The following is a 144,179-nucleotide window of genomic DNA, read 5'->3' on the forward strand; positions in this document are numbered from 1 at the left end:
TATTGAACCTTGACTTTGAGAACTTCCTTCTGTATGTAGTTTCAGCAGTCAAGTGTCTTTGGATCAGAATGTAACCAGTGGCTTGAAAATTGTCAATGACTTACTACAGCATAGGGTCTGCAAGGACTGCTAAGCATATTGAATGATTTATGGTAGATATTGTAACAGTGTTCACCATGCATAGAAATTCTGAAAACAGGTGACTCTCAACAACTCATGGCCTACATCATCTTTAACCATTGCCCCGCTGATGTAATCCTTTGGTGGACAAGGGTATGGCATCCTTTAATTGTCTTGGAGGTATACGTATGGCCTTCCATGTGTTAGTAGTTTATTCTCCTCCATATGTATTTAGGTTGTACTATGAGGGTTGAATGAAAAGTAATGCCTCCACCTTCATTAATTGCATCTGGATGGAAATATTTTAATAAATCAAATGTAGAAGTAATCCTTAGAATGTGATCTTTAATTACCAATATTCACTTTTCCACATGATCACCAGCCAATTGGATACATTTCTGCCAACGATGAAAAAGTTTTCTGTAGCCACGGAAGAAGCCGACACTCTGTTTCCACAACCACAGTCTCACAGTTCTCTCAACGTTTTCAGCAGTAGCATAATGATGTTCCCACAGATCGTCTTTTATTATCGGGAACAGATGGAAGTCAGACGGTGCTAAATCTGGACTGTATGGAGGATGCCGTACAATGGTGAGATTCAGTCTCTGTAGTTCTGCTGTGGTGGCATGTGTACCCATCGTGCACAGATCTTCCGATAGCGAAGCAAAGCAATAATGTGACCCACACATTCTTGTGAAATGCTGATTGTGCTTGCAGTTTCTCTCTGAGTGATAGGACGATCATCCTGAATCAATCTGTCAACATTTTGCTTGTGAAACTCTATGGATGCTGTCACTGGATGTCCAACTCTTTGTTTGTCACGCAGGTCAGGTGCTCCTGCCACAGCATCTTTAAACTTACTCGCCCAGTGATGCACAGTACTCACATCAACACAATCACCATAAACTGCTTTCATTCTCTGATGAGTCTCCTTTGGGGTGACACCTGCTGTCAAGAATTCGATGACTGCACATTGCTTAAATTGCATTGACTGACTGACTGCACAGGGTTCCATACTTTGCACTGTAACAACACAACCATTCAATGCTAAGGCTTCCCACCAACTGGAGCTGTAGAGAAGAGGCTACGGAACAAGCCAGTACCTACCGCATACCAATGCTGCCAACTGTTGAAGAGTTACAAAGGTGCAGGCATTACTTTTCAGTCAACCCTCATGCAATAGGAGTGTCATTTATCTGTGGGTGGGGGTAGAGGAGTCAGTGCTGCCTGGAAGAGTATGCAGGGTCAAGGTGGTAGGACAAGGCTGCCATGTGCAACATCAGGAGGCTGTATGTGGGAGGAAGAGGAGGGTAGGCGAATGGGGAGCGGAAAAGGAGAGGAGTGCAGAAGGGGAAAAGACTGACAAGTGCTTTGGCAGTGTGTGGTGCACAAAGAGGATGATGGGACATGAATTGGAAGGAGGGGATAGTGCAAAGGGGACAGAAACTGTTGAGTGGAGGTTGTGGGGACAGAAAGTTACCATAGGTTGAGGCCGGGATGATTTCGGGAGAGGAGAATATGTTGTAAGGATAACTCCCATCTGCACAGCTTAGAAAAGCTGCTGATGGCAGGAAGGATCCAGATGGCACAGGTTGTGAAGCAACCTCTGAAATCAAGCATGCTCAGCTGCATGTTGTGCCATAGGCTGCACCCCACTACAGTTTGGCAGTAGCCATTCATCCTGGAGGACAGCTGGTTGGTAGTCATACCAATATAAAAGGCTGTGCAATGAATCCATTGGATCTGGTATATGACATGGCTGCTTTCAAAAGTTGCCCAGATTCTGAAGGAGTGGGATAAGCCTGTTGCAGGGCTGGAAAAGGAAGTCTGTGTGGGTGGATTGCACCTGAGCCTTCCTTACAAGTATGATCCCTGTGGCAAGGGGTTGGTATTGGAAACAGCATACAGATGGACTAGGATGTTGTGGAGGTAGGTGGGTGATGGAAGACTACTTTAGAATGGTTGTGAAAGGTCTTGGGTAGCATGCTCCCCATTTCAATTCATGATGATAGATAATCCAATCCCTGATGAAGGATGTGTTTCAGTTGTTACAGTCTGGGCTGGTATTGGGTGATGATGGGGCATTTCTTTTTAGATGGTTCTTGGGGGTGGTGGGAGGACTGGGGGTTGAACTAAATTGAATTTTATTAGATCCTGCAGGATTACATGATGTACCATGAATGCATGTCAAAAATACAAAAACCTTCATTATCACATTCTTCCTAACTATAATAACATCCTGAGCTGCCGACAGGTGTGTTGATATACCTCGATGTGGACAGCTGAAAATGTGTGCCCCGACTGGGACTCGAACCCGGAATCTCCTGCTTACATGGCAGACACACTATCCATCTGAGCCACCGAGGACACAGATGAAGAGCGCGACTGCAGGGACTTATCCCTCGCATGCTTCCCGTGAGACTCACATTCCCAACTGTCCACAATTCTACATATGTAATGTACCTTATAGACATTTGCCCATTCACTCATTGCTCGCGCACGCTTTGGCAATTCCCGTAAGAGTTTGGGCAACCTGTGCGCATTCGCACAGACGAAGGTCAATGGCTGGGTAGCCTTTAACTATATATATATATATATGACGACAGTAACTGTTCTTGAAAGAACAGATTACTGTTGTTGACCGTGCAGCTTTTCCCTGGAATAAATTATGACTAACTGAAACCCTGAGCTGCCGACAGGTGTTGTTGATATACCTCGATGTGGACAGCTAAAAATGTGTGCCCCAACCGGGACTCAAACCTGGGATCTCCTGCTTACATGGCAGACGCTCTATCTATCTGAGCCACCGAGGACACAGATGAAGAGCGCAACTGCAGGGACTTATCCCTTGCACACTTCTCGTGAGACTCACATTCCCAACTGTCCACAATTCTACATATGTAATGTACCTTATGGACCCTATAGACCCAGCCATTGACCGTCGACTGTGCGAATGCGCACCGGTTGCCCAAACTCTTACGGGAATTGCCAAAGCGTGCGCGAGTAATGAGTGAATGGGCAAATGTCTATATGGTATATTACATATGTAGAATTGTGGACAGTTGGGAATGTGAGTCTCACGGGAAGCGTGTCTGTATATGTGTGGATGGATATGTGTGTGTGTGCGAGTGTATACCCGTCCTTTTTTCCCCCTAAGGTAAGTCTTTCCGCTCCCGGGATTGGAATGACTCCTTACCCTCTCCCTTAAAACCCACATCCTTTCATCTTTCCCTCTCCTTTCGTCTTTCCCTCTCCTTCCCGCTTTCCTGACGAAGCAGCAGTTGGTTGCGAAAGCTAGAATTTTGTGTGTATGTTTGTGTGTCTATCGACCTGCCAGCGCTTTTGTTTGGTAAGTCTCATCATCTTTGTTTTTTGATATATATATATATAAATGTCTGCTTGTGTCTGTGTATATGCGGATGGATAGGTGTGTGTGTGTGTGCGAGTGTATACCTGTCCTTTTATCCCCCTAAGGTAAGTCTTTCCGCTCCCGGGATTGGAATGACTCCTTACCCTCTCCCTTGAAACCCAAATCCTTTCGTCTTTCCCTCTCCTTCCCTCTTTCCTGATGAGGCAACAGTTTGTTGCGAAAGCTTGAATTTTGTGTGTATGTTTGTGTTCGTTTGTGTGTCTGTCGACCTGCCAGCACTTTCATTTGGTAAGTCACATCATATATATATATATATATATGTTTTCAAAGAACCTAAAAGACTATCTGGTGGAAAATAAATTTTGCGATGTTGTTGAACACTGTTCACATTAAATATGTAAATATTGTTAATTATAATCAATGATGTTATTTTATATATATAAAGAAAGATGATGAGACTTACCAAACAAAAGCGCTAGCAGGTCGATAGACACACAAACATACACACAAAATTCAAGCTTTCACAACCAACGGTTGCCTCATCAGGAAAGAGGGAAGGAGAGGGAAAGACGAAAGGAGAGGGAAAGATGAAAGGATGTGGGTTTTAAGGGAGAGGGTAAGGAGTCATTCCAATCCCGGGAGTGGAAAGACTTACCTTAGGGGGAAAAAAGGACGGGTATACACTCGCGCACACACACACACATATCCATCCACACATATACAGACACGCTTCCCGTGAGACTCACATTCCCAACTGTCCACAATTCTACATATGTAATATACCATATAGACATTTGCCCATTCACTCATTACTCGCGCACGCTTTGGCAATTCCCGTAAGAGTTTGGGCAACCGGTGCGCATTCGCACAGTCGACGGTCAATGGCTGGGTCTATAGGGTCCATAAGGTACATTACATATGTAGAATTGTGGACAGTTGGGAATGTGAGTCTCACGAGAAGTGTGCAAGGGATAAGTCCCTGCAGTTGCGCTCTTCATCTGTGTCCTCGGTGGCTCAGATAGATAGAGCGTCTGCCATGTAAGCAGGAGATCCCAGGTTTGAGTCCCGGTTGGGGCACACATTTTTAGCTGTCCACATCGAGATATATCAAAAACACCTGTCGGCAGCTCAGGGTTTCAGTTAGTCATAATTTATTCCAGGGAAAAGCTGCACGGTCAACAACAGTAATCTGTTCTTTCAAGAACAGTTACTGTCGTCATATATATATATATATACCCAAGACCTTTCCCAACCCCTTAAAGTGGTGTTCTGTCACTCACGCAACAACAATGCAACATCGTAGTCCATCCCTATGCTGCTCCCAATCCCAACACCTTGCCACAGGGATCATACGCCTGGGGACAGCCAGTGCAGCACTTCCTTTTCCCATCCTCTCTGAAGCTTATCCTACTCCATCAGACACTGGGCCACATGTAAAAGCAACCATGTCATATACCAGCCATTATTGCACAGCCTTTTACATTGGTATAACTACCAACTGGCTGTCTACCAGGGTCAATAGCCACTGTCAAAGTGTGGCCAAGAGCAAAGTGGACCACCCTGTGGCACAATACACAGCTAAACAGGCTTGATTTCAATGACTGCTTCATAACCTGAGCCATCTGGATCCTACCATACACGCACAGATGGGTGTTATCCTTACAACACATTTTCCTCTCCCGAAATCATCCCAGCCTCAACATATAACAACTTACTTTCTCCACATCCTCTGTCTCAAACAGCTTCTGTCCTATCATCTCCTCCCAATTCACATACCCTCACCCTCATCACTGTGCAGTGTTTTCTGCCAACACAGCTGCTGGTCCTTTCCCCATCTGTGCTCGTCTCCTTTTATGCTCCCCATCCCCCTCTTCCTCCTACTAATAGACCCCTTATCCTGCACCCAGCAGCCTTGTCCTGCCACCTAGACCCTGCATGCTCTGCCAGGCAGTGCTATCCTCCTCTCTTTCCTGCCTCACTCCAGATTGATGCTTCTGCTCGACATAATACAGTTGCATTCTGGCCATAGCGACCAGAGGTAATGGTCCTGTGTGCTTGACATGTGCTTGCTTGTGTGAAAGTGTGTGTTTTTCTTTTCTTCTCCAAAGAAGGCTTTGGCTGTAAGCTCAATGTATAACAGCTTTTCCATCTGCCTGTCTGAAACTCAAGTGCCTGTAGACAATATATTGGTAGCACATCGTCTCCTTGCTTATTATGCTGCATTAGACACAATAAAGCTGTGCCGTTCAGCATAACAGGAAGGCAAGGGGTCATTCTGTCACCGACTGTGCCTATCATTGCCACATCTCACCCACACCAATTAGTTTTGAAACTCAAGGAGGTTTAAAATGAAACACCTGTAACTCCGGTTTCTGATCTCACTTCAAATTTTTATCATGAGCTTCTATATCATTCTAGCTACAAATTCTTTTAAAGTTAAAATATTCAAAGATATTCATTATTTAGCTACTGCACAGCTCACTGTTCCTTGCTTCTGCTTTATATGGCTCTTTTCTTTTCAGAATGCCAATGTATTTTATTTAATATTACAAACAAATATATATACAGGGTGGAGAAAAATTGTGTCACAAAATTTTAACCCTGGATAGCTGATGCCAATAGGAATCAAAATTACTAATGGTGTGTAGGTCGATAACGCTCCATTTTTAAACTTGGCACCAAGCGCTCCGATGGGCCATGGGATTGCCCTGTTGCCGTTTGAGTTGACGGGCTGCTTTATGGTTGCCAGTTCACACACAAACGTCCCTCGCCCCGTCACTGCCCCAATATGATACATTTGTATGTGTGAACTGACAACCACAGGGCTGCCCATCAACAGACGAATGGAAACAGGGCAATCCTATGGCCAATCGGAGTGCAAGGCACCAAGTTTGTGTAGTTTAAAAATGGTGCATTGTTGACCTACACAACATTAGTAATTTTGGTTCCTACTGGCATCAGCTTCACACACACACAATCTTACATATATTAGACACTAAAATAAATGTTATTCACTATTGCACGAATTTGTCTTTGTACACCTTTTGGTTTTCTAAACTCTATTGTCTCCTCTAAACTTTTTTTCCAGTTATCATTAAGAAAGGTACATCAGCACACTCATGTGCACATTTGTTATTTAGAGACAGAAGGGGAAGGACTATGGGTTCTCAATCAGCTGCACTTCCTTCAGAAGCAACTTCCATTGACAGTTACAGGACATGGGAAAGTGCTACTGCTCGCCACCTTGTGATGATATCACCTTCTGCCTTGTGTTGCCTCTGTCAGTTAAGTCCCATATGCTTATCTCTTTCAAACTGTGGTCTAGGAACACAAACTTCAGAAACTAGCTTTGCAATTAAGCCTTAATGCTACCAAGGTCCTTTTCACATTACAGAAAGTTTGTTTTGACCTACCCAGATTTGTTTCTCTAGTCACATTACCAGTATGTTCTTGCTGTGTCTTTAGTGAGAACCATAAAATACAGTGGAAGCCACATCAAGACAGTGCCATGTTTGGCACTGTGGCCTAGGTTGGCAATGCCTGAATTGTTATTCTAAGTTTGTCGTACTCCATATCGAGGCTGCTTGTGATCTCTCTGACAGAGAGAAGTTTGTATCCACAGAAAGGTGAATGGCTAGTTAGAATCAGATAGATGGTGAGTTTACTTGGCTGCGTATAGCATAAGGGACCATGTTTGTTGCAAGGACTGTCATTGTGTATGCTTGGCACAAACTCACTGTGCACTTGTGAAATATGAAAAAGATGGATATGAAGAAATTGTGTGTTGTGACTGTTAGACATTCAGTTCTTTCAAGTACTGTGTACTGACGGTTGTGTCACTTTGCTCACAGAACTGTTTGAGGCATTTGCCTGATTTAAACTACTCAGTGGTACCCATCTCCTGTGTGTGGTACTCTACATACTTCATTAAAATGTGTACCATGTATGCTTGCTTATTTCTTAGTTCATAACATGCTTGTACAGTCAGTGAAACTTTGTAGTGCTTGTTTCTAAGCCTGTCCTGTTTCAAGTACACTATGAGATAGAATGCACTATCTGTCTTATGAAGGAAGTTGATGATATAAATACTACATGTAATGGCAGTGCCTCGAACCTAAGTGAACTATGAAGGAAAGGAAGCAACTGTTCCAAATATTATTTCTATTCTATATTCACTATAGTCTGATTAAAATTACTTGATACTTGATGTCTGTCACTTGCCACTACAGTCTTGCCACATCGTCTGCCCATTACCACTCAGTTATACGTGACATACAAACACGGTGGGTCGCTTCACAAATCCTGTTAATTTTTAACACGGAGTAATGTTGGAAGTGGCTGTTGATGTATGGTTTGTGTGGAACTCAACTGCGTGGTTATCAGCGCCCGTTCTATTCCCGGCGGGGTCAGGGATTTTCTAAATTTGGCTTCATGTGACGTCATGTGAAACTTATTTAATGTAAGCCAAACTCTGTGATTATAATAACTTTATATGTGGTGTTGAATAGCGGCTAGTGCAGAAGGATCCAGTAGAGTTTGGTTAGTGCTGTGTATGAAATGCTGGTATTTGGCATATTTATTTGTGTGTGTGTGTGTGTGTGTGTGTGTGTGTGTGTGTGTGTGTGTGTGTGTGTGTGTGTAAGGGGGGGGGGGGGTTGTTATCATGTGTGCTGAAATACAAAATGAAAGGCCCAGATCAGATTGTGTGCTGAAATACAAAATGAAAGGCCCAGATCCAGAATTCAGGATCCAAGCACAACAAGAAAGCAAGCCGGACAAGGTGACCTGATCAATTGTGGCAGTTTTGCAACGGTGAACAGTGTAGGCATGATGTCATGTGCTCTCATTGGAGGAAACTGGCTCAAGCATGTGAAGCATCAACCATCAAGTAATTTTAATCAGACTAAAGTCGATGCTATACAAAGCCATTTCAAATGTTTACCTGCGAGTTAAGAGAAGTCTGAAGAGCCCTGTAAAACTTACTGTTATCCTTGTAGTAGTTCAGCTGAGAATACAATCTTGCATTCTTGTGCCCCTTAAAGTAATTTAAGTAAATTTTAATTTCTATAGATCTGTTAGATTCCAGAATAAGCAATTGTCTGGTTTGCAATATTGAAAGTTGGCTTACTTCTGGATTCCTGAATTGAATAATTATCATGATTCAGCTTTATTAATTTGGCAATTGTTTGGATGGTGTGTGAATTTTAAGAAAAATTGTTATACAGAGCACAGGCTGTAAACTTGTTAAAACTGTGAGAATATTAATAAATTTACAATGAATTAATGCAACTGTGACTCAATTATTTGTTTCCACCATTTCTTATTCCATGGCCCCAATAAACTATTCTTTTACAAAATTTTTACTAGACTATGAAGCACAAATACCAATCCTCTTGACCAAAGTCTTATTCCATACTGACATAATTTTACCTCCTGAATAGCTAACTTTTACTTTGTCTCTATATCTAAAAAGCACTGATGTATTCTGGCACACTCAGCTGCTCAGTCCAACGTGCACACAAAGTTCACCATCTCTCTATCATTAACCCTACTCTGGCACTCAGCTCATTTTGTATGTGAAGTAGCAAGAATTACTGTTTCTTTAACTGTCAGTTACCCAAATATCTTTTTAGTGAAGATGCTCATTACTAATACACCATATATACTTCATACCTTTATTTCACCTTCACATCCCGCTTTTGTTACAATTTTACCATAACCTTTTAAATTTTGATCTCTCTACTTTATTACTTTTACACAATTCCAACCTTACTCATAGTTCAGGACTCCCTGTCATCATTACCATTTTCTCAGATTCATTAGTTTTCTTGTTAATTTGTCTCTCTATATTTGTGCTACCCTCCTATTTACTCCACATTTAAGCTCATTTAATCACTTACAGATTTTACATCTCACTCTTTTATAGGCTCAGCCCTTAATATCTACCGTTTGTTTAACTCCTTAATTCTCTTGCTGTATTTCCCTTCATCTTCTTCTTCTGGGTCTATATATTAACCAAACGCTATACACCCAGAAAAAAATCTTTGCTTCTCCATACCACCAGAAACACTATTCAAGAAGGAAGAGATTTGAACAAGGAATGGAAGATTTGTTCTAAACAGCTGAGGTGAGCACAGTTGCTCCATTGTGAATCTTCTCAAAGAGTGGGAAACTCCAGACAGAGTTTTTCATCAGCTTACACTCCCTTCACCGAAATCCCTTCAATCTCTGACACAAAATTTACTTGTTCCACTTCTGCCATAGAAGTACTACTGCTATCTGTCCTTTCCTTACCCTCTGCTCTCAGTCTTCACACATCATCCTTTGCTCTCCATTCATTTCTCCTGGATATATAACTTCCCATGTTGTCATTTTTTCGCCTCTTTTCTTTACAAAAGGTGCCACTTTGGCCTTTTCCTCTACATAAAATTTTACTTAATGCATATCAAAATTCCCTTGCAACAACATACATTAAAAAAAATCCATGTCTACTATCATGTTCACACTCAGCTGAGAAGTAATCAAAAAGTATTATCAGTTAACAAATCATTCAATTTTACATGAATGTTACTTCATACCTAATCGCTTTGACACCCTTCCGCTGCTCCGAAGATATTAGCGCTTCTTGATACTGGCAACATGACCATGATGATTTTATTTGACATGGTTTAGAAACGTTCTTGAAAAATTGCACAAATCTTTGAGCCAGTATCTATGAGTAACTCATAACCCACTCCCCTACTAATACATTTACAATAGGATTAATATCATCTATTGTTGACACAGGCTTGACTTCTGGTAACAAATCTTTAATTACTGCCTTTCTATAAAATTCCAGTTCACCTACTGGATTTTCAGGTGTCTCTCTTCCTACAGGCAAACACTGTACCACTCGAAGGATCCTGTCAAAAAGCAACAAGTCACTCATGCATTATGCATTCCACCATTCACTCTGAGAATCTACAAGGCAAAGCATTCTCATTATCCAGTCTTAAGGACAGTTTATATTCAGAATTCCCTCAGAATGTGAATTTACACATAATATTACTTTCCTCCAGATGCACTGTTGCACTTTGTAATTGTTTTGTTTGTTCAGTTTCATTAGTCTATACCTCAGAAATATTTTCAACCTTACTCTTGTCCACTTCCTGCCACGAGAACACAATTCTGCTATCCTAATACACTCATTGCCTGTTCTGTAAATAGCCTATCAATGTCAAAAGCGTCATCTGCCTGAAGCTCACCAAGAATTTCAGTATGTATCGAAGTACAGCTGCTGCGGTCATTCTGCATGCTGAAAAGTACCTGCACAGCTGATATGTCCCACTGACTCCCTTCAAGGTCAATGATATCTCTGTGTTGTACAGCGTTGCTGGAACACCCTGGTAACAGAGCTCCTCTACCTTGTGCCACCAAGGTCACCTGTGGCGCAGCGCTGCCACATTTCATCACTTTGCGAATTGGTGTTATTTTTTTTCTCAATGGTATTTGTAATATCGGAACCTCAGATCTCCTTATCTCAAACTGATCCCAAGGCGAATCACCATTTAGTTTAATGGGTCTTTTGCAATACGTTGATTACCATATACCATCTCTTCTCAATGACTTTGTTCGGTCACCCAGTGTGGGAGTTTTGCCTGATGCCATGTCCATGCATTACGATGCACTTGCCTAAACCACCTTCCTGTGGCTGTATGTACCGATTACCTCCACCCTGCCCATGCAATCATTCCATCTTTTTGGGGAACCGTACATTTGCAGCATTGCAACCAACTCCCTCCGAATATAAAGCAGCAACATGAGTTCTACACCCACTACAAACAATTCTATTGCTGTACTCCTATCAATACATTTGATTGTTTTCCATCACTGCTTGTAGAAACTCTTTATAGTTCTGTGAACTGTTTGACACCAATTATTACTTCAGAAATGTGGAAGTTCATCGTTTAGGTAGCGATGAACATTGATGCTCGAATGAGAAAGTGCCCTGTCTTATTGGAGGAAATTTTTGGAATCAGCATTCAGTTGCGCAAACAACCACAACTGTGACATATCAAAGTAAGAGGTATTTGTCACCGTCTCCTCCATAAAAGAAAAATCGCCATACGGCTTCATCTGTGACATTGTGCAGAAAGCATTAACCTACAGCAAGTCTCATTCATGTGCCTTGATTTCATAAGGATTTTCAGTGCCCCACAATCTCACATTGTGTTGATTAGCCATTTCAGATAAATGGAAGGTTGCTTAATCACCAAATATCATCTTGGAGCTGGTGAGTTCATCCTCAGATGCTTCCGAATTGTGATGCAGAACTGGAGACACTGGCCATAATCTCCCAGTTTTAACTGTTGCACGAACTCCAGATGGCACAATTTCAAATGTAACAACTGTCGGAAAACCATCTACATAGTTTGCTGCAGTATATCAAGCTCGTGGCTTGTGGGGGGGCATTGACTTTTTTGGAGTGCATACAAAACTTTCCCTCAGCCTTTCCATGGTTGCATCTGGCACACCTAGTCGAGTGATACTGTTCTGTTTACAGAGACAACCAGTGCTCCTAAATTGTCGATATCAATGCACAATGCTCTGTTTACATGGAAGTTCATTTCCATAATTCCTCCAGAGTGCTCGCTGCACTGTTGTAACAGATAAACATCTTGCATATTCCAATGCATTGAAATTCTTTTCTTGCTTTGTCAAGGCACTGCATTAACTTGTATGCACAATGCAAATATTTGTACGTTTAATACTTTGGAAAATATAGAACTCTGAAAATGAATACATCATTTATAGCTTTTTTCTTTATGTTGGGCAAACTATTTTTCAGTGGCATTCTTGACTTACAATTTCAACTTTAATATTTCTGTGTAAACATAAGTTCTCATGCTATCGAGCTATACTTTTGCATTTTTATCTCAGTTTTTAAACTGGAATTGTGAGTGTTTCAATTGACATTACTCATCTCTGTCTTTAAACTGGCATTGTCTTTTTGCAATTCGGACTTGAGATTACTTAGTGTCTCAATTAATGACAACAGTAAAACATTTTACCCATCAGTCTTGATATTGGAAGACAACTGCTCTGCTACTGGCTTGGTCATTGCTCGATTGTGATGAATGCCAGTAGGTACTGAATTGGTCAGATTGAATACAAATGGTTCAATCTGAACTTGCTCCCCTGACACAATGTTAGGAGATTCTTCCATTGTTTAATCTCCATACTGCATCCCCGTCGAGTACGTATCAGGAGTAAAAGTTAATTACTAGTCAGCTCCAGCTTAATTCAATCCATATCAGTAATTCCTTCAACTTCACTTGTGAGAGAAATCTACTGGTTTTTTACTGCGATTCTTTTCTGAACTGTTACCAAGTGTGCCCAACAGTTGAAAAATAATCTCAGATCTTAGCTTTCGATGACTGCTGCTCCCAGACACTCATAGCTGCATTGACCAGTGTGTCTATGCTGACCAAAATGCCAATCTTATCTGCACCTCTACATCTACATCTACATCCATACTCCGCAAGCCACCTGACGGTGTGTGGTGGAGGGTACCTTGAGTACCTCTATCGGTTCTCCCTTCTATTCCAGTCTCGTATTGTTCGTGGAAAGAAGGAATGTCGGTATGCTTCTGTGTGGGCTCTAATCTCTCTGATTTTATCCTCATGGTCTCTTCGCGAGATATACGTAGGAGGGAGCAATATACTGCTTGACTCTTCGGTGAAGGTATGTTCTCGAAACTTTGACAAAAGCCCGTACCGAGCTACTGAGCGTCTCTCCTGCAGAGTCTTCCACTGGAGTTTATCTATCATCTCCGTAACGCTTTCGTGATTACTAAATGATCCTGTAATGAAGCGCGCTGCTCTCCGTTGGATCTTCTCTATATCCTTTATCAACCCTATCTGGTACGGATCCCACACTGCTGAGCAGTATTCAAGCAGTGGGCAAACAAGCGTACTGTAACCTACTTCCTTTGTTTTCGGATTGCATTTCCTTAGGATTCTTCCAATGAATCTCAGTCTGGCATCTGCTTTACCGACAATCAACATTATATGATCATTACATTTTAAATCACTCCTAGTGCGTACTCCCAGATAATTTATGGTATTAACTGCTTCCAGTTGCTGACCTGCTATTTTGTAGCTAAATGATAAAGGATCTATCTTTCTGTGTATTCGCAGCACATTACACTTGTCTACATTGAGATTCAGTTGCCATTCCCTGCACCATGCGTCAATTCGCTGCAGATCCTCCTGCATTTCAGTACAATTTTCCATTGTTACAACCTCTCGATACACCACAGCATCATCTGCAAAAAGCCTCAGTGAACTTCCGATGTCATCCACAAGGTCATTTATGTATATTGTGAATAGCAACGGTCCTATGACACTCCCCTGCGGCACACCTGAAATCACTCTTACTTCGGAAGACTTCTCTCCATTGAGAATGACATGCTGTGTCCTGTTATCTAGGAACTCTTCAATCCAATCACACAATTGGTCTGATAGTCCATATGCTCTTACTTTGTTCATTAAACGACTGTGGGGAACTGTATCGAACGCCTTGCGGAAGTCAAGAAACACGGCATCTACCTGTGAACCCGTGTCTATGGCCCTCTGAGTCTCGTGGACGAATAGCGCGAGCTGGGTTTCACATGACCGTCTTTTTCGAAACCCGTGCTGATTCCTACAGAGTAGATTTCTAGTCTCCAGAAAAGTCATTATACTCGAACACAATATGTGTTCCAAAATTCTGCAACTGATCGACGTTAGAGATATAGGTCTATAGTTCTGCACATCTGTTCGACGTCCCTTCTTGAAAACGGGGATGACCTGTGCCCTTTTCCAATCCTTTGGAACGGTACGCTCTTCTAGAGACCTACGGTACACCGCTGCAAGAAGGGGGCAAGTTCCTTCGCGTACTCTGTGTAAAATCGAACTGGTATCCCATCAGGTCCAGAGGCCTTTCCTCTTTTGAGCGATTTTAATTGTTTCTCTATCCCTCTGTCGTCTATTTCGATATCTACCATTTCGTCATCTGTGCGACAATCTAGAGAAGGAGCTACAGTGCAGTCTTCCTCTGTGAAACAACTTTGGAAAAAGACATTTAGTATTTCGGCCTTTAGTCTGTCTGTTTCAGTACCATTTTGGTCACAGAGTGTCTGGACATTTTGTTTTGATCCACCTACCGCTTTGACATAAGACCAAAATTTCTTAGGAGTTTCTGCCAACACCTAGGTAAGTGCTTGGGCTGATTTCACTCTCCATTTTCTGCCTTTAAAAGGGGTGGGCCAAAATCAACTGTGATTTCCCAGTGTTGCTTTCTAAACCCCCAAAAGCTTAAAGAATTCACAATATGCTTATTACTCTCTAACTCCTTCTACAGCGGTGTTCTATACTGATTCCTGGCATTGTGATGCACTAATTTGAAGCATGGTTAACTTCCACTCAGTTGCTTCTACAACATAATATGCAACAACTTGTTGGTCATGGTACGAGGATGACTAACAGAGGGGTGTGACTGAGTTACAACACAGACCTTTCTCCTGGTGCTGTCTATTTGAAGTCGTACCACAGATACTCAAGTGTTGACCTACCTGTGAAGCTGTTGCTCTTGTGCTGTGCTCCCATATGTATACAACAATAGTCAGGGAGGGGTCAGTACACCATCAAAGAAGGAACCAACCAATCAAGTAAAATCAAATATATTATTAAGGCCCTTTGTCCTCCAATTTGTTTGGCGTACATACACTACAAAATTTATGCAAAACTGACAATAGTTTCCACAATAAAATGAGCTTGCACAATTATGATTAACATTTTAACTAATTATGTATATGAAGATAAGTTTCGTCTAGATTTATGTATTGCAGATCTCTGTGCATTGTTCATTGAGCTGCCACTGACAGACAGGAAAATGTCAAGTGTGGAAACCTGTATGAGAAGGAAATTTAGCAAAGAACACTTGTTAATGTCCAGTAATGAGCTAAATGAGAAAAAAAATGGCCTTTTGATCACTGTAACTAAAGTGATGAAAACTTTGAAAAATTTCTATATAGTTTACTTGGTGTCTTTAATCAAACATTTCCATCTAGACTCTGCAGCAATAGAGTGACAAAGTGGATCATCCAGAGCATACATATCTCCAGTGTAAGGAAAACACAACTGCTCAGAGAATTAAAATCTAATAAAGATACAAAATTTACTGACTATGGTAGACTCATAAAATTATATTTAAAAGAGTTGTTAAGGCAGCAAAACAACTGGCAAATAACAAGCTAATTTTAAACCAAAAGAATAAGACAAAGGCTGTGTGGCCAGCCATTAAATCTGAGTTAGATGTCTATACACAAGAAATTTCAAAAATTAACATTGAAGAAAACACTACTATAAGTCCGTTTCAATTACCAGATTGCTTCAATGAATTCTTTATGAATGAAGCAAATTCTGCTGCAAGTGTGACAGATTCTCATAACACGGTAAATCTCTTTTAAAGTTACTAAAGCAGTACACAACAAACTTGCAAACCCTCTAGCACAAATAATAAATAAATGTTTTGAAGAGGGCTGTTTCCCAGAGGTACTGAAATATGTCAAAATTAAACCACTTTTCAAAAAGGGGTTAAGAGGTGTCATGGGAAATTATTGCCCTGTCTCAATTCTCCTAGTCATACTGGAAATATCTGAAAGACTTGCTGTTGCCCAAATCCAAATCTTCACTGCAAAATATTCTATTATTTTAAACAATCAATCTGGTTTTCCTCAAGGGAAGACCATCATAGATGCAGTGAACAGTGTCATTGAGAAAATAGTACATCAGTAGATAAAAGCAATAAGGTGGCAAGAATTTTCTGTGACCTCTCTGAGCCATCCACTGCTTATTTACAAACATGGAAAGTAAGCACTAAGGGCACTACCTTACAAAGGCTTAAATCCTACTTACCAAACAGAAAGTAAAGTGTTAGCAATTTTTTAAATGGGGGCAAGTTATTATACTGACTAGAAAAAGATATCTCAGGGTGTTCCACAAGGCTCCATACTAGGCCCAGTCTTGTTTCTCTTCTACGTTAATGACTTATCATTACATATCAGGTTCCCATCAGTTCTGTTAGCAGGTGATACTTCTGTGTTAGGAGAAAATCAGAAATGAGAAAAACTTCCCAAATCCTTGATCAGTATCCTCAATACCTTAAGGATCTGGTTTCAGCTACATGGGTTGAATCTAAACATATCTAAGACTTGCATGAAGCAAATCAAAACCAAACAGACAAATTTTGAGGAGATTAAAATTATTCACAACACCCAAAATCACAGAAGAAGTTGACTCAGCCCAGTTCTTAGAATTAACACTGGATAAAAATTTGAGCTGGCAGGCACACATTGAGAACCCATCAAACAAACTGAGCAGCTTTACATTTGCAGTGCAAATGTTATCAACTGCAACTGACATGGACACACAAAAACTAGCACAGACAAGCTACTTTGAATCCATTATTAGGTATGTAATTTTTTGTGGTAACTCAACAAACATAGTGTGGATACTAAAAAAATACAAAAAATCATTTGAAATATGTGCACTGTAAATCATAAAGAACCACATTGTCCACTATTTAGAAAACTGAAATTATTATCTTTTTGTATAACAGACATGAATTATTTGAAGGAAACCATTTCACTCCCTCATTTGGAACAAGACAGAAAGAAAATTTTATGCTTCCCATGCATCACCTCAAACCTTATTCACAGGGGCCTCAATACATGAGAATGAAAATTTATAATAAATTAAAAGAGAACAAGTTAATGCAGGTGAATTTAGTGAATGAATTCATGCAGAACAAACTGGAAATTTGAGATGGATCTAACATGTTATATACATGAAGAAATATAATTTTAATATTATTATTTATTTTAGTACTATTATTTATTATTGTAAAAATCAGTGTAACTGTGTAACAAATTTTTGACATCTCTCCTGTACACAAACCAAATGGATTGAAAATGCAAGTTATGAAATAAATAAATCACAATTCCACAAGAAAAATGCTCCTTACCAGAATCACCAATTAAAAAGAACAGTCTATGATACTGTACATATTCAAACTTAATCAACATCAACTGAAAAAAATACAAAGCTTATGATGTAACTAAGGTAGACTGTTATCTAACATAGGTCTGACCTCAGGTAACCCTGATACATTCTCCGCACAATGGTCTGTCACCCCTTCTTATAACTTTTTGCCCTTATGTGACATCAGGTAAGCCACTTTATAATTTTTATAGGATGTCCTACATCATTTCCTTCATTGGAAACTCTTCTGGAACACTATCGGAAATATTTCTCCATTAATTATTACTCTTATAAACTGTTTTTTTGGGGGGACTAACTTTCTTTCCATGGTTGTCCATACCTTGGACTCGTCTACCTGCTTATTGCCAAGAGGTGTCTGCTGTCACAAATTGCCCCCACCAAGATGATCTGGAGGCCTTGGGCATTCTGTTGAGCCACCTCGCATTAATTGATACCTTCAGAATCTGTGTGCTATCAGAAATCCTGATTACAGTACTGAATTAAAACTGAAATACCTCACGATTTATAGCTCTGATTATCAGGCGGTTTTCGCATTCTAAACCTTGTCTTCCAACCTCTTTTTCCTGTAACCTAATTCTTATGATTTCCTAAAAACACATACATCAGCAATGAATGAAGTCAACAACTGTACTTATCACTGGCATATCATCTCACAATGAGTCACAGATTTTCCTCAGCTTTCACACAACTGTAGTACATACCCCATCAGTCCAAAAAGTTTTGGGATTGGAGCAATAAAAAATTGAGAAAAGTTAAGATGGTTACTCTCCCACCAACTGAGTACAATGCACAGCATCTTCATACATCCACATGAAACTGTTGGAAAAGTCATCCTTTGGGATGATGTTCAACTCATGCATCACATTGTTTTGAATGTCAGTAATGTCATGAAAGTGTTGACTCTTCATGTGGATCACCCCCCCACCCCCCTGTCAGTGTTGTGCTGAACATGTGGCCACAGATTGTCAATGTTGTTGTATCAGAAATCACAATGGAGCAACAAGCAATGATTTAATTTCACATTTTACTTTGTAAAATGGCTACAGAGACATTTGAAGCCATGAAAAAGGCTTCAGCAATAATTGTTTAAGTTGTGCATAAGTGTTTGAGTGGTTATATGTTTTAAAGGAAAGGAGTTGCTTGAGAACAATGCGAAGTCAGGGTGTTCCACAACAAACTGATCCAGTGGAAACATTGAGAAAAACAGTGACCTCAGTTGATGCTCATCAGAAATGGTCTTATTAGAAAACAAAAGTTTATCTGAAGAAGTGGAGAGGAGTTTCTGAAACATACTGACAATGAAACATTTGAGTGTTTCAAGGAAGCAATAATCTTGCATCAGCAGGTGATTATCATTATACAAAATTTTAGTTGCACACTTAAAATACACTCCTGGAAATGGAAAAAAGAACACATTGACACCGGTGTGTCAGACCCACCATACTTGCTCCGGACACTGCGAGAGGGCTGTACAAGCAATGATCACACGCACGGCACAGCGGACACACCAGGAACCGCGGTGTTGGCCGTCGAATGGCGCTAGCTGCGCAGCATTTGTGCACCGCCGCCGTCAGTGTCAGCCAGTTTGCCGTGGCATACGGAGCTCCATCGCAGTCTTTAACACTGGTAGCATGCCGCGACAGCGTGGACGTGAACTGTATGTGCAGTTGACGGACTTTGAGCGAGGGCGTATAGTGGGCATGCGGGAGGCCGGGTGGACGTACCGCCGAATTGCTCAACACGTGGGGCGTGAGGTCTACACAGTACATCGGTGTTGTCGCCAGTGGTCGGCGAAAGGTGCACGTGCCCGTCGACCTGGGACCGGACCGCAGCGACGCACGGATGCACGCCAAGACCGTAGGATCCTACGCAGTGCCGTAGGGGACCGCACCGCCACTTCCCAGCAAATTAGGGACACTGTTGCTCCTGGGGTATCGGCGAGGACCATTCGCAACCGTCTCCATGAAGCTGGGCTACGGTCCCGCACACCGTTAGGCCGTCTTCCGCTCACGCCCCAACATGGTGCAGCCCGCCTCCAGTGGTGTCGCGACAGGCGTGAATGGAGGGACGAATGGAGACGTGTCGTCTTCAGCGATGAGAGTCGCTTCTGCCTTGGTGCCAATGATGGTCGTATGCGTGTTTGGCGCCGTGCAGGTGAGCGCCACAATCAGGACTGCATACGACCGAGGCACACAGGGCCAACACCCGGCATCATGGTGTGGGGAGCGATCTCCTACACTGGCCGTACACCACTGGTGATCGTCGAGGGGACACTGAATAGTGCACGGTACATCCAAACCGTCATCGAACCCATCGTTCTACCATTCCTAGACCGGCAAGGGAACTTGCTGTTCCAACAGGACAATGCACGTCCGCATGTATCCCGTGCCACCCAATGTGCTCTAGAAGGTGTAAGTCAACTACCCTGGCCAGCAAGATCTCTGGATCTGTCCCCCATTGAGCATGTTTGGGACTGGATGAAGCGTCGTCTCACGCGGTCTGCACGTCCAGCACGAACGCTGGTCCAACTGAGGCGCCAGGTGGAAATGGCATGGCAAGCCGTTCCACAGGACTACATCCAGCATCTCTACGATCGTCTCCATGGGAGAATAGCAACCTGCATTGCTGCGAAAGGTGGATATACACTGTACTAGTGCCGACATTGTGCATGCTCTGTTGCCTGTGTCTATGTGCCTGTGGTTCTGTCAGTGTGATCATGTGATGTATCTGACCCCAGGAATGTGTCAATAAAGTTTCCCCTTCCTGGGACAATGAATTCACGGTGTTCTTATTTCAATTTCCAGGAGTGTATGTCACTAGAAACTGGCTCTTCAGTTTGTCTCAACTGAAAATTTGGAGGTTAACTGCTGCAACTTCTTTTCCAATTTTACTCCCTCTCACTTATGCCTCTGATATCATTCCTCTTTGTTAAATAAAAGGACTTTTGCTTCTCATTTTCTGTTCCTTCCTTCCATCACCTAATAAATTACTGTTTTCTTTAGATTGCTTTTATTGTTGTATTTGTGGGTGATACATCTTTCTTATTTTTTGGTTCCTTTATCTCCCCTCTTTTTACTTCTTAATTTCCATTGATGCTTTAAAGTATATTCTGCCAACAGACTGCTTTCAACTCATTATCAGCACAGCAGAATTTAAGTATCTGTTGATGCCATCCATTTTCATTTCCAAGCCTTGTTGGGGATTTCTTTTGTTGTCTAATTTGACTTGTCTCTTGGGAGGTCTCCAAATGCTGCTTGCTATGTTTTCCATTTTCTCTGCTATTTATTCATCTTAGCTCTGGGCTCCCGAAGTCAGAAACAACAGAAGTTGGACATCTTTTGGCAAATAGTGTATGGGCTACAGTTTCCGCCTAAATTTGTGAAAACACAATGTGCTGCTACCCAGTTGTTGCACTTTGTCTGTCACTTGCAAACGATGAGTTTCAGTGTTCCCAGGCTTCAATTTCCACAAAATAAAGTAATTATTAGTTACCCTTGCACAGCAAATCACTTCCAGTCACAATTATCTACTGTTTCTATGGCTGCTGACAACAGTTAATTTTTGACTTCTGTTTATTCTCTGTAAGCTTGCTTGTAGTGCTTTTCACTAATGCAAACGGCAAGCATTCAACTGCAGAATAAAGATGAATTTGTAAGTATTAACACAAAAATATATATGTTCAATTTAATATGAGGCATACTTCTCACAAAAATTAACAGCTATTTCATTCTGTTTAGTCCTCATTGGTAAACTGAGGCAGATGTAACCTGAAAACTCAAATTACATTACTGAATAAATAATAATAATTGTTGTTATGGATATAGGCTGAAGTGGTGAGTGAAAATTTGCACCAAGGCCGGGAATCGAACCCAGGCCTCCTACATACCAGGCAGGTGTGTTAGCCACTAAGCTACCTTGGCACAGTGGTTCACAGAACTGCTAGATTACCCTGGCATGCCTCCCTCCTCGATTTGAATTCTCACTGCTGCCCCAGTCTATTTAAAATCAGTAAAGTCTCTGAAATTGGGTCTTTTCATTTGAATAATACCTGTGTTATGCACAGTAGAAATAATAAATATTTGAGGTCTGTTGAAAAGAAACAAGGTTTCTCGCATTGCTAAGGAACTACTCGTCATGGTGTATGAGTTTGCAGTCTTGAATAACGCCCCTGGCAAGTTTTAACTTGCTCAATCATCAGTGGCAATGAATGTCCAGTTTATTATTGATGTGCTCTTGCCCTCTGCCTGAAAATGTTGTATAAGAAACTGACACAAACAGATAAAGGAAACAATGCTGTACATGTACATAATTACAAAATATATTCAATTACTTCACAGCAGGATCCATTGGAATCTACATATGTCTGTATTTGTTTCCTTTAGGGCTCAAAATATTTATGCATGTCATTTTCTTTGCCATTTACACCTTACTGTACATTGCATGCACACATCTGTTGTAAATTGCTTGTTGTCCACTGCCACTGGGTTGACTGGGAAGTTAAAAACTTGTCCCAGCAAAAGAATACTGTTGAAAAAAGATAATGCACTAAGGTGCTGCAATATATAGGTCATTAATAGTATAGTGAGATGGTTAATTATTATCCACCCTAACAAAACAGATTTGCAATTTTTTATGGTAGGTTGTCAGATAGTACTCTTGAAGCACACTCCACTTATTCCATGCAAGTAGTAGAGTTAATGCACTCATCTCTCTGCACCCCTCTGATACAGCCAAAGAAAAATTTTCACAAACAGGACTATCCCTTCAACTCTTCATGAAGCTATCTTTGACTACAGCATACCGATAGTGACATAAGGTAGGAAGATGATTTCATTTGATAAACAGGACAAGACTTTCTATATTAAATGCTTGAAAAAAATTATTTATAAGGTTTTTAAATAATTTATTATTAAGTATTGACACCAACTATTACAATGACAAAGATAAAAATCGTTGACTGCACATACTACTCCCCAAACATACACAATTAGTGCAAAAGCACTATCAACACATGATATGCATAAGCTAATGCATAGCATTATTTTAAAAGAAAAGTGCTTCATTGTACTGATCAGATTAATAATTAATCTGACATCATGTATAAGACATCTGTTTCTGTACAAAAACTGTTTCTAAAACTTGAAACTGTACGTAAGATAAATGGAATTTAAAATAACTGGGAACCTGTATCATCACAGTTCTGGCAGTGTAGCCCAAAGTTTAAGAAATACTTAGTCTGTGCACAACAACAATCATCAAAAGCTGGAAGTACTTCCTCACATAAACCTAGCAGCTTATTTATGTACATTAAAATCTTTGTAGAGATGTTAAAAATAATAAAAAAAATCATTCATTCTAATTGCATGATACTATCAAGGAATGCCACAATCAGGAATTGCTTCATTTTTTATTATTATATTTGCAGGAGATTCTCCTTCACAAAGTTCCTTTTTAATTTCTTCACCACAATCTTCCTTCTTAATCTTCTTATCTTCATGTTCTATCTTTTTTAATTTCCGTTTTACTACTCCTTTCTTGTTTTTCATTTCTTCATATAACTTCTGCATTTTTTTTACATTGCGACGTTCAACAGTCCAATCATTTTTCTCATTTTCTGAAGACAGTGTTGGGTCTTTTGTTGGGTCATACTCAGGTATTGGAATGTTCAATGCTTTCATTAGCATATTCATTAGTTCATCAACATAGCAGTGAATTATTAGGTCTGCTTTTTCATCCTGGAATGGGTACATATTCATTTTAACATAAGATTTAAATGACATTACAAATGATACCAATAAGAAACATATATTTAACAAGAGTTCTCATTACAATAAAAATTAATTACAACAATTGCAATTGCAAAATAAAAAAAAATAATTTTATAGTGGATAATAGTGCTACAGAAGAATCCTGAAGATTAGATGGGTAGATCACATAACTAATGAGGAGGTATTGAATAGAATTGGGGAGAAGAGAAATTTGTGGCACAACTTGACTAGAAGAAGGGATCGGTTGGTAGGACATGTTCTGAGGCGTCAAGAGATCACCAATTTTGTATTAGAGGGCAGCGTGGAGGGTAAAAATTGTACTGGGAGACCAAGAGATGAAAACACTACGCAGATTCTGAAGGATGTAGACTGCAGTAGGTACTGGGAGATGAAGAAGCTTGCACAGGATAGAGTAGCAAGGAGAGCTGCATCACACCAGTCTCTGGACTGAAGACCATAACAACAACAATGGATAAAAAAAATAGACTGTTTTAAACATTACCGTAACTACATGAGTAAATGTTAGTAGTTTACATCCACTTAGTTCAAAGTGACATACATTTAATGTCTTATGTATATATTGAATTTTCTCTCTTATGTAACTCATCTCTAGAAGGAGAAACTTCCCTCCCACCTTCCTCCACCTTTACCCTGCTTTTTCCCCTGGGATATCTTAAATATTTTGGCCACTGCCGCTGTGTATGAAGTTCTCGCTCTAACCAGGTAAGATCCAAATCCACTGGCCAGCTAAAGGCTCGATGTTTGCTCTCTTTCGAGTTTTATCTTTTCTAGTGTCATTTTAAATAGTAATATTCACATTTCGTGTTTTCAACTCTGCTTTGACAGCATCAATCACAGATTTCAGATCAGTGGTCTACTTCCCTTTTTTGTATAACAAAACACACATGGAAAATCCTAACTGAGTATCCCATTCTCTTTTGCACTGCAATACACTACAATAATCCACAACTTCACAATTTGTAGAAATTCAAGCAAAAACTGGGTGAAGTAAAGATAACCACACAGTTAATACACTGAGCTGCTACACACCAATAAGATTCAGAACATGTATCTTAGTTTTTAGATGATTTCCACAGAATGTGTGTTCAAGAACTGAATACAATGTTCAGTTTCTTCTTCATGTGCCTATCAACTACTGACACGTTTCTCATTAATGTTAAGTGGTTGTCTTTACTCATTTGATGTCTTTCTAATCAGATACTCCCATTGTCATATTAATTTGGTTTACATCTATAGTTTGCAAACCACTGTGAAGTGTGTAGCATAACAATCATTTAAATGACTGCGTGCACTGAAATTAACCTAATCTTGTCTCTGCAGCAGTCAGTGGTCATCAATCAAAATAGATGTATTATCACAATCAGTAAAATCATTCAGGCAGCCCACTTCCCTCACCTGATCATACGAAATCTCTATCAAGTAAGTCTTAATCTTTGCCCCCCCCCCCCCACCCCCCCACCCATTCCGTCTCAGTCTGGACTCCTTTATCATCTATCTTGCCTTGAAGATAGTAACACTGTACATTATGATGCACATACACCATCCAGTCAAGACTGGATTAATAAAAAATAGAGAAGAGTTAAGATGGTAGCTTTAATGCTTTGGGTGTTCTACATTGTCTTCCCCCACTTGAGTCAATGCACAGAACATTTGTACAATTATGTGAAACTGTCAGGAAAGTCCTTCTTTGGGATGTTGTTCAACACACTCTTCATATTCACTTGAATGTCAGTTATGTCATCAAAGTGAAGACACTTCCTATGAATTTCTGCACTTTCGTCATTGACAACACCAAATCTTGCCACCTATGGTGATTTTTCCAGGAAAGAATTGTCTGCATGTTGCACTTCAATCAAGTCATGGAACATGTCCATGCATTGTCATTTTTGTTTGCAAGTCAAGGTGTGCATGACAAATTTCACACACAGTGCTTCCACTACTTCACACTGATCAAATGCACATCTCTTATTTACAGTTGTTTCTTCAAGCTGCCATCATAGTTACTGCACAAACACTGTTTACGTGCCGAGAATAAAATCGGTCACAGAATTATCAGACAGGCATTGTATCAGACTGACTGTTACCATCATAGAAGATCATTAATGTAAAATCTTAGAAAAATAAAAGTACTTGGTGAGACACTACTGTAAAATGTTGGAACAACAATTCAATGGAAATAATTTTTTCGAATTCCTAAAACATCTACAAAACTTACATGTTTAGTGGGTTGTAGATTGCAGATTACAAGGCGTCCGCCAAATTTCTTCGTACTGAGTGGTAAGTTTCCACTTGGAACAATCTGAAGTGTGGTTCCAAGGGTAATACTTAGATCTGCTAGGCTGTTCACAGTGCATATTAAGATCAGTAGTGTAAAATTTGATACTACACACACACACACACACATATATATATATATATATATATATATATATATATATATATATAAAGTGTAGTCACATATATATATATGATGTCACTTACCAAATGAAAGTGCTGGCAGGTCGACAGACACACAAACGAACACAAACATACACACAAAATTCAAGCTTTCGCAACAAACTGTTGCCTCATCAGGAAAGAGGGAAGGAGAGGGAAAGACGAAAGGATGTGGGTTTTAAGGGAGAGGGTAAGGAGTCATTCCAGTCCCGGGAGCGGAAAGACTTACCTTAGGGGGAAAAAAGGACGGGTATACACTCGCACACACACACACATATCCATCCACACATATACATATACATATACATATACATATGCGGATGGATAGGTGTGTGTGTGTGCGAGTGTATACCTGTCCTTTTTTCCCCCTAAGGTAAGTCTTTCCGCTCCCGGGATTGGAATGACTCCTTACCCTCTCCCTTAAAACCCAAATCCTTTCGTCTTTCCCTCTTTCCTGATGAGGCAACCGTTGGTTGCGAAAGCTAGAATTTTGTGTGTATGTGTGTCTGTCGACCTGCCAGCACTTTCATTTGGTAAGTCACATCATCTTTGTTTTTAGGTATATATAACTTTAAAATACTGTTAAGGACATATACATGGAAAAACCAATGACAGAGCTTCACTTCACTGAGTTACAGTTACTCTAATAACTTATTAGTAAAGTTTATGGTGCTCCACATTTTTATTCCACAGGGTCAATTTTAATATTTATATGAAGAGATATAATTATTTTTCTGAACTTTACTAATGCTGATCAAGTCATATAGGCTTTTGTACCTGCTAACTCAAGTGTTAACCATAATATTCACTAGGCATCACATTGCTGATGCTATTAAAACAATGTTTATGTTTAAATATGTTGACCCTTGTACTTTATAACAGAAACAGAATATTATGGCATTTAAAAAGTTTAGGTAAGTTGTTCCAGTCTGCTTTGAGAAAATTTTGTTATTTACTTAAGATAAACAAATTAAAATTAAACATTATGTATACAAATGGTAGTCACCCCAGTTTACACCATGGAAAATTAATGCTTTCTACCCTGTTGTTTTAGCAATCTGTCAGAGTCAACTAAGTATGTGAATCTTAGATAGACACATCAAAAAAGCTTTGCATTACCTCGGTTCTGAGAGTTCCGGAACCTGTACGGAAAATTGGAATAGAGATCAACATAAACATCATTTCCGCACTTTTGCCTGCTCGTGAAAACCACACATTGCATGTTGTACCACCATACAACGAGACCTCCAGAGGTGGTGGTCCAGATTGCTGTACACACCGGTACCTCTAATACCTAGTAGCACATCCTTTTGCATTGATGCATCCTTGTATTCGTCTTAGCATACTATCAACAAGTTCATCAAGGCATTGTTGGTCCAGACTGTCCCACTTCTCAATGGCGATTCGGCATAGATACCTCAGAGTGGTTGGTGGTTCATGTCGTCCATAAACAGTGCTTTTTAATCTATCCCTGGCATGTTCGATAGGGTTCATGTCTGGAGAACATGCTGGCCACTCTAGTCGAGTGGTGATGTTATCCTGTAGGAAGTCATTCACAAGATGTGCATGAAGGGGGCATGAATTGTTGTCCATGAAGACGAATGCCTTGCCAATATGCTACTGATATGGTTGCACTATCAGTTGGAAGATGGAATCCAAGTATCTTATGGCCGTTACGGTGCCTTCCATGACCACTAGCGGCATACGTCAGCCCCACATAATGTCACCCCATAACGACAAGGAACCTCCACCTTGCTGCACTCCCTAGACAGCATGTCTAAGACATTTAGCCTGACCGGGTTGCCTCCAAACACGTCTCCAAAGGTTGTCTGGTTGAAGGCATATGCGACACTCATCAGTAAAGAGAACGAGATGCCAATCCTAAGCGGTCCATTTGGCATGTTGTTGGGCCCACCTGTACTGCACTGCATGGTGTCATGGTTGCAAGGATGGACCTCACCATGGATGTTGGGAGTGAAGTTGTGCATCAAGCAGCCTATTGCGCACAGTTTGAGTCATAACACAACGTCCTGTGGCTGCACGAAATGCATTATTCAACGTGGTGTTGCTGTCAGGGTTCCTCCGAGCCATAGCGGTCATCCACTGCAATAGTAGCATTTGGGCAGCCTGAGAGAAGCATATCATCGATAGTTCCTGTCTCTCTGTATCTCCCCTATGTCCGAAGAGCATCACTTTGGTTTACTCTGAGATACCTGGACACTTCCCTTGTTGAGAGCCCTTCCTGGCACAAAGTAACAATGTGGACGTGATCGAACTGCAGTACTGATTGTCTAGGCATGGTTGAACTACAAACGTGAGCCGTGAACCTCTTTCCTGGTGGAATGACTGGAACTGATCGGCTGTCAGACACCTCCATCTAATAGGCACTGCTCATGCATGGTTTTTTACATCTATGGGCAGGTTTAGTGACATCTCTGAACATCAAAGAGACTGTGTCTGTGATACAATATCCACAGTCAACGTCTGTCTTCAGGAGTTCTGGGAACTGGGGTGATGCAAAACTTTTTTTGGTGTGTGTGTATTACCAAACCTTGGTATCACCCCAAAATTAATTAAAAGCCTGTACCATCACACATAAAAACAATAGTGACAGAATTAAATGTTTTAGTTAGGTATAGGGAACTTCTGCATTCCAATGCCAAAGTGCCCGTTCCATTCTTTACTGTATGAAGTTGTAGTAATTTCATAATGAGTGGCTCAGCTGGACAACAGATTGAAAGTAAAACTATGCAGTATCATGAGGTGGTGTTGGTGATTGCATTCTACTCTCTACTATATAGACCATAATACTATGGAAGGAATAACTGTTGAATTTTCAATGTTTACCAGAAACTCTGTGCTCTGGAGGAAGTTAAACAGCAGAGACATGAAAGTGTTATCCTAAATCACAAAAAAGGGGTAGCCTCTATACGTGATGTCTTTGTTATTACATGCGGTATGAAAATGTTATCCGAAATCACAAACAAGCAGTAGTCTGTATCTGTGACGTCTTTGCTATTACAAGCAGTAGATTGACAGGTGTGTCGTCATTGATGAATTGACGAAGGATGAGGCAGGAATTAACTAACTACACTAACGACCATGACTTTGAGTTACTTTACATTAAACAAGGAAAGCTGGGGCAGACTGGATAGTGATGCATCACATTTATCTTCCAGTGTTTTGCATTTATGACCGATCCATAAGTCGGATACTGATATGATTACGTTATTGGGAATACAGCATATAGTTTAAAGAGTTGCTTCTCTTTTGTTAAAGTATATGTTGTCTCATGCCACATCACTGATGAACTCTCATTCTTGATGGGATCTATGTGACACAATGTTTGATGAAAGGGGGAAACATAAGAAGGGGAAAAAGTTTAGACTTTCCTCATACATGTTGTGACATTACCCATGCTTGGATACAATAAAAATAAACTACTTATTATCACCACAGTTACAACTTCTAATGATAAATGTGACAAAAGAACAGGATAATGCAACTTGTCAGCTCTCTATGAACATAAAAAAACTATTCCATATTATTCAGCTTCTCTAGAAAACCTTTATATCTCCAATCTGAATTACACATTTGGACTATCCTGACTATCACTTAACTTTGTGATATAATAACTGATTATTGAAGCAAAGTAGATTGTAACAACTTGCAACAAACTCTGACACAAACCTAAATTTATATCAAGTGAATTCCTCCTTTCCACATACATGAGACATAATTACAACAACAACAGCACAACACTGCTGACTGCTTGCTGATTCCGTAGACACCATAAAATCTGTGGCTAGTTCTAAAATTGTTTCATGTATTAACAAAGGAAGCTGTAGTGCAATATTAAAATTAAATTAAAAAAATTGTTTTGAAAAGTAATATTTATTCAGCAGATGATGAAGGACAAAACACCTAGCTTTACACATACAACTGTAAGACAAACGCATCAGGTGAATTAACATGGGGGTCATCATTACGTCTATCTCTGATTACAAAAAATTATTATTTTTAAGGAATTATGCTAGATACAGCTGTGTGATTTATAGCAGATTGTAGTTTAACTCGATTGTTTTACAGACACATTTCTACATTTGCTAAGTTATCTCAGTTACAGGCATTTCAACCATAGGTAGTATTTCCATAAGATGGAGCACTGTCACTCTGGAGGTAATTTGTTCACCGTTCTTGGATGAGATGGTACAACATCAGGCCCAGCATACATCACTCGTAACTGCTCTTGCCTTTTTTGTGGGTGGTTACATTAAGGAAAACTGATCCGAGCTGGTGTAGAGGTGGTGACGGAAGAGATGTTGACAAAGACTTGGAGAGAGATTGAGTACTGCCTCTACGTTCTACGGGCAACAAACAAAGCACCTGTGTAACTGTCTCCATAAAGAATACTATGAGTTAAGCCACCATTTGCAATAATTCGCTTAGCTGTATTGAGCATAGTTGCTTATAAATACATTTTTGTTATTTCAGAAATACTTTATGCTAATCTTGTAACAGTAAAGTATAAATCACAACATATTAATTCACTGTAACTTCAGAAATATTACAGACTCTTAAAATCAATTTTGGAATAAGCAAGAGTATTCCTTAAAGATGAGACAGTGCAACTCAATTCTCAATCACTCTAATTTCATAAAAATTTCATTTATTTTATTTTTATAAGATGGCAGACAGGTTTGTGAAAGCAATAGTGGCCTCAAATGGGGTTGCTATCACATTACTATACATTCAAACAAATTTATTTCTTTTAAGTTAATACTATTACAGGGTGAGCCAGAAGTTATGCAACCTTAAATTCAGAAAATTCTAATCTGCATTGAACAATGAAAACAATGGATTTTTGACAATGTAATGCAATTGGATATGTAAAAATCTACTCATCAAGTGGTGGGCAGAACACAAACATAAAAGGAGGTTATATTTACGCAAGCTTTTGGAACCAGTGGCTCCTTCTTCAGGGAGAAGGGTTGTAGGGGAAGGAAGAGGGGTGAAGAAAAAGGACTGGAGAGGTTTAGGAAAAGGTGTAGATTTTGGAAACCACGGGTCAGGGGAGGCTTACTGGATGAGACGAGAAGGGAAGCCCCGCCCAGTAAGTCTCTCCTGACCTGCAGTTTTGGGTGATTTTTCCAAAATCCACCCCTTTTTCTAGACCTCTCCAGTCCTTTTCCTTCACCCCTCTCCCTTCCCCTTCAGCCCTTCTGCCTGAAGAAGGAGCAACTGGCTCTGAAAGCTTGCCAAATTATAACCTTCTTTTATGTGTGTGTTCTGCTGCTGCTGCTGCTGCTTGGTGAGTAAGTTTTTTATCTATCCAAATACAAATATTTATTAATGTACTTATACTGTATCCACTCACAATATATATTTTCTCATAACAGATAATGGAAATATCCTCTGTGTCCTGCAACACAAGCATCAACACATTTCTTCAATTAGCTGCTACTTTTCAGATTATGGCTACACTTAGGATGAATTTCGTCTTCGATGTTGTGCTTCAGTCGGTTGATTGTGTTAGGGTTATTCTTATAGACATTATCCTTCAAATGTCCCCAGAGGAAGAAGTCGAGGGGAGCTAATCTGGGGCTCTAGGTGGTTGTACGTCACGTGACATGATGTGTCCCCCTGAAGAATTCGGGCAACACTATCATTGTGCTATTTGCTTGTGCACTGTTGCTCCATCTTGCTGCAGCCTGCAGTGCTGTTCAGCAGCTTCTAATAATGCTACAAATTGCATGATGATGTCCATGTATCGTTAAACTGTTACCATTTCTGAGAAAAAATTGGGCCTACAATTCTTTTGGGCAAAATTGCTGCCAAATTCCAACCTCCTGTGAATGTAAAGAGGTCTCAGGGAATATGTGAGGGTTTTCTGAACTCCAGTTTTTATCATTCTGGCAGTTTATGTAGCCACCTAGATGAAACCTTGCTTCATCAGAGTAAAAAACATAATCCAACAGACAAATGCTGTTGAGAATAAAATGCTAAAACCACTAACAGTAACATACTACTTTTCCTTTAACAGATTTTCAAATTTCATGCATAACGTGAATGCGATACAGATGGAGTTTCAGCTTCTCTGTGGCTCTCCAACCACTCCCATAAGACATTTACAGTTTTGCTGACACAGTTTTTGTATCAATTTTCTTCGTGTACATAGCAAGGATGAGCAAGTATTTTACAATGAGGCACCACTTGACACCGAAGATCAGCTGGAATGTTCACATCCATTCACATTACCAGTTTTTCTGAAACAAGTGACTATGTGTGCAATCCTTGATTTGTTAGGCATCCTTGTTTCAAGTAAAGCTAAAATTTTTCCTAATATTTTAAGAAAGACTGTGATTTGAAGTTACTTTCAAGACGGCATTACATTTTCTTGGAGATATACTAAGTCTCAACTTCATCTTTGATAAGGATAGAAGCTGAAGTAATGAATTAAAATTTGTGCAAAAAGGCCAGGACTTGAACCCGGGTCTCCTGCTTACTATAGCCCGATTCACATAGGATGGCACCTCCGCGCATAAGGGTGGAGTGGTAAGAAAGCGTGGAGGGACAAGAAATGTGCATGTGTAGCAGTAGAGAGCAGGCACACAAAGTCCATATTGCCAAACTGCGTTGGTGCATGCAACAGTCAGGCTCATTTGCCTACAGTATGTCATACTACACATTCAAATCTATGAGGGCAATAGTAAATATTAAAACCAATTTCAATCAATTGTCATGAGAGAAATATTAATTCGCGTCTAGACGACATTCCGTCCACTGCTCCACAGATTTACTCTGCGTGACGACGGGAGGCGAGAACAGCTGACACAGCTTTGTGAAGATGTAAAGTACAATTTTTCTCAAAATGATATTTGTCTAATGACAAGATCATGGAAACCGCTCGCAATAATTATCATTTATTGCGATTTTAACTGTAATATAAGTAAAAATTTAATACATAACAAAATTAACTTTAAGCACAAACAGAAATGATTTATATTTGCTTCACAACAGCTTCTACTCAATGGGATTTTTAAAAATGTGTAAGGTGTGTCTGTGAATGTGTTCGACTGTAGTTAAGTGTAATCACTGTGCGTAAAAAAGAATTAGTGGTAGAAAAGACTAATGTAAAAAACTATTGTAAAAATGGTCAGTAAGGTGTCATTTTTCGCTTTTAATGGGCATTATAAGTGTAAACTAGGTCATTCGACATTACAGTGAGAGACCACATTTATAATACATTGAACAAACACACAATTAACCATCATCATCTGTGAATAACTCCAGGGAATGCTGAATGATAACACTGAAAACCACCAACATCTCTACAAGTAACAGTTCCTGTCATTTTAGGTCCTTATCCAGTTCGTGCCTTGAAAATTACAAGGGTTTACACGTCGAAATATCAGACTTCTGACTAATTTATCCAGATGCATTCTTGTATATTATTAGAGCATACTACATGGTGGGAGTAGCTTAACTTCTACTTGGACAATGTGTTGAACATTATAGTCTGCATAATTCAAAGAATATAAAGTCCTAATCAAGAATGTTGGGAAGTTCTCATTCTCATTATTATGTATACAACTGATACGTCGACACACATTTTTTAAACCACGAGTCTTTAAAATTAAGAAATATTACTTTGCTTCAAAATCTACATCGTAATACCATTGTCGCTTCTATTTGAGCCTGTTGCTGAACAATCTGATTGTAAATTTACGATGATATGTTCAAGACTTATATCCATCATCACTTCCCTGTCAAATTCTTCTTTCTGAAGCTTTTCAGCATGCCGTACATACTGTGCCCACGCTACAGGTTGGGTTGTTTATTGCCTCACGCACAAATGATTTGGTGTATGTTATCTTGAATGTTATGCTTTTGTCTCCCACATAACCTTAACCCTTTGTCCAAATTAATTTCATGGGGATGCACTGACAGTGACACATGGGTAAATGCAAAAATGTGTGACCCATGCACTTGCATGCACTAGTGTACGTTCTGTCACGTGACTTGTATAAATTAATGAGCTGCAGGAGATTGGCACGAGTTGGGTTTATACTGTGCTTAATATTTTTATTTTTCAGCCAAGGAAAGATATCCCCTTTTCTGATGTTTGTGCTTGGTTTTGTCTCTGTAACAGTTGACTTATACCTGGCAATGACCGACTTTGAAGAAAAGTATGACAAGAATTGTGAACCACGTCACGAAACTGACAGCGTTCATTTCTGAATATTAGTCACTGCTGTTTTTCTTACATGTAAATACAAGTTTATTCTTAGAAACAAAACCAGAAAAAAAGAGTCAGCATGCAGAATAATTATCAGAGAACCTATTCCCATGAGAACTTTAAAATCACCAGTACCACCACTCATTTTCCAGCAGATCTTCCTGGAATGATTCTAACTGTGTTTCAGATGTGCCCATTTTTCAACAAGGTCATACACTGTTGAACTACCTCCTCTTGTATTGTAAATCTTTATATAGGATGTAGTTCGTGTTGCATCTATGTCACTTCTTTGAACTAAAATCTCTCTTCTTATCGTATCTGGAACCAACATCTTTTAAAATTCTTTACATTGACGAAGCGCTTACAATTAAAGCCAATTTTCTCCTGTGTAACTGTAACAAGTTCTTGTGATGTGGGGCATTCATCATTCACATTGAGCACTTTAAAATATTGCTGTTAAAACCATGCACTTGTGTTACAGATTCCTTGCGATTTTGTTGATTTCCAGGCGACACAAAACCAACTTTTTCTATGGTTCCTACAGCTCTGACACTTTTGTTTACAATTCTCTTTACAGTTTTCTTGCTGACACCACATGGTTATGGAGTCCATTCTTGTCTCTTCAGTAGGAGAACTGCTTTCAAATTCACATTTGAAAAAGTTATAAATGCGGTAAAAAATCCCCCTCACCTGTTTGTGAAGCACTTTACATTTATTGCCATCACCAGACTTTTTTATATCGCACTTAAAAATTTACAATACACATTCATAGCTCCACTGCTACAAGAAAGAACAAAAAACAACTTCCAGTTGAATGAATAATTCTATTGTTGTCATGAAGTACGGCAACCGTGCAGCATGTTAGGAGTGAGATTCTCGCTGTCTAGCTGTAACCTGCTGCTAGCTGCTTGGTAAGAGAATGAATATTTATTGCCTGCCAGTGGCTGGTGGAGGGGGATGTGCAAAACGACTGAAAATTGGGCCGCCTTACTACATGAAATGGACTTCCATAATTTTGTTACATTCTAGCCTGGATTTTTGAGTGGAAATAGGCAAATGTGCTATCCTATACGCCACCCTGGCACATCTGTCTAGTACACAGAAGATCCGAATTCAAGTCCTGGCCTTGGCACAAATTTATAATACATTACTTCTGCTTCTAACCTTATCAAAGATGAAGCTGAGACTCAATATGTTTCCAGGAAAATGCATTCATAATTCCATCCGATCCATCGATCACCTACATATAAGGTACATGCAAGATTTGCCCATTATGAACAAAGCTGGGGTGCAATTCCAGTATGTGAGAGTCTCGGCAATTCTGATGATTTAACGAGAGGAAAATCAAGATGGGCTGAGGTGAGAACTCAAGTTCGTGGTAGGGAGAGCATCGGACTAGGATAATCCGTGCAATAGGTCTGTTGATAAAATATGAATATTTTTTCCCAGAAAATACTGTCATCTTAATTTAACAACTTTTCAAATGATATATTGATATTGAAATGGCAATACTGAGTGGCGATATTTTTACTTTATATCATATTTTTTCACAGTTTTTGGTGAATATTTGAAGTTGTTCTTTTGATATTGTAGTAGAATATAATTGTACTTCCACTATGTGAAGGAGTCTTACTACTTACTGAGCTTTCACCATGTTCAACCTTCTCTTTGACTGTGTGAAGCAAGAGCACATCAGTTGCATTAAAAAATATTGGCATTCTTACAAAAGAATTGGTTAAAATCTAAATTACAAGATTGGTCTTCGCGGTGGGCGGAGACATGTGAGGGGAAATGCTGACGTAACTGGTGCTCAGCACTACTAACAGAAACTGCAACATTTAGCTTCACCAACCAATTATGACCCCACAACTGCCAGGTCACTGGCATTGGCAGAAATGAAAAAACAGGGAAGTCAAAGTGAAGTGTTCCAGACAAATCTGATATGTGATGAAACCGAGTGACAGACCCATTGGATACCTTTTTACCAAGTGAACACACATCATTTTGCTTGCAATTCTTGCTATATGGGGGATAAGTAGACTGCGTGCTTGCTGATGAACAGAGTATCTAACAATGAATCGATACTTAAATATACAGCTCTAAAATTGGCAGTATACAGGGTGTTTCAGGAGGAATAGTAAATATTTTAGGAGGTGATAGGATAGATGAATTGCAATAAAAAAACGCCATATAACATGTGTGCAATTTTTATTGAGTATAGAGATAAAGCTGTTCATATGCAACACAAACGAACTTAAAGCAAATGCAAATGAGGACGTTCACAATGGATTTTCAAAAATTCGACCGCCAACTTCAATGCACTTTTGACTCCTCTTGATAACATCACATGTAGCTCTTCTGTGGTCATCTTTGCTTTCTTTTATGAGGGCTGCACTATTTGTAATCCAAACGATCAAATCAGCTCTTGTGGTTACGTTTTCTTTGTAGACTTCGCATGTCAACCATCCCCACACACAAAAATCCAAAGGGGTAAGGTCCGGGGACGTTGGTGGCCACGAAACATGCCCACATCTACCGATCCATCTTCCGGGGAATGTTAGGTTTGGATGATGTCTCACTTGATGACTACAATGTGCAGGAGCCTCATCAATCTCAATTAACATATACACTCTTGTAGCCAGAGGAATCTCTCCCAATAATGTTGGAAGCTCATTTTCAATAAAGTGTAGATAAGAGGGTCCTTTAAAATGATGTGGTAACACAACATGCCCAATTAACTGATTGTCTATCAAACCACATCACACTTTTAGAGAGAAGTGTTTTGAAAAAGTGTCTCCACAATGGAAGATGGGTTTTCTTCAAACTAATGATGTGAATTACAAGTGTTATTGATGCTGTCATGAGTGAAAGTGGCTTCATCAGTGAAAAGTAAAAATGGAACTACCTAGTGATTTTCAAGTATCCAATGACAAAATTCCAATCGTCTATCTCTATCTCTGATCAAAGATGTTGAATGAGTTGCAAATGATATGGATGAAACCCATGCATATGTAATGTCCACCATACTCCTGTATGTGGAACACTGATACGTGGAGAAATTCTATGTATACTTGTTGAAGGACTATGTTCTACCGACTGAATAATGTCTTCTACTTCATCCTCAGTTTGTACATTTACAGGTTCAGATGCAATGTGACTGCTGGGCACTGTACCAGTGTCACACAGTGTATTGAACACACAAGTAAACACTCTTGACTCTGGTAGTCTGCAGTTAGGAAATGGTATGCCGTATTTTCTACCCGTAGTAGTGGCATTTCCATTACAAAACCCATACAGAAATACCATACTGGCATATTCAGCATGTGTAAATATGTGAGACATGTTTACGTGCTACAGTACAATAGACTTGGCCAACAAATCATAATGAAAACTTCAATGGAAACTAAAGCACAACTTCACAATACGAACATCAACACTCTACAGCTGACATTTGATAAACACACCCACAGCGACCTGTAGCAACTGGTGTACCAACACACAAAATGAAAATGCACTGAACTCAGTTGTATCTCTGTACTCAATGAGAATTGGACACATGTATGGCATTTCTATTGCAATTTCTCTATCCTACCATCTCCTAAAATATTTACCATTCCTCCTGAAACACCCTGTATTTACAATGCGCAGCCATTATTTTTATAGGTAGGTACGTAGGTATTTATGTCTGTTGATACTTTTTGTCAATATATTGAAAGCCGATAATGATATTTTTTGAAATATTGATATATCGGACTCCCAATATTTCTAAAAATATCAACAGTCCTATCATGTAGCTGTGTTAGACACAATGCCAGGATGGTGGTGTGGACAGCACTTATGTCTAGTAGGCAGGAGACCCGGGTTCAAGTCCCAGCCTTGGCACAAATTTTAATTCATTACTTCGGCTTCTATTCTTACCTTTCAAGAATGAACACATGTTCAGCCTGGGGAAACATGTTTGCTCACACACAACTAACTCAACAGTAAATCTATTCTAGAGATAGTCGATGAATGCAGAGCAGACTTTCAATGAACCTTCTGTTAATTATGGAGGCTTGCTGAACAGTAATGCCTCCATTTTTTAATTCTGTACTGAATACTGGTTGAGGTATTACATGCCATTAATATTACTCGGTCAACTTTCCCGCTTCACTGATGCAACTTGCAACCCTTTGCTGCATGAGGGCTCTGAACTGTAGTGTGTGATACGACAGTGTGTAACATACTTACGTTAGTGCGTGAGAAATAGTGTGTGTAATCCCTCTGAAAACTGACCGAATGAATTAGAAGAGATTGACAGTATTTACATGGCATGTAGTTTGAAAAACTGATAGCACTCTTAATCTCCGGGACCCAAAACTTAGAACTGACTGCAGCTATTAAAATTCATCCCGTGATACTGATGAATTCTGCAAATTGGATTTGTGGCATTGAATGAGGGCCTTGACTTTATTTTTATCAACCCTAAGCATAGATAACTTCACAACTCAGATGGTCAGTAATCACTTGGCCATGATTGCATAAATTCAGCACATGTTGAGAAGTCATGAGATCATTGTGATCCTGACCTCCTTAGCAAATATCATATGCATAATCTGTTTTAAATCATTTTTACTGAGGACATGCAGCTATACAGTTTGACTTTTGGATAAAATATTTTGGAGATAACATGGTTCCTACTCAGATCTCCAGGTGAGGACTATGCAGGAGGGTCACCACCAGGGAAAACAAAAGTGGTGTTCTACAAGTTGGAGTCTGGAATGTCATGTGCCTTACCCTTGTGGAGCTGTTGTTCACTGCAGTGGACAGCTGTTAATGTTACTTCTTTGGCATTTTTAACCAGTTCTGAGGCTGCAAATGCATACATGGCACAGTACCAGCAGGGATTATCCACTGGAGTGGACTGCATACATTTGCTGACTCAGGACTGATTAAAAATGCCAAAGAAGAGACATTAACAGTTGTCCACTGAAGTGGACAACTGCACCACAGGTTAACTGGGCAGATAGGTTAGAGATTAAAAAAGGGATACGGACAGGTCAAAATTTAGACACACTGTTGTTGTTGTTGTTGTGGTCTTCAGTCCTGAGACTGGTTTGATGCAGCTCTCCATGCTACTCTATCCTGTGCAAGCTTCTTCGTCTCCCAGTACCTACTGCAACCTACATCCTTCTGAATCTGCTTAGTGTATTCATCTCTTGGTCTCCCTCTACGATTTTTACCCTCCACGCTGCCCTCCAATGCTAAATTTGTGATCCCTCGATGCCTCAGAACATGTCCTACCAACCGATCCCTTCTTCTAGTCAAGTTGTGCCACAAACTTCTCTTCTCCCCAATCCTATTCAATACCTCCTCATTAGTTACGTGATCTACCCACCTTATCTTCAGCATTCTTCTGTAGCACCACATTTCGAAAGCTTCTATTCTCTTCTTGTCCAAACTAGTTATCGTCCATGTCTCACTTCCATACATGGCTACACTCCATACAAATACTTTCAGAAACGACTTCCTGACACCTAAATCTATATTCGATGTTAACAAATTTCTCTTCTTGAGAAATGCCTTCCTTGCCATTGCCAGTCTACATTTTATATCCTCTCTACTTCGACCATCATCGGTTATTTTACTCCCTAAATAGCAAAACTCCTTTACTACTTTAAGTGTCTCATTTCCTAATCTAATTCCCTCAGCATCACCCGACTTAATTCGACTACATTCCAATACCCTTGTTTTACTTTTGTTGATTTTCATCTTATATCCTCCTTTCAAGACACTGTCCATTCCGTTCAATTGCTCTTCCAAGTCCTTTGCTGTCTCTGACAGAATTACAATGTCATCGGCGAACCTCAAAGTTTTTACTTCTTCTCCATGAATTTTAATACCTACTCCGAATTTTTCTTTTGTTTCCTTTACTGCTTGCTCAATATACAGATTGAATAACATCGGGGAGAGGCTACAACCCTGTCTCACTCCTTTCCCAATCACTGCTTCCCTTTCATGCCCCTCGACTCTTATAACTGCCATCTGGTTTCTGTACAAATTGTAAATAGCCTTTCGCTCCCTGTATTTTACCCCTGCCACCTTCAGAATTTGAAAGAGAGTATTCCAGTCAACATTGTCAAAAGCTTTCTCTAAGTCTACAAATGCTAGAAACGTAGGTTTGCCTTTTCTTAATCTTTCTTCCAAGATAAGTCGTAAGGTCAGTATTGCCTCACGTGTTCCAACATTTCTACGGAATCCAAACTGATCTTCCCCGAGGTCCGCTTCTACCAGTTTTTCCATTCGTCTGTAAAGAATTCGCGTTAGTATTTTGCAGCTGTGACTTATTAAACTGATAGTTCGGTAACTTTCACATCTGTCAACACCTGCTTTCTTTGGGATTGGAATTATTATATTCTTCTTAAAGTCTGAGGGTATTTCGCCTGTCTCATACATCGTGCTCACCAGATGGTAGAGTTTTGTCATGACTGGCTCTCCTGAGGCCATCAGTAGTTCTAATGGAACGTTGTCTACTCCCGGGGCCTTGTTTTGACTCAGGTCTTTCAGTGCTCTGTCAAACTCTTCACACACTATGTGGTCAAAAGTATTTTGACACCCCTTTGTAATGTGGAACTGACAACTATATATCATGAGAGATGGACCTGCTAGTATAAAAAGGAGGTGAGGAGAACGGTGCTGTCAGTAGAAAAAGCAGAAGCAGCAAAGTGGGTTAGTCACGAGAGCTCAGTAACTTCGAACATGGCCTAGTCATTAAATGTCATCTGTATAACAAATTCACCTGGGATGTTTCTAAAGCTGGGATGTTTCTAAAGCTGCTCAAGTTGAATGTCGGTTACACAATCTCACCACGCTATGCCATCAAGACTCATCTGCTAGCCCATGACGTCCATTCCAGAATCGTCCGTTAGGGACAGTGCCTGCTTTCCTGTAGAGAGTCTGCAACACAGATTTAAGTGCTGAAGCTCACAGTGCGCCAAATGGCACCCATTGGAAGTACAGTGGCTTACTTAGATTGCGGCCCAAGCTTTGGTAACTGCACCGTCATGATCATGTACTTGGTCTCTGTGCTTGGATTTATGACTGGACTTTGTCCAAATTACTCTATTCGGATCAACTGTTAAGCAGTGCTTGTACTTTGGTGTCCATAAATAAGTATTGTGGGGTGTTTAATTGTATAGTAGTCACTACACTGGGGGAAGGGGGAGGGGGGGGGGGGGGAGAGAGAGAGAGAGAGAGAGAGAGAGAGAGAGAGAGAGAAGGTCAGAGCACTGGAAGACCAAGTCGAAACAACGAAACAAGGTCCCTGGAGTAGAGGGTGTTCCTGAAAAATAACTGAGATCCTTGTGAGAGCCAGGTATGACAATACTGTTCCATCTGTTGCGCAGGATATGCAAGGCAGGTGAAACACCCTCGGACATAAGGAAATATGTAATAATTCCAATTCCACAAGAGGCAGGTTCTGACAGATGTGATTATCAAATTAACAGTTTAATAAGTTGTGACTGGAAAATACTGAAATGAATTTTTCCAGAAGAATGGAAACATTGGTACACAATGACTTCAGGGAAGACCCATTTGGGTTTCAGAGAAATGTAGGAACAAACAAGGCAATAACGACCATGTGACTTGTCTCAGTAGATAAGATTAAAAACAGGTAAACATATTTTTATTACGTTTGCAGATGCAGAGAAAGATTTTGGTGGAGTTGACTAGACGACAACCTCTGTAACTTTGAAGGTAGTGGGTATAAAATATAGGAAGCAGTAGATTATCTATAACTTGTACAAAAACCAGACTGCAGTTTTATGTGTCAAAATACATGACAGGGAAATAGCAGTCGAGGAAGGATCGAGACAGGATTGTTCCTATCCTAGGCGTATGTTTGAAGTCACTGAGCTCACCTGACCAACGCATTTTGATACTTCTGCTTTTCTAGTGACAACACCATTTATACTAGCAGGTCTGTCTCTCATGATATCTAGTTATTCAACCATTAAAAGCTGTGAAGGAAACAAAGGTGAAATCTGGAAAGGGAATTGAAGCTCAAGGAAAAGAAATAATAAATTGGAGGGTTGTTGATGACATACTAATTCTGTCAGAGATGGCATAGTATTTATAAGTTAAATGGAATGGATAATGTCTTGAAAAGAGGTTATGAGATGAACCTCAACAAAAGTAAAACTTGGGGAAGGTTACACGGTCGAATTAAATCAGTTGATTTGAGGAAACTAGATCAGGATATGAGACATTAAAAGTAGTAGGTGAGTTCTGCTACATGGGAAGCAAAATAATGAATAATGCTGAAAGATGAGAGGATATAAAATGCAAAGTGAAAATGGCAAGGAATGTATTCCTGTAAAATAGAACTCTATTAACACTGAACGTAAATTTAAATGTTAGGAAGTCTTTTGAAGGTATTTGGAGTATTGCCCTGTATAAAAATGAAGTGTGGACAATAAAAAGAGAATAGAAGCTTTTGAAATCTGGTGCGGTACTGAACCAAACAGATGAACACAGAAATCTATGACACATCCTGACTAAAAGAAGTTTTTGGTACCCATTTCTCTGAATACTGGGCAGCACAATGTATAATTTCAACTGGGCACAGGCGGATCTCTTACATTACTTAATCAAAATACTTACAAACTGCTTGGCAGTCCATGACTGCTCCCTTAACATACATGTGTGACGACTTATGATGGTGCTAAACTTGACTTTTAGGAACATGTGTCTTAAATGCTACTTTAAAAAAAAAACAGTGGCATTTCCCGTCCTCCATGCAGCTTCAAGTCAGAGCATTTTCAGTTTGGATGCTTTTGATCTCTTTGGACAGAAAATACAGGACAATGTGCAACACCTGGCTTCTCACACATCTTTTACTGATGTTAATGTCTTATGTGATGAATTTAAAATTTTAGATTATGCTGCACATATTACTCTTTGCCCAGACACATGTCCAAGTTTTATAGGGCACGCTCTGTCCCTCATGCAATTCATGACAAAGTAGCAACAGAGCTATGTCGCTTGCAAAGCATTTGTGTTTTGCAGCCTATTACTGCGAGTCAGTGGGTGTCACCTCTAATTGTAATAAACAAACCTAATGGAGACATTATAATTTGTGTGGATTTCAAATCTACTATAAATGTCCAGACCGGATTTGACACTTTTCCTCTGCCTCATCCTGAATGTCTCATTTGACAAACTTCAATCTGGTACATATTTCTCCAAAACCGATCGAAAGGATGCCTTCCTCCAGATACCAGTGGATGAAGAAACCCAACAGTTTATGGTGATCACTACTCACATTGACCTCTTTTGTTTTCAACATTTATGTACTGCAGCTCTTCTGCTTCTGCATTATTTCAAAAGTAATTAGACCATTTATTGTGTAAGGTTCCATGTTGTGCCACATATTTGGATGATATTTTCATTTCGGGAACAACACCTGAGGATCACCTGAAAACCTCGGAAATTTCTTTACTGTTTTGGCTTCAGCTGGTCTTAAATGTAATTGTGACAAGTGTGTATTTTTTGTTCCTGAGTTGGAATATTTGGGCCATGTGATTGATAAATTTGGACACTATATGTTGGCTACCAGTGCCAAAGAGGGTGACTAAGCTACAGACTGTTTAGCAGAAGTTGTCTTATTACATTAAATTCATCCTCAACACAGCTCAAATCCCTGCTCCGCACCATTGCCTTCAGCAGGAGCATGGGCCATTCAATGGACAAGGGAATGTCAATGCACTTTTAAAAAACTTAAGGATGCACTTCTCAGTGACCCATACCTCACGCCTGTCAATCCGGTGAAGCCACTTACCCTTGCAATGGACGCTCCTAATGTCGGCATAGTGGCAGTGTTGTCACGCAAAGTGGGCTCCTCAGAATGACCCATTATGTTCCCATCCAAGTTACTTACTTGGACTCAATGTAATTACAGCCAGATAAAGAAGGAGGCTCTGGCTATCATCTTTGGTGTGTCTAAATTTCACCAGTATCTCTATGGAAGACGGTTTATTGTAATCACTGACCACAAGCCATTGACTTCTTTGTTTCATCTGTCCAAGAATATACTGGACTGCACAGCTCAGAAACTTCAACATTGGGCATTAGGTCTTCCAATTATAATAATGATATTGTCTATAGGCCTACCACTAAGCATGAAAACGCAGATACATTTTCACACCTGCCAGTAAGTGAAGACCTAGTTTTTGATTAATTGGAAGATTCTTGCTGTCAACTGGATTAGTCTGAACTCGAAACATTGCAGTTCTTCCTGACCGATGTTCAGATCGTTGCTTCAGCCACTGCATGTGATCTACAACTGAAATAGCTTTCTAAATTCATCCAACGTGGATGGCCAACCCACAGATTGGAGATCACAGATCCTGTTGTTTGCCGTTACATTTGGCAATGTCAGGCATAGTCAATACAGCAAGGCATTATTCTGGTTCACTCACCAAATGGACATACTCAAGTCTTAGTTTCTCACGAGTGTCAAGCTTCTGTTTTATGCCAGCTCCACACGGGACATTGGGGTCTGGTCAAGACCAAACAGCTCACTCACAACTCCGTAATTGATTTGGACTTGATAAGCAGATTAAACGCATCACTGTGCACTGTCGTGCGTGTTTTGAGAATTTTGTAGTGCTTTGGCAATGGTGGTTCAATTGACCATATCCTACTGTTCCACGGGAATGTACTCATATTGAATTTTGTGCACCATTCCAGAATGCGAGATGGCTGACTGTAGTGGACACATACAGTAGATTTCCATTCTCTGTCCCTATGCACTCCAAAAGATCATTGAGCACCCTGCATGCACTGGAGACTATTTTTTGTTAGATGGATTACCAAAAGTGATTGTTTCTGACAATGGACCTAAAGTCACTTCGGCAGAATTTCAACAGTTTTGTTCCCTCAATGGAATCAAGTAATTGACTAAGGCGCCTTTTTCACCATAAAGCAATGGGAAAGCATGTCTCCTAATGGCAAGCCCACAGAGCTTCTACATGGATGTCCTCGTGGTATTATTTTGAGTTTATTGCATTGCCGAACTATGCCATCTGCTCAGTAGTTTCACACAAAGTCCACAGAGTCTGACAAGGTGTACTTCCATGTATACAATCAGCGACGTGCCTAGGAGCCAAGCACTGTGGTCGTCATTCATGGTCGGGCACATTACAATGTTGCATCGGCTTCTGGTCACATCTGTCATCAGCACCAGAACCAGTTGAGGCCCCACTCTTATGAAGATTATGGTGATACTGCTGTGAGAGTTCCTTCCACAGATTACAGCCGATCACCATTCTGGCCTTTAGCAGTTCACTCAGTCGACCTTGGAGCCACAGGGCTTCAAGGCATCTACTTCAGCCAGCCCCCCTCCCCTCCTCCTCCTCCTCCTCCTCCAGGGTGCAGTCACCTCCACACGCCTTCAAGTAGCCTTCACCAGTGGCTCCAATGTCTCCACTGCCGGCCAACATGAAAGTGGACGTGCTGTTGCTGGACGACACAGCCCCCATGGATCTGGACATGTAGACAATATGTCTGTTGCCGACTACCTCCAAGAACCTCCAGGGACACCTAGCCTCCTGGTGCCCCAGAAGACCTGCCATGGGTGTGCATCCTGCCGATGGTTTCCCAGTGGATGTTTCTGTTGTGTTGGCAGAAGAGCCAACACCATGTGACTAGTGGAGGCCGAAATGCACGCGTTTTAGCTCACGCAGGCTGGCGTGAGGAGGGAAGGACTATACTGACGTGAGGTCTGGAACATGACAAGGAATTAGAATTCAGAAAGCGGACTTCATTAGTTTGATACTTAACTTTAATCCATTAATGATGAACGTCGCTCTTGACGGTACATGATTCACAATATTATCTGTTCAGAATAGTAACTGAATATGGTGCCTTGCTAGATCGTAGCAAATGACGTAGCTGAAGGCTATGCTAAACTGTCGTCTTGGCAAATGAGAGCGTATGTAGACAGTGAACCATCGCTAGCAAAGTCGGCTGTCCAACTGGGGCGAGTGCTAGGGAGCCTCTCTAGACTAGACCTGCCGTGTGGCGGCGCTTGGTCTGCAATCACTGAGAGTGGTGACACGCGGGTCCGACGTATACTAATGGACTGCGGCCGATTTAAAGGCTACCACCTAGCAAGTGTGGTATCTGGTGGTGACACCACAGTTTCCTCATGTTCACATGACGAATGTCGATGTGCGGGCTGGTGGTCACCATCCACCACAGTTCCACTGCCAGTTTCCTCATCTACATCTGGCAGCAGTGCCCCCCACCCCCTCCCCACCAACATTCTCCACATAGTTCTCCTATGATAGTGCTTTGATTTGGGGAGGAAGGTGTACGGTGACGGTACTCACAACTTCAGAGAGTACCACACCACAATCAATAAGTTGCACTTGAAACACTTGTAGCACAGCAGCTGTATGGGTTGGCAGTATAAACTATACCGAGGTCCGCCAGGGGCCGGAACTGCCAAAACATGGGCGTCACATGTGCGGATAGCAATTGGTCTGTGCTGAGTTGTGTACAATCTCCAGTTACCGACAAGTCTACAAGCTGCAGTGTTCGTCCATCATCTTCGAGACTTAGACCTCGTAGTCGTCCAGCTCTGGATTCTACATGGGCATCACTCAGTCACAGTGAAAGGACTTTAATATTTTAGAGGACTTATTATTAAACATCTAATTGTGCTGGACGTTTCACAAGAAGAAGTATCATTTAAGTTGAGTATTTCTTCATATTTAATAAATATCATTATATTACTAATTGTTGGGAATTTTTCTGATTGAAGACAATGTATGCTGTCTTCCTACATTCCCTGCACAGAATTTTCTCCAAGCCAATAGTGAACATCTGTGGCTTCGTAATATGGCGCATTATCAGCCATAAAAATTTCACAGTTATTTGGGAACATGACATCCAGGAGTGGCTGTAAATAGTCTCCAAGTAGTGGAACATAACCATTCCCAGTCAATGATCAGTTCAGTTGGACCAGAGGACCCAATCCATTCCATGCAAACACAGTCCACACCATTAGAGAGTCGCCACCATCTTGCACCGTGCCTTGTAGACAACTTGGCTCTATGGCTTTGTGGGATCTGTGCCACACTGTAATCCTACCATCAGCTCTTACCAACTGAAATTGGGACTCATCTGACCAAGCCATGGTTTTCCTATTGTCTCGAGTCCAACTGATATGGTCACAAACCCACGAGAGGCACTGAAGGCAATGTCGTGCTGTTAGCTAAGGCATTCACGTCGGCTGTCTGCTGCCATAGTCTATTAACACAAAATTTCATTGCACTATTCTAATGGATACATTTGTTGTACATCCCACATTGATTTCTATGGCTATTTCACACAGTGTTGCATAACACTGACAACTCTATGCAAACGCTGCAGTTATCAGCCATTAAGTGAAGGCTGACGGCCACTGCATTGTCCGTAGTGGGAGATAATGTCTCAAATATGGTATTCTCGGCACACTCTTGACACTGTGGCTCCCAGTACACTGAATTCCCTAATGATTTTTGAAATGGACTACCATTCTGCGTTCAAAGTCAGTTAATTCCTGCCGGGCAGCCATAATCATTTCAGAAATCTTTTCACATGAATCACCTGAATGCACTGCCCTTTTATATCTTGTCTATGTGATATTACCACCATCTGTATATGAGCGTATTGCTATCAAATGACTTGTCACCTCAGTGCGTAATAAAAAGTATATATTCTACTACTCCAAATTAGCATCAAACACTGAACTTATTATCCAGCTACTAGTACTACTGCTTCTATGAATACTATTCATTTCTCGTGTTTTTTTTTTTTTTTTTTTTTTTTTCAGGCTCATCTTTTCTTTGCGAGCCTCATAAATCTAAACAATATTCTTGGTCAGAACCTATGCTCATTCTGCACTTATTTCCATACCTTACGATTCCCAATCCTGTGACCATTCCCGCTGTAAGACTTGCCATATGCATTCTCCTACTACCAAATATACAGCCCTGTAATTGGCAAAACACATACTATCAAAGGGAGAGCCACCTGTGAAATGACATGTTATGTACCAGCTGTTACGTGAACACGGTTTGGCCTTTTACATTGGAATAAATATCGCCACATTATCAATTAGGATGAAGGGGCTTAGAGGGTGCATACTAGCAACATACAATATTCTGTAGCAGAGCTTGCTCTGCAACATGACAGTTGTGACCTCATTACCTGTTTCACCACACATCATTCAGATTCTTCCCCCTGACACCAATTTCTCAGAACTCTGGACATGGGAACCAGAGTTACAACACTTCCTTGGTTCTGGGTACCCACCTCGCCTTAATTTACATGAATTTCTTCTGTCTGAGCATTTCTTCTCAGTAACTATTCCTTTATTCATTCCCTTTTAGTTTTCTATGCCTTCTATTTTCTGTCCATTTTTTTCCACTCATGGCGCCTCTCATGATGTACAGGGCACTTAGCTTTCCACTCTTATTAACTCTAGCATGATGATTTGTCCTTGTAATCTCAGTCTTGTTTATTACTCTAACTTTCACCTTTAAGCTCTCAGGTTTTCAAATATGCAGTGAAGTCCCCGACAATCAGACTTGTCTTCTCATCCTATCTGGTGTATCCCAACTCGGGGTTCTGGGAAACTTTTTTGTAACCCTCTCCACTTCCTACACCTCACTAATCCTTTTTCTTCATCCATCTTCCTTCTCTTTCAACCCTTCTGCAGAGGAAGGAGCTACTGGCTCTGAAAGCTTGCACATTTTCTTTCACTTTTAAATGTGTTTTCTCCTGCCGCTGCTTAGTGAGTGGCTTTTTTATCTGTCCAATTATTAACAACTGTAGGTTGTTTCTGCTAACAGATCTGCCCTGAAACTATCCTGGTCAACAGCCATTATTTGCTGGACACCAAGGCAATATGGCAGCATATCAGCAACTTTTCCAATGTGGACATAGATTTCGTGATTCACTGACATACTTCTGTAATTACTTACACTAATGCAGCGGATAGTCTTGAAGACTGTTTTATCTAGTGGCCACTGAACTCGGCTGCCTTTTCTTCATATGTTGAAGACAGTAGTGATGGCACCACTCTGACATGTGATTGAATGACTCGTGAAGTCTTCCTTGGCCTTCCTGGATACTGTTGCTGTAGTATCACCAAAAATGCAAGATGCACCAGGCTGACTCATTCCTCACCTCCTGCCCATGACTCACTGGTTCTTCATAGAGTGCACACACTTACAATTTGTACTCTGTAATGCTTACACTGCAGCAGATTCAAGTGTAGTTCACCAAATAAATAAATACAGATATGTAGCATACAGACAACAACCAGTCAGGCAATACATCAGTCTGTTCAGATGGTTAAGGAATCTTAATCACTTCCTGACATTAGGGAGAAAATTGTGTGTTGTTCTGCCTGTGTTGGAAATGTATTTTGTTTTTCCATAATTGTAAAATGATATAATTATATAATTTTTTGTACTCATCTCAGTTCCAAGTATCCTATGTATTTCTGTTCCAAAGGCTTATCTCTCATCAATACACAACTCCTCTTTTCTCAATGTCCAGGTTTAATGAGCATATTTCCAAAATTACCAACAATGCATCATAAAGGTTGCACAAAAGGTGCATGTCAATCTCAGTAACACTCTTGACTTAAGCTTCACAATCTTTAATTCATGGACCCATATTCTCACACCATATCTACAAGAGACACAAATTAGACAGATGGTATGGCCAGACTGTTTTCAAATTAAAACTATCTATTTCCAATTTACAATTTTGTGCATCATCTTTGACTTGTTTCTATGCCTATATGACGCGTGGGGTTATGATGTTTACCTAGGAATACATATAGATATCTTATTACCATTCTTATTCTAGTTGTTATATTGTTTAATTTTAAGATTTCTTGATAGGTACTATTTTAGCAGTAAATACACTATGAAAGATCCTTCAAGTTCATGAGATATATTGCTACACTTTTCTTGTATAATTCTCCTTGAGTCACTACTTACGGCAAAAAAACACACTACTGTATCTGCAAATGCAATCAATCCACTTATGTAACTGCTGTCAAAGCTAGCATATTTGCAGCATCTTTTAAATCTCTTGCCTGATTTGACAGGTCTGACCACAATTTAATGACATACCCTTACTGCAGTTCTTGACTGTTCTAATTCCGCCCATGTTAAAATCACAACAGCTTTGAGTTTCAAAAGCAGCTGATCCTTCTTTGTAATTGGAAAATAAGTCACAATTACTACTGTCAGTTCAGCAACCTTTCCACACACGCAAAAAGTGATTCCCAATATCCCACACAAAAAAGCATTGGTATTCTCGTTACTGTCAAACATTTCTACTCTATGACGGTTTCCGCACTTTTCTACTATGAGAATATTTGATTTAATAATCATCACCATCATCATTATATTTTATTTAACAAGTTCAACAAAATATAACAATTTTTATTTTTGGCCAAATTTTATCAACCGAGAACAACTTGCTATTGATTCTTATTTAATTTGAGAAACCCATATACACAATTTATGACATCGCTTAGTTAATAAATATTTTTTAAAGGAAGATTTTGTTTGTTGTCAGTATGCAGCAGAGACTGAGATTAGGTTAACTTATTTGCTACAGAGTTGTATAGAGAACAGAATCTTCAAACTAAAATAAAGTAGTGCATCAGTTATTTCATTTCTTCTAAATTGATGTACCATTTGTAACAGTTCTTTTGTAAAATATTAACTATGTTACTACAAACGTTATCACCTTATGGTCATTGAAAATGATAGATATCACCACTAATACTACATAAAAAATATCACACATATAACACCAGAAACAGATAAGGGGCCAATGACTATCAACACAATTTAAACTGTAAGCACTTCTATTAAACTTTGATAAATTTCTAAATTTAAAGCAACCTCAGGTGTTCATGAAACAACAATCTTACCAAGAGTGATAGTCAGCGAGTGCCAACTCGTCATCTGGCAGGCCATGCTCCCAATCAAGAATTGTGTCACGCATTTGTCCACGACAAATGCGCCCACCTCTTCCCCATTTGCAATCTCTTCCAGACTTCTTCTGGCCTACAGTAGCACTAGGGGCAGCAAGGACAACCTGACGTTCACATCTATCACATCGTTCCACAAAAACATTTCCATGTAGCTCAGATATGTGGGAACGTGGCAAACCCGATCGCATGTGTAGCCCATCAATATTCTGGCTCACCACATATGATATCTTCCCTGTGGAGAAAGATCAACATATTTTCACTATATTACATTTATGCATGCTGAAAAAAAGAGGAGAAAAAGAAAATGAAGGCAGACAAATTCTAAAAATAATCTTCAGAGAACTTATCTACATCACATCAGCCTTTCAGGCCATGATGGGTAATTCTATAGGACACACAATATTTGTACAAGAGCAGGCAAGATGATACACACAATGGTGTCAACATCTTAAAAATAAGCAGGATCTCAAATAAAAGAAAACTATGGTTTTATCCTAAGGGGATATGTAGTTAGTGAAGCCTCTCTCTCATTGGAAAAACACACTGTCATTAGTGGCTCATTGCTGTATTCCTGGGAAAACATTGATAAAACTTAGCTGCGGCAAAGCTTTTATAATACAAATGATAACAGAACCCAACACACAAAACAGAGTGACATCTCAAATAAAATAATAGCCTGGGCATACATGAACTGCAAGCTCAACTGTTGGCTATAGCACGTATACAGGACAACACAGTCCAATATGAAACTGCAAACACACACGGATAGCAAAAATATTTGCATGCATTATGGCAACTTTTTTTTAACAATAGGTTATAGTTTGAGGTCTACTGATGAAAGCATGCCAGTCGAGATGCAGAAAGCAAAATCAGATCACCCAGAAAGTAAAGAAACTTTGACTGTCAAAATTTTAACAGTAAATTGCAGTATAATTTGTGAAAAAGGTCTTACATTTACAGCATTCCAGGAAAGTACTCATGCTGAAATTATTCTCAGAACTGAGTGCTGGCTGAAACCTGAGGTAGAAAACTCATATATATTTAGCAAGACATGGAATGTATCCTGAAAAGACAGATTAGATGCCATAGGAGGGCAATTGACAAAAATATTGTGTCTATTGAAGTCAAAATTAAGTCAGACAGTAAAGTTATCTAGATGCAAGTAAGAGGCCTAGGTGAACTGGAGTCAATTAACGGATGTTTTTACTGGCCACCCAACTCTGCCATTACAGTTTCAAAATCATTCAATGAAAGTCTACACTCAGTAGCACAGAAATACCCAGATAGTGCAGTATTAGTTGGAAGCAACTTTAACCTACAGGGTAGAGAATTACTGTCTATGGATTTACTGCAGGTGGTACAGATGGACGATTTGTGAAATAGTTTTGAACACATTTTCGAAAACTGTTTTGAGCAGCAAGTTCAACAGCCCACATGCAATGGAAATATTTCAGACCTTGTAGCTGCAAACAGGCCTGACCAGTATAGAGACAGAGATTAGTGATCATGGTATCATTGCAACAAGAAATCCGTAAGACTACTCGTATAAGTATTTTTGCTAGAAAGAGCAGATAAGCAATTGTTAATATCTCACTTAGACAGTGAATTTACATAATTTACTTCCAATATGATGGATGTAGAGGAATTATGGGCAAAGTTTAAACAGATTGTAAATTGTGTTCTGGGACCTGTGTGCCCCGTAAGTGGATTAAGGACAGAAGAGACCCACTTTGGTCTAATAACAAAATTTCGAAAATGATGATGAAGCAACTGTTGCAATCTAGCTTCAAAAGAGAACTCTCGAATGACAATAGGCAAAAGTTAATAGAAATTCATGTACCTTTGAGAAGACTGATGTGTGAGGCTTACAACAGCTATCACCATACCATCGCAAAGGATATAGCTGAGAACCAGAGAAAATCTGGTCCTACATAAAATTTTTAAGTGTGTTGAAGGCTTCTATCCATTCACTCGATAACCAATCTGCTGTGGCAGTAGAAGAGAGCAAAAGGAAATATGAAGTTTTAAATTTTACATTTAAGAAATCATTCCTGCAGGAGAATCATACAAACATACTGTCATTTGACCATTGCACAGACTCCCGTATGGAGGACACAGTAATAGGGATAGAGAAGCAACTGAAAGTGTTGAAAACAAATAAGTGACCAGGTCTGGATAAAATACCAATTCAATTTTACAGAGAGTACTCTATGGCGTTTGCCCCTTACGTAGCTTGCATTTATCATGAATTTAGTGCTCAGTGCAAGGTCCCAAGTGACAGAAAAAAGTGCAGATGTTCTTGTATGTAAGAAGGGCAAAAGAATGAACCTAGGAAATTGCAGACCAATATCCTTAACATTGGTTCCCAGCAGAATTCTTGAATATATTCTGAGTTTGAATACAATACATTTTCTTGGGATGGAAGAGCTTCCGTCCACAAATCAGCACGGATATAGAAAGCGCCATTCATGTGAAATTCAGCTTGCCATTTTCTCACACGGTATCCTGCAGCACTCTGTGGATGAAGGGCAACAGGCATATTCCAGATTTCTAGATTTCCAGAGAGCATTTGCCATGGTGCCCCACTGCAGACTCTTCATGAAGATACAATATGGATTAGGTTCTCAGATATATGAGTGGCTCTAAGGCTTCTTAAATAATGAACCCAGATATGTTATCCTCAACATCAAGTTTTCATCAGAGACAAGGGTATCGTCAGGAGTACCCCAGGGAAATTAACTGATAGTTTCGATAAACCCGTGAGTACTACGGTAATGCTTCGTGAACTAAAATGGGAATACCTGGAGGCTTTTCATTACACAATATTGAGAAAATTTAGAGAACTGGCAGTTGAAGCTGACTGTAGTATGATTAAACTGCCACCAATATACATTTCATGGAAGAACCACGAAGATAAGAGAAATGAGACAATCTTTCCCCTCATTTCATTGACATATGGAACAGGAAAGGAAATGACTCTTAGTGGTACAAGGTACCCTCGCCATGCACAATAAGGTGGCTTGCAGAATACACTCCTGGAAATTGAAATAAGAACACCGTGAATTCATTGTCCCAGGAAGGGGAAACTTTATTGACACATTCCTGGGGTCAGATACATCACATGATCACACTGACAGAACCACAGGCACATAGACACAGGCAACAGAGCATGCACAATGTCGGCACTAGTACAGTGTATATCCACCTTTCGCAGCAATGCAGGCTGCTATTCTCCCATGGAGACGATCGTAGAGATGCTGGATGTCGTCCTGTGGAACGGCTTGCCATACCATTTCCACCTGGCGCCTCAGTTGGACCAGCGTTCGTGCTGGACGTGCAGACCGCGTGAGACGACGCTTCATCCAGTCCCAAACATACTCAATGGGGGACAGATCCGGAGATCTTGCTGGCCAGGGTAGTTGACTTACACCTTCTAGAGCACGTTGGGTGGCACGGGATACATGCGGACGTGCATTGTCCTGTTGGAACAGCAAGTTCCCTTGCCGGTCTAGGAATGGTAGAACGATGGGTTCGATGACGGTTTGGATGTACCGTGCACTATTCAGTGTCCCCTCGACGATCACCAGTGGTGTACGGCCAGTGTAGGAGATCGCTCCCCACACCATGACGCCGGGTGTTGGCCCTGTGTGCTTCGGTCGTATGCAGTCCTGATTGTGGCGCTCACCTGCACGGCGCCAAACACGCATACGACCATCATTGGCACCAAGGCAGAAGCGACTCTCATCGCTGAAGACGACACGTCTCCATTCGTCCCTCCATTCATGCCTGTCGCGACACCACTGGAGGCGGGCTGCACGATGTTGGGGCGTGAGCGGAAGACGGCCTAACGGTGTGCGGGACCGTAGCCCAGCTTCGTGGAGACGGTTGCGAATGGTCCTCGCCGATACCCCAGGAGCAACAGTGTTCCTAATTTGCTGGGAAGTGGCGGTGCGGTCCCCTACGGCACTGCACAGGATCCTACGGTCTTGGCGTGCATCCGTGCGTCGCTGCGGTCCGGTCCCAGGTCGACGGGCACGTGCACCTTCCGCCGACCACTGGCGACAACACCGATGTACTGTGGAGACCTCACACCCCACGTGTTGAGCAATTCGGCGGTACGTCCACCCAGCCTCCCGCATGCCCACTATACGCCCTCGCTCAAAGTCCGTCAACTGCACATACGGTTCACGTCCACGCTGTCGCAGCATGCTACCAGTGTTAAAGACTGCGATGGAGCTCCGTATGCCACGGCAAACTGGCTGACACTGACGGTGGCGGTGCACAAATGCTGCGCAGCTACCGCCATTCGACGGCCAACACCGCGGTTCCTGGTGTGTCCGCTGTGCCGTGCGTGTGATCATTGCTTGTACAGCCCTCTCGCAGTGTCCGGAGCAAGTATGGTGGGTCTGACACACCGGTGTCAATGTGTTCTTTTTTCCATTTCCAGGAGTGTATGTCCGGATGGTTATAAAGTGCAACTATTCATGGAGGTCCAGCCTGGACTGTAATTATCGTATGGCAGCAAAACTTGGCAGATATGCTAATGCATGAGTATGAACCAATTTCCGCTGGACAAAAACTTTAGTTTCAATTGTGGTGACCAGCTGCATATCTAGCACTATACACTGTTTATATGATGGTATGACGTCCACGCTGTCAATTGACAAGCCATAATGTGGGTGAGCAATGTAGCTATCAAGAAGACAGACCATGCACTGTTAGTGAAACTGTTTTATGTGAATGGCAGCAATTATAGAGGAAAGCATCCAATTCTGGTGGAAGTTACTGACGCGGTTGCTGTAGCTGTCACGAAGCATGTGCCCCGGACAGAGCTAGTGATTGTGCAGTGTCACAAGAACTGTCCATCCCATTGTCAACAGGACATAAAGTTTTACAGTCTATTTTACAACGGTACTCATACAAGACCCAAACGGTGCAGTAACTGAAAACTCATGATCCACAGCAACATTCTGAATTTGCCCTTCGGTTTCTGGCAGGGATTGAAGTTGATGGCATGTGGCCAGGCAATATTGTATGGAGTTATCTGGCACGTTTTACACTACAGGGTGCAGAGAATACACAGACCTGTTGGATTTAGGGTACTGTTGAACCATGTATTAAGCATGAAGAGCCACTACCCTCAACTTATGTGGCTGCGTGGTGTGGATTCGCAAGCACCTTTATTCTTGTCTGTTCTTCTTTGAAGACACCCAGAGGGACTGCCAGGTGCACCGTGGCATCTGCATGTTACTGAGACCTTGTGCAGCATGTGACTCCTGCTTTCTAAGTACACAACTGTGTGGAAACCACTGTTTTCATGCAAAATGGGGCAATTACTCATGTTGCTCACCCAGTGAAAAATCTACTTAATGCAACCTTCCATGAACGTGTTACCTCCACAGGTTTTCCAAATGCAAGGCCTGCAAGATAATTTGAACTGAATTCACATGACATTTGGCTCTGGGTATACCTAAAAGAAGATGGTTACCAGGGACATATTTTGGTCTCTACCTGATATGAAGGCCAGTATTCAGTAACACATTGCTTAGATTCCACTGGAACTGCTGGAAGCAACTGCTGATCACACCGTTTTGCAGATGCAGCATTTCGTTGATGTCTCCGGTACTCATATTGAGCAAATTGTGTAAGTGGAAGGTAATAATAATATCAACATAATGCCTTTCTCAGTTATTTGACATTTTCTGCCCATGTCCCATGCCTAATTCATGACATTTGAAAACATTTCTATACATCTTTTTTGCATTCACAGTGCCAGATTTTCACCTGGTGACCAAAATTGGAACCATTTTTTTTCTGGTGTAAATCAGTCTCGCATTAATCCACTACAATATCTACCAAGTTTCACTGCCATATGATAATTACTGCCCAAGCTGGACCTCTATGAGTAGCTGCACTTTAATTATAACCACCTAGTATGTACATGTAGATGCAGATGTGCTTGAGGATGAAGGAATGTTACGATTTAACGTCCCATTGATGATGAGCCAATATGATAAATGGATGTAAATAACATACAGAGTAGGATGGGTAAGAAAACTGGCTCCCCCCTCCCCCACCACCAAAGGAACAATCCCAACATTTACCTCAACCATGGAAACCTACATGTGGATGATCTGAGGGATATCTGAACACTTTTTCTACTGAAAGTGCTTCCAATGTCTTAACATGGCAACAGGTTGACACACACACACACATCTACAATTATATAAATACTCAGCAAATTGCTGTATAGCAGCAGAGTGTACATCAAGTCATTATTTCTCTCTCACTTTCTTATTCCACTGATGAACAGACTTTGGGAAAAATGACTGTATCCCAATATAGACACCATAATCTCTCTTCAGTTGTTCTTGTGTTTCTTCTGCTAAATGTAAAACGGAGAACTGAGAAGAGTAAAGTGCTCAAATGTTGCTTCTCTAAACGTTTATAACAGCCTTTCGTGAAAACATCCATAGTCTTCCTTTAAAGAATTGCCATGTAACATCACTGAGGATCTATGTAGCATTCTTGTTTTGGCTGAAATGATGGGTACAAATCTAGCAGTATGTCTATGCATGCCTTTGGTCCCTCTTTTTAATATAACCTGAACATTCTGCAAATTTAAGGCAAGCTACTAGTCACTACACTCTTGCACATATGACAGCTGCCCCACCACCACCACCACCCACAACACAACACACCATGGGGGAAGAGGGGGCCTCTAGTAGACCCACAATTAAACAACTCTGGGGAAATGTCACATATGACCTACAACAAGTCCTTCTCAATACTTGTCATCTGGATTCATCTTCCCCTCCCCCAAACTGGCAACCCCCATAATTCCACCTTTTACCTGCTTTCAACATTAACCTCATTCATCTCCTTACTGGCACCAAAGTTCATGTCCAGTCACTCACAGACAAGACTGGAACTGTAGTTGAGGGTAGCAAAGAAAAGCAAAAATGCTCAACTCTGTTTACAAATGTTCTTTTACGAAAAGGAAACCAGGAGTATTGCTCCATCTTAATCATCATACCACTGAAAAGTTACATATTATAGCCTGCATCACCTAGGAAGGCATTTCTGCGCATAGAGGCAGAGCGATAGGGAAGTGTGGAGGGGATGAAGTCTGTGCATGTGTGGCAGCAGAGAGCATTCAAACAAAAGTCCGCTTTGCTGGACTGTGTTACTACAGACAACAATCAGGTTCATTTTCTTATGGTACATCGTATTATACGCTCAAATCTACGACGGGAATAATACATTTTAAAACCGATTTCAATCAACTGCCTACATGAGGAAGTCTTTCTTTATGTCTCTATGTTGCCTTTACTGCTCCACAGCTACAGCACATGACGTTGGAAGGTGAGACCAGCTGACACGCCTTTGTACAGACGTCAAGTGCAATTTTTCTGAAATCGATGATAATCTAACGGCAAGATCCTGAAAACTGGTTGCTATAATAGTTGTTTATTGCAATTTGATTTGTATTATAAGTAAAAATGTAATACGCAATAAAATTAACTTCACATTCAAACTAAAATCATTACATTTGCTTGACAACTGCTTCTACTCTATGTATTTTTTTTTAAAATGTGTATAATGCTAGTATGGGGGTATGTCTGACTGTAGTTAAATGTAAATCATTGTACATAAAAAAGAATTACTGGCAACAAAGACTAGTTAAAAAGACACTCATTAAAACTGTCACTATGCGGTTTTTTTTTTTTTTTTTTTTTTTTTTTTTTTTTTTTTTTTTTTTTTTTTTTTTGCTGTCAATGGGTGCTGTGAGTGTGAACAAACTCTTTCGACATTACAGCAAGAGGCCACATAGATGATCAACTGAACAAGCAAATAATTAACCATCTTCTGTGAATAACTTGAGGGAATGCTGACCGATAACACTGAAAACCACCAATATCTCAACTTGTTGGAATATTGGAGTTTTTGACAAATTTATCTGGACACATTCTCGCGAGTAATTAGAGCATACAACATGCTGGGAAACGCTTAACTCCTCCTTGGGCAATATGTTGAACATTACAGTCTGCAAACTTCATAGGATACAAATTCCTAATCAATAAAGTCTAAGAAGTTCTCATATGCTATGTATACAGTTGATATGTTGACAAACAGTTTTCAAAACATGAGTCTTTAAAACCTAAAAATATTATTACTTTACTTTGTTCCAATGTCTATATAGTGATATCATTGTCACTGCTCTCTGAGTCCATGTTCTAACCATTTGATTCTAAATGTAAGATGATAGGTTCAAGGCTTATATTCATCTTCACTTCACTGTCAAAGTCTTCTTTCTGCAGCTTTTCAGCGTGCCGCCCACACTGTGCCCATACTGAAGGAGGGATGTTAATTGCTTCATGCAAATTAATTCAGTGTCTTATCTCGAATGTTTTGTTTTCCCCCCTCACATAGCCCGTAACCTGCACCCAAATTAACTCTATAGGATTATACTGACAATGAAACATGTGTAAATACAAAACTGTGTGACCACATTCACGTGCAAGAAAGTCAACTTTGTATTTTCTGTTGCGTGACTTGCAGAAATTAACAAGCTGCACAAGTTAGGCAAGAGTCTGGCTTGTATTGCATGGAATATCTTTATTTTTAAAACAGATTACAATACCAGCTTTCCTAATGGGCTCCGTGTTTTCTTGCTAACATCATGGTAATTACAATGACCGACTTCCAGACAAGATATGGCATGAACTGCTCAGTGAACCACTTTCTGAAATTGAAAACTTTCATTTCTGAATGGTAGTCACTGCTGGTTTTCTTAAAACTAATAAAAAGTCACTCTCAAGAACGAAACCAGAAGAAAAGCCAGCATGAAGAATAAGTATCCCAGAACCTTTTCCTATGGGAGCTTTAAAGCTGCTAGTACCAGCACTCATTTTCCAGCAGGTATTTATGGAATTATTCTAATTCACTCACGTTTCATCTAATACAGTGTTCAACTAATGGCTTCTCTTGTATAGTGCATCTTTATAAGAGTAGTTGTTCGTGTGTCACCTATGTGACTTCTTTCAATCAAAAACACCCTTCTTACCATATTTGAAGCCAATGTCTTTCTAGATTCTTTGCACTGATGAAATGCTACCTTTCACACATAACTATAACAAGTGTTTGTGGTGTCGGTTATTCACTACTTACATAGTCCTACATTTCAAACAAGGAGCAGTTTACAATATTGTAGTCAAAACCATTCATTCGTGATGCAAGTTTCTTGTGATTTCAGTGCTTTCCAAAAGACACAAAACCAAATTTTGCTGAAGTTTCTACAGCTCTGACACCTTTGTTTATTATTCTCTGTACAGGTCTCTTGCCAACACATAGGTTTGAGGTTTTTATTGCTTCTTCAAAATAACAAAAACAGGAGTCCCAGTTTCAGTTTCACGTGTGAATAAGTTATAAATGCAGTAAATAAACTTTCCTGCCTGCTGGTGAAGCACTTAATTTTAATCGCCGTCACAAGGCATTTATTTGTATATCACACTAAAACATTTACAGATACACAATCACAGTTGTACTGCTACACAAAAGTAACATTGACATCTGAATGAATAATTCGGTCAGTCTGTTAAAGCTGTATTTTGCGAAACACAGCAACAGCCCAGTGTGCGGCAGAGGGATTCTTGCAGTCCAGTTGTAGCTCATGGCCAACCGTTCAGAAAGAGATTGATTCTTATTGGATGCACATAGTGGTTGAAAATAGGCTGTTTTCCTACATGATGTAAACTACAGTGTCAGTGGCATTGAGAAACAGCTGAAATTGTTAAAATTGAACAAAGCCCCAGACCCAGATGGAATCCCCATCAGATTCTATACCCAATTTGCAACTGAGTTAGCCCCCCTGTTAACTATAATCTATCATAGATCCATCAAACAAAGAAACTGTCCTCACTAGTTGGAAGAAAGCACATATCACACCTATCTATAAGAGTAGGAGAAGTGATCCTCAAAACTAACATCCAATATCCTTGACACAGATTTGTTGTAGAATCTTAGAACACATTCTGAGCTCAAACACAATGAGGTATCTTGAATAGAACAACCTCCTCCATGACAACCAGCATGGATTTCGAAAACATAGATCATGTGAAACCCAACTTGCACCTTTCTCACATGACATCTGAAAGCCATGAATCATGGCAATAAGGTAGATGCAGTATTCTCGATTTCTGAAAAGCATTGGACTCAGCACCACACCTGCACTTATTATCAAACGCACGATACCATGGCGTACATAGAGACAGGGGTGGCAAGTTATCTTGGACATCCCATGGAACTGTGTTAGATCCCTTGCTGTTCATGTTGTATATTAGTCATTGTGCGAACAATATTAACAGTAAACTCATATGATGCAGTTTCCTACAGTGAAGTACAGTCTGAACGAAGATATAAAAACATTCAACTGCACCTTGCTAAGATTTCACAGTGGTTCAATTACTGGCAGCTTGCTCTCAATGACTAAAAATGTAAAACTGTGCACTTCACAAAATGAAAAAAAAGTGTCCTATGATATAATATTAGTGAGTCACAGCTGGAATCTGTAAACTCATAAAAATATTTAGGTGTATCACTTGGTAGGGACATTAAATGGAAAGATGAAATACGTTCAGTTATGGTTAAAGCAGGTATCAGACTTTGGTTTATTGCAATGCAATCAGCCTACAAACGAGACTGCTTACAAATCACTCATGTAACCAGCCTAGAATATTTCTCAAGTGCAAGGGACCTGTGCCACATAGGACTAGCAGGAGGTATTGAACATATACAGCGAGGGGCAGCACAAAAGGTAACAGGTTTGTCTGACCCATGGGAGGGTGTCAACTAAATGCTGAAAGAACTGAAACTGCTAGACTATTGAGAATAGACTGAAACTATCCCAAGAAGGTCTGCTACCTAAGTTTCAAGAACCAGCTTTAAATGATGCCTCTTAAAATTTACTACAACTCTCTACATATCACTCCCATAGTGACAATCAGTATAAGATTAGTTTAATTACGGTACACACAGAGGCATTTAAAGAATCATTTTCCCTGCCTCCAGATGCAAAAGGAATGGGAAAAAGTCCTAATAACTGGTATAGTGGGACATACCCTCTGCCGTGCACTTCACAGTGGTTCACAGAGTATAGGTGTAGATGCAATTGTAGATATAGCTGGGTACAATGTTTCCCGAGCGAGATCCTCTGCCTTAACTGACCAGCACTTCCAATTAATTGTCTACTGTCTTCCTTCCAATATCCAAGACTCTCATCACTTTCTCCACTGCCTCTCCACAGTTCCTACCCTTGTTAACACCAGACTTGTTACTTGCCACTGTGTGTGCTTTGTCCCTGTACACCAACATGTCTCATTCCCATGGCCAGCACTTCCTCTATAAGAACCCTGCTGATACCAAACCCACCTGTCTAATCCATCTGATTAAGTAAATTTGACCCATTATTATTTTTTTTGTTTGAAGGCCAAGTCTACAAACAAATCTGTGGAACTGCAACAAATACTTACAGGACACCGTTCTACACTAACTTGTTTCTGGGCTGCCTAAGAGGAATCTTCTCAGCACCAAAAACCCTTGTCTGGTGTAGATTAACCAACTTCATGATCTCAACCTATGACAAAGAGAGCTCAGTTCTTTCTTTCACAACCTCCCAATTCAGCAACCAACCTTCCTGGATGTTGATTTCCATCTCTCAGATGACCTCCATAAAAAGCTCCATTTATATCAAATGGACTGAGTATGAATGGTGCCTCCATTTTTTATCAGTCACCTGTTTTCTGTTAATAGATAAGAGAACACAAATCTGCAGTGGGAAGGGGGATTTAGCAAAATGTGCTGATGACATTGTCCAAGCCTTTACAGAAAGACAATATGTTGCCTAATTTCCTGCACCATTTCTTCCATTGTCCAAAGTAGTAATGCATCACCCATACAACCTATGCAATATCTTCATTATTATGCCACTGTCAAATCTGCACCACCTGTGAAAGACTCAGATGCAATACCTGCCCTATGCAATCACACACTACCTTCAATCCCAGTCCAGCAACAGGCATTTCCTGTCAGCCAGTTTATATACCAAGTGTGCTGCAGTTACTGTGCAACATATTACAGGGGAATGACAAATAACAAGCAGTCTACTACAAGCACGAATGGCCTCTGCCAAATTTTGTATAACTGCATACTTTACCAACCAGTTATTGAGTAGGCTGAATACCACAACACCAATAGTTGCTTCAGTAGCCATACAATAATCCCCACCCCCAAGCATCAGAGTAGATGGGAACTGTTCCGCCAACAAATTACTTGCTCTCATACATTCCCTGGCCTAACCTCCACTAGCCCCTTCTCTCTCTCTCTTATGCTTGCCGTCCACTTACCCTTCCTATCATTTTCCACACCATTCCTCCTTTTTATGAATCTTGTACCTACATGTCCCCCTATGTGTGCTCTGAATTGTATATTTTCCACGCATTTTTTTTTCTACTGCTACTCAGCCCCCCCCCCCCCCTCTCTCTCTCTCTCTCTCTCTCTCTCTCTCTCTCTCTCTCTCTGTGTGTGTGTGTGTGTGTGTGTGTGTGTGTGTGTGTGTGTGTTGGGGGGGGGGGGGGGCGCTTAAAGTAGAAACAAATTGGTAGCTTGAAAGCTAGTAACATCTCTATGCTATCATATTTTTCTATGTGCTAAACTTAGTAAAAAGTGAGTGTTTGCCTGTCCTCATTTTATTGTTTCATTAGTGAAATATCTATTATTGAAGAATAAAATTAGTTAGACATTTTCAATATACTTGTATTTTTAACATGAATCTGTATTCTTTTCTTTTACAACCAGTGTTCGTCTAATTGTGCCGTCTCAATGCATCTTCTTCTAATATATAAGAAATTATCAGCCTCGACTGTGTAATGATACCAACATTTACCTAGGTTTCAGCCCAAGTAATTGAGCCTTCTTCAGAAGATAAACCTGATTCTATTATATGTCTACGAGGGAATGGTCTAAAAATAAAACTAAAACAGCCTGAATACGCGTTGTCACATTTTAAAATTGCAGTACGTAAGTACTAAGTCACCACCAAGACTATGCCCTCGTAGACATATTATAGACTCAGGTTTATCTTCTGAAGAAGGCTCAATTACTTGGGCTGAAACCTAGGTAAAGGTTGGTACCATTCCTGCAATCGAGGCTGATAATTTCTTACATATTAGATTATCACAATTGCTGACTGGACTGCAATGTTGAAAATACTAACATCTCCTTCTCATGGATTGATTCAAAGCTTCAGCAATTTAGCATCTTATTTTATTTCTCTAACCTCAATGGTGCTCGGTGACTCTCCTGATACCATTCAGTTTATTTTATTTGTATTCTGACAAACCATTTTATTTAATAATGTAAAATAACAGAATCCCAGGTGCATCACAAATAATCGAAAAAATGTGACATTGATATGGAAAAGAAATACTGTTCTTATCTGAATTCAATGAGCAAATCACAACCACCACAAATGCAAAAAGAAGTATTTACACAGTAAGAAACACATTTTAAATCACATGTAAATGGTTAAATTGGTGAATTTTATAAAACATGTACATCAGCAGTCAATTAATAAATTTCCATTTACAACATATTTTTAGAATAAATAAATTTATAAAACAGAAGGTAGTCTGCATGCAAGGACTAAATGTATTTGGTATATACACCACCTGCCTCTGCTAACTTCACAAGTGCCATATGAGTCTTAGTTGGTATGGCATCTTTGAAAGAGATATCTTTCTCAGGCTTCAGACCTTTTGCTTCCATTGTCCACACTCCCTTAGGCCCCCTATAATAGCAAATAGTCAACTTATATTAAAAGTTCTATATATCTTAAATAAATGAAGGAAGAGAATGGGATGGATGCACAAGAGTAGTACAGCTATCTATTGTGAAGTCAAAGTACAACTGTATCATGATATTAGCATGGAGATTATGATGTACCAGTAGCCCAAATGTGTGATTTATTTAATTTAAAAACACAAAATGTTTTGGGAAGACATGACAACATTTTCACCGACTGGGCATAATGGCATAATATTTTCTTTCAGTAACTTCATAATGGGATCATGTCTTTCCAAAACATGTCATGTTTTTAAGATAAATGAATCACACATTTGGAAAACTTGTGCATCATAGTATCTGTACTGAGAGTAGTAGAGAACTGAACAAAAGCGAAATGTCACAAAGTACAGAAATATTTTTAATGATTCAAGATACTTGTGTTTACTTCATTGAATTTGAATAAAAAATTACGTATGAAGTAAAATACAGTATTCCAGGAACGAGAAACCTTATGCTTTCTAACATCTGATATTTTCATTCATCTTATCACATCTTTCTTCATTTCCATTAAAGAAACACCATATATACAATTCTTTGCTCCCAGGCAGATGATAAGCTGAACTAGAATCAATACTGCCATGCTGATAATACGGACAATCACTAAAATTATTTAATTGGATAGATGCTGAAGCTATGAGCACCAGCAGAAATGCAACCACCCGTGCTGAGGTAGACAAATAAAGTGGGTCCAACTGCTCTAAATCTATACACTGAGCAGCACAGCTTTGTCATGGATAATGTCAACTCATCATCAAATGTTGCATGTGCTGGTCCTCATTAGTCAGTCACAAAAGTTGCTCATATTTTTTTGCAGCCCATGGAAGTAACAACTCAACTGCTTTCTACCACAATGCCAGAAACCACTGTCTACAATATGTCTTGTGTTTGTAAACTCTCATCACCAGTTTTGTAAAGACCTCGTCGCTACAGCTGTGGAGGCCGAGTTTGTGAAATAGCTTCTGGTGCAGTACATCACTAACACAATTTCTCCCTGCTACTATTACACATCTGTGCCCCAGGGGCAGGTAACACGATAGGAGAACAGAGGTTCTACAACCCTCCTACAAATTAATAACAAAGTCACACAAATGAGTTAAAAAGGTTTGCTTATCTTTGTGACTTGCTGAATGATTAAGTCTGCAACACTGCTTGTAATATAACACAAAAAAGGCCCTCAATGGCTAAGTGCAAATAATCATAGGTCATTGTCACAGTACGTAGCAAATGCAATTTATAACGACTGTCTGGTCACTTCTAAGAGTTCACTAAACGACGTTCCTGTTGTGACTCGCCGATCATTCAAAGTGCCGCAGCGCAATTATGCGTGTCCTCTACATGCGGCGCTGTCTGCCAGCCATGCAGCAGCTGTGCCACCTAAGCGGCCAGCCAAGCAGCGGCCGCTAGACTTGGACTCAGTGCTCATTCGAATGTTACAGTGTTCACATGTATTGCTTGTCAACTTGCTCTGTGACTTATATGTGTTGTGTCCTTCTGAAATATATGTGTTCAACTTGATGTTATAAAAATTGGCGATGAGGTAGTGGATTCTTCCTTTTCACCGTTGACCCACAGGTTTCCATGGCTACTGTCGAGCAACTATTGCAAGGTCTCATTGAACAGCAAACGCTTCTAACATCGGCAATTCGCGATTTCGTAGCGGCACCAAATGCAGGGCGTTTCTCATCATTGTCTATACCTCCTTTTCCTCCTTACGACGAGACGGCGGAAGACTGGTCTGATTACGAAAAACGTCTTCGACAGCACTTCTTGGCATTTCATGTCGCGGACGAACAAACATGCAAGTCTCTGTTCCTTTCCTGGATTTCACCTCAAATGTATCGGTTGTTGTTGCAATTGGCTCCTTTGAAAGACCCTGTGTCTTTGTCCTTTGCTGAAATGTGCTCACTTCTGTCTGTCTATTTTCAAAAGCAAACGCATGTGGTAGCCTCTCGTGTTGCCTTTTATCATTGTCAAAAACAACTGCATCAATCCTATCGCGCTTGGGCTGCTGAACTTCATGGCCTCAGTCAAAAGTGTCAATTTATTACTGACGTTCACAAAGAATCCTATGCTGATTCCATGGTACGGGATGCTATTATCCGGTCGGCGCCTGACAAAGAAGTTCGGCAACATACCCTTCAGTTGGCAAATCCGACTCCAGATGAAATCCTCTCCATCGCGCAGTCTTTTGAAATTTCTCGCGCCACTGGGGTGCAAATAGAGGCGTGGGGTGATGTCGGGGAAATACAACCTCTGTGCGCTGTTGACGGCGCGTGCGGCGTGTCCTCGCCGGCCGACGTGACCGCAGTGCGCTCCCACGCGCAGCCTCGGCCTAACCGTAAACAACCCTCTAAGAAACTGCAGCAAAACCCCTAGCAACTGCTGGCCGAAGTGGCCGTGCGGTTAAAGGCGCCGCAGTCTGGAACCGCAAGACTGCTACGGTCGCAGGTTCCAATCCTGCCTCGGGCATGGATGTTTGTGATGTCCTTAGGTTAGTTAGGTTTAACTAGTTCTAAGTTCTAGGGGACTAATGACCTCAGCAGTTGAGTCCCATAGTGCTCAGAGCCATTTGAACCCTAGCAACTTCCTTCATGTCCGCAGTGTTTTACGAAACATTCATGCGAGGATTGTCCCCAAAGTTGGGCTGTGTGTCACAATTGCAAAAAGAAAGGTCATGTGTCTTCCATTTGCAAATCCGACCGCATATATGATGTTCATGAACATGGCGCTGATTCTGATTCTGTGTTGTCTGTCAATTACAACACTTCTTTCCTTTCAGGGAAGTTATTCCTCACTGTCCAAATCCTTGGTCGAGATGTTCGCATGCAGGTGGATACCTGTTCTGCTGCCATTATAATTAATTCTCAGACGTATCATCAGTTGGGTTCTCCACTCCTGTCACCTGTCACTCGGCAATTACGGACGTACAATAAACAGAAGATTTCTGTCTTGGGACAATTTAATGCTGAGGTATCTTACAAATCCGTCGTTCGCACTGTTCCCATATTTGTGGTTGACCAGAGCAACGCAGAAAATCTTTTTGGTTTCGATGCCTTTCTCATTTTTGGGTTCTCCATAGGTGACTCTATCAATATCATCTCTGATGCTATTCCTTATGCTCAATTGGATTCCTTGTCGATGACATTTTTGTCCCGTTTTTCTCCTGGGTTAGGCCGTGCAAACGAATTTGAAGCTCATATCACGCTCAAACCCACTGCTCGGCCTAAGTTTTTTCGGGTTCGGCCCATTCCTGTGGCCCTTTCTGATCGGGTAAAACGGGAGCTGGATCATCTCACTACTTCAGGGGTCTTGCTTCCTGTCACTTCCAGTGAGTGGTCCTCTCCTGTCGTTGTCGTTGCTAAGCCAAATGATGATATTCGTCTCTGTGATGATTTCAAAGCCACTGTAAATGCTCAGTGCCTCATCGACACTTATCCTATGCCCCGACCTGAAGAACTGTTCACTACCCTTGCTGGAGGCCAGTATTTTCCTAAAACTGACCTGTCAGAAGCTTATCATCAACTTCCTCTCGATGTTGCTTCCCGGCAGTTTCTGGTCCTTAACACGCCTTTTGGCCTCTATCAATACCAACGCTTGCCATTCGGGGTTGCTAGCGCCCCTGCTCTCTTTCAGCAATTCTTGGAACAATTACTGCTCCCTGTCCCTGGGTGTATCAATTACATGGACGACATTTTTGTCACTGGCTCCACCACTGAAGAACAACTACAAAAGCTCCACACACTTTTTCATGTCTTACAGACTGCCGGTCTTAAGTGTAATCTTCAGAAATCACAATTTTTTCAGGCATCTATCACGTATTTGGGGTTTCAACTCTCTCGGGATGGTATTCGTCTGCTTCAGCAAACTGTCGCTGCGATTGATGCCCTTCCTCGACCTACATCTGTTAAGGAACTGCAGGCATTCTTGGGGAAAATAGCATACTATCACAAGTTTTTACCATCTGCGGCTTCGGTGGCTCAGCTGTTGCATCACCTGTCGCATAAACACGTGTTCACTGGTCCATGTCATGTGATGCGGCTTTCCAGAAATTTAAGACTATGCTGAACAGGCCCCGTGCCTGGCTACTTATCGACCTGGCCAACATCTTGTTCTTGCCACGGACGCCTCTCAATACAGGGTCGGTGCAGTCCTTGCGCACCGTTTTTCTGAGGGTTCAGAACAACCCATTGCTTATGCCTCCAAAACGCTCACGGATGCCCAACAAAAGTATTCTCAAATTGAAAAAGAAGCTTTGGCCATTATTTATGCTCTTCATAAGTTTGGTGTTTTTCTTTATGGCTCCAAATTTCATCTTGTTACAGATCACAAACCACTTGTTTCCTTGTTTCGTCCATCAATGTCACTTCCCGACAAGGCTGCCCACCGCCTCCAGCGCTGGACTCTTTACTTGTCTAGTTTCAATTATTAGATTCATTTCCAGCCAACGGCTCAACAAGCGAATGCTGATGCTCTGTCTTGCCTTCCCATGGGTCCTGATCTGGCATTCGATAGGAACGAACTTTTGTGTTTCCACCTGCATGTTGCCGAGCAGCAGGTTGTGGACGGATTCCCCATCACCAGGGACCGGCTGGGCGCTGCTACGGGTTCTGACCCTACCCTCTCCAGGGTTTTACGCTGTATTCAGAAGGGTTGGTCAGATCGTCCATCCGCTAAGACTTCTGATCCGTGTGGAACTACTACGCTTTGTGCTACCGCCTCACGGCTAGGGATGGTGTTATCCTCCTTTCCACTGACAATGCTTCGCCGTGTGTTGTGGTACCTGCATCTTTGCGTGCTTCGGTCTTGCACCTCCTTCACCAAGGGTACTGGGGTGTGTCTCGCACAAAATCTCTGGCGCGCCATCATGTGTACTGGCCTGGCATCGACTCTGAAATAGCACACAAGGTTGCTGCCTGCGGCTCTTGTGCGTCACAGGCCGCCGCCCCGAAGTCATCTTTGTCACTGTGGCCTTCGCCTGAGAAGCCCTGGGAGTGCATTCATGCTGACTTTGCGGGACCCTTTATAGGCTCTTCGTAACTGACGCCTACTCTAACTTTCCTTTCATTGTCCGTTGCACGTCGCCTACCGCCGCTGTTGCACGTTGCCTACCACCGCGGCAATCACAAGTGCTCTCGCCCGCATTTTTTCTTTGGAAGGCCTTCCCTCTACTCTCGTTACTGATAATGGTCCGCAATTTGCTTCTTCCGAATTTGTGGATTTTTGTGCTCGTCACGGCGTTATGCATGTCACGGCTCCGCCGTTCCATCCACAGTCAAACGGTGAGGCTGAACGATTGGTCCGCGCATTTAAGGCTCAGATGTGGAAACTTCTGACTTCTTCTGCTGCTGATGATGCGCACCTCCAGTTTCTGGCGTCTTACCGTTTCACCCCCATGGGCGACCACAGCTCGGCTGAGCTCTTACATGGCCGACAGCCCCGCTCTCTTCTTCATCTTCTGCGGCCTTCCACCTCACGTCCGTGGGTGCCTTCACTTGGCTGGTTCACTGCCGACAACCTCGTCTGGGTACGGGGATATGGCAGGCAGCCAAAATGGAGTGCGGACCGCATCTTACAACACCGTGGCCAACGCCTGTATGGAATCCAGATGGACACAGGTGTTGCAGTGCGTCATTCGGACCAGCTTCGGCTCTACCTGACGCTCGGGATCTTGGCATCTCTCAATACTCACAATGCAGCCCTCTCACTGTCATCTCAGTGCCAGCACAAGAACGGACGCCATCAGGAGACGTGCCCATGCAGGAACCGGATGACTATCCTGTGTAGGAGCCAATCACTCACCTCCTCCTACGGACGCCGACACATCGCCCATGTCTCCAGTTATATCAACTGGGCTTGCCACAACGGGCAGATTGGTGCACGGGGCCCCAGCAGATTCGACCCCTACGTATCCTGTCATCTCGACCCATTAACATCGGGGACACTTCCGTCCTTACAGGAAGCCTCCTCCTCGAGACTTTATGGTCAGTCAAACAACACCTATGACGTTAGCAATCTCCAGGCCACCTCCATCAAGACCAGTGCAACAATTTCAAAGGGGGGAAAAGTGCTGTGACTCGCTGATCATTCAAAGTGCCGCCGCGCAATTACGCGCGTCCTCTACATGCGGCGCTGTCTGCCAGCCATGCAGCAGCTGCGCCACCTACCGTATTTACTCGAATCTAAGCCGCACTTTTTTTCCGGTTTTCGTAATCCAAAAAACCGCCTGCGGCTTAGAATCGAGTGCAAAGCTAGCGGAAGTTATGAAAAATGTTCGTATGTGCCGCCACAACTAACTTCTGCCGGCGAATACATGTAGCGCTATGCAAGCATACTTTGTAGGCACAAAGATAAATACTGGCGCCAAAACCTCTGCGTCAGTAAATAATTTTTTTTAAAAAAAAAGTGGAAGACGAGATTTTTTTTTTTCTCCGCCGCGAGTTTCGACCACTGCATTTTCATACATTATCCAACGAAGTAAATACAAATTCCGTATTGTTCATCTTCGAATGTAGCACAATTTCAGTGTACTACGAAAATCTGACTGGCAAGACTGTTTGGGATGTTTGTCAATATGGCCAACTCTACGTTCTGAATTTTTTCCTATCTGTGAGAAGAGATGGTTGCTAATAGGAACCTGATGAAATTTGAATCACATACAGTATTCTCTTCACCATAAGAATAATACGAATATAAACATTTTGCCATGTATTCTTTCGTGTTTGCTGCTATCTCATTTAAATCCTGTCTGCCTAATAAACTACGAAACTATAGAGTGAGACAACAGCAAACGTGGAAGAATATACATATCATGTCATGTTTATATTCGTATTATTCTTATGTCTAATAGTGATACAGTCAGAAATGAAGCACGGCAAGTGACTAGATTTTTAAATCTAAGATGACTGTAATTTCTGTGCAGAATTTGATGTAATAAAGAACCGGCCGCAAAGATTTTCAAACGGAGAAAAATTTTCACAAACTCTCGTTCAGAACATGTTCTATCATATGCAGTCTATTATTTGATTCTTGTTGATCATTATCAAAGAAAGCAGCAGTGTAAGTAACAACAAATAGCAGTCGCTTGCCATTGTTTCGCTAATGAGACGATTCCTCTCTCTCTCTCTCTCTCTCTCTTTTTTTTTTAATTGTACGCGGCGGTAGCGCGCACAAAAGCAAGCCATGCTGCGAGCCGCGACTGGCCGTAAACACGCACTATCAGAATGCGACAAACAATGCATGATACAGTGCAGTAATGCATTTTCAGCTTAAGAGTGACGCAAACACCTATAACAAAGAAAACGGCATTTATCAGATCAAAGCAAAATAAGCAATCGATTCAAACCAGACGAAGCACGTGAAAAAGGAAGGGTATCCGTATAAATACGGACGGAGCGCCTGACGCATAGCAATGGCTATGTGGTAAAGCTTAACTGCTAAGCTTACAACTCGAACCAAACTACTGTAGCTGTATCGTCATTCATTCGACCTAAATTGTCTATCATATTACAATGGGCCAACTTTGTTTCGATTTGGAGATGCGGCCTAAAACTTTTCTCTCCCCTTGAATTTCGAGTCTCAAATTTCAGGTGCGGCTTAGGTTCGGGAATTATTTTTTTTCCTTTATTTCGAGTCTCATTTTTCAGGTGCGGCTTAGATTCGAGTAAATACGGTAAGCGGCCAGCCAGGCAGCGGCCGCTAGACTTGAACTCAGTGCTCATTCGAATGTTACCGTGTTCACATGTATTGCTTGTCAACTTGCTCTGTGACTTATATGTGTTGTGTCGTTCTGAAATATATGTGTTCAACTTGACGTTATAACAGTTCCCTACCTAAGTCAGCCCTGGACGATGATCTATAACCAAGTGAGTGCGAACTGCTTTAATATCTTCTGAGTAGGCTTCTCTCTGTCGTCATAGAGTCATTGGTGGATTGTACTTACCTGGTAATTGGCCACGGCGAAGTCGATATCTTCATCCTCAGTGCTGGTAGAACTCTTGCAAGTGGTGAGTCTATGGCACTGGCATTGGCTCGCATCTTTGTGCATGTGGTGCTTTTGCCCTGGCCATGTCTTGTTCGGATGACACAGTATGTTTATTATGTGACTCATGGCTGAGCACATTGAATATCCAGATCTGACGAGGTCCGTAATACTGTCAGTGATGTAGGATTTTTGTTTCCATGACAACAGTTGGTAGTCAACGGTGACACACACACACACACACACACACACACACACACACACACACACACACACACAACACAAATAAACTGAGCAAACAGATGTCACTTACTGACATGCCCATTAGAATGCATTATGTATGTAACTTTCTGAGCAAGAAACTTGGTGCACGGAAAAAGGCCCTCCTGGCTTGCAGTTGCTGTTTTAGTAATAATAGTAATAATAATAATAATAATTGTTATTGTTATTATTATTACTATTATTATAGTCCATAATAAGTTGACACTCTTGGTCATTGTCATTTTTTGTACATTTACAAAAATGATATGTCACACCAATAATGAATATAAACATTAAGTAGCACATTATATACTATTATGTAAACATTTACCACCATTAACATACTGCAGCGTATAAAAGCAGAACTGTCAGTAATGGAGCTCAAAAACCTTTGAGAGTGTGTAAGCATTCTTCAATTAACAACTGTTTCAATTTGCCTTTAAAAAGATTTCCATGAAGTTGCTTTATACCATGTGGCAATCTGTTATAGAATTGTCTTTCAGCTTCAAGGAGACTGCAATCTGTAGCCCTTTTATTACTAAGTATCCTATGATAATTGCATCTCATTTGTGTGTTGTAATTATGAACTATTCATTAGGCCTAAATGATCATTCTCTTTTACAAACTTAATAGTCTTATGGATATACAATGAATACACAGTCAGTAAATTATAATTTTTAAAGTACCGGGTTATCAAAAAGTCAGTATAAATTTGAAAACTTAATAAACCACGGAAAAATGTAGATAGAGAGGTAAAAATCGACACACATGCTTGGAATGACATGAGGTTTTATTAGAACCAAAAAAAGAAACAAAGTTCACAAAATGTCCGACAGATGGCACTGGACAGCAAAACATCAGTGACTGCGCGTGACAATCGTGTATAAAAGGAGCTGTAATGAGAGATACAATCAGATGCGCCGGCAGTCGCAGCATGTTGATGTTACCTGACAAGGTGTTTTAGTGAAGCTGTATTATCAGAATGGGGAATGTGATAGTTCAGTGTTATGATCCTATCACCATAGGAAGGGGATTCGAATGGGTAAAGGACCACTGACAAATGCAGCTGTGGCGAGAATGATTTCGAAGTTCGAAGCCACGGGTTGTTTAGACGATAGACCCCGTAGTCGCTGACCGAGCACAAGGTGTAATACTGCTGAGACAGTTCAGGAAGAAATGGAGACTGTAGCGGATTTGTCTATGCATGGGGAAGTCAGTGCTCGTGCAGTCGCACGGGCATTCCATACACTACTGTTTGGTTGGCACTGAGGCGTACCCTCCGTCCGTACAAAATCCATCGGCATCATGAACTGTTACCTGGCGATTTAGTGAAGCAGAGGGCATTTGCGGTGTGGGCATTTCAAGAGATGCAGAAGATGACGATTGGTTGAGTAATGTGTTGTGGACTGAGGAAGCTCATTTCACACTCCGAGGGTCTGTCAACACCCACACCTGCGGAATTTGGGCTACCAAAAATCCTAGAACTCTTGTGTAACTCCACTGCATGACAAGAAAGTCACAGTATGGGTTGGATTTACCACATATACAATTATCAGGCCTTTTTTCTTCGAGGAAATGCGTGATTCTGGTTTTGTAACTGCTACCGGGACGAGCGAGAGGTACGCCGATATGTTACAGAATCGCATCATCCCCAGCCTGGCTGATAAACACATCTTCTGGAATGTACAATGTTTATGCAGGATGGCGCTCCACCCCATATTGCTAGATGCGTGAAATATCTCTTGGGCGCGTCGTTTGGTGATGATCGTGTGCTCAGCCGCCACTTTTGTCATGCTTGGCCTTCCGGGTTCCCAGACCTCAGTCCGTGCGATTATTGGCTTTGGGGTTACCTGAAGTCGCAACTGTGTCGTGATCGACCGACATCTATAGGGATGTTGAAAGACAACATCAGACGCCAATGCCTCACCATAACTCTGGACATGCTTTACAGTGCTGTTCACAACATTATTCCTCGACTACAGCTATTATGGAGGAATGATGGTGGACATAGTGAGCATTTCCTGTAAAGAACATCATCTTTGGTTTGTCTTACTTTGTTATGCTAATTATTGCTATTCTGATCAGATGAAGCGCCATCTGTTGGACATTTTTTGAACTTTTGTATTTTTTTGTTTTTTGTTTTAATAAAACCCCATGTCATTCCAAGCATGTGTGTCAATTTGTACTCTCTATCTACATTATTCCGTAATTTATACTGACTTTTAGATCACCCGGTAATCTTTACAGGAATGGTGTTTGGTTGTATTAGCAGTTATTCTAACTGCACTCTTTTAAAGGGATTCCACAGCTGAGAGCTTTTTATGCTGATATTACTGTTAGTATTTTACTTACATTACTATATCTTAGTTTTGAACACTGTCTCCGAGATACAAATTTAAGAAATTTAGTGCTACTCCTCTTACTTGCATTAAGTTTCTAATTTGAATAATGGTACTGCAGCATTCACAGAATCAAAGGCCTTAGAGAAATCTAGGAAAGTCCCAATGACTGATTAATTCAACCAGTCTGTTTAGCAGTTCTTGGAAAATTGTTGCTGCTGTTGTTATTGTGGATAGACATTTTTGGAAGCCTTGCCATGGGTTGTTTAATAGAATGTTTTTACAGAAGAAAGATTCCATTTGGTCTAGAATTACTCTTTCAAGCAATTTTCCAAGTGTTGAAGTCAATGAAACTGGCCTCTGTTTATGTCAGTGGTTGCTCCCTTCTTATACATTGGTCATATACAATTTTTGAAAGTTCACAAAAGGTTCCCTGGGCAATTGAATTGTTTATTAAATGTGTTATTGGTTTTATTAATTCATTTTTGCATTCCTGAAGTAATGTGAATGATATGTCATCCCAGTTACTAAAAGTTTTTACTTTGAGTTTTTAGATTATTTTCATTACTTTGTATTCTGATACACGCCATCAGAAATGTGAATTACTCATTTTAACTGAGTTTATTTGTACATTTAGTTCAATATCTTCATTGCATGTTTTACTAAAATGTTGTATGAAGCCCTCACACACTGTCTTTGGCTCATTCACCAACATTCCATTTTCTTCTGGTGTGCTATATTACTGCAACTTGGATTTTCTTTATTTTTGCATTCTTTGTTTATTACATTCCATTCTTTGTTTATTAACAGAACTGTATTCATGTATCAGTTCAGCACAGCAGTGTCCTTTTAGAGTCTTCAGTGATTCCTTGTATGATTTCTGGTATTTTGTACTTTGTTAGGAAGCACTACAATTTTGTATCTCTGAAGAGTACTTACAGGTCTTTCATATTGCAGATTTCTGGTGGAATTTTGATGTTCTTTGTCTAACCTGATTTCCATAGATTTTTTACTGTTGGACTTGCCTGATTAAAACTGGGGTTAAATATTTCATAGAAATAGCTCCACTTTATATTAATATATCATCCGACTTATATAACTTTCATTAGTCTTCGGGTGCAAGACCTAGCTTAAGTTTATTATGATCAGTCACTATAAAGAACTATTTTGTGGTCTGTACTCATCTCTACAGATAGAGCTCTTTGGTCCGAGAGGCAGTTTTCAGTAGTTCTTACTATTAATTCTTCCCTTTTTAAATTTTTAACAATATAGTCAATGCAAGACTGTGAATCAGGCGTTATTCTGGTTTGTAATAAATTTTTATGGGTAAGGTAATAGCAATGTAACAAGTCAGAATACTTAATACTATTTATATTATAGCATAAAGAGTCTATGTACACAGTCTCTTATTACTATAATCTGTTTTTTGTTTGGTATTAGTTTGTCTAGAAGTTGTTCTAAATGGCAGAAAAATTCATCTACATCATTATTTGGTGGTATATGATGGCCAAAAATTATTGATCTTTTTTTGCCTAGCTTTATTTTTACTGCTGGTGATTCAAAGGCCATCTCCACAGCAAGTTCATCAATCCAATCAATGTTTTCACAATGACTGTTATTCCTAACATAGATTCCTACCTTATGTATTTTTCTACAATATGCATTCGCAATTTTGTAGTTATTTAACTTAAAACTACGAATCTCTTTGATGTTGAATCTGACTTAATACACAGTATATACGTGTGTTTTACTTTCTCCTAGGATTCAACTTGTCCTATAAGGGTTGATTAAAAACTTTCTGTTTGAGGGTGTTGCAGAATATACGCACTACAGCTAGACTTTCGATAATAACCCTAACATGTGGTAATGAATAGGTCCTGAATTTTAATGACAAATCATATTTTTTACCTAATTTTGGGGTGAATTTTGCAACAATTTATAACAAATCCAGGTACTGCAGATAAATGCATTTTTATTGTGCATATTTACATCTACTCTATAGTCCTGATCTCTTCCCATGTTATTACCACATCTTTGGTACCTTAGAAAAGTTCTTGAAGAGCTGATGATTCCTACAGCTTGAGGATGTGCAGCAGGCAGTTACGGAGTTCTTCAAACGGCAGGACACGGTGTTTTACCAAACAGGTATCTTCAACCTGGACCATTGGTAGGAATGATGGCCTCAATGCTCATGGCGATTCTGCCTGATTAGTGTACAGATTACGGACTGTACAGCTTTCGAACGGAATCTTTTTGAATGCCCCTCAAATATTATTAGTGATGTATTGGACATTCTGGAACATTACTTTACATTTTTTGTCTTCTTTGGTGTTGTCAGCGGGTGTTTTACCTTCTTTTGCACAAACTGAAGGCTGATTTACAAGTAATAAAGGGATTTCAAGTTCACTAGCAAATATTCTATTTTAGTTTGATCTTTTCTTAATCCATTTGCTTAGTTTTTCACACAAAAAAATGCTTACCCTCGTAATGCAAATGTAATACATATTCAGTGTGCATGCTTTTATCTGGATGTATCTATACCTAGAACCGAAAATTTTTTATGTCTTGAGCATAATAATACGACACAAACTGGAAATCTTTGCACAAATGTTTTTCAGAACAAAAATGGATTTTGGTCGACCTTCATGAAATCACTGCTAACAGCAACTTTAGGAAAGTCTGCAAATCATTTTATACAGTCTTTTTTGAAGGTGACTGAATATCAAAAGCTGAACAAAGTGACTGACTGATTGATTAATTGAGGGGTGGGGGTGCGGGTGGCAGGGAGGGGAGGGGGGGGGGGTGTTATGGAACTAAACAGCAAGGTCATCAGTCCCACAATTCCTAAGTTACTTGTGGAAGAGAGGAGACCTGCTAAAAGTGGACAGATCCAGTCAGAGGGGACAAACTATAAAATGAGGAAGTTCAAACACATACAGTAAAAGGATAAAAGGGTAGACCACATCTAAAAATTGGAAAAACACAGGGATAAAAGAGCGGTCTTCGTATGGGGGAGTGGTCACGGGTCCCAGACTGGGAAACCATGAAGAGATGCCCCAACCACAATACCCTGCCCCTGCTCCAGGAGTAATGCAACACCTTATATCTGAAAATAAAAACCACTTTCACGGAGGAAACTAAGGACCAGTTAATAACCCATGAATCATCTATTAATGTTAAAGACAAGGAACCTGGAAGATTATACTTAGTCCGAAGGGCCAAAAGAAGAGGACATTCCACCAATATATGGGCTAACTTCAATCTGACTCCACATCCACATTGTGAGGGTGGCTCATTATGCAAGAGAAAATAATGGGTGGGCCTGGTAAAACCAATGTGTAGATGGCATAAGACAGTGGACTCCTTCTGAGAGGAGTAGAAGGAAGAGTGCCAAACGGCAAGGTCTCGATTGTGCAGCGTTTATTACTGAGATCAGTGGCACACCAGATGTCACTCCACTCTGGAAAAAAGAGAGATTTGTTGTAGAACAGCACATCTACAGCTGGAACCATGGAAGGGAATGGGGGAATAAGTAACTGCTTGTCCAGCCAAATGGTCAACCAGTTCATTCCCTGGGATGCACACATGACCTGGGACCCAGAGAAAGACAACTGAGCAGGTGGCAAGGCCAAGGGCAGAGAGGTGGTCATAGATAGCAGAGACCAAGGGTTGATGAGAATAGAATCTGTCTATAGCCTGCCAGTTGCTCATCGAGATGGTTTGTATTACAACACTGTGGAGGGAGGCCTGAGTAACAAAATGGAGAACCCTGTTAATGGCCAGTAGCTCTCCTGTGAACACATTACATTATCCCGGCAATAAATGGTGTTCTAAGCCAGTACGACACATGAAAGCACATCCCTCCTTATCTGTTGTCTTAGAACCTTCAGTGAAGAAGATGGTAGCACCCTGGAAATCTGCAAGGATGGGGCGTACAAGACGCTGGCAGACCATAGGGGTGACAGAGGCCTTAGGACCCTGGAATACTCCAGTCCTGATCTGTGGTCTAGGCACCATCCAAGTGGGAGTGTAGGAAGAAATATGCGGGGCACATTCCACTGAGTGGAGAGGGAGATCCCGACAGAGTGAAGTGATATGCATGCCAACCAGCAATTCCACCCTCATTTGCAAAGAGGACAGGGTACATTGGATTGTCAGTGAATCGACGGATGGTGATTACCTGAGAAACCAGGAGTTGGCGCTGTCATATTTATGGAAGTGGAATCCCCGCTTCTGTGAGTACACTGTCAATGTGACTACTGTGAAAGGCACCAATAGTCGGACGCACCCTGCAATGGTGAACAGGGTCAAGTATTTCCAGAGTGGAAGCAGCCACTGGGTTATAAACCTGACTACAATAATCTAGTCTGGACAAAACCAAAGCACAGCAAAGATGGAGAAGAGTAGCACAGTCTGCACCCCAAGATGTAAAGGCCAGGAGGCAGGGAGAATTAAGCTTCCAGCACATGTAGTCTTCAGGTGGCAAATATGAGGCAGCCACATCAGCTTTTTATCAAAAATAAGGCCCAAGAAACAGGACTGTGTTACATCTCGGCACTGGTCGCCTAAATGAAGTTCTGGACCAGGATGTACTGCGGGTTGATGGAAAAAATGCATAACCCTTGTTTTGGAGGGAGAAAACTGGAAGCTATGGGACAGGGCCCATAGAGAGGCCTGTCAGATGGCACCTTGGAACTGGCACTCACCAGTTGCTATCGAGTGGGGGATGCACCAGATGCAAAAATTGTCAACATGCAATGCCAGGATGCCTGGGTAACCAGAGGCCCAAGTTATGGCTATGAGGAAGCATGTGACGCTTAACACAGAACCCTGTGGGATACCATTCTGCTGAATTTGACGGGTGCTTAGTGAAGCGCCAACTTGAACACGAAAGAGTTGGTGTGAGAAAAACACGCGGGCAAAAATTGGAAGGGGGCCACAAAAGCCCTGGTAACTAAAATGCGATGGGGCCAAGCTGTGTCGTATGCCTTATGAAGGTCAAAGAAGATCACAATAAGGTGCTGGCAGTGAGTGGAAGCCTGTCGGATTGCTATTTACAGTCTCAGTAAATGGTCAGTTGGAGATCATATTTCTCAAAAGTCATGCTGATACGGGAACAAAAGCTCCGAGATTTGAGTACCCAACATAATAGAAAGCTAAACATCCTCTCGAGCAGTTTACAAAGTATGTTTGTCATGCTAATCGGGTGCTGTCAAGAGATATTGTGTTCTTTCCGTTCTTATGGATGGGGATAACTATACTGCCTCACTACTGCTAGGGGAAGGCACCCATGAGCCAAATGCGTCTGAAGACAACGAGTAGATGTTGCATCTGGGTAACGTCCAAGTGTTGGAGCATTTGGCTGTGGATAGAAGCTGGGCCTGGGGCCGTGTCATGTAAAGAGGTGTAAGAGTCTGTAAGACTTCCCTTTCAGTGAAGGGTTTATTATAGGGTTCAGCTTGGTGGGGGCTGACACAGGATTTGGGGTGGTGGGGGGGTGTAAAACTTGGCATTTCTGCTGGAGAAAGGTAGCAGGATAGGAAGAGGATGCTGATGCTGTCGCAAGGTGTTCTGCAAGGACCGATGGGTCAGTACATAGAGCACCCTGGAGGATAAAACCCTGGACAGTTGATTGCCGCTGCTGGCCCAGAAGGCTACAGAGCTTGGAATTAACCTGCGATGAAGAGGAATACAGCCCCAGGGAGGAAACATAGCACTCCTGGCATTCCTTTCTATTCTGCTTAATAAGGTAGAAAGCCTTAGCACAGAGATCCTTAAAAGCAATTGTGCTGCTCTGTGAAGGGTGTCATTTAAGTCACTGCAGCACCCGTCGGTGGTCCTGGATAGTGACTGCTACGTCCTTGGTCCATCACGGCACCGGTCGACGATGAGGGGGACCTGTAGATAGGGGGATAGCAGTGCCAGCAACATGAAGAATAGTGGCAGAGAAGCCCTGCATGACTGCATCAATGCAATTCTAGACAGAGGTGCTGAAATGCACAGCAGAGCAATATAAAGGCCAACTGGCCCTGTGAAATACCCAACAGGGGGGGGGTATCTGCCTGGTTGCAGCAGGGGAATGACAGAATCACTATCACAAAGATCAACATGGGGTGACTAATGTAAGGAAGCCACGGTAGCAGGTGAGGAGATTATGAGATCAATAGCAGTGAAGGTGCTATGGGCAGCACTGAAGTGGGTAGGGAAACCATCACTGACGAGACACAAATCAAAATATGATAAGTTGGTCAATTAAAAGACTCCTACCTGTCAAAGTGGGGGGAAGGGGATACAGGAGTGGGAATTGCTGTATTAAGGTAGACAGTTCAATGTAAGGAAGAGGCCTAACTGGAGGAAGGTAGACATTGCAAACAGTGATTGTTGGGGTCGTTTGCACTCTGACTACTATTGCTTCCAGGTTGGTATGAAGTCACTAATGACATCGGTGCCAGCCAAAGTGCAGACCCCTCCAGATGCTATTCCGGGGCCGGCATGGTTCCAACAGAACACCCTCATAACCACAAAACATTGAAGAGCAAGATAGAACCCAAAATAAAAGGAAACAAGGTGTCATATTTCCGGTAGGTAATGATAACATCCACTGGATCATCATGTGGCAAGAGTCCAGGCTGGGCATAAAGAAACCATGGGAAGGTCATGTGACATGGTCAGTGGCCATCACTAACAAGGACACAGTGACATCCATAAATAAGACATCAGACTCAGGTTGCAAGAGGAGATATGGCACCTACAGGGGTACCGGAGCGGCCTTGTGCTGGAACCTGTGTTTCTTCTTCTTCTTCTCTTTCACAGGTGGAGGGGGGCAGGGCACAGAGGAAGAGTAGGCTTCTGCAAGGTTTGGAACCGAAAGAGAGCGGGTAACCTTGGGGCATGCAGATGATGAGTCTCGTGGCCGATTTGTGGTAATAGGCTTTTGGCCTGAGAGACGCCAAGGAGAGGTGTCCTGGCTTAGAGCCCCATCACCGGCAGGTGCTGAAGAAGGGGGGCACTTCTTCATCCGGGGAGGGGGAGCAGCAGCTGGAGCAGAGGGCATGGGAACTGCAAAGGAGGAAGAGGGGAGATGAGGATTGGGCTGTGGTAAGGAGCACATGTATTAGTTGTCAGTGTGGACCTCGTGGGCAAGAAAGGATTGGAAGCTCCGAGATACAGATTGTGTGCAGTAGGTGATAAAAAATTAGATGCACTAGGGACAGCACAGCTCAAGTTTAAGACAGGGAACGCGTGGTTCTGGGAGCAAATGGAGGTGTTGTCAACTGTGGGAAAGGGATTTTCAGCGATACTTGGGTTGGACTTTCTGATTAAACATCACGCCAAAATTGACCTTTCGCAACATACGCTGGAACTCGATGGGAACTTGTTCTCAATGGGTACAGTTGTTGCAAATGTTTCAGAGTCGCAAGGTGCACCGATAGCCAAGGTGATACCAACTAAACTGCGTACAAGTGCATTAAAGGTGGTTTCGCGTGACAAAGTACAAACAGGTACAGGGAAGTTGATCTGGGTACCGGTGGATATCGATGTGCCACAGCAGGGGTTATTCTTGGTAGAGCCACTACTGAGTAATGAGGTTTTAGACGAAAAGCATTGCTATGTTCGTAGGAGTGTATCACGGGTAACGGACATAAACAGGCAGTTTATGGTTCCAGCGAGTTTAGATAACTTCGAGCGCGATGATGTCGATCTGCCGAAGGGATTAGTAATAGCCACAGTAGAGTTAATGGATGAAGAGGACATCAATAGTTTGAGGCTAGACTATGATGTAAAGCAAACCGTCAGCACGTCTGCACTTCGTGACAAGGTAAATCGTTTTAGAGGAAATGATCGTTCGGGTATGCAAGCATTATTACTAAAGTATAAAGCATTGTTTGAAGCACTGGTTACGTTACCTGCTACACCAATAACAGAGCATCGTATTCCGACAGGGAATCACACTCCGGTGTATCATAAGCCATACAGACTACCGAAACAATTACAACCAGTAGTAGAGCAATTAATAGAACAACAACTGGAAGACGGGATAATCCAGCACAGTAATAGTCCTTGGTCTAGTAGAGTGGTCCTAGTTCCGAAGAAGACATCGGCCGAGGCGAAAAAATTTCGCTTTTGTTGCCATTACAGACATCTGAATGAATGGACAGTGGCGGATGTATATTTGATTCTGAATATCACAGAAACATTAGACAACCTAGGGCAGTGTAAATTTTTCTGCACTGTGGATCTGCTAAGCGGTTATCACCAGATTGAAGTATGTCTGGAGGACAGGCCAAAAACAGCATTTACGACGCACTGTGGTCACTTCGAGTATAAAAGAATGCCGTTTGGACTAAAAGACGCTCCAGCAACATTTCAGAGGTTGTTGGATGGAGTCCTTCGCGGGTTGAAACCGAAAAAATGCGTGGTGTATCTGGATGACATTATAGTTTTTTAAAGAGATATAGAGCAGCATGTGGAACGGTTAGAGGAGGTGTTTAAATGATTAGATGCAGCATGACTAACATTAAGTTTGGACAAATGCCATTTTGTGCAAGCACAAGTAAATTATCTTGGACATGTTATCAGTCAAGATGGGGTACAGACAGATCCTCGTCTCACTTCTGCAGTACAAGATTTTCCAGTTCCGCAAACGGTTAAACAACTGCAATCGTATATTGGTCTTGCGAGCTATTATCGAAAATTCGCACAGGGGTTCGCAGAAATAGCGAGGCCATTTACTAAGTTGCTAAGAAAAGGTGTTACCTTCCAGTGGACGTCAGAGTGCGAGAAAGCATTTCAAGAGTTGAAACGGATACTGATGTCAGATCCAGTTTTGAAGTTTCCAGACTTTTCGAAGGAGTTTATATTACAATGTGACACATCTAGTCACACTCTTGGGGTTGTCCTTGGGCAAGAAATTGATGGCGAAGAACATCCGATTGTGTTTGCATCTCGTCAACTTAACAAGGCGGAACAAAATTACTACACGACGGAGAAGGAATTGTTAGCGGTAATATACGGGATTTCGTACTTTCAATGTTATCTGTACAGTAGAAGGTTTCAGGTTGTGACAGATCATTCAGCTCTGAAATGGTTATTAGGTCTGAAAGACCCAGCGAGTAGGCTAGTGAGATGGGCGCTGAAACTCAGCGAGTTCGATGATGACGTAATACACAAGCCAGGTGTGAAACATGCAGTATTACAAGTAACAGGGGTGACTGAAGATGGGTGGAAAAGGGCACAAGCCATGGATAGTGATTGCCAATTGTTCAGAAAGCAACCACAGTTCCTAGTAAAGGATGGGTTACTTTGCAGGTCGACGAAATGCGGCCCAAGCGTCGTCGTACCAGCGGCATTAAAATCTGAAGTTTTGCAACAGGCGCATGACCATTTTCTTTCAGGATATGGTGGGAGAAGAGTTATGGATAGGCAGATAGTGGAGAAATTTTGGTGGAGGACACGACGTCAAGACGTGGATGAGTACGTCAGGACTTGAGACATCAAAAGATTCAGCTTCAAAGATTACCAGAGGCAGACAGACCTTTCCAACAAATCGGAATTGATGTATTAGGCTCATTTAATAGGAGTGCATCAGGGAATAAGTATGTGTTAACAATGATTGACCACTTTTCTAGGTATTTAGTCATGGTCGCATTACCAGATCAGAAAGCAAGTATGTTTGCACAAGCTTTAGTTAATAATTGGTTACTCAGGTATGGGATACCTCAGTCCTTAATCTCGGATCAAGGTACTAATTTCACGTCTGATCTGATGAAGCAACTGTGTAAGTTACTGAAGGTAAAGAAACTATGGACTAGTCCATTCCATCTGCTAGCAAATGGACAAACGGAGAGAGTGCATCGCACAATCGCTAAGATGTTGAGTCACTATGTAAATAGTCAACACATCAACTGGGATGTGTACTTGCAATTCGTAACCAGTGCATATAATAGTAAGGTACATACATTGACAGAATTGTCGCTGTACGAAGTGGTGTATGGGCGGAAGATGCCATCACCTTTTGACATGCTTCGTCCAAGGCTGGGAGTGGCGGGCGAGCATGCAAGGCAATTTGCGAAAACCATTAAGGAAGCTAACACGAAAGCGTTGGAACAACAAGAACGGATGGGAGGTACAATGAGGAAGTTGCCACAGTACAGAGTAGGCCAATGGGTGCTACTAGCCAATCCTTATGTTCCAAAAGGGAGAACCAAGAAGTTCACAAACAAGTTCCAGGGACTGTACCAGGTAGTGGAAATGACATCTCCTGTCAATGTAAAATTACAACTGCCTACCAAGACAATGGTGGTTCACGTTAGTAGAGTTGAGCCATTCCAGGGGGTAAGATTCGTGTATATGTACTCCTTCTGGCAAAAAGTGAAAAGAAGCAGACAGTAAACTGGGTGTTAAGTATAAGTTACGTTTGAGGGATGTGTAGTTAGAAGTAATTATCATGTGTTTATTATTTTCGTGCACGGACTAGGGTTATTTTATTGGTATTAAGGGGTAGTGATGGGAGTTTTTTCCTTCTCTCTCCATTCTGTAGGTGACACAGATGGGGTACAAGTGGATAGTATGGGGCGTATTCCTCTGGCAGCTGATACAAGTTAGTCAGTTACAGGATATGCTGTTGCGAAGTGGGGTGTTGTTCGGGACACAACCGGATGTGGTCCTCATGAGTCACGAGTGGACACTTCGGCTGGCACTTAATATCCTGCAGGTAAGGAACGAGATGCGGCAGCTACAGGAGGTGGTATCGAGTGTGTAAACGATTGCATCTAAGAACGGAAGATTACGGGACGTGCAACAAGAGTATGAGGCTTTGGATAGGTCATGTAAGGAAATAAGGGAACAATTGCGCCAAGTCATGAGCATGATTCCAGGGAGGATAAAGAGAGTAAAGAGGGGTTGGTTGAATGCAGGTGGGAAGTTGCTGAAAACAATTTTTGGAACAGCGGATAGAGACGATATTGAGGGTTTGAACAATTCTTTAACAGTTATTCGAGACAGGGAGGAAAGCATAGGGAAGTTAGTGGATATACACACAACAGAGATACGGGGATTAGGTACAGAGTTGTTAAATGTGACACGCGTGGTGCGTGGGATGGCTACACGGTTACGAGATATATAGAACAAACACAGAAATTATTGAATACGGATCTGGAACAGGTGCAAATGCGATTGGTTATAGAGGAAAGGAAGCTGGAAATAGCTAAATTGCTGCGGGAACTGGTTAACAGCATTGGTGATGCACGAGTGAGGATGGATGAATTGCAAGAGGCAGTACATCACGCATTGCACGGGCAGGTGAGTGTGACGTTATGTCACCAAAAAAATTCAGATGAGTCTGAAGCAGGCAGGGGGAGAGTTTCCAGAGGGGGTAGAGCACATAGTGCTGATAATTGAAGCTAATATGTCACTTTTTATCATATGTCTAGGATTAAGGTACAACGGATCTAGTTAAGATGTATGTAGAGATTAGATTTCCAGTAACTAGTGTGGGGAGACAATATCACTGTTACACAGTGCATCCTTATCTGGTCACATGGGAGCACATGGGGAAGGGTGTACAGTTCAGGACACAGGAGGTTTTATTAATTTCTATGGAGGGGGATACTCATGCTACTATGTCGAGTTTAGAGTTGAGTAGATGTCTAACGGAGTCAGTTTCCATTTCTCCATCACGGGTTGTTTTCGCAGGCAAGGGGTCTTGTGGGATTCAGTTATTTAGGGCAGAAGCAGAAGCTTCGGAGTGTTGGAGAATAATAGTGAAGCCTACGCCAAATTTTCAGCAAGTTGGGAGGCATTGGTTGTATTCAGTATTAGCTACGGAGAGGATATCAGCTAAGTGTTATAACAATGGGAATTGGACAGCAACCACGAAGATGGAATTACGTGACAGTGGTTTGCTAATCAACGGGACAAATTGTGAAATAGTAGGGGATCGTTTCATTTACCAGCGACAGTCACGGAAGTCACCAAGGCTACAGACACTCATCTGACGTTGCACTGGCCAGATGCGTCATTCAGCATCGCTCCAGGAGAAAATTTGACGTATATTAACAACACCTTGGATGCTACACTATTGCAAATGATATACAAACTAATAGATCCGAAGAAAGGTCAAATTTCAATGCAGCAATTATTAAGGCATGTGGAGGAGTACGATACCAAGCGGAAACGTAGCATAGTGAGCATTGGTATTTCAACCAGTACTATTACCGTGTTGATTGTATTTATCGGTGTGGTATATGTCTTATTAAAACGGAGGATTCAGCATGTTAATGCAAGACCGCTCCATGAGATTCCTCTAGAATGGATTACCAGTAGGGCATGAGTCAGGGCAACCTGGATGTATATAGGGAAGAAGTAGAATGTAGGATAGAACTAGAGTTAATGTATAGGGTAAATTCGGGGACAAATATAATTTTTAGGAGGAGGCAGTGTTGCAGCCACATGTAGTAAGCGTTGCTTCACACAGTGGAGAATGGCAAAACAGAGGCACGCCGGCGACCGAGACATTGCGAAGTAAGTAGCACAGATAGCCTTGCCGACAGCAGCAGTCTACCAACAAGCTGACGCAAGGACGCACACAGACTGAGTGCCGAGCGTAGCCTGGAGAGTGCTGAGTAAGGGGAAATGAGGCCAGCTCGCTAAGTTACGCTGCAATATACTGCGGGAGTAATAACAAAAAGCTACCACCGAGGGTATAAAACTTCCTCCTGCCGGATATAAACAGTGAAGCGCAGGCAGCAACAGACAGAAGCCATTAGGAAGCAGTTCGGATCTGAGGATGGACGTGGTGCGTGTCCGAATGTTCAATCTTCGTAGGTGACGATTCCGGAAGTCTGTTCCAGCTCGCAGGAGTCATCTGTTCACCGCCAGATGCCAGCTTCAGCTCTGGAGGTAGGGCCGAGTTTGGTCGGCACCATGGCTGACTAACCCCAGCAAGAAATTCCAGCAGGAAGGGCCGCAGCGTGGTCTTGGTCACAGGCGCAGCCGGGGACTGACACCCGGACTTCACGGCAACCCGGTCCCACGGCGCGTGGTCCGTCCAAGACGGGACCTAGCGGACATCACGACTGACGGCTTCCCAGCCGCCGGTGCAGCAGGTGCTGGCAGCTGACCTCACACCGACGAGTTCATCTCAACCACAGGACATCCTGGCTTACGCAGAGCACTGGTGGCCTGAGGCTCCGAGTGCAATCAGCGGCGCACATTGCGCGCATTGTCGGAGAATCTACGCAGCAGCAGCCAGGCGGAGCGATCCACAGAGCTGGGCAGCGATGATGAGGGAGAAATTGTAAGGAAAATTCAATAAATAATTGTAAAACTCCACGCCGTCTCAGTCTTTGGCGCAGCCACTGTGTCTGCTGCTAACAAGCAGTGAGAAGGCGTGACAAGAGGCAGAAGCTGAAGAAAGTCACTCTGGATTGAGATGGTCATATTTTTAGCACGACCCAGCATATGATAGGTCTGGTGCCGCGCACTGCGGAATTTTAATCCCCACCAGACATCATGGATGTCTTAGACACTGTAAGCTGTGGTGGCGTGTGCGTCCTGGCTCACTTTTAGTGTCAGGACGCCACAGTGGAACACATGGTTCCAGCGGCCAATAGTGACGCCCCCGATAGAGTATTTAAGCTCCTGCCTCTTGCTCAACCAGCGAGTCTAATCGTTGTGTGAGTCTCGACACATCGCCTCGACAACAGACAGCATGTTTATCGTTCTTTGTTTCCATTACTAGTGGACGTCTTGGATTCGTTTGGTTGTCTCTGTCACTCCGTTGCTACTTGCATGTTGTCGTCATAAGGTCTCTCTCCATCGTACGTTGTCGTTTCGTGTCCGTCCTTTCCGTTTGTTTGTTCACAGGCCGCTCTCCGTTTGGTCTCGCTGTGCTTTCTCGGTCACCCTGTGACTGTTCCGGTCGCAGTCACAACAGTTTACAACAATAGGTGAGCCAGGGACTTGTACTCTCGGATTTCCTTTCCTCTCTTGTAAGCTGGGCAATCTGACGAGCGAGGAGAGTGGCAGTCACAGCAACTGAAACACACAGTTGGCGGAATACAGGGGAGTTGGTGTTCACAGTTGCCACACAGCGGGAAGCCATATGCCAAAATGCAGGGACTGAAAGTACTTCATGCATGGTGGGACATACGGCTTCACATCACATCTGTAGCGCATAACCTCGACCTCCTCTGGGATGACATCTCACTTCAAATCCAGAATGAAGGCACTGGTATCGGTTCAGTTGTCTTTACGACCGTTCTGCACACGTCGAACAAAATGAATGTCATGTCACTCCAGATTAGATCGGAGCTCTTCATCAGTCTGCAGGATGAGGTCCCTATGAAAAATCGCCACCTGGAGCATTTTCGGAGATTGATGAAGGGTAATAAACACTGGGACATTGCCAAGACGATCGCAAGTAGGAAGAGCTGCAGACTGGATGGCAGAAGAAGCTTTGATCAACGAGGACCGCATCTTACTGACACACTCCACTTCACCAAACTTGCCCTCGACATTCTCCACAAAAAGCAATGGCTCTGTGGCAGTGAATGTGTCGCCGTCCACCCTGGTAGAGATGAGGTAGTGGGGAAAGTGCTTCATGCCAAGACGGTGAGCCTGGCCTTCCTCCCAGAGTGCAACCAGGGAAGGGAAGGCTGCTGGGTCATATGAAGCAGCATTCAATGATCCTTTACCATTCAAAGAGATGGTCGTTTGGGAATGACCAGATCTTTGCACCTCGATAAGCTTCATGCACCAAGCATCTGCTCTGATACCACCCACTCTGATTGGGGGTTTTCCGCTTGGGCGCTACCCAGCCACAGTAACGGCCGACTGGCACGGCGGCCACCGCCGGGAGTTACACTGCTCCAGGATGACAAGCATCCTCTCCTTGACATACATGGGGAGCCAACAGTTCAGGTACTAGCAGTATAATCCCTGTGTTGTCAGGGAGCTCAGCCAGATAGGCACATAACAGCCCCACCACGTGGACTGACTACATGTGCTGGTGACCTGGTGGAGCGGAAGGGGGGGGGGGGTCCTATGGCGGGGAAGGACGGGCGCGCGCGCGCGTGTGCGGGGGAGGGGGGGCGCGGAATCCACACTGTAGATGTGGGAGTTCTTCCCAAAATTGAAAATTTAGGAGTGAAGGTCAACCCTCAAGGGGGGACCAAAATGCCATAAAGGAGGAAAGAGAATACACAAGAGGAACAAAATCGCATGGAATACAGTGAACCAGGTGCAAAGGTGATATAAATGACAATACTGAGAGAGGGGTAGGAGGGGGCAGTGGGGAAGGAGCGAGGATGGGGAAGGAGGGGCAAGGTGAAGGAAAAGCTACCAGGGAAGGAAAAAAAAAGGCTGCAATAGCTTGGGGATCCGTGGGCACCACGCACAAACTCACAAAAGAAATGGAGACCCCATAGGGAGGGGGGAACAAAGTGATCTTAGGCATCATTGTTGACTTAAGCCACTACAAAAATCATAAAAAAATCATTAAATGAAAACCTTTGCAAGAAATTTCCATTTTGGCACAATACTGCAAACTAGTCAACAAGCACTACACGCCAAGTAACAGACTGTGAGAATAAACTTTTTTAAGTGTTCACTGTATACAAACTACTTTTTTTAGTAATGGAGCAACCATTTTTTAAAACAGCAAGTGCCACATTTTAAAACAATAGTGATGTCACATATCTGTAGTGTCATCTAGTGGTCTTTTGAAATAAAAATTTTTTTTGGGAAAAAAGGATGCTCAATTTTTTGTGACATGATTAGTCTAGACTTGTGTTAAACAGTAAATACGGAAAATGATGGTGAATATAATATTCCTGGGAGTGAAACACGCTGTAGCATAAAAGAAGAGAAATGAATCAGTCTAAGATCTCCAAAGCAAAATCATTTTGATACTCAAACCAAAATGCTGCGCCTGTTATTGAATGCTGGAATTCTGAAAGGAGTGAGGTGAAGAACTGTGAAGGGAAAGTCTATCAAGCAGGCAATCTCTCCTATGCTCACATGTTTCAATAATCTATTGTATTCTTCAGGTGATAAGAGCAAGCAAAATGCATTCTTTCTATCATACATGGCTGTCTCAGCATCAGCTAGGTATGTTGCTGATCTAAACCAGAGTCTATCAAGTATACGATAAAACTTCATGAGGGATCCCAAGTACCAGTTTGTGCTGCTATATTTCAAAGAATAACAGGGGTATCGTTGGATCACTTAGAATGGATAACACTATGGAATGCAGTCCAAAGTTCTCTGAACTTGCCCACTATTTTCCTATTCACGAACACAGTTTCATGCCACCGGATTGTGTGCTCAGTAGAGCTGAGAAGGAATACCGGAAGAAAGAAGAGATCATATCACCTTGTGAATACAGGAATATTCTAGCAAAGTTAGGAAAGGTGCTGGTGTTGGGAGAAGACTGGTTTTCCCATGACTTCAAACAGATTTCTAAATGTTGGATGTACAAGCAATAACTTACAGACAAACCAATGGTAAGATTGCAATACACTTTTAAAAAGCCGTATATCTCTGGATCAGTAGTTTTGAAGAAGAACATTACTTCAATCAGAGCTATGAAACTTACTGAGATTACTACGAAGATAAACCATAGGAGTGCAGAAAAGGAGAGAGAAGTAACAAAGCTAATTCGTTTCCTTACCATTACTAAGGATGCAGCAAATTCTTGCAATGCCACTCTCTGCAAGTGGTAAGGAATATGGTCATGACAGTCATGGAGAATTTATGAGGATGAAAAGTGCTCTGAAGTTGTGTAGAAGAAAAAAAGAAATATTATTTTAAAACTTTAATGCAAGAAATAAGCATTTAATATTCGGATATCACTGATCTAGTGCGAGGATAAAGCAAGTTTTGGAGGAAGGGAGAAGGTGATTTCTAGCATTTGAAAAAAAAAAAAAAAAAAAAAAAATTATGTACACGCAAAGACTATCTTAAAATAGATTCAAAACTGTACAAAATTTGTGTAAATTAACTGAATGTATCCCACGCCATGTCCAAAGGACCTCCTCACAAAGCTTGTCCTGGGTTAATATTTTTCTAAGACAGACCATGCAAATACATATCTAGATCCCTCTGAATGAGAAGTCAGAAGGCATTATGGGTATTAACATACCCGTCGGCATATGTAAACTCAAGCACTTGCCTTTTGGGTTTCCTTCTGCTCAAGCAATCTTCCAGAGATACCAAAAACAGTTAACCATGTCCATCCCGCAAGTGGCCCAAATTATGTATTCACTAAACCAATTATGGAAGAAATGTTGCTACTCACCATATAGTGGAGATGCTGAGTCACAATAGGCACAACAAAAAGATTCACACAATTATAGCTTTTGGCCGTTAAGGCCTTTGTCAGCAGTAGACACACACACACACACACACACACACACACACGCACACGCACACGCACACGCGCGCACGCAAATGCAACTTGCACACACATCTACAGCCTCAGAGAACTGAAACCACACTGCGAGCAGCAGCACCAGTGCATGATGGGAGTGGCAACTGGGTGGTGGTAAGGAGGAGGCTGGGGTGGGGAGGGGGAGGGATAGTATGGTGGGAGTGGCAAACAGTGAAGTGTTGCAGTTTAGACGAAGGGCAGGAGAGACGGTGCGGAGGGGGGAGGGGGTAAGTAGCGGAAAGGAGAGAAATAAAAAGAAATTAAAAGACTGGGTATGGCGAAGTGACGGCCATGTAGTGCTGGAATGGGAACAGGGAGGGGGCTGGGTGGGTGAGGACAGTGACTAATGAAGGTTGAGGCCAGGAGGGTTACGGGAACGTAGGATGTATCGCAGGGAAAGTTCCCACCTGCGCAATTCAGAAAAGCTGGTGTTGGTGGGAAGGATCCAATATGGCACAGGCTGTTAAGCAGTCACTAAGATGAGGGATATCATGTTTGGCAGCATGTTCAGCAACAGGGTGGTCCACTCGTATTTTGGCCACAGTCTGTCAGTGGCCATTCATGCGGACAGACAGCTTGTTGGTTGTCATGCCTACAAAGAATGAAGCACAGTGGTTGCAGCTTAGCTTGTAAATCACATGACTGGTTTCAAAGGTAGCCCTGCCTTTGATGGGATAGATGATGTTCACACTGGAGTAGGTGGTGGTACGAGGATGTATGGGACAGGTCTTGCATCTAGGTCTATTACAGGGGTATGAGCCATGAGGTAAGGGTTTGGGAACAGGGGTTGTGTGGATGGATGAGTATATTGTGTAGGTTCGGTGGACGATGGAATACCACTGTAGAAGGGGTGGGAAGGATAGTGGGCAGGACATTTCTCATTTCAGGGCACGACGAGAGGTAATCAAAACCCTGGCGGAGAATGTATTTCAGTTGCTCCAGTCCTGGATGGTACTGAGTTACGATGGGAATGCTCCTCTGTGGCCGGACTGTGGGACTTTGGCAGGTGGTGGGAGACTGGAAAGATAAGGCACGGGAGATTTGTTTTTGTACAAGGATGGGAGGATAATTATGGTCAGTGAAGGCTTCAGTGAGACCCTCGGTATATTTTGAGAGGGACTGCTCATCACTGCAGATGCGAAGACCACGGGTGGCTGGCTGTACGGAAGGGACTTCTTGGTATGGAATGGGTGGTAGCTGTTGAAGTGGAGGTATTGCTGGTGGTTAGTAGGTTTGATATGGATGGACATTCCAGCCTGGATTTTCCATTGTTTAACTATGGAAGAAAGGCATTCAGTACAGGAGGATGGCTACCTATGAGCACTTGTTCACACACCTGAAGCAAATACTACGTTCAGCGTCCTGCCTCAAACCCTTTTCCCCCCTAAGGTCCATTGATTTTGGCTGCAGGTGCCTCTCCATGTCGCATTGGTGCAGTGCTGGCACAAAGGAACGATGACAGTATTGAGCTATCAATTGCTTGTGTGTCAAAATGCTGAAATCCATTCAAAAGTACTCCTAGCAGGTAGAAAAGGATGCTTTAGCAATCATCTTTGCAGATAAGAAGTTCCATGTTTACCTCTTTGGGAATAAGTTAATGGTCATTATGGCCTCAAATCACTGTTAGCATTATTTGAACCATGCTCCCTTCTTCCAGAGTGGACAGCACTGGGCATTTTTTGGCAGCTCCTACAATCATATTATTAAATATGCAAATGTGAGTGCACCGTCTTGCCTACCAGCAGGACCAGACATGACTTTTAACGAGCAGGAAATCTCATGTTTCCAAGTAGATGTGAAATGGCTACAAGCCATGGATGGCTGCTCAAATTGTTGCAGAAATGTGTAGGCACCCTATCTTATGGGACATCACACAGTACAGGTATGTGCCCCATGGGTGGCAACATCAAGGAGATTGCGAGCTCAAGAGCGCCGTGGTCCCGTGGTTAGCGTGAGCAGCTGCGGAATGAGAGGTCCTTGGTTAAGTCCTCCCTCCAATGAAAAGTTTAATTTCTTATTTTCAGTTTATGTGACAAACTCTTATGTTTCCATCACTTTTTTGGGAGTGATTATCACATCCACAAGAAAACCTAAATCGGGCAAGGTAGAAGAATCTTTTTACCCATTCACCAAGTGTACAAGTTAGGTGGGTCGACAACATATTCCTGTCATGTGATGCACATGCCGTCACCAGTGTCGTATAGAATATATCAGACGTGTTTTCCTGTGGAGGAATCGGTTGACCTATGACCTCGCGATCAAATGTTTTCGGTTCTCATTGGAGTGGCACGTCCTTTCGTCTACTAATCGCACGGTTTTGCGGTGTGGTCGCAAAACACAGACACTAAACTTATTACAGTGAACAGAGACATCAATGAACGAACGGACAGATCATAACTTTGCGAAAATAAGAAATTAAACTTTTAACTCGAGGGAAGACTTGAACCACTGACCTCTCGTCCTGCAGCTGCTCACGCTAACCACGGGACCATGGCGCTCTTGAGCTCACACTATCCTTGATGTTGCCTATCTTGCACATGGACTACTCAGTTTGTATATTTTGCTTATTTTTTCATAGTTCCACACAACTTCTTCCTGTTTTCTCGATTCATCTGCATTCAGTTTTTCCAAGGCCTATCCACTGTGCCAACTTATAACTAAATCTGAGAAGGGTGCGATGGGGAGGTTCCCTTGTTAGGATTGTTGACACACAAAGGGGTTTGGAGAGACCCACCAATCCATCCACACCTTCCGAATGCCCCGCTTTCAGCGACTCAATTAGACCTCGAAAGCCTACCTTTACCAGTCCCCGCATATGCATAGGTATAACTTTCACTCCAGAATACAGAATACCCACGATAGTTCCTATGGACTCAGCTATTGATTTGGAGGTCTCAATGCAGCCTCTGCAACATCAGACACTGTTGCCTCACCCCAGTATGTTTTGTCAACCCCCCCCCTCCCCGGTTCATTCCATCGGCTTACATACTATGACATCAACAGTGCCACAAGCTCACTTTCCAAAGCATCATCCAGGGAGCTTTCAGCCCTATGCTTCAATTTCAGGGGGGAGGGATCTAGCATAATTGTCTGGCAACTATGAAAAACTGCCTGAGGTCATGGAAACTGACAGCAGCAGCTAGCACTTGTTTGGCCTTTGTTATTCTGCCACGCTGTCTACATTGTCCATTCCCTCTTGTTGTCCAACTGCTTTACCGATCATGATTATAATAAAAATACCACTGTTTTCTCAGTGTTTCTATGACTTTACAATGGCTGTCCACCCGGCACCATATAACTGCTGCTCCACCAACCATCCTATATTGTCATTGTGACCTGAAGTAAGATTATTAAACACCCAGGCCATCTTGACCCCACTACATTGGATACTGTTACAGTGCCAGACTGTTGCCCTAAAGTGACTGAAAAGCCTGCTCCCCTCTTCAGGAGCCATATGTTAGTCTTGTCTCTCCACACATACCCTCCAATGTGGCAGCACATATGATATGGCTATTTGTATCACTGAGGCATGAAACTCACCCCACCGCATTTGCAAGTCATATTAATATTTTATTCCATAATTTGTGTTCATGTTACTTTTTAGAATAATCAATTCTAAACAAGTGGCTACACTTTTAAAAGTCAGTTCATTCCAGAATTTTGATGGAAATAACAAGGTCACTAATTGTTTGAGAAGGCCATATGTACGGTGAAGAAACTAAGAATATTCAACTAGAATACTGAACAGTAGCCAAAGATACAGAAATTTCAAAAAGAAAACCATGAATGGCAACTATAAATTAGTGTCAAACGTTTTGCTGATGGAGAAAAGAATATGAAAGGTGGCAGTAGATTATTTACTTAGACATATGAAAATTCTACTCCAACTGCTCATAATTTCTGTCATCAACTTGCAATCACTTAATAAGGGTACCCAATGGGGTCTTACAGAAAGAGAAGATCTATGGTAACTAGTGTAAAATTTTATTGGAAATATACTAAAACTGAATATGTAGTAACTAGTCTTCTGACCAGATGCAATCTTACACACTTTTCAGTCTACACACCTGAAATCTGGAATTCCTGCTGCTGTACTTATTCCTGCACCAGTATGGACAACAACATGTTTGGCTTCTTGGATCCAAGTAGCAAGTTTGCTTACTTTTTCTGTGACTTCATCCTTGCTATCAAACTTCTGCAAAAATGAAACACATAAAAAGATAAGTAATAGCCAATATCTGTTGTTAAAATCACTTACCATGTATTTGCTGTATCTCTCTTTGTCAGTTCAGACCTGTTCTCGGCCTCCCATAACGGTTTCAATAATGACTCAACTTGTCTAAACAATTACTTCTCTCCTTGTCCTGGATATTTTCTCTTTTGTATGTAAAAAAGAAAAAGAAGAATAGAGATTCAAAGAAATGGAAACAAGACACAACAGCAAATTGTGTCCTGTGCTCCTTGCTCTTACTGGAGAAAAATGTGGATGTCACTGGTTAAATAAGGCAGTTAAATACAGAGTTTTCAATCTGCAGACACTTTAATGTTGGTCATCACATAATTTTCAGAAAACAGATTTCAGTTCAACATAATGTTGCTACTATGAGATGTTTATGTTACAAAATGTTATGCAAAAAGAGAACAAATGTGCGACATAATAACAAATCAATCAAGAGTTTGGTATGAAAGAAATATTATGTGAAATGGTACGTGATGAGTGTGAATATATTTCAAAAAAAGGGAAAATGTAGCAAGAAAGAGTGCAATATGCTTCTGCATATGGAACTTAGCTAACATATTGAATTTTTCTTTAGGCTTGGGTGGAGGTCTCTATCTGTCACCAAGCTCAAGAAAACTGATCTGATGTAGCACACTCAATGGCGATTGTGTGCACCAGCGATGTAGCCAGAGTGAAATATTTACAACATTTCTCATATTTTATAAATGGTTTGAGATATAATGAGATTTTGTCAACTAATACCACGCAAATAGGAGAATAACTTCCTGGTAGATTAAAACCGCGTGCCAGACTGAGACTCAAACTCGGGACCTTTGCCTTTCGCAGGCAAGGGCTCTACCGAATGAGCTACTGAAGCATGACTCACAAACCATCCTCATGACTTTACTTTCGACAGTACCGCCTCTCCTCATACTGAAAGAGGAGAGTATTTTACTAAACGGTTATTATGCAAAGCTTCATTATCTTCCATGTTATTCCACTAAATACAGACTTTTTCAGTGAAAGAATTTAATTTTTAAGGACCATCATTAGCTGGTGAAACAAGAAATGCTATGGATTTTGGAACAACATAAGTGAAGACATACCATGTTTATTTTTGTACAGAGGATGTGCTTTTTCATAAGCTACTGACCTTACTTTTCCTCAGTTCCTCACTCAATAAACCATTGTTTCAGAAATCTCTCATAATAATGTCTGTACGACATGTTAGTGAAGTGACATTATGTAAAATCTGCTGCGTTTTGGCAGAAGAAGCAAATAGTAACGTGGCGACAACGTAAGTGTGTAGGTTTTACTCAAAATTCACCACTCATGGTAGTTCTCTGTAAAATGTTACAAGTGGTTAACAAGCCAAGCAAAAATAAATAGCTGTGTTTGTTGCATTTTTAGCAGAATTCTTTTTTAGATACTAACCAATGCAGAAGTGGCAGATCTTTTTGAATGGTCACCATGCAAGTGTGGGTGCGGGGAGGGGGGGGGGGGGTTGGTGCTATGCAAAAAGCGTGAGTGCAGGCTTCAGTTTAGAAAGGCATTTCCCTTCAGCGTTCTGTATTTTCCTTACAGTATGTGCCCATAACGCCCACCACTACCCCTCTCCCCTCACATGCCTTGCCTTGCTGGAGACTTTATTCTGTGCAGACTCTACATCCTGTTCCTTGAAGTTGAAAAACAGACCAAAAGACTGGTATTTTAATGGATGAGGAATTCATCTCTTTTGTGGAGAGCTTGTTTGTTAAATGAAATATAAAACTGTGAAATGCTCTATAAAATTTTATGTTGTGAAGCAGGTTCTTGGTAAACTTTCTTTCTCTTTGTAAATATGTGGTTGAATGCACAAAAAACTTACCTTCTTTTAAGTTGTGCCAAGGGGGCTCTAATCCTGAATCTCAAAAATTACACTTTTTAGTTGTAATACCTACACCAGTTGTTAATTTTGTGTTGTATATCACTGCAAAGAGCATGTGGCTTTAGTTATTGATTTTACAAATGGAAGATATTAGGGTTTAGTGTGTGTCCCCAAAATGGTCCAAATGGCTCTGAGCACTATGGGACTCAACATCTGAGGTCATCAGTCCCCTAGAACTTAGAACTACTTAAACCTAACTAACCTAAGGACATCACACACATCCATGCCCGAGGCAGAATTTGAACCTGCGACCGTAGCGGTCGCGCGGTTCCAGACTGAAGTGCCTAGAACCGCTTGGCCACCACGGCCGGCTGTGTGTCCCCACCCACCCACACATACGAGAAACAATTTAGACCATACAAAGAAGAAACAAATTCAGCTGCTGATTGTCCCCATAGCACTAAATTGGTCTCAGCAAAAGATTCAAATTACTTTCATAATTTCTGAATACTCAGTATGGCAAGCAAAGAATATTTTTAAAGAAAAGAAATTCTTAGCAAAACCAACCAAGGGAAGAGAGAAGAAATTGAAACCTGAAGTAGCTGATGTGTATAAATTTCTACCAAAGTAATGAACACTCTAGCGTTTTTCCAGGCATAAAGGATGTTGAAATCTCAGGGAAAAAGCAGTGCAAAAGAAAATGGTTAATTTGACACAGTCTATACAAATTTTAAAAATGAGTATACAACTATATCAGGTTTTTCCACAATGGGTCCACCTCATTTCAAATCATGTGTTTTAGTATGTGATAATGATATCTTCTCAATACATGCCTGCACCATTAGGAAAGTGAATAATGGGATGCATTGTGGGAGCTGTAGCACAGAGGTTCCATTGGGCGGGAGGGGCGCTCTGGGGCTGTGGAAGTCACTGAGACCCTCTCTTAAAACTACAAAATATGGAGCAGGAATAAGTTAATAGAGGAGCAGGAATGAAAGATCTATGCCATGCAGGCACATTTGGATGAAGTTTGGAGAAAGCCAGCAAGGATGAAGGAAGGCAGTGGTAAGTGGGATGGTTGGGAACTGACAGTTGGTCTGAAGGCTAGCACAAGGAGGATGTGGTCAGACAGTTTTGTTGGGTCTAACCAGTAACAGTTCCCAGCTCCCAGAGTTGAGAGGAGAGGAAATGTGCAGCACACACTGCCCGTTAGTAGGAAGCCTAGGAATAACACTTCCATTAGGAAGAAGAGATAACTGCTGCTCGGGAGAAGTCATGGTAGAGCTGTAGGCCCTCTATTAAGTCATTAAGTCACCTGCATTTCCAACCAAAAGTGTTGGGATGAATCAGATGTTTGTAGGTTTACAGTCTTTGTAAAAAGATTTCATGAAAGATGATCAAGTAGTGATAGTGGGTGGGGCAGAAAACTGATTGGATACGGACAGGGCGTGACCTGCGTAAGATAGCTATCTTAACTGGGAGAATCAATGTGAGCACAGTTGAGCTGTTTTGTTGAAATGATCAGCTTCGTCTTGACAGTGCTGTACAGCAAGTCAATCGAGAACTGGATATGGTGCTGATGAATCCTGAATGAGCACACACAGCACTGGTGCAGGTGGGGCCTATTGGGAGACAGGACTCACTTGTATGGTCTGCACTTCAGCAGTACTGAGAAAGGGAGGTTTGTGGAGAGCATAGCCGGTGGGTGTGGGTCCGCACATGATGAAATATTTATTGTCATAGGTAGAACGAATATGCCTTTTTAGGATACATCAGAAAACAGTCTCCTCTCTCTTAAAAGTACTGAATCAGTTTGGAGATTTCTTCAACAGTTACACAAAAGATAGAATGCATCACAATGGAGTCCCCAAATGCCACTATTCTTCATCAAGTTTACTAAAAAAGTACACCAGCTTGAAAATGATTACAGCTTTTGAGCAGCACAGTGATACACTCTGTAGTGCTTGATAGAATGTGAAAATCCAACCTCTGCAAGTATGCTACAGTGCTGTAATGAATACCTTCAAAAGAAATGATGATATGCTGCCTAGAATTTTTTTTTTTTTAAATTGTGATGACGATGAAACCTTTGATTTTTATCGGCAGTCTCCAACTGAGAGAACATTAATTATCACATTACTGCAAACAATGATACCTTTATTGAGGATCTTTCATCTAAATTGGAAAAACTTGTTGCACCTTCTTACCTAACTCTCAATCAAAATATCATAAGACACTTAAAAAAAAAATCATCTGATATTAACATCATTAGAGTATCAATGGACTTGACTGAAAATTATGCTTTTGCTACGATGGTTGGTTGGTTTAAAGGGGGGGGGGGGGGGGGGATGACCAAACTGCTTGGTCATCATTCCCTTGTTCCTATACAACAATTCCACAAGGGAAAGAATAAAACAAATGAAACTTAGTGCACAAAAATGGGAGAAAAGAAAAACCACAAGAACGACAGAAAGACAACAAACACTACAATGGACAAAATAGGACAAGAAAACACAGAGATATGCAAGAAACAGGTGGAAGAAATTAAAACAAGAGAGCAAATGACCATGGCTGGCTGCTCACGAGAAAAAAAAAAGCATAAGCCAGCCACTCTGCAACACATTAAAACCTCCAGTCTAAAAGCATTAGGGTAGAGAATACAGAGTGACAAAGGACATGTGCCAAAACTTAGATGGAATGATAAAACCTCCCTCATGTACAAAACATACAACTAAATCAGCCGACGAGCCATTGTCAGCTAAAATGAATGGCAACAAGTCCCGTAATCGAAGATTACGTCGCAAGGCAGCCAAAGCAGGACAGTGCAACAGAATGTGGCTCACCGTCAACCGGCCGTCGCACTGACACTGAGGTAGGTCTTCACGATGCATGAGATAGCTGTGAGTCACCCACGTGTGGCTGATGTGGAGCCAGCATAGAACCACAGAGTCCCTGCAAGAGGCCTGCATGGAGGACTTGCGCACATTCACAGTCTCCTTCATGGCACGCATTTGTCGTGCATACCGAAGTTACGTCACTCCGTATGCCAAAGCCAAAAAACCTTGATGCCAATCTCCAGAAGTGGTTTCCATGTAGTGTGTTTGGCCAGCACATCAGCAAGGTCATCGCCTGTGATTCCGAGATGTCCTGGGGTCCAGACAAACACCAGTGAACAACCGGATTGTTCCAGGGCATAGACAAACTTCTGGATGGTTGCTATCAAAGGATGGCAAGGGTAGCACTAGTTGATAGCTTGTAAGATGCTCAATGAGTCACTACATACAAGGAATGACTCGCCAGAGCATGAACAGATATGTTCGAGAACACGAGATATGTTATCCAGGAGGGAGCCCTATGATACCATCGGATTCCTGAAGTGTACATCCATTCATAATTCATCTAAAACTATACTGCAGGTGAAGGATTAGTTGAATTTCTTTGTGGTGCTTGCTACACCCCCCAATATATTTACTCATTGTGGATTTCGTGGTTGACAGTCCTGTGAAACTTACAAAAATACACGAGAGACCTCCATTGTAACTTCAAAAATATAATTCAGGAACAGAAAGGGGCACAGTTTTAAATATTTAATTCAATAACAAATAATGTCAATGGCTTATGCAGAAACACTTCATTATTTAAAAATAAAATAAAAAATGCATTTACTTAATAAATGTATGATGAAGGACTTTTTAAAGATATGTACAGACCTTTTAGTGGTTATTTTTATTGCTTGATTTTTATGTATTATACAGCATGTGTTATTCCATGTATGATGTATTTTTTCTTTGCTTTTGGTTTACTCTAATTTTGTGGTTTCGTGCGTTCATGAGGATGTGTGCTTTGGGGCTTACGGGCACTCAATGCCGAGGTTACCAGCATCCAATTTCGTGGTTTCATTTTGCTTGTAGCTGTTTTTGTACATTAATTTTATTTTCTCTTATCACATGTTTGATTTATTAGGCCTGGTGATATAGCACCAAAGAGCACACCTGGAGGTCACAAAATCCCAGTCAAATCACGGAAATTTTGCAGTTTCCCTTTAACATCTCAATGATGAAAAGATTCACCAGGAACAACTTAAGGTTCAGACTTAACATTAAACTGTATCTCCCCTTTGCCTGGTAGGACTGCTGGGGCAGGTTAGGAAGACAAGTTGCCAAAGTGCTGTGCAGTTGAAAAACTCGAGCCACATGCAATTATTATTATATTACATTCTATGTAATTAACATTTTTATATTCTTTAACTCATTCCATTTCCTAGTGGTTCATACGCATAAAACGATAAATGGAATATTACACTAATAAGTAAATGCCTGTATGGTCCAATAAAGGCAAGAAACTGTGACTGAATTCATCACAGAAACACATTCAAATCTTAACGAATAATCCACTATTTTAGTGATGGTTGCACAGGCCAAAAAATTCAAATTTAATTTTACTAACTTACATTTTCTTCAAAACAGTTTTACTGCCAGTGCTAACTGGTCGTTCCTTGCAACTAGCCATGGAGAAACTGAGTGTGATGGCTTAGGAATGACATTTAAAAGATTATCAAACAAGGAAATTTTACAGAAATCCATAGGAAATCAAATACTATCTTCATCAGATTTATTTCAGTTTTTAACATTAGCAAAATGAAATTCTATTTTACTTCTGAAGACTCTGTAAATTAGATACATTCTGACTTTGCATTACACTATGCAGAACTTTAAATACTTTATGGAATCTGAAGATTCCAAAACATTAAGCAGTTAGTTGTATGGGGAACTTAGAAACAAAGAGGGCCAGCAGTGAGGTGGAACTCAGCTTAAAATACAATGTAAGGATTAAACTGGCATTCTTTCTCAGAGAAGAAAATCTGATCATATGTAGCTAGTAAATATTCGAGTTATAGTACTTCAGGATGATCAATGAACTAAAAACAACAGAACATGATGTTACCACACAAGTTTTGCACATTCTAAGATGTTTGTTGTCATACTATTTGCACAGATGAGAAAATATTTCCCTGTTCCTCATGTGCTTGCTGTTACTGAATGACCTAAAACATCACCTAGAAGAACTTGCCAAGCTTGTGTCATGTCTACTGTATGATGCAGTGTTAAAAAAAAAAATTAAATGGAGCTTTTTAAATTCTCGATTCTTAATTAACAGTATCAGACACAAGTCAGAACATGGGTATGATCTAAAATATTTTTCTCGTCTGGGTGTGTGAACTGTGTTAGAATGCAACATACACAAAACAGAAATATGGAAACTGGACGAATCATTTATGAGAATACTGATTTCTTAAGGAACGTATTGTAAAATGCAAAATCTAATAATTTACCTACAATTCTAAGACTATTATGCCATGGCATTAAGTAAAACTGAGCAAACGGCTTTTTCTACACAACCGGTGAAAATAAACGTACTCTTGAAAATACACTATTCAGTATCTTTACCTCCGCTAATCCAAGTTTTCCTTTATTTTCATAAGGAGACAGTCCATCCGCATAATTGCACGACATGATTTTTAAAATATTTCAATCAGATGTGTATAAATAGTTGTCATGCAGTTTAAATCGCAAGTTGTCAAGCCGACATTTTTCCTTGAGGCCGCAGGCAACAATACTGAAAAAAGTTTACATTGGTCTAATACCAACATGACGATATTCATTCTGGCGTCCACTGTTATACGCAAAATTACTTATATACGCAAATATATTCGCGCGGATGGAAATAAACAAACGAACATAACCTACAAACAAGAACTGTAAGTACGACACAAACATAAACATATCGTTCTGTCAAAGTATAGAAACTGACTTGTTTTGATCCATTAACATTTTCGCCACAAAGTGATAAATTTCTGCCATTTATGTAAATTGAACAGAAATCCTGGGCTACGATTTAAATAAGTTGATTGTTTAATGTGAAACGGAATAAGTGAACAAAAAAAAATAGTAAAAGGTAATAATACAATGCACTATCAACAATGGTACGATTGTTTGACTGACAGTCTGTAGTGTACAAAGGTAGTACCGTAAAGTAGGACAAGTCAAATGATACAATATTTCTTGAACAACAAGAGGAGAGCAACAAACAATCCTGTCAACAATATACTTAGAAGGTATACAATATTACATTCAAGGATTCAAGAGAACCCTGCAGATAGAGTGTATATATATATATATATATATATATATAAATTAACGTACTATATTAAATCATTTATAATACAGTATTGTTTTACAAAATTTATAGTTCTGGAAACTCATTTAAGTGGTACCTAGTACCTATGGTTTATGAGGAACTGTTTCAGTGTCCTCTTGAATTTATGAGGGCTGATAATGTTCTTTTTCACATTCATTGGTAGCTTATTGTAAATTCTTATTCCACACTGAATAACTCCTCTTTGTACTATATCGAGAGTTAGTGAATCTTTGTGAAGGTTTTACTTCTGCCTTCCATCATGACTGAGGATCTTACAGTTAGTTTGGAGAAGATTTTTGTTGTTGATCACAAATAGTATCGTCAGCGAGTAGATGGCACTGTAGGCGATACTGCAACCAGCCACACGTTTTTTCAAATGATTTCATTGTATCGTTACTAGTTTCGGCGCTGATTTCATCGTCAGAAAGTAGCGTTGACTTCTTCACAAATTCTTCATTTATGTTTTCATGAAAAGCTCTCCTTTACACATTATAAGACACAGATTTGATTTTCTTTTACGATTCATCCAGATCAATGAACTCCTGATTTCCTAAATAAAAATAAAATTCTCTCTCCCTCACAGCATGGCTTCAGGAAAGGCTACTCAACTGAAAGTGCAATATTTGAATTTCTTAATGAAATCTATACTAAACTGGATGCAAGTGAGTTTGTGACAGGCATATATCTTGATTTATTTAAAGCTTTTGACCTCATTGACCATAATGCCCTACTGCAGAAGCTTGACCAATTAGGAATTAGAGGTATATCCAATGAGTGGCTCAGGACATACCTTTTTGGTCGCAAACAGGTGGTTGAAGTGCAATATACTGACCATAACAAAATCAGCTACTACTATTCAGGACATGAAAATGTGAAATATGGCGTCCCTCAAGGATCAGTAGTAGGACCCATTCTGTTTCTCCTCTATGGCAACGATCTCATGTACAACAAGTATTGCCAAACTACCTCCAATTTCCAGATGATAAAAGCTTCCTTATTAGTAGTAAAACAAAAGAAAAACTAAAAGACTCTGCTATCCAAACAATGAACAGTGTAGAACAGTGATTCAGCTATAACAAGCTAATTATAAACAAAGAAAAGACAGTAGCACTGAACTTCTACAATGTAAAAGGAAGACACAGCCCAAACATACAAATAGAACTTAGGGACAGAGTTCCTGAAAGTGTTGACAGCACAAAATTTCTGGGACTCTGGGTCCAGAACAACACAAAATGGGAGGTCCACACTGAATATTTGCAAAGAAAACTAAGCAAAACCTGTTACATGATACGGATCTTAAAAACTTGTTGCAGCAAAGCCAGCCTGTTAAATGTATACTATTCCTATGTGCATTCTGTCATTAAAATATGGCATAATCTTCTGGGGCAATGCAACAACAAATATTAAACTTTTCAGGATGCAAAAGAGAATATTAAGAATTGTTGAAGGGGTAAACAATATGAAATCATGCAGACCCATATTCAAAAAACTGTCAGTTCTTCCACTTTCTTGCATTTTTATCTACGAAACATCAGTTTTCATCAGACAATATATTGACAGACACCCAGATATCTTATTAAAAAACGAAGATATACATGCACACAATACAAGGCAAAAATCTGACCTTCATATGAAACAGGTGCGAACATCATAGTGCCAAAAAGGCACACTACATACTGGGATAAAGATTTACAATAATCTACCTAACCATATTAAATCAGCAGGTAAACTCTGTTGTTTTAAGGCTGAACTAAAGGCATATTTAATTGATCATTGCTTTTACAGTCTGACAGAGTACATAACAGCCAAACAACAAAAATGAAGATGCATTATGAATATTCTACTTTGTATGTTGCCTGTAATGCTTGTTGTATTTATGAATCTTTGCTAAATTACTTCAATATCTAGTCCTCAGGATTGTAATACAAACTGTATTTTAACTTGTAAATAACTAACCATGTCCAATATCCTTTTATATATTCTATAGATGTAGGATTTGAAGGAATAAATGAATAAATAAACAAAATAAATAAATAAACTAAACACTTGTATTTAATTCAATTCACTGATCAGCATCGATTGTAAAGGAAAATCAACACTCTGTCTTGCAATGTGTAAGGGAGGGCTTTTCATGAAGGCAAAAATGCAAAACGTGCAAAGAAGTCAGCCCTATCGTCTGACGATGGGCTCAGGCCCAAAACCAGTAACGGTGAAATAAAATAATTTAAAAAAAGAGCTTGTGACTGGTTGCAATATTTACGAAACAGCTGTGATGTTCTCTAACCAAGACATATAAAATGACCAGTAGATGCATTGACTTGTGAATGTCAATGCCCCAAGAGTCGTGAATAGCTGCTTACAGGGCGTCCGGCTGGCAACACCAGAGATCACCCTCACAGCTTGTTTATGTAGTTTCCACTTTGGCACAATTCGCACAGGATATTGTAATATATCAGTTCAGACCGTGGAAATATGTGAAATACAACAACATTATTATTTCCCTGTCAACATAGGGCGAAACAGCTCTTAGCGCAAGATAAGCTGAGCTTAGTTTTGTGAGCAGGTGATCAATATGTTCATTTTAACTTAAATAATCACCTATTCGTACGTCTATAAATCTTCTACATGAAGTTTCATTTATTTTCTGATCGCTAATACCTATTTCAAAAGCTTGAAACTTGTTATTTGCTGCCTGAAATGGTGTCAAATGTTAGTTTGAAAGGTTTGATGATAGTTTTCTTCCTTCAGATATTACAGTTCACATTAATGTCTTACCTACTTTTAAATATAAATTAAGAGAGTACTTAATGGGAAATTCCTTCTACTCTCTTGTTCAGTACCTGCAGATAAATCAATGTTTTTTTTTTTTTGTAAATTGTATTGCCATTGGTATTTATATTATTAAAACTTTGTTTGAATGTGTTTTGCTATAACTCATGTTAACTTTTTAAGTTAGACAATGTAATATATTTTCTTTTTCAGTAATTGTTTTGTTACTTGAGCTATACCTTTGATTTGACTTTAACTTTCAATCTTACTCATTATTTTATGGTAGAGTTTTGTCATTTTATAGACATATATTATATCTGTGTAATGTAATCATGACTCATTTAATATCCTTGTGATTTATCACAATTCTGACTAATGGAATATGTAATAAACAATTAAAAATAAATAAGTGGTTGGGCTTTGATACCATAGTGAGTTTTTTTATTAATACTGGTATGTTATGTCTTACACAATCGAAAGCTTACAGTTCATCTGTAATTTCTTTTGTGAGGCTGAATATTGCTTTCCCCAAGGACAGCCCTATGCAAAAGCCAAAATTGGAGGGTGGTAGTGAGCCGTTTTATGTCAAATGATCATATAGTCAACAGTTAGATACTACATGTCTCTCACCAATTTTGTGTGTTGGCATCATGTAGCGAGTTTTAATCTGTAAGGAAATGCTCGAGTATTCATAGACCAGTTGTATTTTTATAATGTCATTACATGTTGTAGATTAACTCTAAGGCTACATTTCTGAATGCTGTTTATTGCACTTCATCTTCTTTGGTGAAGGAATTCAGAGTAAACACATTTAGTAACTTTGATTTTATGGCTGTGCATTAGTAACACAGTGAAGGTATTGATTTTTTTCTTGCCACAGGTGAACTTTACATATGAACAGAATCTGTTTGAACTTTCTGCCAGATTTTGAGATAGATAATCATTACGGAAATTATAAAGTGCATCAGTGTTTTTCTAAAACTTTGCCAATATTGGTAATTTCACATTATTTTTATGTTTGACATGCTCGTTTTATTACTTCTACCACAGTATTGTGACCCATTTTGTGTACCTTGGGGGATCAGTTCCATCTCTTATTATTTTATTTAGTATAAATCTCTCAATTGTTGTCAATGCTATTTCCCTGAATTCAAGCTACATCTGGTTTATTCTTATATAGTTAGTTAAGAAGGAGTGGAGGCTGAGGCTGTCTCTTAGGAAGGTGTCAAGTGCACAACTGTCTGCTTTTTTAAGTAGATATATTTTATGTTTCTTTTTAGTGGTTTTCGATGTTACAGTGCTGAGTCTGTATACAACGACCTATTGTTACTAGTCCCTACATCTGTCGTGATGTTCGGATTTTTTGTTGCTAAGAAATCTAGCATGTTATCACAACCATTTACACATCGAGTTGTCTGCTGAATTAAGTGCTCAAAATAATTTTCGGAGAAAATATTTAATACAATTTCGGACGAAATTTTGTGCATACCATTGACGTTGAACATCTTTTTCGCCAATATATCGACTCATCAACAACTAGAACTGTATTTTAAAGGATCTTCATGTTTTCTTACAATCTTTGAGAAACTGTATCACCTGTATCATACAGTTGTAAAACGAACCCTTGTAAATTTATTCTGACTGTCTAGTGTAACCTACCCACACTAATTCACATGAACTATCTACTTCAGTTTCACTGCTACAAGATAGTAGCAAGAAACATGCCATCACCAATTTTATTTGTAACTGCCTCCTGTGTGACCCTTGATCTATTAAGTGTAACACAATTCCCCACCACCCTATTGCACAAGTCGAGGGATATGTGGCTTACACAGTTGCATTAACAATTGAGCATCTGATTCAAACCCTCCATTCGGCTCTGACAAAGGTCAGCAACTGGTCCTATAGTTGATGCTGCAGTTGGTGAGTTCTGTCTTCATCTTGCAAGTGCAAGTCGCAGGCTTTACCATTTCAGATAGCCGTCAGAAACCAGGGGGAATCTGTTCCAATCTAAAGTAACACACATTACTAGTAGCGACATGAGCCACCAACTGTTGTTGACTGTACCCTGTACTCTTCATGGCATCAGGAAGAACCTATTTCATATCTGGGAGGACTCTCCCAGTATGCACACAGAGTGCACACTAGACATCTTTCCCCCTTTAGCGCCATGTTCCAAGGGGCTTCACTACACATCTAACACGGTAGTTACCAACTAAGTAATCCAGCATATGTAAATGCGTGAATCTTGCAGGCTGAGAGGCTTACTCTGAAACAATACAAGCGATTGCATTTGACCCAGGATCTTTATCAGTCACAAACAGCGCCTGAAAGCTATTTGCCAGACGAATGGGAGAGGCCTTTTCATTGGCCTCTGGAAAGTCGTTCAATGCCTACCACGCCTTGGAATGATGTACCACTCGACCATGGTTGAGTGGTCAACTTAGTGCAGGTAATAACTGTGCTGGTCACAGTAATGGACTGATTGGGGGACACCTGGGATGAGCTGGATGACCCTTGTATCCACACAGCTGGCTCCCCACAGTGACGCCATTGGCAACAGTATTAAGCTATATGACTGAAACCAGCAACACCTAAAACTATGAGCAAAGTGTCACCAACTCATTTTGTGCCAAGACACAGCAATCACAGTCCCTATTCATAATAAATACGGCGGAACTATACCCTGGACAGTTATTAAAACGCACAACGCCTAGCAGATAAACAAACGTGTGATAAACTCAAGTATCAAACTACTAAGCATGCAGGTAAATGCAAATAAGTCGCTTCTAGTCGGAAGCTCATAAATTAACTCACAAACAGATGATGTACCCCCCTCTGGTGCTGCAGGAATGGAAGGTGCAGGCTAACTAGGATGTCTTACTGCTGTATAAACAAAGCCAAATAAATGACTGTGGTGCTACCAATACAAGCAACAGAACTATACAAGAAACAGTTATTAAAATGCAGAACTGTATCTAGCAAATACAAAAACACACAATACACTTAAGAATTAAACTAGTAAGTACACATATAAATGCAATTATATCACTTCTAGATGGAAGCTTGTAAAATAGTTCACAAACGAATGAGGTACTCTCCTGTGGCGCTACAGGAATAGAAACTGCCAGTTAAGCAGGGTGTTCTACAACTGAATTGACTGTTTGAACAAAAACAAGTAAATGACTGTGGTAGTGCCAGTACAGGCGTCAGACCTATACACAGTCGAGATCAGAAATGAGCTGCATTTACTGTCTTCAAACTTTCTAGAAAGTTCTGTGACATAATTCCCGTAGTTGTCATATCTGTGTGCTCGGAGATTCGATTCGATAGTCTCCGCCACTGTCCATTTAACTGAAAACTCATCACTTGAGAATGTTGTTGGGTACAAGTAGACTTGACCCATGTAGAAAGGAGAGTTACACTTGTGAACTCACATATTCACTCTCCTTTCTACATGAGTCAAGTCTACTTTTACCCAACGACAGACTCAAGTGACGAGTTTTCAGTTAAATGGGCAGTGGCAGAGACTACTGAGTCGAATATATATATATCCGCTGCTCATGGTCTCACGGTAGCGTTCTTGCTTCCTGAGCACGGGGTCCCGGGTTCGACTCCTGGTGGGGTCAGGGATTTTCCCTGCCTTGAGATGAGTGGGTGTTGTTGTGTCATCTTCATCATCACCATTCATCCCCATTATGGTCGGAGGAAAATATATATATATATATATATATATATATATATATATATATATATAATAGAGGGAAACATTCCACATGGGAAAAATATATCTAAAAACAAAGATGATGTGACTTACCAAACGAAAGCGCTGGCACGTCGATAGACACACAAACAAACACAAATATACACACAAAATTCTAGCTTTCGCAACCAACGGTTGCTTCGTCAGGAAAGAGGGGAGGAGAGGGAAAGACGAAAGGATGTGGATTTTAAAGGAGAGGGTAAGGAGTCATTCCAATCCAGGGAGCGGAAAGACTTACCTTAGGGGGAAAAAGGATGGGTATACACTCGCACACACACACATATCCATCCACACATATACAGAAACAAGCAGACATATTTAAAGGCAACCGTTGGTTGCGAAAGCTAGAATTTTGTGCGTATATTTGTGTTTGTTTGTGTGTCTATCGACATGCCAGCACTTTCGTTTGGTAAGTCACATCATCTTTGTTTATATATATATATATATATATATATATATATATATATATATATATATATATAAACAACAGATACAAGCACAAATATAGCTGGTAGGCCCATGATTGATAACTTTTTAAGAAATACCTCTAACAACTATTTGTAAGCAAAATGTTTAATTTATCTTACAGTATTCTTCTTAAGTTCCAACATCCGTTTTCTAGCATAGCATACAATAGCCAAGCAAACTATGGATGCAGCCATAATAAACAGTTAGCACTGTTTCAGTATTTCAAACGATCTTAGAGTATTATTAATATGCAATAGCACTTGCTTAACTGTTCCTTAAAGTTTTCTATGTGTTTTCCCCACCTTCAATGTTCATCCACCCATAATCCTGACAATTCTATATGATTAATTAGCTGGATCTGCCTGTTGCCTAATGTAACCTTTACATTGATTCTAGTTTTATTTTTTATAAGGCTGAAATTGATCCTCACATTTTCTGTTCATTAAAAATTAGACAGATATCTTTATATAACTTTTTTGTTACTACTACTATTTTTTTCAGTTTTCTGCTGCAGGTCATGATAATTTATTCCTTTCATAAAGAAGCTGTCATTGTCTGCAAATAAAACAGTATTTGCTATTGAAAATAATAATGAACCCAATATTGAACTTGTCAGCACCCTTTAAACTTTTCACAATCAGAATAGTACACTTTACATTCCTGGCAGCTCTCCACTCTTTCTTTCCTATTAGATAAATATGAACACCATGGACATTATAATTTCATAGTTTTAAAAGTAGTAAATCATGATATGCTCAAAAACTTTGGAAAGGTTCAAAAACAAACCATAATTTAATTCACTATCATCTACAGCTCTGAAAACAAGGTTTAAGAAACTGGTCCATTTCTACTACATTTCCTTTTGTGAAACCATTCTGTGCATTAATAGGAACTTTGTTTCTGTTTTAAAATCAAGTAATCTCTCTTTATAACACAACACTTTATGTAAGCACATTTCCATGCAGGATACTAAGTAAGACCACTCAGGAGACATCACCCTAACAAAACACTGTCCGTGTAAACACTGTCCATGTGAATGAGGGGCTTTGTGTGGTCCAGTGATGTGGTTGGGTAAATACTGGCTATTGACAGGGCCTCCCAATCCAGGCAGGGCTTCACAAAAGATCCAGACAAGCAATGTCTAACAATGTCCTGCTTGTTGCTCTTTCCTTTCCACCTTCTGTGACTGTGTGGTAGCAGGCACACTCCCCTAATGTGGCAGTGGAAGATCCTTGGCAACCAGGACAATAATGATGCACTTTGGCCTTACTGCAGAGGGATGGATAATGTTTTGTTGTCAGGGTGAAGCTAAGTTATCTAAATGGCAATGTCATGAAATAAAATCTTAGCAGGTTTCTAGGCCATGAGGTGACAGCTCCACCAGGACATCCTGGGCCTTAGATTGATGACTCACACCACCAAAAAATTAAATCACAGAAACTAAAAGGAGAAATAACTGGGTGGATCATAAGGATGTGAACTTTGGCTTGAAAAAGGAAAACCCTTAGTGAATTCTGGAATGTAAGAATTTTGAGAGACATAGGAAGACTAATACAAGTTGGAAAGGAGATGATAACTACCGATTGGAGATGTGGGACTAAGTGAAATTGTGTGGTCAGAATATGGAGAAATCCAAACAAAAAATGATGGATTGCTGATGTATGTAGGGCAAACAGGTGGAGATACAATGTCCAGGAGTAGAACTCACATTATCTGTAAAAAAAGAAAGAAAGAAAGAAAGCTTACTAGAAGAAAGCGTACTCAAGTGGGAGCCAGTCTCAGTTAGAACAATAACCGCACAATTTAAAACAAATATGTGGAACATCACTGTAACTCAGAGCCATAAACCTACAGAGATGGCTGAAAGAGAGTTAAAAGATGTATTTTGCACAGGGGTGAATTGAGTCCTTAGACAAACTATTTGCAGAGACATAAAAATTAGAATGGGAGAGTTCAGTATCAGAGTAGGTTCTTGACATTGGGAACAGAAATGTACATGGAGAACTCTTGACAGATATGTGTTCTGAACATGACTCTCAAGGGAACATCCCAAAGTATCAATAAACAATTCCGATTAAATATGGTGGGTGTGTAGAGGGGGCAAAATAATGGAATACGCTTTTCTTGTTTGCTTCCCATTTCACTTGTATGAGGTAAAAAACACCCCAAAAGGTAATTTGGCAGTTTAGGTTTATAAGGAATTTCTTCAAAATGATGATATAGAGAAATTATTTTTCATATGAAAGTTGATAAGTTCTTGAAAACTGAACAATCAACTTTTTAAAAATTTTAAATTTTTCAACTATCCGCTCTGCTTACAGCGACTATATTCCAGTACCACATCCAGAACATAGCAGTTGGTAGTTTTACTCGACCTTCGAAGCTGAATACTTTGAAGAAGACTTTGGGAGTTGTACACGATTAATATCTTTAAGAAGGAAGTTGAAGATACAAACTTAATTGATTCCAAAACTGCCGCAGTCTCCTCAGTAAAAATTGAAGCCCTTGTAGGCAGTTCGTAGGTCTTACTAATATACCGAGCGAGGTGGCGCAGTGGTTAGACACTGGACTCGCATTCGGGAGGACGACGGTTCAATGCCGCGTCCGCCCATCCTGATTTAGGTTTTCCGTGATTTCCCTAAATCACTCCAGGCGAATGCCGGGATGGTTCTTCTGAAAGCGCACGGCCGACTTCCTTCCATAATCCGATGAGACCGATGACCATGCTGTCTTGTCTCCTTCCCCAAAACAACCAAACAACAAATTTTACTAATATGGATCTCAGTGCATAGAAAAGCACATGTAATGTATTCCTCTTGCGGAATTTTGGATCCAACAGGAAAATTTTGAAACAGGAAAAGTAAAGAAGTTTTCAAGTCTCATGCATTCCTGTGTAGTAAAGCTGGTTTCTGAAATATCATTTCAGGAAAATAAGCTTTGCATAATGTGCTGTCAGAATATTTTCGAGATATATAATTAAAATATCTAAAAATTCATTACTATTCTTATTATTTATTTTACTTACATTTGTTTTAAGTTTTACATTGTAATATTACATTCATGATTTTTGTTTCTTAGTTTGCTGTTTCATATACATATACTATATTTTGTTAATTGAAAAAATTAGTAACTTATTGTTATGATAGAAAATAATTACAATAATGGTAACGGTTAATGGAAAGCTTAAAACATAATTTTTTACGCCTTGCACATAAAATGAACGATTGAGCAAGCTTTAAGATTGTCACGGATGATCTGTAACTGTCTTGATTTTTATCAGACATATTTCAGTACATTTGCAAGCCTTGATTAAGAGAACTGATTGTGTACTAATGGATGCAGATTGATTATATTGTTTCTGAAGTGGAGATTGACATCATAATCATTCAACAGAACTAGGTGTGAAAGTCTTTTCATAAAGTTCTTCGACCATCAAAAGCTGTATATGTCCACAGCTTTACCTGGCCATCAAGTCCTCTGGGATCACCAAATGAGCAAGGTAATTGTCCTCAGGTTTGGTGCTATAATTGGTTCTTTCACAGAGGCCACTGTAAGAATCTAACAATTACACAGATATTTCTCCATCACTGGGAAAGGAAACATCTTTCAAAATATTTTTTGACCTGGTCTGATGTTTGTTTACCAGATTTCTATGCTGCCAAAAGGACATTTGTGGCTTCAAAAAGAACTACTCGAAAGCTTGGACTATAGACACCATTAGTGTTTTTTAAATTTATGAAAAGGCGGATGGTCAGCATGAAAAAAACAGTTTTGAGTGTCGTACCTGTGGACAAGAAACATCTGGTGATCCCAAAGGGCTTGATGGCACAGGTACAGACATGGAACATATACAGCTTTCAATGTTCGAATAACTTTGTGAGAAGCTTTTCAGATCTAGTTCTGTTGAATAATTATCATGTCAACCTGCAGTTGAGAAACAATATATTAGAGCTGCAGTCAATAGTACATAATGAATTCTCTTCACCAAGGCTTGCCAGTGCACTGAAATAAGGCTGATACAAATCATGATATTTAGAGAATCACCTATGACAATTTAAATCCTGCTGTGTTTTGTTTTATAGTGTCTTCTCCATCTGATACATAACGTGAGGAAGTTTTGTTCACTTTTGCTATTTATTGCAATGTTTGTATCATTGGCAAACAAAACAAAATTGGCATCTGGTAATGTTACTGATGAATCGTCATTGATACATACAAGAAAAGGTAAGGGGCCTAAAATGGAACCTTATGGGGCCCCCACATGTAATTAGTTCCCAGTTGGTTTATGCCTGATAGCTTAATACATGTCTCTTTCCTAATAACACCCTTTGTTCCCTGCCAGAGATATAAGATTTGAATCATTTTTCAGCATTTCCTGTTACAACATAATATTCTAATTTACTTAAATGGATATTGTGATTTACACAGTCAAATGCATTTGACAGATCACAAAATATACCAGTTGCCTGCAATTTTTTGTCTAATGAATTAAGCACATTTTCACTGTAAGTGTAGATTGCCTTCTCAGTATCAGAACCCTTTAGAAAGACGAACAGCGACTTTGACAGTATGTTATTTGAGATAAGATGGATATGAAGAATGCTGGCAAAAGTGAAATTGGACAGAAATTTGATGCTATTTCTTTATCTCCCTTCTTAAACAGTGGCTTAACTTCAGCATATTTCAGCCATTCAGGAAATATTCCAGTGATAAACGACTGGTTACACAGATAGCTTAAAGTGTTACTTAGCTCAGAATCACATTCTTTAATTAACTTTGTTGATATTTCATCATATCCACTAGATATTTTTGATTTTAAAGATTTTATGATGGACATTATTTCTGCTGGGGTAGTGAGGGTCAAATTCATATTATGGAAGTTACTTAAAATTTCTGGTCTGAGGTATTCCATAGCAGCATCTACCGAACCTGACAACCCCATCTTTTCAGTAACAATTATAAAATGTTTGTTAAAAAGTCCTGCAACACTATACACATCTGTCACCAAAGTATCATTTACTCTTAATGCTATTTGTTCCTCTTCATGTCTGGTTCTACCAGTCTGCTCCTTCACTATATCACATATTGTCTTTATTTTGTTATCTGATATGACTATCTTTTCCTTGTAATATATTTGCTTTGACGTCCGTATTACAGTCTTTAATACTTTGCAGTATTTCTTGTAATGTGCTATAGCATCAACATCGGAACTGTTTCAGATTGACAGATACATTTTTTCTTTTTGTTTTACAAGATACTCCTATTCCTTGAGTAATCCACAACTTCTTTGTAGACTTTGCTCTAACCTTGGTAAGTTTTGGGGGAAAAGAATGTACAAATAAGGTGAGCACTTTATTAGCAAAAGTGTAGTGTGTAGTCTTAGAAAGATCAGCTAATAAAATATTTGTGGACATTAATCACTGGTTCCTAGCCAATTCTTTGTCACTAAACTTTGAAAACACACACTACATGCAGTTCAGATGGGGTGTGCCATGAGTATATGCCTAACATATGACAGGCAGATAGAAGAAGTGGACAGTGTTAAATTCTTGGGATTACAGCTTGATAATAAATTCAACTGGGAGGAGCACACCACAGAACTGCTGAAGCGTCTTAACAAATCTCTATTTGCAATGCGAATTGTGTCAGACATAGGGAATATAACAATGAAAAAGCTGGCGTACTATGCTTACTTTCATTACATAATCTCATAAGGGTTTATTTTTTGGTGTAATTCATAAAGCCAGGCTAAAGTTTTCTGGGCACAAAAATGTGCACTAAGAGTTATATGTGGTGTGAACTCAAGAACATCCTGCAGAAGCCTGTTTAGGGAACTAGGGATAATAACTACTACTTCCCAATATATTTATTCCTTAATGAAATTTGTCATTAAAAATATATTACTTTTTCAAACCAACAGCTCAATTCATGGAATTAATACTGGAAATAAGAACAATCTTCACAAGGATTTAAAGCCACTTAGTCTTGTACAAAAAGGTGTTCACTATTCGGGAATACACATTTTCAATAACTTGCCAGCAGCCATAAAAAGCTTAACAACCACTGAAATTCAGTTTAAGAGAAACCTAAAGGATTTATTGGTGGCCAACTCCTTCTACTCCATTGACGAATTTCTGAGTAAAACCAATATATATATATACACACACACACACACACACAAACACACACACACATACATACATACATATATATATATATATATATATATATACAATATAACTTCTGCACAATTTCAGTGCAGTAATGTGTTCATTGTAAATGTGTGTGTGTGTGTGTGTGTGTGTGTGTGTGTGTGTGTGTGTGTGTAAATTGTTGTTGTAGTTGTGGTCTTCAGTCCTGAGACTGGTTTGATGCAGCTCTCCATGCTACTCTATCCTGTGCAAGCTTCTTCATCTCCTAGTACCTACTGCAACCTACATCCTTCTGAATCTGTTTAGTGTATTCATCTCTTGGTCTCCCTCTACGATTTTTACCCTCCACGCTGCCCTCCAATACTAAATTGGTGATCCCTTGACGCCTCAGAACATGTCCTACCAACCGATCCCTTCTGGTCAAGTTGTGTCACAAACTTCTCTTCCCCCCAATCCTATTCAATACTTCCTAATTAGCTATGTGGTCTACCCATCTATTCTTCAGAATTTTTCCGTAGCACCACATTTCGAAAGCTTCTATTCTCTTCTTGTCCAAACTATTTATTGTCCATGTTTCACTTCCATACATGGCTACACTCCATATAAATACTTTCGGAAATGACTTCCTGACACTTAAATCTGTACTCGATGTTAACAAATTTCTCTTCTTCAGAAACGCTTTCCTTGCCATTGCCAGTCTACATTTTATATCCTCTCTACTTCGACCATCATCAGTTATTTTGCTCCCCAAACAACAAAACTCCTTTATTACTTTAAGTGTCTCATTTCCAAATCTAATTCCCTCAGCATCAATCGACTTAATTCGACTACATTCCTTTATCCTCGTTTTGCTTTTGTTGATGCTCATCTTATATCCTCCTTTCAAGACACTATCCATTCCGTTCAATTGCTCTTCCAAGTCCTTTGCTGTCTCTGACAGAATTACAATGTCATCGGTGAACCTCGAAGTTTTTACTTCTTCTCCATGGATATTAATACCTACTCCGAATTTTTCGTTTGTTTCCTTGACTGCTTGCTCAATATACAGATTGAATAACATTGTGGAGAGGCTACAACCCTGTCTCACTCCCTTCCCAACCACTGCTTCCCTTTCATGTCCCTCGACTCTTATAACTGCCATCTGGTTTCTGTACAAATTGTAAATAGCCTTTTGCTCTCTGTACTTTACCCCTGCCACCTTTAGAATTTGAAAGAGAGTATTCCAGTCAACATTGTCAAAAGCTTTCTCTAAGCTACAAATGCTAGAAATGTAGGTTTCCCTTCCTTAATGTTTCTTCTAAGATAAGTCATAAGGTCAGTATTGCCTCACGTGTTCCAACATTTCTACGGAATCCAAACTGATCTTCCCCGAGGTCGGCTTCTACTAGTTTTTCCATTCGTCTGTAAAGAATTCGTGTTAGTATTGTGCATCTGTGACTTATTAAACTGATAGTTTGGTAATTTTCACATCTGTCAACACCTGCTTTCTTTGGGATTGGAATTATTATATTCTTCTTGAAGTCTGAGGGTATTTCGCCTGTCTCGTACATCTTGCTCACCAGATGGTAGAGTTTTGTCAGGACTGGCTCTCCCTAGGCCATCAGTAGTTCTAATGGAATATTGTCTACTCCCGGGGCCTTGTTTCGACTCAGGTCTTTCAGTGCACTGTCAAACTCTTCACGCAGTATCGTATCTCCCATTTCATCTTCATCTACATCCTCTTCCATTTCCATAACATTGTCCTCAAGTACATCGCCCTTGTATAGACACTCTATATACTCCTTCCACCTTTCTGCTTTCCCCTCTTTGGTTAGAATTGGGTTTCCATCTGAGCTTTTGATATTCATACAAGTGGCTCTCTTTTCTCCAAAGGTCTCTTTAATTTTCCTGTAGGCTGTATCTATCTTACCCCTAGTGAGATAAGCCTCTACATCGTTACATTTGTCCTCTAGTCATATCTGCTTAGCCATTTTGCACTTCCTGTCGATCTCATTTTTGAGATGTTTGTATTCCTTTTTGCCTGCTTCATTTACTGCATTTTTATATTTTCTCCTTTCATCAATTAAATTCAATATTTCTTCTGTTACCCAAGGGTTTCTACTAGCCCTCGTCTTTTTACCTACTCCATCCTCTGCTGCCTTCACTACTTCATCCCTCAGAGCTACCCATTCTTCGTCTACTGTATTTCTTTCCCCCGTTCCTGTCAAGTGTTCCCTTATGCTCTCCCTGAAACTCTGTACAACCTCTAGTTTAGTCAGTTTATCCAGGTCCCATCTCCTTAAATTCCCACCTTTTTGCAGTTTCTTCAGTTTTAATCTACAGTTCATAACCAATAGATTGTGGTCAGAGTCCACATCTGCCCCTGGAAATGTCTTACAATTTAAAAACCTGGTTCCTAAATCTCTGTCTTACCATTATATAATCTATCTGATACCCTCTAGTATCTCCAGGATTCTTCCATGTATGTGTGTAAGTAAGTATAATCTAACTTCTGCACTATGTCAGTACAGTAATGTGTTCTTTGTAAATAAGTATTATAGTAGTTGTATTACATGTTAATTACCGTATAAATAAATAAAAAACTTTTTTATTTTAAATTCAGTGCATTAGTATTTGTAAAATGACTCTTTCGTGTAGTGTTCATTATAAAATGACGATCATTCCACTTGGGACCTGTGGAATGGTACATTAGCTTATTTGTTTGAGTTGTAAATATTTGTCATGTATTGTTGTATTTCTGACATGTTCTACATCGTGGCGGACCTCCTCACTATGGATCAATTGGAATGAACGTAAATCTAATCTAATCTAATCTAACTTCTGAATGTTCTCATGCTAGTCTTTTGAGGTATACCATTCCCACATCACAACTGCCAAAAAATAACATGGCTCTCGCCAGATCGTGTTACTCTAAATCAAATTAGCATCATAGCTCTTAGCTGCAAGTTTAGACACTCTATGTTAATTCTGAGGAATGCAGAAAAATTGATGCTGGAGGTGAGGAACCGAAGTAGATTGACAAAAACTTAAAGAAAGTTATCGAGATGTTAAAGAGAACTTCTTACGATTTAAGATACATCAAAGAGAAAAATGGATTCGATGAAACATGGCATGAAATTAACCACATGAAGGAACTAAAAGAACAGTTATATCTTTGCAAGACAAGAGTGCAGAAAATCGAAGTGTATAAAGAAAACACTGAGATACATAAAAAATTGAAAATAGGATCAAAGAGAGGTAAAAGGAAATGGACAGATGATTAGGCACAATTAGTAGAGGAGGCAGCAAGACAGGGGAATATAAAAGAGTTGTACAACATGACCAAATGGCTGTCAAGTGAGAATTTTGGATGTGAAGTGAGAATTTTAGATGAGAAGAACCAGTTAAGAGAAAGAGTGATGTGATGGCTATAATCCAACAGGCACAGTTCCAGAGATGTGAGGAGCATTTTAAGGAACTGTTAAATCATGATTTCAACCAAGAGGAACAGGAGAGAGATGTTACAGAGGAAGTCGAGGATGATCACAATATAAATCTGCAGTGTCCCACAACTGACGAAATTAAGATTGATTTGAGAATCTTAAAGTACAAAGGCTTCATGGCTAGACAGCTCTGGCTCAAACAGAAATCCCTAAAGGAGTGAAAAATGGGTTGATGGTGGAGTTCCCTAAAACGAGAAACCCATCAAACAGCTGGTGTGGTATTACATTACTGTCCGAGCTCAGTAAGGTGCTCAACAAAATTATCTAAAGTGGGATAAAAGATCCACTTTAACATGGACTGCGTAAAGAACTGGCCAGTTTTTGGGCACAACGAAGCTTTGTTGATGTTGTTCACACTTTTAGGATCATCTTAGAGCAAAGAAAAAAATACAAGCAAATATGTAACTGGGCTCATGATCTTATAAAGGCCTTTGATTCTGTGAAACATCAAATACTGTGACATGTGTTGTGGAACTATGTTGTACACACAACAATGGAAATCTCACAGAGTCAATAGAGATGACAACCAGTGTTCGGCAGGAATGTATTTCGTCACCAACACATCTTTATTTCAGTTATGATAAGAATCACAGCTGACAGAAGAAGAGGAATCCAATGGGGAATCCATTAGCTGCCAGAGGATTTGGATTTCGCGCAGAAGACATAGTTTTATTAGCTCAAAGGTTGACAGGTTTGAGAGTTAAATTAAACTCTCAGAGAAAGTAAGCAGAGCTTGCTCATGTCAAGGTAAATAAAGCTAAAACAAAGGAAAGGAGAGTAAATCCTGAGTGCTTGGAAGAGCCTCTGTTTGTAGGGGAGCAGTAGATGGAGACTACCAACTCACTCTTGCACTTGAGTAGTGTGGAGACAGACGATGGCAGAGTTCCTGGTGTGAACTGCATAAAGAAGGAAAATTCTGCCGTCATACAATTGTATCCACTATAACAGAACAGAAACATTATATGCAAAACCAAAATTCGTATTTCTAATATAAATATGAATGAAGCTCCGCTGTATCAGATAATTTCAAATAGTCATGAAGCTGACTCTGCATTGTCTTTGCTCATTGAAAGTTCTTGGAGTACTCACTTAAGTTTCGTTTGCACATGTTGGCACCATCTTGCAATTTTCATTATATCATTATTCTGAATTTTAACAATAATTCAATATTCATAAATTTGCTTTTCTTATTTCTAGTAGTCGGTTCCTTTGACCATGTTCTTTGATTTACAAAACGATTTGCAATTCATTTAGATATTAGTAACGACTCCGTTGTTGATTTATCTGATAACACAGCAATCAAACTAAACACACTGTATTGCAAACCAATTTAGTATTAAAATCGAGCCTGTATTTTTTGCTTTTGCTGTCCATCCTTCATATTAATGCAGACTGTACCTGTGGCTTGAACAGTTAACTTTCACATTACTCACCAACAGATAGATCATTTAATTGAGATAGCGATGAGGAATAATAATTTCTTTTGCATTGGCAGTAACTTTAGAAATATTAAGTCTGAGTTTTACAGAAAATTTGACACTAATAACAGATTGCAAAAGTTCAGAGTTTTCTGTTAAAATGGTTATCTCTCTCAATTAATTTCTCTGCTGGTCAAATTGCAAAGCAATATTAAATAAAATAAATCACACAATTTGCGCAATAGGACAGCACATTCTGTCTTAGTATATGACACAATCTCTTCAGTTTCTGTATTAAGTTAATGTGTCTGTAAAATTTGTATTACAAAATTATTGTACCTATAATATTTTATGATTTTGTGTTTCATCTAATCATTCCAATACACATGTAAAGGTAATGTAATAATGCAAAACCTCCAGTGACAAAGGAAATAATGCCTATCAGAGCAGTGGAACAGAGGAATGAAGGTCTATTTTTATCCCACTATGTCACTCTGCTAGGCAAGTTCAAAGTTCAGTGTGTGGAATTATTTACACATCAATGAGGGCAACAGTTACGAACTAAGAGGATCTATCAAGTTCAAGATGATTGACTCTTTGTTTGGCACTTACAATATAGATATTGTGAGTTTGTTTTAGTTACGAATATTTCATTGTTAAAAGCTGGAATTTCATTTTACAATAATGCAGTCAAAGTTTTCTGTCATTGTTGCTGTGTGTAGGAAATGACAATTTCTTTACAAATTTTAATTATTCGGTTGTATGGTTAAGATTGCAAAAGAAAATAACTATGTAATCTGATGAGCATATTGATATTGGCTCAGCTACCGATGCCGACAAATTCGTCGATCCAGTGGTGATGGTTCTCAAAATGCAAAATTGTCTTCTGCTAGGCGAGATTTGGCAGACGTAGACGCAAATATCATCAAACATTAAGTTATTGCCCCCAAGCTTGCTAAAGAACTAGCCAATAACCAAGAAGCTGCTGCTAAAAATTAGGCGATGAGCAGAATGCTCTGATATCTCAGATTACGGAACGTACAGAGATCGGCTGACGAAGTAAGAACCATACGTTTGGCACAATCTATGGTAAGTGAAAACGTTCAGCAGCTATCTTCTAGAGTAAATAAACTAGCTGCCAAACAAGGGACAATAATAACTGAATAATTAGAGCTACATAGTCAGAAGTTTTATTGCCAGTTCGGCTGTAGCGGTTATAAAGCTAAGTACTGACAAAGTTATTTACACACTGTTATACAGTTATTAAATTTAATAGTTTTCAGCGGTGGTTCGTGCTGTTTATGGCGAAATAACTGGTTACTAAACTTTTGAAGACGTTCGCTCGTTGTGTTTTTTAGAGTTTTCTGTGTGTTGAAGTCGTTTAGTAAATTTCGTGCTTTAGTTTTCAGCTGACGTTTTGTTATTATTTCTAGTGAAATATTTCAGTAAAATTTTCATTCAGTGTTTTATCTTCGTTGAGTGTTCCAGTGGCTGCTTAAATTTTTGGTTTTAGCTAATAATTTTGTGAAGTTTTGTTGGTACTGGTATGAGCTGTAGTGTAATAGTATTAATACAAGTAGTTGCTTTCTTAGCAGACAGGGAATTTCGAGACCGCTATTGTTAGTTCTATCAATAGTTCTACTGTTGTAACTGAGCTTAGGTAACGTACACATATAGTTTTTTTCAGTAACTGTAAAAGTTTACCATGAGTGGGAAGTGTCATAGGTTTGTGAGTAGTGTGTGGGACTTGTTCAAAGTATTTTCATTGGGGGGGGGGATGCAGTTAGGAAGTCAATGGGCGTTCTAGCGTGATCCTGTCCTGGGAATGCAGAATCTGCAGTAGAAATAAGTTGATAGAGGAGCAGGGGCATAAGATCTGTGCCCTTCAGGTGCAGTTACAGTGCGCAAAGGAGGAACTAGATAGGTTGAGAAGGGTCAATGGAGTTGGGGAATGGGAACTGGCAGTTGGCAAGAAGGTATTCAGACAGTTATACTTTGCGTTTGTATGTATGCAATAGATCTGACCAACTATCAGAGTTGGGTGGAGAGGAGTCTCTTGTAGCTATAGATGTAGGGAACAAGTAGCAGTCCTCATCAGTTAGGAGTCCTAGGTTAGTTCTAAAGTCTAACAGAAAGAACAAGATTCTGCACACAGTAGAGGTGTGGGCTAGCAGTTCCAGGAAGTGTTGGGGAGTGAGTACCAGTTCACCAGCACTGTGAAGCCTGGTGCAGCGTTTATTCAGGCGACTGTAGGAATGTTATGAAGGTGCATCAGGTAGTGATAGTGGGTGGAGCAGGGAACAGTCGTGATAGGGATGTGGAATATGATGTAGGTGGTGACCTGGTAAAGATAGCTTCTCAAACTGGTGGCACCAATGTGCATTTCGTGCAACTGTTTCAGCATCAGATCGGTCTCATCTTAATGAAGCTGTTAGTTGCATTAACATGAGGCTGGAGAGGGCGCTGATGGCAGAGGGCATGGGTCACATTTGAGTGGTGCCAGTTGGGTCTATCAGTAGATTGGGTTTCACTTGGCATGGCCTGTACCTCAATAGGTAAGGGAAGGGGAGGATGGCAAAGCTTATAGGTGACCATGTAGTGGGTGGTGGTGGGATCACTCAAGGATAAATTCCTCTAGTAGCTGGTGTTAGAGCTGCACCTTTTCTGGATTGAAGTCAGCTGGTGGGTATAACTGCTTAAAGGAAGTCCCTCTAACTAAGGGCTCACCTTCAGAGGACGTCATGTTTCCAAGTAGAGAAGGAATTAGCATATTTCATCAAAATATAAGAGGTATTAGAGATAAAGTGAATGAACTGCTTATAGAAGTTGACTCTGAAATTATTGGTATATCAGAGCACCACTTAAATAATTTGATAATTCAGAGGCATCCTTTACCAGGATACAGATTAGATGGCTGTTTTTCAGGATGTTCCTTGTAGGGTGGGGGAGTGGCTACACACGTAAAAAACAGTATTCCATTTGAGTCCATAGACATATCGCGGCACTGCACTGAACAGATTTTAGAATGTTGTGCAGGGACAGTTGAATTTAGTGAAACTAAACTTCTGATTGTTGTTGTTTATAGTTCCCCTAAGTCTGACTACATTCGGAGCATCTCTGCTCAAACTAGAGAGGGTTCTTGATTCACTCTGTAGGAAGTACCAGAAATTTGTTATATGTGGTGACTTCAACATAAATTTCGTATATGATGGTGCAAGAAAAAGGATGTTGGTAGATCTCCTAAATTCATGTGATCTGATACAGACTGTGTTTTTTCAAACTAGAGTGCAGGAGAACAGTAACACAGCCATAGACAATATTTTTATTCATTCTTCATTATTAGATGGGCATTCTGTTAGTAAAAGGGTGAATTGCCTTTCTGACCATGATGCACAAATTTTAACACTAAAAGGCTTTTGTATTCACGCAAATGTCACATATAATTACAAACTATGTACAAAAGTTAATCCAGCAGAAACAGAGAGTTTTTTAAACCTTGTCAAGGAACAATAGTGGCAGGATGTTTACAGTGCCGATAACATAGATGATAAATCTAATGCTTTCCTTAACACATTCCTCATGCTCTTTGAGACTTCTTTCCATTGGAACATTAGCATTAATAGGCAGCCCAGGTGGCTGACTAGTGGAGTAAGGATATCATGTAGAACAAAGTGGGAATTATACCAAAATGTTAGAAGTAGTCACAATCAAGCTACAGTAGCCCAATACAAACATTATTGTAAGGTGCTTAAAAGTTATTAGGAAGGCAAAGAGTGTGTGGTATGCAAATAGAATAGCTAATTCACAGGATAAAATTAAAACCTAATGGTCAGTTGTGAAGGAAGTGTGTGGTCAGCAGCACAAGGTCGACAATATAAAATCATTTTGGAGTAAAAATAATTCTGTTATTGATTAATCAGATATATGTACAGTATTTAACAATCATTTTCTGAGCATTGCTCGTGAACTAAATAAAAAATTAGTTTCTACAGGGAATCATATAACTATCTTGGCAAATGCCTTTCTGAGATTGATGTCTGAAATACTCCTCTGTGATAGAGACAAGGGTGAGATTGAGTCAATAATTAATTCACTGAAGACTAAGGACTCTCATGGATATGATTTGGTGCCTAGCAGAATATTAAAACACTGTGTAGCATATGTTAGCCCTGTACTTAGCAATATTTGTAATTTTACTTTTAGGAATAGTCAGTTTCCTGAACAATTAAAGTACTCAGTAGGAAAGCCGTTTTATAAAAAGGGAGAAAGGGATAATGTAAACAATTTTAGACCTATTACTATGCCATCAGGGTTTGCAAAAGTTAATGAAAAGGCTGTGTATGTAAGAATAATTGATCGTTTTATATCTCATAATTTGCTATCAAATGTACAGTTCGGCTTTAGAAGTTGTTTAACAACTGAAAATGTTATATTCTCTTTTCTCTGTGATGTACTGGATGATTTAAGCAAAAGGTTTCGAACACTAGGCATATTTTTTGATTTAACCAAGGTGTTTGATTGATTTGATCACAAAATATTACTCCAGAAGTTGGACCATTACGGAATACGGGGAGTAGCTCACAATTGGTTCACCTCTTACTTTAGCAACAGACAGCAAAAGGTCATTATTCACAATGTTGAGAATGGTTGTGACATGGGGTCTGAGTGGGGTGCAGGCAACTGGGGGGGGGGGGGGTGCCCCAGGGATCAGTGTTGGGGCCACTCCTGTTCCTTATTTATATAAATGAGATGCCCTCTAGTATTGTGGGTAACTCTAAAATATTTCTGTTTGCTGATGACACTAGCTTGGTAGTAAAGGATGTTGTATGCAACATTGGCCCAGTTCATAACCTGTGATCATGGCATGTCGAAAAGAAAGTAACGTTAAATCATGGTAAGACTTAGTTTTTACAGTTTCTAACATGCAATTCATCAAAACCTGACCTTTTAATTTCACATAATGGGCATGTGATCAATGAAACTGAACTGTTCAGATTGCTAGGTGTTCAGATAGATAGTAAACGTTTGTGGAAAGACCACATTCAGGATCTTGTTCAAAGACTCAATGCTGCAATTTTTACTATTCGAACGGTATCTGAAGTGAGTGATCTTTTGACACGAAAATCAGTCTACTTTGCTTATTTTCATTCACTTATGTCGTATGGTATTATATTCTGGGGTAACTCTTCCCATTCTAAAAGGATATTTTTGGCTCAGAAATGGGAGATTTGGGCAATAAGTGGAGTAAGTTCATGAACCTCTTGTCGACCACTGTTCCCAAGTCTGGGTATTTTGGCATTGGCCTCTCAATTTATATATATTGCTTACTGGCATTTCTTGTTAACAATATTAGCTTATTCCCAAGAATATGCAGCTTTCACTCAGTTAATACCTGGCAGAAATCTAACTTGCATTTGGATCGGACTTCCTTAACTCTTGTACAGAAAGCTGTGCAATAGACTGCTGCATCCATTTTCAAAAAGCTACTGCTCGAATTCAAACATCTTAGCAGTAATCCACGCGCTTTCAAATCGAAATTGAAGAGTTTCCTCATGGGCCACTCCTTCTAATCTGTCGAAGAGTTCCTTGAAAAATTAAGCTGATTCTTGTTGTATTGTTGATTGCATTTACATAAGCTTATGATTGACTTTTTTTGGGTTCATAAAGATTTTATTTTTACTTGTCATTACTTTTATGTTGTAATTTCATATACTGACATGGTCCATGACCTTGGAGATTTGCTCCTCAGTTTGGATATTGAAGTTCATAAAAAATAAGATTCTGAGCATAAAGGTGCTCTTCAGCGAATTAAAACTGGAACATCACCCAACCATAAAAGTTTGGTTGTACTGACAAAAACTGAATTAGGTCATATTAAATCAATTTTGGGACAAAACTTGGATGATATAGTAATGGAGATGCAGCTCAGGTGAATGATCTGAGAAAAGAAATATACAAAGTTGATGATGGTGTTCGAGCTACATTGTCAGTTGGACACACATCAGCTGACATGCACTACAACAACATACTTCAATCTGATAGGCAACAACAACCTAATCAGGGTTAAGGAACCAGTCATCTAATGATGTATCTTAAGTTGTGGGGGTGGCATCAGTTCTTTCTTCAGTTTTACTGAAAGGGTAATCAATCATAGACTTGAGCCTGTTGTGCTTATATGGTGGTTTAGGGATGAATCTCCTAAACATGGTTAGATCTACAAAGGTTAGATTTTACACTTTTTCTCCCAGGGAGAGCTGCCGCATGGGCGGCAGAAACAGCAGAAATTTGTCAAACATATGTGCAGTTCGAAAGAGCATTTCTTTTGAAGTAATTGGTCTGCAGTATCTAAGAAATTCTCAGGAAGAAGGTTTTTCGCCCTAAAGCTTTAAGCCAGTACCAAGGCAGTTTCGGGAGTACTTTGAGAAACACCTTAATAAGGTGTTGGGGTGTATCCACATAACATACTCATAGTCCCGTTGCTGACAGAATTCAGGGAGATTCACACACCAAAGGCAAACCTAGAAGAATGTGCCTGCACTAGATGCTATAGATCTTATACAAGAAGACTCGAGTTTGAAGACAGTTAGTGTGGTGAGTCAGTCGGCACCAGTAGGCAACAAGAGTGACCAATAAAACCAAACGAATGAGTCTCATGTTAATTATGTTGCTCCACAAACAGCATTGTCTGGCAAGGCATGGACAATGTAAAATTCCGGCACTATCATCAGTATAACATAAAAGAATACGACAAGACCGTCGTTTTAATCCTGAATACCAACCTAACCATGCTAACCAATGGACTAACAACCGCACTAACCAATAGCACCGTGCTCAGTGAAACAATTTGTCACAGAATGCCCATAATCAATGTAAACATCCTTTTCCAGTGCAGTATAGCCAACCTGGTCGAAACAGGCATAATCAAAATAAACTCATCAATGTGGTTGAGGTGGCTGAGAAAGGTTAGCCACACTGACGGTGGTGAACTAAAAGTGGCCCTATTTTGCCCTCAGGTGTTGGTCATGGAACGGTGTGGGGGCAGTAACAATAATAAATCACACCTCCTGGGATATAACGGTGAGGCAGACATCAGGGACAAGATGCATTCTGATTTCAATAAATGCAGTGAGCAGCATAAGGCTGTAACACACTCTCATGTGAATGCGGTTGTTGGCAACATACCAGCTATAATAGCAATTGATACTGGAGTTGCGGTGAATGTGGTTTCCACTAACTTGTTCAGTAGAATTGCTGGTGCATATTTGTAGGATTTCGAGAGCCTTAGGCACAAGATTGCAAAGTGTTATGATACAAACCATCTTGTTGTTGTGAAGGGAATGGAACCATACAGTAATGTTCCTAGTTGCAGAAAGCCTCGTAGAGCATTGTGTCTTGGACACTGAGTTCCTGAGAGAGAATAATGCATCAGTCGACCATTTCATAGCTAAATGCTACTTAAAGATTAATGGGAAGAATATTTTCATAGATTTGTTGCTAACCGAGAACTATGGCAGACATAGGCAAGGTTTAAAAATTAAACTGGTTAGGAGTGAAATTCTGCACTTGAGCAGTCAGCATCCTAGCAAATTAGGTGTTCTTTGTACTGAGAAATACAATACTAATAAGCTGATTGAATCGAAATCTCTCACAGCAGAACAGCAAGCTGAATTACTCAGCCCACTATTGCAATATATGGCATTCAAAAAATGGCCAGGCACTGTTTGTGGGTATGAATACCACACGGAAGTCATTCCTGATAAAACATGTTGCCATACCTTCCCCTCCATTCAGTGTGTGAAATGACCCATAGTGTCTAAGGAAATTCATAAAACGTTGTAATACGAAGAGAAAGTAAGGCAAGCTCCCATGAACCTTACAGAAAGAGTCCATCAAACAAAAAGTACTTCTATGAAAGCTTCTTGTAACTCAGAAATTTCATGAGGGTGATGTATATCTAACAAAAGCCACGCTAAGTCTTCACTTATATAGAAAATGAACAAGAAATAGCATCTCATGTTTGTGGAACCATATGAAATGATTTGGATCCCACATCCAGTGCGCTATTTGTTGGCTTATCCAGGACTACATAAAATTAAGGGATTAGACCTTGGGGCGATAACGGATCAGGACGTATCACAAATTGTAACTGTATCATCCAAAACAGAACCTCTCGAACCTCGACTGGGCTAGAACTGACCATGTTCAGCCACTCAGACTGACAATACAATGACACATCTCCCCTAAATTTATCGCTTCCAGAAATTTTAAGTTACTTGGAACTAGGAAAACTCTACTTTTCTTCAATCTGTCTGAAAATAACATTTACACATGTAAGTAACTACCCAAAAACTATAACAATACGAATGATCTCCCATTAGTCCAAATAAAAGCACTGATAAAATATTCTCGTAAACAAACTGAACAATTCTGATATGTTTCTACCTACTAACGCAATGACGGTTTATGCGTAATACCCTAAATGTATCGGCAGAGAACAATAATTCGTACAAGATTAAGTGCAGAGCAACACATATGCAAACATAGGTAAACAATTACAGACATCAATACAAAAAACACTGGCAGTTGAAAGCAAATGAAAAGTAACCAAAACTGTTTAACTCTTATCTCATTAGTATTAGTAACTACTGTTTGCAAAATTGACTGTATCAGATGTTAATAGGTTTGCAAAGTTATTATGGTTATAAAAAGAAATAATTAAAGGAATGAAACCAAGTTTTAATTATTGTCCTGAATGTTACTGAAAATAAAGCTGAATAGTATAACAATATAACGATTTACAATTAGGTAAGGTCAATGACCAAGAAAAGTTATTGTTGTTCCTGTATAAAGAGTTCTTACTTCACTGACTAGAATGATGTAGTTTGTGGTGTCTCTCATCTGACGTTCCTTCGAAAGAGTTTTCACTTAGATGATGCTGCTGGCGAGTCGTCGACATCCGCATTCTTAATCCACGATCTTTGAGTATGTAATCCAATAATTATTGCCGTTTTGCTGATCTTGATCATGAGCGCCAGTTGTGAATGTAACAGGTACGCTCGGTGTTTCAAATGGTTCAAATAGTACTGAGCACTATGGGACTTAACATCTGAGGTCATCAGTCCCCTATAACTTAAAACTACTTAAACCTAACTAACCTAAGGACATCACACACATCCATGCCCGAGGCAGGATTCGAACCTGCGACCGTAGCGGTTGCGCGGTTCCAGACTGAAGCACCTAGAACCGCTCGGTCACATCGGACGGCACGCTCGGTGATTCATTCTGCATATCTGCATACAACGACGAAAATAAAACACGCTTCTTTCCATTAGCGCGTGGCGTAACCTGACGTCATTATGTTTGTCACACAATTTAACCACAGTTTTCAGATTTATGGTTTACGTTCGCGACGGGGCACTTTTGACAGTATATCTGTCCGCACTTTCGAAATTAAATGAAGACGACTGTACTGTAGATCATTAGGCCGTGGTTTAAACAGAACAATATGTACAGTGCGCAATTGCCTACGTAACCTCTTGAATCTCGAGGCGATTAGCACACCGAAAATTCACTATTATAATTCTTCATGTCAACAAACGACACATGTGTGGCCATATTTTCTCTTTCATTGTATAATCCATGTATGCACTAAAGAGTTTGTACTGTCTACGACCGAAAACATCTTCACGGTGCGCAGATAGTTTACCTGTCTGCATATCAAAGTTTTATGTTTAATGAGCCAGAACACAGTTCCGGCAAATGGGCAACGCAACACATAAAGTCATTAGTTCGTTAATCATCTACATCTACATCTACATATAACTCCGCAAGCCACCTAATGGTGTGTGGCGGAGGGTACTTTCGGTACCACTATCTGATCCCTCCAACGCTGTTCCACTCGCGAATGGTGCGTGAGAAGAATGATTGTCTGTATTGGCACTAATTTCTCGAATTTTCTCCTCGTGGTCAATACGCAACATGTATGTGGGGGGGAAGTAATATGTTGTCTGACTCCTCCTGAAAAGTGCTGTCCTGAAATTTCTGTAGTAAATCTCTCCGTGATGCACAACGCCTCTCTTGCAACGTCTGCCGGTGAAGTTTGTTTAGCACCTCCGTAACGCTCTCTCCCCAGCTAAATTATCCCGTGACGAAACGCGCGTCTCTTCGTTAGAATTTCTCTGTCTCATCTATCAGTCCTACTTGATGGCGATCCCAGATAGATGAACAACACTCACGAATCGGGCGAACAAGCGGCTTATAAGCCACTTCTTTCGTGGACGAGTTACATTTTCTTAAGGTTATTCTGATAAATGTGAGTCTGGTGTCTGCTTTTCCCATTATCTGTTTTATGTGGTCCTTCCACTTAAGGTCCTTCTGGATAGTTACGCCTAGATATTTTACGGTAGACGCTGTCTCCAGCTGTTTGTCATCAATAGTGTAGCTGTACAGTAGTGGATTTCTTTTCCTATGTATGGACAATATGTAACATTTATTTACGTTGAGGATCAACTACAAGAACCTGCACCATTCATCAATCCTCTGCAGGTCGTTCTGCAAATTCTTACCATCTTGTGGCGTTGCTACTACTAGACAACTGCATCATCTACGAATAGCCTTAAAGAGCATCAGACGCTTTCTACTAGATCATTTATATATACACATCAAAAAACGTTTTGCATCACCCCATTTCCCAGAATTCCTGAAGATAGGCGTTGACTGTGGATATTGTATCACAGACATAGTCCCTTTGACTGTTCAGAGATGTCACTAAAGCTGCCCAAAGATGTAAACAACCATGCATGAGCAGCGCCTATTAGACGGAGGGGCTCCGACAGCCGATCAGTTCCAGTCATTCCACCAAGAAGGAGGTACACGGCTCGTGTTGTCTGTAGTCTAAACATACCTACACGGTCAGTACCGCGGTTCGATCGCGTCCACATTGTTACTTTGTGCCAGGAAGGGCTCTCAACAAGGGAAGTGTCCAGGCATCTCGGAGTGAACCAAAGCGATGTTGTTCAGTCACGGAGGAGATACAGAGAGACGGGAACTGTCAACGCCATGCCTCACTCAGGCCACCCAAGGGCTACTACTGCAGTGGATGACATCTACCTACGGGTTATGGCTGGGAGGAACCCTGGCAGTAACACCACCGTGTTGAATAATGCATTTCGTGCAGCCACAAGACGTTGTGTTACGACTCAAACTATGTGCTATAGGTTATATGATGCACAACTTTACTCCCGACATCCATGGCGAGGTCCATCTTTGCAACCATAACACCACACAGTGTGGTAGAGATGGGCCAAACAACATGCCAAATGGACCACTCAGGATTGACATCATGTTCTCTTCACTGATGAGTGTCACATATGCCTTCAACCCAGACAATCGTCGGAGACGTGTTTGGAGGCAACCCTTTCAGGCTGAACGCCTTAGGCACACTGTCCAACGAGTGCAGCAAAGTGGTAGTTACCTGCTGTTTTGGGGTGGCATTATGTGGGGCCGACGTACGCCGTTGGTGGTCCTGGAAGGAGCAGTAACGGCTGTATGATACGTGAATGGCATCGTACGGCCGATAGTGCAACCATATTGGCAGCATATTGGCGAGGCATTCGTCTTCATGGACGACAATTCGCGCCCCCATCGTTCACATCTTGTGGATGACTTCCTTCAGGATAAAGACGTCGCTCGGCTAGAGTGGCCAGCATGTTCTCTAGACATAAACCCTATCGAACATGCCTGGGGTAGATTGAAAAGCGCTGTTTATGGACGACGTGACCCATCAACCACTCTGAGGGCTCTACATCGGATCACCGCTGAGGAGTGGGACTATCTGGGCCAACAGTGCCTTGATGAACTTGTGGATAGTATGCCACGACGAATACAGGCATGCATCAATGCAAGAGGACGGGTATTAGAGGTACCGGTATGTACAGCAATCTGGACCACCACCTCTGATGGTCTCGCTGTATGGTGGTACAATATGCAGTGAGATGCCCTGCTAATCCCACAGGACAGCACAGATAGTATAAATTGTGGAAAGGGGCCAAAATAAGGAGCTGTCAGTTACAGTTGAACAGATAACTTCATTATCTGATCAAATATTACAAGAGCCCAAAAAAAAATCTTTTTTTTTAAACACACAGCTTTAATCTTTGGGACTTAATTACCAGCTGAAAGCCACTTTAATTTAAAAACGGCTGAAGGCCAATAACTTAAAATGCAAGCATAATCAGAAATTTAAAAGGCAAGCCTTATCTTAAAACAGTTCTTTAGTTAGGCTGAAGTAAACAAGTTAAATTCAAATCAGTCGAAGGCCTAACACTTAAAACTCCATAACATTATAATTTTTTTTAATACCAAAGGCCTTACATGAAACAGTTCTTTAATTTAGGCTGAAGGCCTTAAGAGCAGCCGGCCGCGGTGGTCTAGCGGTTCTAGGCGCGCAGTCCGGAACCGCGCGGCTGCTACAGTCGCAGGTTCGAATCCTGCCTCGGGCATGGATGTGTGTGATGTCCTTAGGTTAGTTAGGTTTAAGTAGTTCTAAGTTCTAGGGGACTTATGACCTAAGATGTTGAGTCCCATAGTGTTCAGAGCCATTTGAACCATTTGAACCTTAAGAGCAAACAACTCAAACTCAAAATCGGCTGAAGGCCCAAGACTTAAAATTGAACAACATTAAAATTTTTAAAATGCCAAAGGGCTTACGTGAAACAGTACTTTAAACTAGGCTGAAGGCCTGAAGAGAAAAACAACTATAATTTTTTTTTAATCAGCTAGAAGTCATACGAGTACAAACAACAAGAATAAATTAAAAAATAGGGCAGTACACCCAAGGGCGCTCAGACGTTCGAGGGTCGGCCTGGAATTGAAACACTAACGCTCGCTTAGGTGAAACAGGCAGTCGGGCCAACCATTCCCGATCCGAAGACAACCCAATCGACTGACAGTCAACAGACGAATGATCAACATCAATTCCGCTCCACACTTGCACCAAAACTCAAACGATGCTAACAACAGAGACTGTGGAACAACAATAAGAACGGATCACAGACAACCCATAAGCGGTGAACGACCCACATACACGTCGTCTAATCAGACGACCGACCAAGTGGCCAAGCAATGTCGTTGCCACTCAAAAGTGTGTGTCGGGTGAGTGATGGCTATCCTGTCCTTCCTCGCTACTCCACGCCAATCGACCAGAGCTAGTACGCCGGAAACATTTAAATTAACTTGTCAGCCAGAATCACATAAACTACACACAGTTTCACGAACACTTGCACGAAGAACTCGACGATGCTAACGACAGTGACTGTGCAATAACATGTACGAATCACGAGTTGGCACACACAGCCAACCCATAAGCGATCACCGGCGAAATATACGTCGTCCGACAAGACGACAGACCGACGATCAACCAAAGTCGTCCCCACTCGAATCATGTGTGTCGGCAATCATCGGCGAGTGATGGCTTTCCGCACCTCCCTGGCGTTGCATGCCCCACTGGTGCTACAACTCGACTGCACCAACCGACACATCAGCACGGAGACAGCACTAAAATAACTGGGCAGTGAAGATCACAGGCCACACACAATTTCACAAACATTTGGACGAAGAACGCGACCAATGCTGAAAACAGTGACTGTGCAATCACCAGGACGAAGTACGAGTTGCGACACACACCGCCAGCCCATAAGCGATCGGGGAGCAAATACACGTCGTCTGGTAAGACGACCAACCGACGATCAACAAAGACCGTCCCCACTCAAGCCATGTGTGCTGGCAACGGTCGGGCGAGTCATGGCTATCCGAACCTCACTGTCGCTCCAACCCGACCGAACTTCTGCCACATCCCAACTGCCAGTCGAACCCCACTGCTGGCGCGTTCCAACTGATTTCACTGCCCCGTCCGAACTGCTATGCTGGCGCGTTCCAACTCGTTGGACGACCCACGACGACCAGGAAGTAATAGCAGCCCAGCAAAAATAATACGGCAGGGCCTATATCGATAAGCGCTGCTGCTGCGGCTCACGGCCAGGCAAGGCAGCAACACCAGTAATTGAAAATTAACATAACGAGATGGCTGTACAGTAAAAACAGGGTGTTAAATAGGATATGGCATGAACATGAGCCACGCACGGCTCATGCAGTGCGTGGTTTTCATGAGCAATAAAAAGGGTGGCAATTATGTTTATGCTGATCTCTATTCCAATTTTCTGTACAGGTTACGGAACTCTCGGAACCGAGGTGATGCAAAACTTTTTGATGTGTGTATATTGTGAACAGCAACGGTCATATTATACTTCCCTGTGATGCTCCAGATATTACCTTTACATCTGCCAATTTATTTCCCTTAAGAGCGAAGTGTTGAGTTCTATCTGCAAGAAAGTCTTGAATCCAATAGCAGGTCTACTCCGATACTCCCTAAACTCGTATTTTTTTCATTAAAGGGCAATGCGGGATGGTGTCAAATGCCTCACTGAAATCAAGGAATACAGCATCTTCCTGAGCGCCTTTGTCCACTGCTCTTTAGATCTCAAGGAGGAACAGAGCGAGCTTAGTTTCGTAGGATCTCTGTTTGTAGAACGCATGTTGATTTTTATAGAGGAGATGTTCATTTTCCAAGAACGTCATAATTCTTGAGCATAAAACATGTACCATAATTCTATAACAGATTGACGTCAACAATTGTGTGAATCTGTCTTATGGCCTTTCTCAAAAAGGGGAATTATCTGCGTTTTTTTCCAGTCGTTAGGTACCTTTCGTTGCTCAAGCGATCTACGATAAATTACTGCTAGAAGGGGAGCAGGTTCTTTCGCATAATCTTTATAAAATCTTGTAGGTATCTCATCTAGCCCTGAAGCCTTTCCACTACTAAGCGATTATAGCTGCTTTTCAGTTGCGCAATCGGTTATCTCAATATGTGCCATTTCGATGTTCGTACGACGATTGAAAGGAGGGACAGTGTTACGATCTTCCGCGATGAAACAATTTCGGAAGACTGAATTCAGTATTTCGGCTTTCTCTCTGTTATTTTCCGTTTCGGTGCCGGTGTGGTCGCTGAGATAATGAATAGATGTTTTTTACCCACTTACTGATTTTGCATATGACCAAAATCTCTTAGGGTTAGGTTAGGTTAGGTCGGTTGACATCGTCTTACTTTCAAAATCATTGAACGCTTCTCTCATTGCTTTCCTTAGGCTCATTTTCGCTTCGTTCAGCTTTTGTTTGTCAGTTACTTCTCATGAATCTGAGATAAAGTGCTCTTTGTTTACGTAGCGCCTTTCTAACATGGCTATTAAACCATAGTGGATCTTTCCCGTCCCTTAAAAATTTTTTTTTCGGAACATACTTGTCTAGGACATATTGAACAATACCTTTGAATTTTTTCCATTTGTTCTCCACATCTTCGTCCTCAGCACCGAATATTTGATGCTGACTGCTGAGATATTCTGAAATTTGTATCCTGTCACCCTTGCTGAGCAAATATGTCTTCCTACCTTTCTTAACATTCCTTGTCATAGATGCTGTCACAGCCTTATGATCACAGACCTTCCTCTACGTTACTACACATTGAGACCATAAATATAGCACTGTCCAAGCACTGACATTTTTCACTGGTCAGAACACGATGTGTAGCAGTATGTATGCGGTACGACAGACACTTCCCTATGTCTTTCTCATTCTCGACACTTTGTTGATGCCTTCTCTTTCCTCCTGTCGATATGACACTACATTCTGCATACACTTCACTTCACGTAACACTTTAGAAGATTCTGATTACATTGATTTAGAGCTTTTTACAAAATCACAATTTCATATTACTCAGTCCATATAAAATGAATTCAAATAACATATTAACAAATAAGAAAGTATACAACATCAGCATAACTGAAAATGACAATCACATTCATAAAAATTACATTTGTAAACAGGAACATAATTATACTAAGAATTAAATTTACTAACTCATTCTGAAATAACCTTTTTAATGTTGTTGTTGTTGTTGTGGTCTTCAGTCCTGAGACTGGTTTGATGCAGCTCTCCATGCTACTCTATCCTGTGCAAGCTTCTTCATCTCCCAGTAATGTATGATGAAGATAAAGTAATGTATGATAAAGATAAAGAAGGAAAGAAGTAAAAGAAAATATAGTAAAAAGGAAAGGAAAGGAAAGAAGTAAAAGAAAATATAGTACAAAGGAAAACAATGTATATCAGCCTGTAGTGTTATCTTCACACCCTAGACAAATATTTAGAAAGATGTGATCAATACGATGTGCATGCATGTATTTAGGATATTCTCTGTATTAGATAATTAAGAAATTTTGCTGCTATGTATAAATTTAAACATAGTTTGGGATCCAAGTATGTGTTGGGCATGCTAAATGTACACACATTTTAGACTGTATATAATATGTGCTTATGCAATATTTTGTATCCACTGTGTGCAAATGAATGGATGTTGGCTACAACCTTCTCCCAAGTAAGGAAGGCCAATCTTGTACATGAGATGCATAGAAATTAAGCTAGGATGTATATTTCATGCATTTTTTGATACATGTCTTGTATTTCTGTGTATAGTTGTAGATCAATAAGTGGTATAAGAGCCCTTTATAATCAAAAAGTATTAGTTCCACAAGCTAATAAGTAATACTTGTAATTTTTTTTTCTTTTCTACACAGTGAAAGCAGTGTAATTTTAAAGTAACTTAGCCGGCTGGAGTGGCCGTGCGGTTCTGGGCGCTACAGTCTGGAGCCGAGCGACTGCTATGGTCACAGGTCCGAATCCTGCCTCGGGCATGGATGTGTGATGTCCTTAGGTTAGTTAGGTTTAATTAGTTCTAAGTTCTAGGCGACTGATGACCTCAGAAGTTAAGTCGCATAGTGCTCAGAACCATTTGAACCATTTTTAAAGTAACTTTTGCACTGAGTCATGATTGCATGTGCCGCATTACAATTAAAAGCAGTCATGCCAAAGCAATGATTAAATAATAGAACATTGTAATCAACAGCAGTTGGGTGTCTCTGTCTTAGATAACAAGTAAATGTCATTCCTAGGAATGTTAAAAGACTTCACTAATAAGAATCAATATGCTAAAAATATTTACTTATTCATGGTCCTAGTTATAAGAAAACAACCTCTGAATGGTCGCTGAACAGTCTAGGTAACATGTCTCACATTAGGAAATATTCTGATCTTCTTTGAGATTGTGATTTATTGTTGCTTTTCCGAGTTTGCGGAAGTTTGATTCTCTTAGATCTGCTGATCGTTAAAGTGAGCAGAGATGTCCCTTTCAAAAGCAGACAATTATGTCTGGCACAGTCTAGACTATGGCATGTATAAAAAAAATGTGTATGTGAGATTTGGGCGAGTGTGTGAGATAATAATAAAAAATAATTCCTAACAGAGGTACAGTGTGTACTCTTAGATGAAATATATATAATGCAAGAGTTCTAATGGTTTTATTTATTTATTTACACGTCAAGTTCCGTAGGACCAAGTTGAGGAGCAAATCCCCAAGGTCATGGAATGTGTCAGTACACGAACGTACAACATAAAAGTAATAACAGATAAAAATAAATGTTCATGAACCTGAATAAAAAGTCAGTCCATAAGTTTAAGTAAACCCTATCAGCAATACAATAAGAATCAGCTTAATTTTTCAAGGAACTCCTCGACAGAATAGAAGGAGTGACCCATGAGGAAACTCTTCAGTTTCGATTTGAAAGTGCTTGGATTACTGCTAAGATTTTTAAATTCGAGTGGCAGCTTATTGAAAATGGATGCAGCAGTATACTGCACACCTTTTTGCACAAGAGGTAAGGAAGTCCGATCCAAACGGAGGTTTGATTTCTGCCGAGTATTAACGGAGTGAAAGCTGCTGATTCTTGGAAATAAACTAATATTGGTAACAAGAAACGACAGTAAGGAATATACATATTGAGAGGCCAATGTCAAAATACCCAGACTCGTGAACAGAGGTCGACAAGAGGTTCGTGAACTCACACCACTTATTGCCCGAACTGCCCGTTTCCGAGCCAAAAATATCCTTCTAGAATGGGAAGAGTTACCCCAAAACATAATACCATACGACATAAGTGAATGAAAATAAGCAAAGTAGACTAATTTGCATGTCGAAATATCACTCACTTTTTATACCATTCGAATAGTGAAAATGGCAGTAATAAGATCCTGAACGTGGGCTTTCCACGACAGCTTACTATATATATCTGAACACCTAGAAATTTGAACTGTTCAGTTTCACTAATCATATGCCCGTTCTGTGAGATTAAAACGTCAGGTTTTGTTGAATTGTGTGTTAGAAACTGTAAAAACTGAGTCTTCCTGTGATTTAACATTAGTTTATTTTCTACAAGCCATGCACTACTTGAAACCGAGTCAATGTTGCACACAACATCATTTACTACCAAGCTAGTGTACTAGTGTCATCAGCAAACAGAAATATTTTAGAGTTACCCATAATACTAGAGGGCATATCATTTATATAAATAAGGAACAGGAGAGGCCCCATCACTGATCCCTGGGGCACCCCTCACTTGACAGTACCCCACTCAGATCCCACATCACAGCCATTATCAACATTGTGAATAATGACCTTTTGCTGCCTGTTGCTGAAGTAAGAGGTGAACCAATTGTGAGCTACTCCCCTTATTCTGTAATGGTCCAACTTCTGGAGCAATATTGTGAGATCAACACAGTCAAATGCCTTTGTTAAATCAAAAAATACGCCAAGTGTTCGAAACTTTTTGTTTAGCCCATCCAGTACCTCAGAGAGAAAAGAGAATATAGTATTTTCAGTTGTCAAACGACTTCTAAAGCCGAACGGTACATTTGATAGCAAATCGTGTGATATAAAATTATCAATTAACCTTACATACACAGATTTTTCGATAATTTTTGCAAACACTGATGGCATAGAAATAGGTCTAAAATTATCTACATTTTCCCTTTCTCCCTTCTTATAAAGCGGCTTTACTACTGAGTAATTTAATCGCTCAGGAAACTGACCATTCCTAAAGGAAAAATTAGAAATATGGCTAAATACAGGGCTAACATGTGTAGCACAGTACTTTAATATTCTGCTAGACACTCCATCATAACCATGAGAGTCCTTAGTCTTCAGTGATTTAATTATTGGCTCAATCTCCCTCTTGTCTATATCAGAGAGGAGTATTTCAGATGTCAATCTCGGAAAGGCATTTGCTAAGAAATTTATATGATTTCCTGTAGAAACTAAGTTTTTATTTAATTCACCAGCAATGCTCAGAAAATGATTGTTAAATACTGTGCATATATCTGATTCATCAGGAACAGAAATATTATTACTGCAAACTGACTTTATATCGTCGACCTTGTGCTGCTGACCAGACACTTCCTTCACAACTGACCATATGGCTTTAATTTTATCCTGTGAACTAGCTATTCTATTTGCATACCACATACTTTTTGTCTTGCTAATAACATTTTTAAGCACCTTACAATACTGTTTGTAATGGACTACTGTAGCTTAATTGTGAGTACTTCTAACATTTTGATATAATTCCCGCTTTGTTCTACATGATATCCTTACCCCACTAGTTAGCCAACCGGGCTGTCCATTACTGCTAGTACCCCATTTAGAATGTTATAATGGAAAGCAACTCTCAAAGAGCATGAGAAATGTGTTATAGAAAGCATTGTATTTATCATCTACATTATAGGCACTATAAACATCTTGCCACTCTTGTTCCTTGACAAGTTTTAAAAAAACTCTCTATTGCTGTTGGGTTAACTTTCCTATGTAGTTTGTAATAAAATATGACATTGCTTTGAGTACAAAAACCTTCTAGTGTTAAAATTTGTGCATCATGGTCTGAAAGGCCAGTCACCCTTTTACTAACAGAATGCCCATCTAATAATGAAGAATGAATAAAAATATTGTCTATGACTGTGCTACTGTTCCCCTGCGCCCTAGTTGGAAAAAACACAGTTTGCATCAGGTCATATGAATTTAGGAGATCTACCAACATCCTTTTTCTTGCACAATCATATACAAAATTAATATTGAAGTCACCACATATAACTACTTTCTGGTACTTCCTACAAAGTGAATCAAGAACCCTCTCTAGCTTAAGCAAAAATGCTCTGAAGTCGGAGTTAGGAGACCTATAAACAACAGCAATTAGAAGTTTTAGTTTCACTAAATTCAACTAATGCTGCACAACTTTCAAATATCTGTTCAGTGCAGTGTCGTGATACGTCTATGGACTCAAATGAAATACTGTTTTTTACATATAGAGCCACTCCCCCACGCCACAAAGAACTCCTTGAGAAACAGCCAGCTAATCTGTAGCCTGGTAAAGGAAGCCTCTGAATTATCAAATTATTTAAGTGGTGCTCTGGTATACCAATAATTTCAGAGTCAACTTCTATAAGCAGTTCATTCACTTTATCTCTAATACCTCTTATATTTTGATGAAATATGCTAATTCCTTCTCTACTTGGAAACATGACGTCCTCTGAAGGTGAGTCCTTAGTTAGAGACACTTCCTTTAAGCAGGTATACCTATCAGCTGACTTCAGTCTAAGAAAGGTGCAGCTCTAACACCAACTACTACAGGAATTTTTCCGTGAGTGACACCACTACCACTACCACCACCCACTACACTGTAACCTATAAGCTTAGCCAGCCTGCCCTTCCCGTACCTATTGAGGTGCAGGCCATGCCTAGTGAAACCCCATCTACTGATAGACCCAACTGGCACCACTGAGATGTGATCCATGTTGTCAGCGTTCAGTGCCCTCCCCAGCCCCACATTAACGTGTCTAACAGCCGCATTA

At 40.5% G+C, this 144,179-nt stretch overlaps 1 protein-coding gene across 2 annotated transcripts; it reads right to left on the reverse strand.

The window, feature by feature from the left end:
- Positions 1–22,470: 22,470 nt before the first annotated feature.
- On the reverse strand, positions 22,471–105,041 carry LOC126094801 (NAD-dependent protein deacetylase Sirt6). Of its 2 annotated transcripts, none has more exons than XM_049909369.1 (6): positions 104,900–105,041; positions 97,070–97,197; positions 64,819–64,937; positions 51,029–51,323; positions 25,579–25,702; positions 22,471–23,309 (listed from the first exon to the last, which is right to left on the reverse strand). In XM_049909369.1, the coding sequence occupies exons 3-6, from the start codon at positions 64,913–64,915 to the stop codon at positions 22,947–22,949; spliced, it is 879 nt and encodes a 292-aa protein (XP_049765326.1). In that variant the 5' UTR covers positions 64,916–64,937; positions 97,070–97,197; positions 104,900–105,041; the 3' UTR covers positions 22,471–22,946. The 2 variants fall into 2 exon arrangements, with proteins under 2 accessions (XP_049765326.1, XP_049765324.1); XM_049909367.1 differs by lacking the exon at positions 104,900–105,041 and adding an exon at positions 104,536–104,861 and having other exon boundaries at positions 22,472–23,309.
- Between the last annotated feature and the right edge of the window lie 39,138 nt (positions 105,042–144,179).

The sequence above is a fragment of the Schistocerca cancellata genome, chromosome 8 (genome assembly GCF_023864275.1).
Source record: "Schistocerca cancellata isolate TAMUIC-IGC-003103 chromosome 8, iqSchCanc2.1, whole genome shotgun sequence".
Taxonomy (NCBI): Eukaryota; Metazoa; Arthropoda; class Insecta; order Orthoptera; family Acrididae; genus Schistocerca; species Schistocerca cancellata.

Bases quoted from the DNA above. Each gene is read 5' to 3' on its own strand.
- LOC126094801 (XM_049909367.1), bottom strand. From the start codon at position 104,601: ATGTCGTGCAATTATGCGGATGGACTGTCTCCTTATGAAAATAAAGGA. The intron at 51,324-64,818 runs GTGGTGTATATA...CTTTCTCCACAG, and splicing joins TGTGAAGTTAGCAGAGGCAG to GGAAGATATCATATGTGGTG. The intron at 25,703-51,028 runs GTAAGATTGTTG...CACTGTGAACAG, and splicing joins CTCGCTGACTATCACTCTTG to CCTAGCAGATCTAAGTATTA.